The sequence below is a fragment of the Cryptomeria japonica genome, chromosome 6, assembly GCF_030272615.1.
Source record: "Cryptomeria japonica chromosome 6, Sugi_1.0, whole genome shotgun sequence".
Taxonomy (NCBI): domain Eukaryota; kingdom Viridiplantae; phylum Streptophyta; class Pinopsida; order Cupressales; family Cupressaceae; genus Cryptomeria; species Cryptomeria japonica.
In genome coordinates this window covers 431,972,403-432,116,581 of record NC_081410.1, presented here as the reverse complement: position 1 = coordinate 432,116,581, position 144,179 = coordinate 431,972,403, and the positions used below count along the sequence as shown (strand labels likewise).

The 144,179-nt window shown below is 36.4% G+C and overlaps 1 protein-coding gene across 1 annotated transcript; it reads right to left on the bottom strand.

Annotated features, from left to right (window-relative positions):
* Positions 1-86,189: 86,189 nt before the first annotated feature.
* Positions 86,190-142,335, bottom strand: LOC131876633 (uncharacterized). The gene is made up of 2 exons (XM_059222076.1): positions 142,008-142,335; positions 86,190-86,320 (listed from the first exon to the last, which is right to left on the bottom strand). The coding sequence occupies exons 1-2, from the start codon at positions 142,333-142,335 to the stop codon at positions 86,190-86,192; spliced, it is 459 nt and encodes a 152-aa protein (XP_059078059.1).
* Between the last annotated feature and the right edge of the window lie 1,844 nt (positions 142,336-144,179).

Below are 144,179 nucleotides of genomic sequence, written 5' to 3'. Positions count from 1 at the left end.
ATGATTTGTTTTTGTGTGCTATGTTTTGTAGAGGATTTTGTTGTGGATTTTGTAAGAAAGAGGAGGTATTGGAATTTTATTTTTGAAAATGATAATTCCCTATTAGTTTGCCATGAATGTGAAATTTTGGTATCTGCCATGGTTGTAGATAAAATTCATTTTATCAAAATTGTTTGGTTGTTGTTTATATACAATTATGATTGCTTGATTTTTATTTTTATTTTTAAATTGCTTTATCAAGCTCTGTAAGAAAAGAAAAATTTATAACCTCAAAATTCTTATGTTTTTAATAGAACTGTGAATCAAGCACACCTGCAATGGGTGACAAAAGGCAGCTCGGTGCTTGGGTAGATGTGGCATGAGAGGATCTGCCACATGTGCCCCAATGGGTTTTTTCTAAGGGAAAATGGGAGGATAGGGCTCCGCAGGCGCTCCAAGGTAGGCATAACAAGTTTTTTTGTCCGATGTCGAGATACTTTCAAGGGTTTTTTAGGAAATATCAGAGGCCACATCGTCACAATGGAAGGTTTAATCTGCAATCTCAGGGTGGCAATGGACTGGGAAAGCATAATCATTTGAAAACCATGAATCAAAGGATTACTTCTATTGGTGATAAGAGGTCATTTTCTCAAGTGGTGGGCGCGGGAAGCATGGAGACATCTAGGACATCGTGTCTTTCAAACAAGAGGGCACTTTGGAGATCGTTGGCAAGGATAAGATGAATGCAGGTAACTTGACCCACTTTGTTTCAGGATTGGTAAAAGGTAAAAAGGCTGATGGAGTCCCGATGAAAGAGGTATGGTTTCCTCTTCCATGTTTTGATTATAGAGGTTCTTTTATGGCAGAGAGGGCTTCTAGATTACACTCTGTTGCACTCTTGGGGGAATTCTGGGGTCCTCAAACTAATTTGTCTAAGTTGCATTCTAAATTGAGGAAACGTTGGTCTTCATTAGTTTATTTTCAGTTATTATCGGTGAATTCCTTTGTATTTTTCTTTGACTCCTCTCATTTTAGGGATGATGTTCTTGTGAATCTGTTTCATTGGTTTGGCAATAATTTGCTTATGTTATCTGCTTGGAAGCCTTTTTTTGTCCCAGAATGGGCCAAGCCTAAAAATATTCCAGTTTGGTTTGGGTTGCCTAAACTTCCCTTCAAATTCATGGATCCAGAAGTTTTGAAATCAATAGGAGATAATTTTGGGATGTTTTTGACATCTAAATCTAATTTTGTGGAAGGGAAGGTTCTGGTAAAAATCTGTGTGTTGGTTACCCCTACTTCCATGGTTCATGTAATATTAAGTCAAATGAGGGTATTTGGAAACAATCTATTGACAAGTTGGATAATGACCTCATTCAAAATCTGATTGTTGTGGATGCCCCTTTGTTCTTAGATTTTCGTAATAATTCCAAATCTGTTACATATACTAAGGGTGGCTTTGATATCCCTTTGAATCATGTTCCTGCTAAAGCTCCTTCTCTCCATGTCTCTTTTGATTCTGATTATCAGCCAAAGGAGGGTCCCAAAGGGAACAATGCAGATCAGTTTATCCATAACGCTTGCTTTGATAAGGTGGAGAGTGCTTTGAACAATTTAAATCAGGCAGGACCAGAGGGGGTAATAATTCTAAGCCTTCTTGCCAGGATCAGGGTGGTAATGCTTGGCATTCTGGTCATATAAGACCTCCCTCCCCTCAAGGTCCCATTCATTGTAATTCTTTTCAGGAGTGTGGGCTAGATGGAAAAATGGGTGATAAGGCTACTGATTCTTTAGAAGGGTCAGGTGCTCAGATGAACATTCCAGAGCATAATGGAGTTGAAGGGGATAATTCCCCTATTAAGTCTACTCCCTTAAGTCATGATGATGTTCTCCTAATTCAGAAGGTAAAAGAATTAGCATATAGTAAGCCTAATCTATGGTTTGGCAAGACTCAGGAGCTTCTAGATATTTCTCCAGATGAACATATTGTTCAACAAGTTTAGAATTTTCTCAATAGTAATAAGGATCAGTTAGATGAGGAGGTTTTAGATAGGATTGTGTGTTCTATTGAGAATGATTTGAATTTAATTCATAAGAGTTTGCCTCTTTCCCCTTCCTTTAACCCTTTTGAGGTTCTCAATAATTATATTGCTCAGGATGTTTTAAATAAGGTGGAACCTTAGGGACTGATGTCTTCTCCTTGGTTACCTTCAGTTAAAATGCCATCCTCTCCTTTAGGCCCTCCTATTTCTCAAGTTGAGATGAAATTCCCTATCCCTTTTGTGTCATCGGGTAGGGGCAGACCTCCAAAAAACCATAAAAATCAATTAGAAATTGATGGAGGTATTTAGCAAGTGTTGTCTGCTTCTCCTGGGGTTAAGAAGGTTTCAACCTTGTCTTTGGACAAGGGGAAAAACATTGGTCATTGCTTGAGTTCCATCAAAAAGAAAAAGAAGTGCCTAATTAGTCCTCCGGTCACTAGATCTGTGGCTATTAAGAGGAGCTTACATAAAAGCTTTGGGGAGAATACTTCTTCCCCTAAGGATGAAAAGAGGGGAGCATTGACCTCCCCTCGAGGAAAATGAGGATTATTTCATGGAATAATAGGGGATTAAATGCCCCTAACAAGAGACAGTTGATCAAGTCTCAATTGGACTTGGTTAAGTGGGATATAGGTATGCTCTAAGAGACTAAGCTATCTTTGGAGAATTTTAATTTTTTTTTTTCCTCTTGGAAGAGGTGGAAATTTTTGTCATGTTCGGCTTCTGGGGCATCGGGGGGTTTGGCCTTGTTATGGAATGATTTTGTGGTAGATGTAGAACTGGTCCCTTCTGCTCCTAATTGGATGCTATCATTAGTGTCTAACAAAAATTCTATGTTAAAAGTATGGCTTTTCAATATTTATGCCCCCTCGAGTGTTTTGGCTAAATGTAGCCTTTGACAAGAACTTATAAGGGTGTCATCCCCCTTAGGGATCATTCTTTTATTATTTTGGGGGGGGAATTCAATGCAATTATGGATTCGGGTGAAAAGACAGGGAGTATTTGCCTTAATAAGAAATCTTGGATGATTTTAATGCTTTCATCTCTGATATGTCTCTTTTTTACTGTAAGCCAAATAATGGCTTTTTACATGGACAAACATGAGGAAGCATTTCTCTCAAATTGTAGAGAGATTGGATAGATTTTTACTTTCCTGCAATTGGTTTGATTCAGATATTGAGTTTTTTTCTTCTATCCTTCCTTCATCAGGGTCAGATCACTTTCCTGTCTCCCTCTCTATTTTAAAAGATAGATCTACTCATAAGTTGGCTTTTAAGTTTGAACCCATATGGTTTAGGGATCCTTCTTTCCTACTCCTTCTTCAACAATGGTGGGGTGAGGCTCCATTCGTTAGAGGCTCTAGAATGTTTCAGATTATTAACAAGATCGGATTTTTAAAGAAAAATATTAGGGAGTGGAATTCTCTGCATTTTAAGAATATTTTTGAAGAAAAGAAAAGGATTTCAGATATGATTGAAGTATTGAATTGGCATGTGATTCCGCATGGTATGGGTCCTAGGGTGTTTGATGAAATTAAGTCTCTTAGAAGTGAGTTAGAATAAATTTGGGTGAGAGAGGAGGTATATTGGAGACAAAAATCTAGGGAGTTATGGTTATCTGATGGGGATAAAAATACAAAAAAAATTCATTCTTCCACTAAATTGAAAAGGGCTAGGAGTAGGATTACTTGTATTCAGGACTGTCATGGGAATATTCTTTCTGAGTCGGATCACATTTCTAGTGAAGCAGTTAAGTTTTTTAAGAATTTACTTTCTTCTGAAAGTAATGATGTCTCTAAAAATATTACATCTCATATTCCCTCTTTAATTTCTTTTGATGACAATAGAATGTTAATGTCTCCTTTTTCATTAGAGGAGGTTAGGGGGGCTATTTTTGCTATGAATCTAGATAAGGCACTTGGGCGTGATGGATTCACTCCTTATTCTTTCAGAAATGTTGGGAATTTGTGGGTCTGGATGTTCTTTTGGCCCTTGAGGAAGCTAGACAAAATAGGTCAATCCTTAAGGAAATGAATACTACCTTGATAGTCACTATACCTAAGAAGGAGGATCCTAAAACTTTTGCAGATTTTCGTTCTATAGATTTATGTAATACCCTCTACAAGATCTTCGCAAAAGCGATTTCTATGGGATTGGCTAAACTTTTACCGAAAGTTATTTCTTTAGAGCAAGGAGGTTTTATCCCAAAAAGGGAAACAATGGAGGGAGCAATAGTTGCTCATGAGGTTCTTCATTCAATATCAGTTCAGAAATGTCCTGCCATGATCCTAAAGTTAGATATGATGAAGGCATATGACAGGGTTGAATGGAATGCATTAAAAGTTGTCTTGGCGAGGCTGGGTTTCTCATTGGCTTGGATAAAATGGATCATATCATGCATCTCCTCGGCTAGATTCTCGATTCTTGTTAATGGGTCTCCTTGTGGGTTCTTCCATTCTTCTAGGGGTTTGATGCAAGGGGGTTCCTTATCCCCTTTCTTGTTTATATTACTAGCTGAAACTTTAAGTTGGGCAATTAGAGTAGTTAGATTGAGTGGTTTATGGAGGGGGATTCAAATTCAAAATTTTGACTAGAGGATTTCCCATTGTCTTTTTCCTGATGACACCCTTTTGTTTGGCAATGCAGCTTTGAATGAGGCTAGAATTATTGATAAAGTGATTAAGAATTATGCTTCATTTTCTAGACAGAAGGTCAATAAGGACAAGTCTAAGATATTCTTCTTAAATACTCACCCCTTGATTCAGGGTAGGCTTTAGAATTTTTGGGGTTTCCAACTTGGGGATTTCCCTTCTAGCTACCTTGGGATCCCCTTTTTTGTTAAAAAAGACAAGGTTGGCTTTTGGGATAAAGTAATTTTAGGGATATCAAAGAAAATCTTGTCCTGGAACCACAAATGGCTTACCATGGTAGGGGAAATTGTTCCGATTAAGTCTGTGCTGAATGCGGTGCCAATTTACTTAATGACAATTCTCAAAGCTCCAAAGTCTGTTCTTGTTAGTTTGAAGGATACTTTGAGATCCTTTCTTTGGAATAATAGTAAGGATGGGAAATGTAGGATCCCCTTTCTAGCCTAGGATAAATTTTGTCTTCCAAAAGAACTTGGTGGGTCAGGGATTAGCAGCTTGGAAAATCAGAATCTGGCCTTGGGGGATAAGCTAGTTTGGAAACTATATGATAAACCAGATTCCCTCTGGGCTAAGGTTATGTTTGCTAAGTATTTAATAATGGGGCAAGAGAGTGTTTTTTGGGGCTTCGAGTTTGCCCCATGGGTCGGCTATTTGGATTTTTTTGGTTAAATGTAGAAGTGTCTTGTTGCCTCATCTTTCTTGGGTTGTGCATAATGGTAGCAAAGATAGATTTTGGGATGATGCTTGGAATGGTTATTGTCCTTTGGACTCCATTATGGATTGGACCCCATTGAAGTCAATCCTTTCTGTCAGATGGGGAATTTCTTTGTCTGGTTATTTTGATATTGTACAAAGTGGTCATGTGAAGTTGGCTAAATGGAAATCAATTGACTGTCTAAATGTTGACTTCAGTTTGAAAATAGAATTTTGTAATGTTCTTAAGAATAGAGTTGTCATCTTGTCTGAGAGGGAAGATGAGCTTATTTGGACTAAGAGTGTATCAGGCAAATACATTGTGAAAGATGGATATAATTCCCTTATGTCTGCTAAGGACTTCTCTTCCTGGCCCTTTAAATTGTTCTAGCATTCGGCTTGCCTTCCTAAGGTAGTTGCATTTGCTTGGCTTGTTGTACAAGGCAGGGTTCTTATAGGGATGAGATTGGACAGGATGGGATTGACTATTGTTTTTCCTTGTGTCTTGTGTAATAAGAATTTGGAATATTCCTCTCACTTGTTTCTTCATGTGATTTTGCTTTTGGATGTTGGCAATGGCTGTTTGAGAAACTAGGACTGTACTTTGTTATTGGCAATGACCTTCACTCCCACTTTAGAACCTGGCCTATATTGTTTTCCTCATCCTTTTATGCTTGTCTCTGGCTCATGTCTCCTTTGATTATCATTTGGAACATATGGTTAGAGAGAAATAATAGGATTTTTAGAAAGCAATCAACTTCACTCTCTGACATTTTAACTAAGATTGAGGCTTCTATCTCGGAGGTGGCTCTATCATACATTCATAAGAATTTGGTGAATTTGACATCCTTCTCTCATTGGGATGGTAGGATTACAAGGACTTGGAAATCTCTCTCTGCCATCCCTTCTCATGGGTCTGTCGCAAAAGGTCTTATTACTATTAATAAGAGACTTGCTGCTAGATGGGATCCTCCTCCTCTAGGCCATTTCAAGCTTCATTTTGATGGAGCTTCTAGTGGTAACCCGGGGCTGGCTGGGTCTGGTATGGCTATTTTTCACCACAAGGTATTCTTAATAGCAGCTCAGTGTCATGCCCTTGGTTCCTAGTCAAACAATTTTGCTAAGTTCCAAGCTCTGTCTCTAGGGATTGATTTGGTTATCTCTTTAGGGATTAAAAACCTATTAATTTAGGGGGATTCGATGGTCATTACTTAGAGTATTTTGAGCAGTAAGAGAAATTATTGGCATTTGAAGTACATATTAGATCATATTTTCGATAAGTTGTCATTCTTTGATACATTCTCGATATCTCATTGTTATAGAGAACTGAATAAGCTTGCAGATTTTTTGGCTAATATTGCAATTGACTCTGGTGCTCATTTTAAGAATTTGGAGGTAAGTGACATTCCTCAAGATATTATTCTCGGGTATTTGATCTAATCTAAGGGTATTAAGGTATTTGATTTGGGTTTATCTGCTTCCATTATCTCTTGAGGTATTCATGCTATCCTTTACTTTGATCAGATTTTATTTGCACAATATGTGTAGATAGGAGGATGATAGGCTCTATTATGTTTTTGTTTACATATGGTGTGTTCTTACAATTTTCTTCTAGGCTAGATGATGGTGTACATATCCCATGAGGTAAGGTTAGTAGGTAAATTGTAGTTTTTTATGAATGTTGCAAATTATTCTGGTGATCAATTTAAATACTGTTGGGGTAAGGGTTATTTCTCAAGGTTATGTGGAAGGTAATGGGATGTCTTGTCTCTGGTTAAAATGTTGTCTGCCTTCCTTGATTGGTTAGGTTCATCCTTTTTTTCACTTTATGGATGACTTTGTATGTGCCTGTTATCTAATGTAGAAATCATCTTCTACTTTAAGTATCAGTCATTTATAATGTCATTTATAAGGTGAGGATGTGGTTGTTCACGATATTTTCAAGGGTGGCAACATGTGTGTGTTTGAACATTTTTTGTTTTTGGTCATTCATAGATTGTGGCTTGCTTGTAACTTTTTAAACTTGTAGTACGATCCTGGGTTATTATTATTTGTTAAAGTTTGGTACTGCATCACTGGCCGCCTTGTGTGAGTTTTCGGCCATGTCAGATTTGGTTTTATGTGATGATCATTGTTTGGTGGTGGCATCCTCTCCTTCTGGATTTTCATTTATGGTTGTCAATTTCAGGGTTGTTAACCCGTGTGAAATGTTTAAATCATGGAAGTTTGTAATGGGTTTTTTGCCCTGCCGATTCTCGTTATTATGGTGAGTTAATGGTGGTTTTTTCATTTATATTTTCATGTGTTATCTTGTTTTATTATGAGTTAAGCAATATTTTATGTTTTATGCTTCTGTGGTTTTTTCTGGAGCTCTTCCTCCTGCAAATGTCATCTTCTCTGACCACTGGGACATATAGAGTGTTTCTAGAAGCTAGGATATCAGAGGAAGAGAATGTGGATAATTCTATCAAGCTTGGTAAGGTCTTTAATTTGTTTTCTCTTGCGGTGGATTTTGAATTCCGCAAACTTCTGGGGTGTCGATGGTTGGAAATTTGCCCTCATATTTCTTATGTTGAGCTTTTGTCTCAGTTTGTTACAATCTATTATGATGTTTTACTTGATGATAATTTGGTCTGTCTCTTGGTTTCCATGTTCATTTTTCTAACAGTATGTAATTGGGACTTGGTTTCTTCTGCATTGGTTGATTATCGTTTTGATGTGGGGTCCTTTTATTATGGTGGGTTTCTTCCTTGCCATGAGCTCATGGTTAATGGTTGGTTTGGTCAATTATAGCATGAATTAAGAATGGGGTTGATATGTGATACCATGGAAGATACACGAGATTCTATGGATTTTCTATTGTATTTGGCTCCTGATCAGTATGTGGATAAAGCTTGGTTCTTTTTTGAGGCCTTGCACTCGTTGATCACTTTAGGCTTTTTGTTCTCTACTCCTGCCTGTTTGGCAATTCCACTAAGGGTCATTCCTCCTCTAGTCTCAGCCCATGATCCTCCGGAGGAGAGCACTAATTCTTGGTTTTTGTATATCTGACTATTTTTTGGAGTTGGTGGTATGGTTTTTTTGATGCAGATTTGGAGGTTCCTTGGCTACTGTTATGCTCAAGTGTTTCAATATGGTTTTGGCAAGAGCTACTACATCACTATTATCTCCTTGGTGGTCCTTCATGTAATTTTGATGGCATTTTGTTCAACCCTTCATTTGGTGGCAGTTTGGTTTTTTGTAAATGTCTTATGGGACCCTTGTATAATTTTTAGAGGTAGGGGGTTGGGTGATCTGACTGGACAGTAACAAACGATGTAAGGGTAGTACTTAGTTTTTATTTTTTGAAGGCTACAACCAGAGGTTTTCTTGCGGGTTCTTTCCTGCCGGTATGCCTTTTTTGAACCCAATGTAAACATTTTTATGAGTAATATATAAGTTTTAGTGGATTCTCCACTTTTATCAAAAAAAAAAAACAGAGCTGTGAATCTTTTTTTTTGTTGTTATTGATTAATAAAAATTAAAAAAATTAAAACAAAAATTGGGGTTTCCTCTATGGGGAGCCACAAGTGCGGCTTCCCCACAGTCATGGGAACCCACAGTTGTGGGGAGCCATGACCGTGGCTTTTCCATAGGCTATGGGTAGCCATAGCCATGGCGACCCACAATCCGTGGGTAACCCGCGACTGTGGGGGTGGACCCACAAACCCATATTCCCCCTCCCTTTGCATACATGGAAGTTTAAATGATTTTTAATTTAGTTTATATATATATATATATATATATTTGTGTGTGTGTGTGTTTATATTAATATATTTATATTATTATATATTTGGAAAATAAGAAATATGGAGAATTTTGTTTTATAAAAAAATATCAGATTAATATATGTGTGTGTGTGTGTGTGTGTGTGTGTGTCTATATATGTACACACACATGTACATATATACACACACACACACATATATATATACATATAGATATGTGTGTGTGTATATATATATATATGTATATATATGTATGTGGATGTATATGTATATGTATATGTATGCATATTCATATACATACACATACATACACATACATACACATACATATATATACATATATATATACACATATATATACACATATACATACACATATATATACATATACATATATATACATATACATATACATATGTATGTATGTATGTATAGGTGTGTGTGTGTCCATTAAATTGTTTCACATTATCAACTAGCTAAATGAGCACTAATGGAATAAATTATTGTTCTATATTGTTTTTTTTTACATAGCAACCTATACATGAATCCTCACAATTTAGTTGCTTATATTTAGACTATTGGTTTCCATTTGTGAAACTTCATACTAATTGGCTCATTGCATTTTATTTTTGTTTATATTGAGATGCTATACAATAGATGTGTATTTATTTTGTTTGTTCAATTTATTCTGAAAAAGAAAATTATATGCCCTAAGCTTACCCCCGAATTTACTTTCAAAGTTGTTGAAATACCCAAATTATACCTAGGAACTTGATTAGAGGACAAACTTTGTCTCAATATAGTTGTGTGTGAAATACATATTTTGTCATTGGTACGTTGGTGACAAAATATTCACCCAAAACACATAAACATACATTTTCATCATTTTAAGTTCATATGAACATATAAAGATATAAAAAGAAATTCAAATACATATACATGTATATTCAACATTTTAAACATGAATGTGTCCTTAAATCATCTCTTGCTGAGTGAGCACTCTAGATCTACCAAGCATCATATTTGTCTAGAAAGCACAAAATCTTGTTTAAAGAAGATAATTTCTTCAAGAGGAAACTTAAGGAGGCCATATAAATCAGCAATCACCCTCATAACTTAAATCGTGATGATGGGTAGAGTTTAAGCATTTCTTGGCAACCATTTCTTTCCGGCATTAGAAACCTTCGTCATCCCCATCCTTGACCTTTTCCTTGTTCGCTTCCCTCCTTCCCTTTTTTCCTCCTCTCCTCTCTCTCTCTCGTGTTCCCTCTTCTCATGGGTCTCTTTCCCCTTAGGCTCGTGGCTTCCCCTCCCACCTTTGCGTCTGTGTCCTTCCCTTTCTAGGTTGGTTTCCTTAGCCTCCCCTTTCCCTCCTCCTTCCATTATTTTTCTTCTTCATGTTACCCTGTCCCTTTGCTTCCCCCCTTGGGTTTCAATCCTTTTTTTATCATCCTTTCTACTTTCCCCTTGAGGTGGTTCCCCTTCCTTTGCTTCTTCTTTCCTTTGTTCCTTCCCTAGGCACTTTTTGCCATATACTTTGCTTTGGTTTTTCCTTATTTATTTTTGTCCTTTTCTTGCTTCTATTTTTTGGATGTTCTTTTTCTTGGTCATCCCCTATTTATGTTCTTGCATTTATATTCTTATCTTTTCATATATATATATATATATATATATATATATATATATATATATATATATATATATATATATATATATATATATATATATATGTACTTGCTTATGTATGTGCATATATATGTTTTTGTAAATATATGCATATATATATATTTTTTCTTTTTTGTATGCATGTAGACATATATATACATTAGTATACATGTATGTTGTTTTGCATGTGTATATATACATATATATGTACACACACTCTTTTATATATATATATATATATAATTTTATTTTTTATTCTTATTCGTATTTTTTATTGTTGATTTGGTTTGTGGCCTTTGTTTTCTCTCATCATCATCATCATCATCATCATCATCATCATCATCATCATCATTATTATTATTTAATTTATTTTCAATGTTGTGATCTTGGTCTTTTCATATTGTGGTGTTGTTGTCAATAACTTTTATTCTTTTCCTTTCCCTATCTTGGGTTGCCACTTGTCCTAATCTAGTACCCTCACCCTCTCTTTGTCCACCTCTTCTTATTGTGGTCTAGGTCTACAACATTATCCATTTTATCCTTGTGCTCTCTCTTTGATTTCATCCTGATGATGGATCACAGAGTGTGATCCGAAATGTAGATGAAATCAATTGGTAAGTCAAATAATCAGATTTGTAGTTAACAAATTAAATTTAATGTGTTAAAATCAAGTAAACAATGACCTCTACTATAGGGCATAACAAATTCTAACCAAAGAAGGAAGGTGAAAGTTTTGGAAACCCTAACCAAAGAAGGAAGGTGAAAGTTTTGGAAACCCTAACCAAAGAAGGAAGTTGCAAGTTTTGGATGAATTTGACAAAACGTACCAATGACATAAACAATTGAATAGATTTATAAATATTGAATTAATGAATGATTAGTTGTACCCTAATCAAAAATGTTATAAAAAGGTACAAAAAAACAACCCTAGATAAAATCTTAGGTGATGACTAAATTACACTATAATAAGTATCATTATCCTATGTCTTTAAATAAAAAGATCATGGCTTAAGAATAGAAAAGAACTTGCTTAAGTTTGATTTGAATGTAATCAATTAATTAATTAGGTGATTTTCTCATTTTACTTTAATAGTTTGATCTACTTTTCTTAACTTTTTGGCTCTATTATTTTTTTATTTTTACTTGTTAGTCGATTTTTTGGTTCTCTTTATTATGACTCTTTGTAGGTGGGAGAGTGTTCCCCCTCTAAATATTCCAAAAATACTTTATTCATATTTGGTTTTGGATCTTTCATTTAGAATAAGAAGAAAGTGGATTTCTCATGAAGACAATCTATATTTTGCATGCCTATTTCAGATAGTTCTACAGTTATTAGACTCAATTTTGATAAGTACAAGAAGAATTCAGCTATTTTGGAAAGGTAAAACATTTTTTTTTAGAGTTTAGGGAATTCAAATATTCCTAGAGTTTTTTAGGTAAGTAAAGTTTGGAAGAATCAAGGTGATTATAAAATTTGTTTATGTGCTAAAAAAAAATTCATAGTGATATTTTCTAATGAATCTAATAGAGATAAATATTTTTTTGGTGGAGATCTTTATTTCTTATAAAGTGTGAATTTCTTTATAGAGCGCATGTACACATAACATAAAGGAAACTGATAAATAACTTCCCAATCTTAGAAATACATTACTCTTCCAATACATGGCTTCTCAATATACATATAGAGATACAACTTAACCAATTACAAGGCTACAAAAGATCATGATACAATGATCACATACATCTCCAAATAACAATAACCTCCAAACATGAGATAAGCATGAGCCACGATCCACAGAAACACCTGCAAAGCCAATCCTCGCATGAAGGTACAAACAAGAACATCCGATGGGAAGTGGCACTACAACTCGACCATGTTATTGCCAAAATGGAATCACCCCACCATGCTAGGAGATAGTTAAGGACCCTCAAGCAAGAAAAAGTATGACATGGTCGACAAAACAAGATGACTCCATGACAACACCATGCGACTCCACAATAATCCAAGTGACTCAACATCACAATACACAAGTGAAACGACTTCACACACACAAGTGAATCGACAACACAAAATATAAGTGACCCTAAAGAGAGAGTGTCATCACATAGCTTACGATGGCTACCATGGTCAGCCTCCATAGGTCCTGGCTCACTATGTAATGCCCTGCCAGAAACCCTAAAGGAAAACAATACAATCTATGCAACTAAGGGTGAAATATTTTTTTTTAAAAGAACAAGTGCTAGAAGTAAAACCATTGCACGAATAATAACACAACAGAAGTCTAACACCTGATTCCCTAAGGGTTACCAACGAAGATTACTTTGTAGATTTTATTAATACCATAGAAAATCCTATTGTTCAACTAATTAGGAAAATTGAATGTTTAAGATAAAAATTCCCCAATGAAAGAATTCAAAGTACTCCAAAGCAATCATTTAATATATACAAAAGAATTAAGTAATTGAAATAACATGCATTCCAATAATTTCTTTTTTTTACAATATACATAAAGACATGTTTACAAAAATACCACAAATTACAACGTTACAAAGAAATCAAGATTACATAAAGGTTTGATACAATGACCTCAAGGTTTCAACTGAACAATGATCACGAACAAGAGTTGGTACATGAACCACGAACCAAGAACATCAGTGAAGCCCTTCCTCACCTAAAGATACATTCTAGAACATCCGATGGGAAGTGGCACTACCAACCGACCATGTGATCCCAAAATGGAACCACCCCACCGTGCTAGGAGATAGTAGAAAACCCTCAAGCAAGAAAAATAAGGCAAGTACGAAAGAAATACATGACTTTGCAAACATTCATGTGACTCAACTCACAAACACTAGTGACTCTAAGGAGAGAGTGGCATCGCATAGCTTAAGATGGATACCATGGTACAACCTCCTAGGTCCCGACCCCCATCCTGGGTTATCCTGGTAACCTCTCCCGGCTTTCGGTTCCAACTAAGTCTCATGCGGACCCTGCCAATCCTTTCATGAAGACAAGGTGGTAAGTTTTCCATTCCAGGCCTTCTCGTAACATTATGAGCCCTGTACAAGCACTACACCTATGCACAAGGCACATTATCTTAATTAATATTTATTCTAACCACCCCTTAATCAATTATTAGGTTATCACTTTTTATCTGACTTCTGACGGGTTATCCTGTCATCCACTTTGGGCATGACCCCCACTTGAAAGCCACTCTCTATGAGAACCCTATGGTGAAACAGACATCCATACCTAATCCTGACAAACTACAGGTGAAGGATACACAATTTACTAACCAAAGGTTGACCATTTGGACAAAACACACAATGGCTCACATCCATAAGGTTATACCTCAACACCTGACCAAGGAAACATAATAACATAGGACACAACGATAATGCAACAAGAATTGGAATTTAAACTTGACAGAAAACACCATTTACACATGATCCTAACACAGGCAATCTTTCCTTAAAACAGTCAAATGCATAAACAACTTGCAAATAAAGACTTCCAGAAAATAAGAATCACAACTATATTAATACACTATTTAATAAGTCGTAAACCTAATGTTTCAAAAATAAGCCATTACTCCCCAAACTCTCCTAGAGAAGTGACTAATAAGTCTTAATACTTAGGTTCTGAACGCAAGCATAAATTTCTTTCATATAATAAAAAGTGTGCAATATGTTCTTAAACTGCAATATTCTAATCATTTAAACAAAATTCCACTACAATAGCTAATAGCTTAATTACATCTAAAACCCTATGATTTTTCATTTAACTATCCCAAACGACTAATGATACCTTTTCATAACCATAATATAAGCAAGATCATAATCATAACTTATAACAAAAACTTCCGTAAATAATAAGCCAAAACTAAAGAAATTTCTGACCTCTTGTAATCTTGACCGGTTTGCAAGACCTCGATGCCCTTCCGCCAAATAGTAATGCACCTTTCTTGCGAGCCTATCTCCAATATACTCCCAACTCTATCTCAAAACTAACTCTCTTTGATGCTTCAAAATTATCTTCTCTATCTCTCTATCCTATTCTATTTTTCTCCTTTATTCTATTCTTTCTTCTATTCTATTCTTTCCTCTACTCTATTCTTTTCCTCCCGAGCCTACCATCCTTCCTTGGATGCGAATGAATGTCCCTTCTTCATTCCATTCTCTAATCCTTCGTTGCATCTCACCTCCCCTTCTCTTCCAACTCAATGGTCTATATATAAGGTTGTCATCTACCCTCTACCCTCTTTCCTACTTTTGGGCTATCTCTACTAGAGGTGGATTGAATCTAAGTGACACCACTCAAGATCTAATTGCATCATAACAGTCCTAATCGTATACGAACACCTATGTGTTCACCATGTAAAGTTCTGCATTAACCATTTCTTGACACCACACCACTAAAGTGGTTAAGTCCATATTAATAATTTATCCATGAGGTTTTTAACTCCAAGACTAAGTCGACTTTACTAAAAATAACTTCCTAAAAATGAGCAAATTAAATAACTATCTAATACACGTTGATAGTGGTGGATATGGGTGGGTTTACATGGTTTGGTAAACCACATTATTCTCCAAGTTACTCCCTACATTACCTCCTAACCCTTCATTAATTCCTTCCACCACATACCTTAATGGATATGGTTGTAGTAAATCGGTGTCACTTTCTACTTAGGCGGTGAGTGAATCAACATGGAGAAGCCTTTATTTAAAAAGGAGGAGGCACGTATAATAAAATGGAGGGGGCTGGTCAGTGGTAATATCGACCCCTCCCTTTATTAAGGGGGGTGGTCGATATTACTATCGGCCACCCTAGCTATTAGTTTTAAAAACAAAAACTTTATTAACACTTACCCCACCACCTTCCATTTATAACTTTTAGTTTTTAATTTATTTTAATTTCCATTTTTTTTTAATTATATTTTTAATATATATAATTAATGACCCATTCACTAATATATATTTTTTAAACATTAATCATTTTTTAATAAATTAAATATATATGCAAATATATATTTCGGTTTTTTTTCATTAAAGTAATCACGATAATTGTTTATATATATATATATATATATATATATATACACGATTGATTTCACAATTATCTAACTAATATTTATATAAAATTTGTATTATTGTAATCAAAACGATGCTTAATAAAGATGTATTTCTTTTTTGTACGAAAGACAATAAACATTTGATATATAGTACGTTACGTCGTAAAATCCAACTTATAAAAAATCCTATTAAGAATGATCACCATAATTGAATATGACTCATAATTACCTACGTGTATATGAATATGTATATGCCTGAGTCCGAATCTACATATTAAATACGTATAACGATAGTATAAATTGAAAACAAATCATCGAACATAGTTTTCGATAATTCGCCTACTTCTACACGAAGGACATTAAATCCTAGTGTCACTATTTAATTCACATTATCAACAATCTTTCACCCTTCATAGACAAATAAATCATAACATGAAGTAGTTAAAATCACTAAACACACAAACTGAGAAAACATCAAGCAATTACGCATAAAAGAGCAAACAACAAAATACGAAGGCCGAACAAACTGACCGGACGACCAACTGACGACACTCACACGACATACACACCGATGAAGGAGAATCACGACGTTCCCTGTCTCACCGAAATGAGTGAAGAAAAATCATCCCCTTGCATCCAATACACTCGTAGACACACAACATACATTGCATAGATAAGGTAAAGTGTCAGTACATAGCAATAGTCCATATAAAAATGCCATAAATCACAAGTATTGAAATACTGTAAATAAGTTAAACATCTCCTATCGAGATGAAGCATGAAATAATGTCATATAAGCCTGAATAAAAAATCATGGTAATGTATCCACTGAAAATAATCAAAATAAAATATGTCCAAATGAGTAGGGGTAATACACACTATCCTGGTAACCTTTCCTGTACCTCCGGCTCCAACTAAGTCTCATGCAAACCCTACCAGCCTTTCGTGAAGACAAGGTGATCGGTTTTCCATTCCAGGCCTTCTCACTACATTATGAGCCTCAGTACAAGCACTCACCTATGCATGAGGTACAATATCTTTATTAATGTTTGAGAACTACCACCTAATCAATTAATTAGATTATCACTTATTATCTTACATTCAAAGGGTCACCCTGCCAACCTCTTTGGGCGCAACCCCCTTTCAAAAGCCACTCTCTCCAAGGACACTAAACAAACATGGTCACTCCACGAGGACCCTACGGTGAAGCAGACAACCATAACACCACTATCCAAATGAAGTGGTCAAAACAAGGACATACTGACTCTTGGTTAACCATAAGGCAAGACACTACATGGTTAAGACAACAAAGACATCATATATCACTTGGTAAAAGGTACCAAATACGCGACCACAAGACGACTGAACCATAGAACAAAAATAACACAATATAACTCTTGCAAGGAAAGCTAATTCACTAAGTCCGCACTCAGACAATTTTTGAGAAAATCAACATCATAAGCACTTGCAACATCATTGATTGAAAATTAAATAAAACACTCTTTTACCATTCACATATATTCAAGTTCCAAATCAATATTCCATCAAGGATAAAATTCATGTCAAATACTCAACCGAATAAAAACATGAATTTCTAGTAGGCATTTAATTCATTTCCAAAATATATCCAAATTAACCAATTTGCATTACTAATTCATGCCTTGATTTCCATTGATAAATTTATTAATCTACTAATAAAAATCACTATTTTATTTAACATAAAAATCCACTTTAAAATATTTCATTTAATAAAAATTAAATTCATAGCTCATAGGAATTTGTACTGCTAAGGGTACAAGGTTACACGGGGGTCGAGGCCAACCTGCGGTAGTGCTGCTGCCAAGGTAGCAAACACTACTTGTCGGTAGTACTGCTGCCAACTAGTAGCAGTGCTGCCAACTGGTAGCAGTCCTACCGATCGGTAGTATTGCTACCGTGTAGCAGTACTACCAACCGGTAGTACTGCTACCGTGTAGCAATACTGCCAACCGGTAGTACTACTACCTACAGGCAGCAGACACTACCGACCAACATAGTGGGACTAGCCCGCCCCAAGGTAAGGTAAGGTCCAAAATAAAATAAATTTCTTACTTCCATAGCACGGAAAAAAACAATATGCTACAAAATCATTTTAACATGAAAATGATTCTTTCTCGGATGTTTTCATGGGCACACACACACACAATGCCAAGATCCAAGTAACAAAGGGATATTTACCAATAAGGTAAATGGTGAAATAAAATCACCCATACACCCAATAAATATTGATTTAGGCAACCATAGAAGATTTTAACAGATAAGAGAAGGGTTAAGATGAATTTCTTCCTCTCATACACAGGAAGAATTCCTTGCATCTAGCAAAAGGCAATAACCAATTTTTGCCAACATAAACCCCAAATTTTTGGCAATTAGATACTAGAAAGCACACAACAACTAAATCTAATTCATTCTATTCCAAATAGAAGAGGCAATCCAAGAAGTTGATTTTCAAGAACACACAAACACACAACAAATAGAGAAATAAGCCATTTCTTTCCTATTAGCAAACATATGATAAAAGCTTCACAAAATCAACAATAACAGGCATTTCTTTTTCCATTCCAATCATTCCACAAGATTCTACAAGAAGGTTTGCATTTTCTTTCATACACAGGAAGCAACTAAAAAACCAAAATCAAATTTAAAACTAGAAGAGATCATCCAACCTTGAAGCAAACTAGCAAGCAAAATGGTGGAACAATCCCAGTCCTTGCAAACCAGATCAAATTCCAGCTCCTCTTTCAAAATGATTTACCAAAATTCTCTCCAGAAATTCTTGTCCCCTCTTCTCATGAATTTTAGGAATATATGGGAAAATAATTTCAACCTAAACTGTCTAGGTTAAAAGTTTTCTCCACTAATCATATTAATTTATTTTAAAAGTAAAAAGCAATCAGATTTACTCCTTTTTTCAAAAATAATTCTTTTCCAACAATTAAAATGCAAAAGTCAAAATGGAAAGGCAAAAAGGTAAAGCTTTTATTTTATTTCTTATTTTCCAAAATACTTTCTTTCAACATAATCATTTATCATTTAAATGGCTGGGCAATTATTTATTTCCTTCCACAATATACATTAATGCACTTTACAAAATGAAATAAGCCATTTAACCATTTAATCTAGCAAATCATCAATTTAATTAGATCAATAATCTTAGAGCATAATAGTTAACTAATTACGCCAACATAAGATAGCATCATCCATTCAATTAAATAACCATACAAATGAACGAAAATACGCAAAATGAAGAATGATCAAATGACGACTCACAAATGACCAAACCAAAGCACTATGACTTGCATACCGGCCAGACAGGAAAGACAATCGACTATCAACACTCACACGAGTGTAACTACAGGTCAAGTTAGGGTCCAAAAAATATCTCCTCCACTCCCATCAGACATATAAGGCACGCTCAGACCTGTGAAACTAGGTGGAGTCGATACCCCGTACCTACCTAGTACTTGTACCTGCAATGTCCTGCACCAAATAACCACACGTGCACACACACACACACACACACACACACACACACACACACACACACACACACACACACACACACACACACACATATACAGACATGACACGCACACTGATGAAGGAGAATCGTGGCGTTCCCTATCTCACCGGAGTGAGTGAAGGAAAATCATCTCCTCGCATCCCATACACATGCAAACACGCAACACATAAATAAAGCATCGTACATATAGAGTTAGAGTGTCAGTCCATGATAATGATCCATAAAATAACATTAATTATAAGCACTGAGATACTGCATAAAATCATACACCACAAATCCAGATAAAGCAAGAAATAACATCGCATAAAATATGAATCAAAATACAATCATGTTCCACTGAAGTCAATAAAAAATATACAAAAAGAGTCTAATCAAGGAGGGGTACTACATATTTAGTCTTTATGACCACCAAGAAAAGTAATTTTGATTAATGAGTTCTTTCATTAAATGTAAGCGGATTGAAATCTCTGTCCAAGAACTTGCCTTTGATGATTCTTGGAAATTAACCCCTAATTATTTTGTTAGAATAATTTAATTCTAAGAAATATTATGGATGATTTCAACTCTTTTTTAGGCCTTCAAAAAGGGGTGTTACTATACATGATTCTAAAGAATCTTTTAGAGGTTTAAAGTAGTGATATAGAATCATGCAATGATCTTTGTAGAAAATATTATTTTCTAATTCTTGGATTGATGTTGAAGTATACTGCTTAAAATGTAAGAAATATTTTTCTCTTTTAAATGTGTATGACTATCTGATATAGATAAATTTTGACTTTTTCTTGTTGGCTCCAAAATAATGTAGCCTTAGAAAATAAGGCTTTTATGGAGATTGCATTAGACTATTGGTGTATTCTTCTTACACTAGACAAGGATAATATTATTAAAATAATCCCCCTAAAACTTACATGAATGTGGTTAGAATACAAGGGTTTTGATAAGGATGATTAAAGCTTTTGTGTCCAAAAATATAGTCTTAGATGGATGGTAAAAAAATATTTACCTTTTGAAACTAGATTTTGTAAAAGCCTATAATCATGTTAACTGGATATTTCTAGATAATAATTTAGAAAAATGTTTTTTTAGTAGTGAAAATATTGAGTTTATAAATTCTATTCTTTTATCTTTTTTAATTTTAATAACTAGTTTTGTTGAAGGTTTTATCCCTTCTTCAAGGAGTCATAATGAAATTGATGTGTAATTATTGATCTATAAGAATATAAGGGCAACACTAATTTTGAATCTTTGGATACAAATAGGTCCTATAAATGGAGCTCAAGGACATATTCGAAAGATTGTACTAAAATCTAAAAGTGTTCCACATAACTACAAACTTAAATGGTTGAGTTTGACAATTATTTAAGAATAACATTTGAAGACCATAATTCAAACACAATTTCAATTACAACAATATAGAGGGGCAACATAATCCAAATACCATTAAGATTGACTCGATCATTAACAATTCATAAATCATAGGGTTTGACTCTTTCAAATTCATTATTGATATGTGAGGTCAAAATGAAGAACACGATTGAAATTTATGATCATATGTCAAATATCTAGAAAGCCTATGAATAATGCCATCGTTCACATATGACTATTATAAAAAATTGAAGGGGGAAGACAACTTTCCAAACAAAAAGCTTAAAAAAATATACTCAAATTTTTGCAAGATAATTGAAATAAAATATTTTCTTTAAAGTTTCTCTAATCTATTGCATTGTAAATAAAGAATATTGAGCTAAAATGAGTAGATTGTAGCATACTAATCAAAGTAAAGAAAAATACATAGGACAATAATACCAAAAAAAAGGCAAAAAATGTTGAGCATAATAGAGCATATTTTTTTCTTATTTGGAAGGCAATGCCACTAGATATAAGTAAAACTATATTGTGCCAAAGTGTTAACAATTATTTTGATAATTAATTATATGCCACCATATACTTGTAAATTTCTTTTCTACCTAGTTATTTTTTTTATTCCAATTATCATATTTCTAATTTAGATCAATTAATTTAGAAATATTAAAACATAATTATATTTTTTATTTGTTATTTAGATAAATTATATTATGTCCAAGTGTAAAATTAATGAATGGGTTAGAAAATTGAATAATATTGTTAATTTTTTATCTAACAATATTAAAAATTTATGTTTCTTATAATGAGAAAATATAAACATTCCAAGAATGGGAAAAGAAAGGAAAACAACTAGAAGTATGTTAATCTAAAGATAACATAGTCATTGAATCCTCCAAAAGAAAGCTAAAATGAATGTTTGACTCATAGACCCTTGCTTCAACAATAAAAATGAGTAAAAATTGAAGAAAAGAAAAATTCTAGGAGGAAACAAAAGTGAAGTCTAGTCCAAGTAGACCTTCAATATTTTGATGCCCCCTTCTTGGATGTGAAAAGAATGTCATTAAAATAATTTAAGAGGTATGGATGGAATACCTCTAAGTCCATTTGAAAGATTTTGCTACCATCGTAAGTCTCAAAAAGGAACTGAAAGAGAAATTCAATCAGGATGAGATTAGATATTTTTGTTAAATAATTATTATAGTGAAAGGAAATAGGGTTCACTAGTATCACCACACAAACTAGGAATCAAACCCATTTATATCAACATACATTTGATAAATAATCAATAGGAACAACTTCAAACCCTTAGGAGAGTTGGGCATGATGATTGATTATTCCTTTTTGAATTTTGATATGATGGATAAGATAAAATGGACAAACTATAAGAACTAGGTATGAAGATGCAAGAGCGACAATAATTACCATGAATGGTAAGCTATAAAATAAATATGCAAATTCTAAAGATAGATATACATATAGAATTTAAAGAGGAACTTATGTCTATAATTAGATCCTAAAAGTGTTAAACAATATAGCCAGGTACCACTCTCGTAAACATTGCTTATGCAAATTTTATGAACAAATTCTGGATTAGGATGCCCTACAGATCATCTTCCTGAAGGTTCACTAGAAAAGTGTCAAACATTGTATGTAATGCACCGCCAAGAAACCCTAAAGGATTAAACTAAAATACTTGAAAAAAGTGGAAATAATTTTTTTTAAAACATTAATAAACTAAAAGATGCATTAAGATAAATATTGCATTTAAATTGCACAAACGGAAGTAAACTCCTAAAGAGTTTCTCAATATGGATTACTTAATTAAACTAATCCTTACTTAAGGTTAATTAATCCGCTTAAGATAAATTTAACCATTAGGAACTTAATTACACGAAACAATGATTGATTCATACATTTGCATATGATGACATTAACGTTTCTATGCTTCATTTATAATAATACATTTATTTACATTACATCAATGATTTTAATTAAAGACATAAATCCTACCATGTAATTCTCATCAAACATATTTCCTTTCCATTGCAAGATTAAAATAATATTACATTGCTCTTTAAACACTAAGTCTCATAAGAATACATAATGATAACATCAAAATTACATCTTGCCATGAAGGCATACATAAGAAAATGATACAACTAACCATATAAGGTCCAAGAACTACAATAATGATCCAAGAAGAATAAAAAGGATCCAACTAGAAGCATGAGATGATCAAATCCAAAAGAGCAACTGGAACACCTGTGAAGCCAATTCTCACAAGAAAGAACAAACAAACACTCAATGGAAAGTGGCACTACCACCCGACCATGTGGCTCAAAAAGAACCACCCCACCGTGCTAGGAGATAGTAATACGACTCTTTAGCAAACTACAAAGAATGCACACATGATCTAAATATGACTATTGTCATAACCCTATTTCTCTATTGTTAAAACTTGCTACTATTATCATTTTATGATTTTTAGAAATGATTTATGAAATATGGATGTAAGTTATTTTGATAAAAAATAATTAAATGATGGACATACACACACTTGAGTCCTTAATTCAATGAGGAAATTATAAATTAACCAATTTCTATTTGAGCACATGTCATTGTAGAAATTGGAAGCTTCTAGAGGGAATCTTCATCCTCCATTTTCTTGCGTGTAACTCCTCCATTTAGTGATCAATCAATTTTGCATGAGGATAACTTAGGAAAAAGAATCTCATTTTCAATTAATTCTCTTGATAGTGGAATTGAGGGATCTTTTCTGTATAATGTATGCAATTTTTCGAAAGGAGGGGGTTGATTTATTTTTTTGAAGAAATTTCGCATGTTTTATGTTGATTGAAATAGGGTTTCTTTTGTAGTCATGTATTATTGGTAGAATTGTGAAGTTTTTTTGAAGAAAATTCACCAAGTTGCAAGGAAGGATCTAAGAAGATTGGAGGGGATTCAACATCAGGCTTCGACAACCAGGTTCTCTTCTTTCGCTTTCCCTTAATGACATATGAAATAAAATTGTATTATAAAAAAAAATAGTTTCTATCATTTCTTTTAGATCTTCAAATATATATAAAAAATTATATTGTTATTAAATAAAAATTATGATAATTATTGATAAAAGTACCTTTCACATAATGCATGTAAAAGATATTTTTTAATTTTATTATTTATTTAATTTTCTTAGGAAAAAGAAAAAAAAAGAAAGAAAGAAATCAATTTTTTTTTATGTTTTTGCTTTCTACATTCTTTTTTTAAATGAGTGTAAAGAGAAAAAGAAAAAGAAAATCATATTTAATTTATTTTTCTTTTGAGAATAAATTCATCTCTATGATTTATTGAATAATGCCTATGTATGAATTATCGATAAATTACCTACATATGAATCTTGGTCCTTCTGTGAAATTAGGAATGTAAATTTTATTACTTAAATTATTTGATTATTCTCTATGATTTTATGATGATCACCTATGTATCTTGTTCTTTATTTGATTATTCTCTGTAAATTTCTCTCTCTCTCTCTGGATGTGAGTTTGATCATTTGTGTGTAAATCCTTAATTCCTTTCAATCTTCTCTGTGACTTGTCTTAAGAGAAATTTATTTGTATTTCTTATTCTCTATAAGAATAATATAAAAAATTCCTCTCCCTGTGATAACAACAGTGTTTAAATTAATAGTTGCTTCCATACACCCTCTTTGGGAAAAAAATTGTTTGCCTCAAAACCCCAAGCATATTTATTCATATTTCCAATAACCTTTTGTCAAAAGAGGAAGACAATATACCTCTATGATCAAATTGCAATAGTTCTTCTCTGTCTCTGTGAAATCTTATTCATGAAATGCATATAATTTCATCTCAAAAATATAAATATAAATGTATATCTTTGATAAATTAATTCTTTCTGTAATCAAAGAATATACCTCTGTGGCAATATAATTTCTTGTTGAAAACTATCATTATGAAATCAAAATAAATATATTTGAGATAATTTATTTTCTGGTGAAAATGTACCCTCTATTTTTCAGGCATTATGTGCAAATTTCTTTTCTATGGAATTATATTCCTTTGAAATCTATTTCTCTTTTTCTTGTGAATCTCTCTTGCAAAATCCCCTGCTAAGAAATTGAAACATATATTTTTATCTCTCAAGAAGATCAATTGTTTTCCTCTATGAATGTACCTGTTTGTTCAATTTATATTTTTATTTCTTGTAATTTAAGTATAACACAAATCATTTATAAATCTTTTTATTAATTTTGCGATTGTAAATTATATATATATATATATATATATATATATATATATATAAAGAAATATGTTGATAAATTTAATCATTATATTAAAAAAAAGGGTATGTTAATAAATTTAACGGTGTTACATGCAAAAAACTTGTTGTTTTCATTATTGAAGTGCTTTATTTTGGAAGATGAAATTTCTTTATTGAAAGCATTCTTTTATTTGATAAAAAAAAAAAAAACCTTTTGCGTGGGAAGTGGGTCGGGAAGCCCACAGGCCCACTCCCCACTCCCCACTCCCCTTACTCTTTTTCAGCCACCTTATCATTAAAGTAAAGAACTTGTTTTTTTCTTAAAGACTTGGTTGACATGCATGAATTCAAATTGCCATTGATTTGGCTTTTACTTATAATTTGAAATATTTTAATCATTAAGAAATTCGATTTCTATAATGTTAATAATATATTAAAATTTGATGAAAAATAACATGTAAATAATAATTGTCTTTCTAGTAGATACTGAGCCTAGTGGTGAGAGCTTTTAGAGTGCAAGCTAGAGTGGAGCGAGTTTTGGAAACCTATGTTCACCATGTAGTTGAACAAGCATTGGGGAGATGAGGCAGTGGCAGATCCGCTTCCCCCCAAAGATCCTTTCGGCTCACAAGCGGGGCATGTTCCGCAATGGGTCTTTCATGGTGGAAAATGGGTTGATGTTCTGGTTTTGTCTACTCGCTCAGTAGAGGGCAAAATATCCCAGCATGATTTTCCTACTTCTACGTATTCTAAAGGGTTTTTTCGGCGGCATCAAAATCGGGGTCGTAATTTGCAAAATAAGGGGAATTGGCAGAAGGGCAATCAAAAACAAAATACTAGGTTTTCTGGTAATAAGGCTCTGCTAAATTGCAACCAATTTCTAGGGTTTCGGGAGATCAATTGTTGAATGTTGATTTTCCCTCACACCCTACTCTGCTCCCGGTTCCTTTGATTGATGCATCAGATGCTATCATGGGGAAAAAGGCTCATGATCTTCAGGATTTGGCAGTCATTATCCAGGTGTGGGGTGACTCTATTCCTCTGTCAAAACTCCATTATAAGACTCATGCACACTAGTATGGCACTTTGTACTTCCATGTTATCTCTACAAGTTCATTTATTATTATCTTTGATTTTGCATCTGCTAGGGATAAGGCATTGAGTGTTCCATTTTCTAGCTTGGAAAAAACCTGATTTTTGTAGAAAGTTGGAAGCCCTTTCTAGCGACCTCTAGGGTTGGCCCAAAACAGGTTCCTATCTAGTTTAAACTTCCTTTCTTACCATCCAAATTTGTTGAATCTGATATTTTAACAAAGAGTGGGGATTCATTGGGTAAATTTCTGTTGTCTCATTATGTGCTTGAGGATGGGGTGTTGGTTATCAAAATTTGTGTTTTGATTTCACCCAAAGTCACTTCACCGAAGTTGTGCAATATTCGGTCCCCCTTTGGCTTGTGGAGTCAAAACCTGGTCAGGGATTCTAGGGATTTTGGTTGTTCTTTGGTGACTATGGATTCTCCTTTGATTTTTCATATAAAATCGATTCAATTTGGTTTGGGTGCACTGAATCCTCTTTTGATGGGAATGCGGAAATGTTCACTTGGAGTAAAGATCATTTGGGTGTCTCTGCTGCTAATCTTCCTTCCCCTTTGAAGAAAACATTCACTTCTAGGGTTTTGGCAAAGGTACCTAACTACTCAGTTCCTTCCCTAAAGATTGGCTTGATGAATGTTCCTCCTTTGAAAAATTCTAATAACATTTTAAACATGGGAATGTCTTCTTTGCATCTTGTTGATTTGGGAAATGACTTAGGGGCTCAAACACAACTTCCTGTGGTTTTGAAGAATATTGAAAATCCTATGGATATTGATGTTGTTCCAGATGAGCATCTTATTGCCCAGGTGCAAGATATCATTAATAATAATAAGGTTTCTCTTAATTCTGCTTTAGCTAATAAAGTAAGTTCTTCAATTTTAGTTGATTTGGGTAGCTTGGAGAATGACTTGGCTACTTTTCCCACTAATAACTCTTTTGAGTTACTCAATACGGATAAGGCTTTGGTAGCATCAGTTCTTGAGCCATCTCTAGCTCCCATTATGTCAGATAAGGAGGAGGTTAGGGTAGGTTGCATTCAGGATAGGGCGCCCGTGGTTTCTCCTTTGGTCATTAACAGGCTTCCTTTGGTTCAAACCCCTCTTTCCCCTACCTCACCCTTGTCAACTCCAGGAAAAAGAGGCTGCAAGCCCAAACATGTGAAGACTAAGTTAGAAATTGATGCGAGTATTCAAACAACTATTCTTTCTTATTTGGAGACTTCCAGAAAGAAAAGATCAAAAAAACCCTTTAGTTCGCCACTCACAAGAGCCTTGGCTTCTAAGTGAAGTCTTCATAAGATTTTTTTGGCAAATAAAGTTTCTCTGGTTTCTTTGGATGTTTTGAGGGGAGTTGATGCTTCCCCTCAGGATCAATGAGGATTATATCCTGGAATGTTAGGGGCTTAAATGCCCCTAACAAACAACACTTAATTAAGTCACAAATGGACTTAATGAAGTGTGATGTGGTGTTGGTACAAGAAACTAAGTTAAATTTATCATCTGCTAATAGGTTATTCTCTTCTTGGTAAGTTTGGAATTTTTGTGCGTCTCCCTCTTCAGGTGCTTCATGTTGGCTAGCAGTCCTTTGGAAAGATTCTAGTGTGCATTTTTCATTAATTGCTTCTTCATCCAATTGGATGCTTGTCTTAGTTAAGAGTAGGATATAAAATATAAAATTCTAGCTTTTTAATGTTTATGGACCATCTGGGGTTTTAGAAAATAGAAACCTTTGGGATTTTTTGGTCTCCCTTGCTGCTCCTCTACGTAATGTTTTTTTGCATTTTGGGGGGGATTTTAATGCAATTGCTAGTTTGGATGAAAAGGTTGGGGGAATCATCCCTAATAAACATTCTATGTCAGACTTTTGCCACTCTATTCATTCTTTGAATTTGGTTGATTGTAAACCTCTTAATGGGCCATTTACATGGACCAACATGCAAAGAGATTTTTGTCAAATCTTGATAGTTCTGATACTTAATATAAGTACAGATCTGATAGCCAACAAGATCAGAGGGGGGGGGGGTGAATCATACAAACTTAATCATCAATGAAAACATCAGATTCAACCTCGGTAACATATATCAGTCATAGAATAAAAATTGTCAAACATGTAAACTCAAAAGCATATGAACAATATAAACCTTATAACACCATATTTAACGTGGAAACCCAAATAGGGAAAAACCATTGTGGGATTTCAAACCCACTAAGAAATATACTCTTCTAGAGTATGCTCGGTTAAAAGCCAATCCTATTAAAGATTACAAAACACATTGCTAGATGTGACCTGATTAAGGGATTTCCCTCATATCAGTTAGGATCTTCACTTTGTTAGAAGTGACCTTGTCAAAGGATTCCAAACACTCATTTAGAATGTCACCTTGTTAGCGGATTTACTTATAAGACTGTTAAGTCCATTTGGTTAAGAGATTTCCTATTACTTTCACAAGCTAATAGTAATACAATCTATCTGCAACTTTACATCTAAAATGCTAAAGCAGATTCTTATTTGTTCAACATAGTCTAGACATAGAACTATTCTTGTCTATCTACTGGGCATCAATACTCTATTATTCCAATGGGTCTTCAAGCTTCTGTGCTCGGTGATCACTATGTAGCATCCCTGTGCATACACTTGCCCGCATCCACTGTTTATCAACAGTTCCTTATTTATAAAAAATCATCTAACTGCTTAATCTCCTTGATCACATTTCCCATGATCAATCATAGCCATCAGATCTTCAATCTTGTCCAGGTTCATTGTATCTTACGATCTGAAAAATGTTTTACCCTACCTCGGAACTTGCACAATCATCTTGGAACTTGTGTTAGGGTAATGTGGTTCAATCTAAGTTGTAGATCTTCTTGCGAACTTTCCATTGCCTTAGATTTGTTAACAAACTTCTTCCACGGCTTGCCAATCATTGATCCACTCCAGCTCATCAGCTTCTTTCATTAAATATCACATGTAAACATTTAATGCATTCTATTATAGCTCGGTTACAACTCAGTTAATACTAAACTTTACTCGGTAGACATTCTGTCTTCATTAACCGAATGCAATAACCTTAGGGTTTACCGACTAGGTTCCTTAGGGTTTACCAACTAGGTTCTTTGCCTAATAACATAGTTTAGTATTAACCTTTACATTTTACAACATATGTATGATGTTAAAATAATCTAAAACATCAAGATCTCATCATTTTCTAACTCGGTAGAGTTTCCCATTGAATAACTTATCCCTTTATTCATCATATTCTTTCATGTGTCTTTATCGACTTCTTTATAATCTTCATATCATATTTCTTAAGATATGGCAACATCATACTGAATTAGAAAATCAATTTCTTGACATCAATGACAAAATAATAATATCAAGACAGTAAAACATCTTTAATCAGTTATGTCCATAATCATCAACAACCTTCTCAATATCCTTGTTATATTGCCAACAATCTCCCCCTTTGGCATTGATGGCAATACCAATTGATTTGACCGTTAAGAATTCGGATTGCTGTGATTCTAAAATGCTGAAATGCTCTCCCCCATACATCAGACTTCTCTTCTGGTTTTCTCTCAATCTTCTCAGGTCTTCTCCTCCTTAGGTAGGTCTTCTCCCCCTGGTAGTCTTCTCCCCCTTTTGACAACAATGCCAAAAAGAAAAGAACTAAAACATAAGTTGTTTCTGTAAGAAGTTATTTCCTGCTGATGTGTATCAACTGAGTCTCGGTCAGAGCATTTGTTTACAATTCCTGTTCCCTGTATCATTGTCTGTATTATCCCAATATTGTTCCAATACACTTTCAGAAAAGCATTCTTAAAGTGTATCACTCCAGCATCAGCTCCCTAAAAGATATTCAATAGATTCATCGAAGTGATGCTTTCACCAAACTCGGTCAGTGAGTAAGAGATAGGGGCAGGACCCCTAACTTACTTCTGAGATATTCAAAAGTGTCCTTTGGTAGTGGCTTGGTGAAGATATCAGCTATTTGTTCCTTTGTGTTAACATATTCCAACACCACTTTCTTTTCATGAGCTTCTTCTCTAAGATAATGATATTTGATAGATATGTGATTTGTCTTAGAGTGCATAACAGGGTTCTTTGAAATATTAATGGCACTAGTATTGTCACGGAATATAGTTACTGGCTCGGTAACTTTCTCATTTATACCTTCCAACAATTGTTTGATACATGCAGTGTTGGTACAATTCAGTGCTGTAGCAACATATTCAGCTTTGGCTGTTGACTGAGAAACACATCCTTGTTTCTTGCTAAGCTAACTCACTATTCTTTCTCCTAAGAAGAAAGCTCCTCCACTTGTGCTTTTCCTATCATCAATGTTGCCTGCCCAATCAGCATCAGTATAGACTTTCAAATCAAAATCATTTCCTTTCTGATATGCTAAGCCATAATCTTCAGTGCCTTTCAAGTATCTGAAATTATTTTGATTGTTGTCATGTGTATTTCCTTAGGATCTACAGAGAATCTTGCAACAATACCTACTGCATGTTCTATATCAGGCCTGTTGTGAACAACATATTGTAGTTTTCCAATCATGGATTGGTAGAGTGTCTCATCAATAGATGCAGATTCATCATTCTTTGATAGTTTGCAGTTAGCAGTCATAGGAGTACTTACTGGCTTTCAATCCTCCATTCCAAATTTCTTCAAGATTTCCTTTATGTATTTGGATTGAGTAATGAAAATTTCATTTTTCATTTGTAGTATTTGTAAGCCTATAAAATACTTTATCTCACTGATTAATGACATCTCAAACTCTTTGCTCATTTCATTACCAAAGTTCTTGCATAAAGAGTTATTTCCACAAAATATAATATCATCAACAAATATGGCTGAGATTAGTATTCCATTTTCATCATTCTTCATGTACATGTTGTTGTTCTCACTTGTCCTTATAAAACCAATCTTAATCAAATAAGAGTGTAGGCTTTCATACCATGCTCTAAGTGCTTGTTTCAAACCATATAAAGCTTTGTTCAGTTTACATACCTGATCTTTATTATTGTCTTCAACAAATCCTTCAGGTTGTTCAATGAAAACTTCTTCTTCTAATATTCCATTCAGAAATGCAGATTTGACATCCATTTGATATACCTTGAAGTTTCTGAAAGCAGCATATGCCAGCAATGTTCTAACTCCTTCAAGTCTGGCAACAGGTGCAAAAGTCTCACCATAATCAATTCCTTCTTCTTGGGCATAACCTTTGCAAACCAATCTTGCTTTGTTCCTAATGACCTCTCCTTTCTCATTTAGCTTGTTTCTGAAGATCCACTTTGTACCAATTACATTTTTGTCCTTAGGTCTTGGGACTACTGTCCATGTGTCATTCTTCTTAATTTGATCAATCTCTTTAGTCATAGCATTTATCCAATCTTCACTGTTGAATGCCTCTTTTACTATTCTTGGTTCAAATTTAGATATCAAACATGTGTTCTGTCTCAGTTTGTTCCTTGTCATCACTGGATCATCCTTATTTCCTATAATCTGACATATTTGGCTAATACAAGCTTGGTAGGCTCTGTATGATCCTCTTCATCACTCAGTAACTAGATATCTTCCTCATTTCCTTCAACAGTTATCTCGATAGGACTTTTAGGTTGCACATAGATAAATTCATCATAGTCTTCTGGTTCTTTGGAATTCCTGTCATCAGTTCTTTCTGCAAATTCATCAATTTTCACATTTGCACTTTCTACTATTTTATTAGATGATTTGATCAGACATTTAAATGCTTTGCTTCTAGAAGAATATCCTAGAAATGTTCCTTCTTCACTTTTCTGATCAAACTTGCCATTTCTATCATCTTTATGAACATAGCATTTTCTTCCAAAGATCTTAAAATAACTTACGTTAGGTTTCTTGCCATACCAAATTTCATAAGGTGTCTTCAAAGTACCTTTCTTCAATTGAACTCGGTTCAAGGTGTAAACAGCTACGCTTATTCCTTCTCTCCAAAATTTTTGTGGAACCTTCTTCTCAATCATCAGTGTTCTAGCACAATCCACAATAGATCTGTTTCTTCTTTCAGCTATTCCATTCTGCTGTGGAGTCCTCGGTGTAGAGACTTGTCTTTTAATACCATGATCATTGCAAAATAGGTTGAACTCATCAGATGTGAACTCTCCTCCTCTATCTGATTGAAGACATTTCAGTTGTCTTCCTATTTCATTTTCAACTCTAGCCTTGTACCACTTAAACATTTGAAAAGCTTCTAATTTTTCTTTTAAAAACATTACTGAAATCATCCTTGAATAATCATCCACAAATAATATGAAATACTTATCACCATAATAACTTTGAACTTTCATAGGACCACAAAGATCAGTGTGTACAAGATCTAAAATTCCTTTAGAAGTGTAGGACTTACTTGTAAAGCTAGATCTTGTCATCTTGCCCATTTGGCATCCTCGGCACATAGCATTCTCAGGTTTTTCAAGACTCTGTAGACCTCTTACTCTGTGCTTCTTACTTATCTTGATTAGATTATCAAAATTAACATGACAAAACCTTTTATACCATAACCAGGTGTTATCAATCTTTGCATGCAAGCACTTGTTGTGAGTAGAGTCAAGGTGAAATGTATTACCTTTTGTTTGTGTCCCGGTAGCAGCTAACTTTCCATTTGTGTCATGAACTTTGACAATTCCTTTCTGAAATTGTATTTGGTAACCTATGTTGTTTAGCTGTGCCACACTCAACAAATTATATTTCAAACCTTCAACCCAATAAACATCATTGCATCTTGCTTTATCAAGAAGTGTTATGGATCCTTTACCTCTTACCGGACATGGTGCATCATTACCAAATCTAACATAGCCTCCATCATAATCTTTTAACATAACAAACTTGTGTTTATCTCCTATCATATGATGTGAGCATCCACTATCTATAATCCAAGAATTATTAGTTTTTATGTGAGATATTAGGGATTTTTCTTCATACCTTTCTTCATATGATCCATCCTTGATAGCCACATAAACAACTTCCTCTGTATCAGTCTCATCTGATTTATCATCTTCAGATTCCTCATCAGCAATTAAGCAAGTCTTTCTATCTCTTCTTCTGAAGTCTCAGTGACCTCTGTAATGATTATCTTTCTGTCTGTCATCTCGGTAATCTCTCTTTTCAGTGAAATCTTTGTCAGGACAGTTAGAAGCCATATGTCCAATCTTATCACAATTAAAACATTTCAAGGGTAGTTTTCCCTTATACTTTCCTTTGCCTCTTGGTAACCTTTTGGCCAATAGTGCTTCAAACTCTTCTTGCTTTCTGATTTCTTCATACAGTTTGTGTACCTCCTCTATGTTCTTCCGAAATCTTTCACTTGCTTCACTATGATCTCCTCCAGATTACTTATACTTTCTTTCATTGTAATCATTAGATTCATTCAGATGAAAAGAACTAAATGCAGATTAAACTTTATTTACCGATGACCCACTGTTATCAAAATTACTTAACTCAAATGCATGTAGCTTACCAATAGTAGCATCCAAGGAAACTGGCATATTAGGTATAGACCTCAGTTCATTGATTGCAGAGACTCGGATTGCATAGCAGGTAGAAGGGTTCTTAACAACTTACTTGTCACATCCTTTTCTTCAATAGTTCCTCCTGCTCCCTTGATTTGATTTACAATCTCCTTTACTCTTATATTGTACTGGGTTATGTTCTCACCTTCATTCATTCTCATATATTCAAGTTGTCCTATTAGACTATCAACTTTTGCTCTTTGAACATGTTCATCTCCTCCATATACATATATGAGCTTAGTCCACATAGCCTTCGCATCATTGCAGCCTTCTAGATCATTAAACTCAGAATCGGTCAATGCAGATGTTATTTCAATCATTGCTTGAATGTGTTCTTGCTTTGCCTTTATCTCTTCCATAGTCAATGGATAGGTGCTTGGTGTAACAAAATCATTCTCCAAATAGTATATACCATATTCTCCAACTCCTGATAGATGTAGCTTCATCCTTTTCTACCATGTAGAGAAACTTGACTTATTCAACTTAGGTGCATCCCTCTTATACATCTTTGGATCTTTAACTCAAGTGCCTTTAAACTTTCCTTTTGGAGTCCAAGGCTCTGATACCAATTGATAATTCTGATACTTAATATAAGTATAGATCTGATAGCCAACAAGATGAGAGGGGGGGGTGAATCATACAAACTTAATCATCAATGAAAACATTAGATTCAACCTCGGTAACATATATCAGTCATAGAATAAAAATTGTCAAACATGTAAACTCAAAAGCATATGAACAATATAAACCTCATAACACAAGATTTAACATGGAAACCCAAATAGGGAAAAACCACTGTGGGGTTTCGGACCCACTAAGAAATATACTCTTCTAGAGTATGCTCGGTTAAAAGCCAATCCTATTAAAGATTACAAAACACATTGCTAGATGTGACTCGGTTAAGGGATTTACCTTAGATCTGTTAGGATCTTCACTTTGTTAGAAGTGACCTTGTCAAAGGATTTCAAACACTCATTTAGAATGTCACCTTGTTAGAGGATTTACTTATAAGACTGTTAAGTCCACTCGGTTAAGAGATTTCCTGTTACTTTCACAAGCTAATAGTAATACAATCTATCTTCAACTTTACATATAAAATGCTAAAGCAGATTCTTATTTGTTCAACACAATCTAGACATAGAACTATTCTTGTCTATCTGCTGGGCATCATTACTCTGTTATTCCAATAGGTCTTCAAGCTTCTATGCTTGGTGATCACTATGTAGCATCCCTGTGCATACACTTGCCCGCATCCACTGTTTATCAACAGTTCCTTATTTATAAACGATCATCTAACTGCTTAATCTCCTTGATCACATTTCCCATGATCAATCATAGCCATCGGATCTTTAATCTTGTCCAGGTTCATTGTATCTTATGATCTGAAAAATGTTTTACCCTGCCTCGGAACTTGTGTTAGGGTAATGCGGTTCAATCTAAGCTGTAGATCTTCTTGCCAACTTTCCATTGCCTTAGATTTGTTAACAAACTTCTTCCACGGCTTGCCAATCATTGATCCACTCTAGCTCATCAGTTTCTTTCATTAAATATCACATGTAAACATTTAATGCATTTCGTTATAGCTCGGTTACAACTCAGTGAATACTAAACTTTACTCGGTAGACATTCTGTCTTTATTAACCGACTGTGATAGCCTTAGGGTTTACCGACTAGGTTCCTTAGGGTTTACCAACTAGGTTCTTTGCCTGATAACATAGTGTAGTATTAACCTTTACGTTTTACAACATATGTATGATGTTAAAACAATCTATAACATCAAGATCTCATCATTGTCTGACTTGGTAGAGTTGCCCATTGAATAACTTATCCCTTTATTCATCATATTCTTTCATGTGTCTTTACCGACTTCTTTATAATCTTCATATCATATTTCTTAAGATATGGCAACATCATACTGAATTAGAAAATCAATTTCTTGACATCAATGACAGAATAATAATATCAAGACAGTAAAACATCTATAATCAGTTATGTCCATAATCATCAACAACCTTCTCAATATCCTTGTTATATTGCCAACAAATCTCTGAAAGACTGGATCGCTTTTTGGTTTCGGAAAATTGGTTCAATTCAGGCCAGGATTTTGTTTCCTTAATTCTCCCCTTTACTGGCTCTAATCATTTCCCTATTCTGTTTACTATTTTTGAGGATAGGGCTCCTAGGAAGTTACCTTTTAAGTTTGAGCCAATGTGGTTTCGGGATCGATCTTTTTTACCATCATTAAAACAATGGTGGAGTTCAACTCCTTTTTTTCCTGGTCTCGAATATTTCAACTTGTTAAGAAATTGGGATTTTTAAAGTTAAAGATTAAGGATTGGAATGTAACGCATTTTAAGAATATTTTTGGGGAAAAGGCCAGGATTCAGGAATAAATTGAGCAACTTAATAATAACATTATTATTTCAGGTATGTCCTCTCTATTGTATGATAAGCTTAAGTTGTTGAATCTTCAGTTGAGTGAGATCTTGGCTAGGGAATAATCTTATTGGAGGCAGAAGTCTAGGGACCTTTGGCTCTCCGAAGGGGATAGAAATACTAAGTTCTTTCACTCCTCTTCTAAGCTTAAGAGACTTTGCAATCGAATTCCCTGTATTATGGATTCTAATGGCAAGAGTCTAGTTGATAAGGATGATATTGCTTTTGAAGCCGTTAGGTTCTTTAAGTCTCTTCTTACAGTAGAACAGATTGCGGTAGATATTGAGTTTGTGAACTCAATCCCCCCATTAGTATCTCAAGAAGATAATAAGATGCTTATGGCCCCCTTTTCATTGGGTGAGCTGAAAGAGATAGTCTTTTCCATGCATTTGGAAAAGGCGTTGGGCCCGAATGGTTTTACGACTCTATTCTTTCAAAAGTGTTGGGACTTCATAGGAAATGACATGCTATTAGCCTTGGAGGAATCTAGAAGAAATAGCTCGATATTGAGAGAACTCAATACTACCCTTATTGCTATCATTCTGAAAGTAGACAATCCTAGCTCTTTTTTGGACTTTCGTCCGATTGCCTTGTGTACAACCTTATATAAAAAAATTTCTAAGGCAATTTCGGTTAGGCTTTCTAGGCTCCTTCCTCAGATAATTTCCTTGGAGTAGGGTGGTTTTGTGCCTTCTCAGGAGACATCTAAAGGTGCAATTGTAGCTCATGAAATTCTGCACTCCATATCTCAACAAAAGGTCCCAGCCATGATTCTTAAACTAGACATGCTTAAGGCTTATGATTGTGTTCATTGGCAGTCCCTTGTGACTGTTTTGTGTCGATTGGGTTTTTCGTGCTAGTGGGTCAAGTGGGTGTTTTCATGTATATCCTCTACCCACTTCTCAGTTTTGATTAATGGTTCTCCCTCGGGGTTCTTTTCCTCCTCCCGGGGAATTAGGCAAGGGGATCCCTTGTCTCCTTTTTGTTTATTCTTTTGGTGGAAGCATTAAGAAGGGCCATTTCTAGTGCTACGTCATTTGGTTTATGGTCAAGTATCAAAGTGGATGGCCTCCTTTCTCCACAATCTCATGGCTTGTTTGTTGATGACACGCTTTTGTTTCGAGTGGCCTCTCTGAGGGAAGCTCGAGTTATAAAGAAAATTATTTCTGATTATGTTGCTTTTTCTGGACAAAAAGTTAATAATCAGAAATCCAAAGTCTTTTTTTGTAAATGTCTTCCCTCTAGTTAGGGACAAACTCATCCTCTTTTGGAGTTTCCAAGTAGGAACTTTTCCATGTATGTACTTGGGCATTCCTTTTTTTCTGGGGTCGGACATGGCCTCTTTTTGGGATAAAGTTGTTCACTCAATAACCTCTAGAATTTCCTCCTGGAACCACAAGTGGCTTACGATGGCTGGTAAGATCCTTTTAATCAAATCAGTTTTGAATGCCATCCCTACATATTTGATGTCTATCCTACAGGATCCCTCTCAAGTTATTAAGGACATTAAGTTTTCCCTTAGGTCCTTCCTTTGGAATTATAACTTGGGAGGTAGAAAGAAGATCCCTCTTCTTGCTTGGGATAATATTTTTCATCCCAAAGAGCTGGGAGGTGCAGGTATTCATGATTTAGCTCTTTAGAATAAAGAATTAGGGGAAAAATTGATATGGAAGCTATATGTAGACCCTCATAGAAAATGGGCTTCCATCATGCTTGCTAAGTATTTAAGAGGAGCATCCAAAGAAAGGATTTTTACTACTTCATCTCTTCCGAAGAGTTCTGCGTTCTGGAACTTTTTGGTTTCTTGTAGGAAGGTTGTCTTACCACATTTATCTTGGCTTGTCCATAGTGGGAAAAAGGCCTCATTCTGGGATGAAGCTTGGAATGGGCATCCTTCTCTTTCAGCTATTCGTGACTGGTCCCCTTTGCCCGGTATTCTATCGGATCTTTGGGGGCCTCTTGTTGCAGATTATTTTAACATTGTCTCCTCAGGTCCATGTTTAGTGGCTAAATGGAAGGATATCCCTCCCTTGTCTATTGATAACGATCTTATACTTGCTTTTGTGGAAGAGCTTCACAAAAGACCTCTAGTCTTTCACAATAAGGAGGACTCCTTGGTCTAGATTAAGAATGTTGCAGGTTCATATTCAGTAAAAGATGGGTATAATTCTTTGGTTCATTCCTCTTCACCTTCTTGCCGGCCTACTAAGATATTTTGGCACCCTGCTTGTCTTCCAAAGGCAGGGTCTTTTGCTTGGTTGGCAGTCCAAGATAAAGTCCTCACTGGGATGCGATTGGACAGACTTGGGATTACAGTAGTATTTCCTTGTATTTTTTGTGGTTATTGTATGGAATCTATGGATCACTTTTTCCTATTATGTCCATTTGCTTCTGAATGTTGGTATTGGTTGTTTGGTATGCTTGGTTGGTCTTCTTCTCTTTGTTCAAATCTATTTTCACAATTCATGACCTGGCCCTTGTTGTTTTCCTCTTTGTTCTATTCATCTCTTTGGGTTGTTGCCCCATCTCTGGTGGTCTGGAATCTCTGGCTTGAAAGGAATTCTAGGATTTTCAAACATAAATCTTCCACCCTGACTGATGTAATTGGTAAAATCCAAACCTCCATTAGTAAGGTGGTACTTTCTTTCATCCATAAAAATTTAGATCACCTCAGGGCTTTTTCTCATTGGGATAATTGGGTCACTTGGAAATGGTCTTCGCTTCATTTGGTGCCTTCCCATGGGGCTATATCAGATGGACTATCTTCTCTTGTTAAATGCATGATGGCTAAGTGGAGTCCTCCTCCCTTCCCTTCATTCAAACTTCAGTTTGATGGGGCTTCTAAGGGGAATCCGGGAAGGTCTAGTGTTGGGGTAATTATTTTTTATCATTCTTCAAAGATCATCAAAGCCGTGGGAAAATATATTAGTCAGGGTACCAATAATGTAGCTGAGTTTTAGGCTTTATCCTTTGGGCTTGATATCACTCTTTCATTAAACATTAAAGATATTTTTATTGAAGGAGACTCAATGTTGGTCTTTCAGGTGGTTGTTGCCAAAAAATATCTCTCTTGGCATTTGCAGTATTTTTTAGATCACATTCGTCTGCAATTAAAAGGCTTTTCCACTTTCTCTATCTCTCACTATTTTAGGGAGATCAATGTCTTTGCAGATTTTCTTAAGAACAAGGCTATTGTTAAGAGTGCTTATTTCTTAGAGGTCACTCCTTCAAACTTTCCTATTTCTTGCATGAAGCTTTTTTCTTAGTAGGTCTTCCTTTCAGAAACCTCCTTCATTTTCTATACTTGATGTAGTTTTCTTTTGTAAGTGCTTGAAATGAAGGTGTTGGTCTTTGGGCCAATACCTTTGTTGCTGACATTTCCTTGTAGAAATTCCTCATGGAGTAGAGAGATTGTTGTGGCTTCTCCTATTCGATTGAGTTTCCCTTATGCTATTGTCCTCTCTCATCTCCTTTCTTTCTGTCGTTTTTCACTTCCCTATATGGCTATAGGGGGGATGTTGTCCTACCTTATGGTCGCATCTATGTTGTAGCTATATTTGGTAGTAGCTCCTCATTAAGTAGGAATGATGGAGGGGCAACTTGTATTTAGCTGGCAGTTTTGGTATTGAATGGTTTTTTTGTTTTGCTATATGTTTGTCCTATGTGGTTGCGTGCTTGGTTATTGTGGATATCTTTGTTGATGGTTATCTTGGTTTCCATTTGATATCTTGGGGACTATTTTGGTCATCTCCACTCATTTCATGCTAATCATTAGCTAGGCAGGGGTTTATTGAGTTATATCTGTTAGATCCATTGCTTTATTGGTAATCATGTTTCTTTATGGTCGGAAGTGGGTGCCTTTGCTATGGGATTTCGTATCATAATGACAAGAATTGGTCCTTCTTTTGGATTCATTTCACATCGTGTTTGTTCTACTTTTTTAGGGAGTTGGTTTAATGATTGGGGTTGTTGTAAGATATGAGGTAATTTCATCATTGGGTGAGCAACTTCTTGCTCGCTGGTTTCTCTTATGATGGACTGATAATTATGGTTCGGCTATCCTGCTCTATGTTATATTTTGGATAGTGTACAGATATGGCTTTCATTCTATCTTTTTATTTTTTCTTTTTAACACAAAATGCTTTGTTTTCTATGGAGAGTTCTTGCCAAAATTGGTGGATGGTGGCTTTTTATGAGGAATTAGAAAGAGAAGTTAATATGGTGGTGCAGATGGTTTCTTATCTTGTTGTTACTTTTGTGGCTTTTGCTGTGGACTATTCTTTGGATTGGTCTCATCCTGCTTCCTGAGGGTTTTCACCATCCTTCTCTGCTTCTTATTTGGATGGGCATATGTTTGCTCACCATTTTTGTGCTGGCAAGATTGCTTATTCTTGGTTCCCTTCTGGCTATGTGTTTTGCTCTCTTCAAAGCTTTGGACTCATGTGGTGTATAGGCAGATTGGCTATTAGGGTAAGGGCACTGATTATGCTTGGACATCATTGGCTCCATTTTGGGATGTTCTCTTCTAGACTGGCTCTCACAACTTCCTTTATATTTAATGTGGTTGGATATGTAACTGGGGGTTTTATTTTGGATGCCTATGGGCCTTTGTAATGGGTAGATAGGCTTATGTTTTCTTGAGCAATACTGAAGGGTTTTCTTACTAGTTCTTTCCCTTCTGTGCTCCTTGAACCAGACACCATGTAAAAAAAATATAAAGATTCAATATAATTTTAGTGGTTCATCCACTTTTATTAAAAAAAAAAAATTAAAATTTGATTATTATTTTTATTATTTGTTTAAAGATTATATCAATATAATAAATGATTAAGTGGTACCATAAGTTAATTCAAAGTAAAATAATAATAATAAACTTAATTAGTAAAAATGTGAATTATAATTTGGATTAGATGATTTATTTATAATTTATATGAAGATTTTAATAAGGTTTTCACTCTAGTAACCTTAAGAAATTATAATATGCAATTTATTTGACTATTTATATAGTTTTTTATATTAGAAGAAGCCAAAAAACAAGGGGGCTGACCCATAGGAACAACAAGGAGAACAGTGGCAGAACCACTGTTCACATATAATCAGCAGAGTTACAGCCTTTTACCTCTATCAAAAACTATTATTATTCTATGAGAGTTTAGCAGGAATAAAGCAGTAATAAGAAGATTTTTAGACATATGCCACACAGGGCAATAGACATAGAAATTCAAACAAAAATATAGGCTAACTCTATCGGCCTGTTGGCTACTAAACGTAAACCAAAAACCATCTTTTCACCGCATTCAGAGAATTTACTTCTTTTTCCCATGGCTCGTCTTGGCGAGGAGCTTTCTTGCCCATTCCTTGGTGAGGAATTTAAACAAGGCCTTGTAGTCCTCATCATCCTTGCCTTTACTCTTGGACACACTTTCCTGCATGAGGCACAGAGTGGTAGCTGAACAACGCATCACATTCAACATGAATTTAGAAACATCATGCATTTTGGATTCCACTGCCTCCAGTCTGCTGGTGATATCCTACACATTATCAGAAAGGGCCACCACTTTTTTCTCCATCTCCGCTAGGTTGTTATCCTCCTCTTTTATGCTACTCGCCTCCTCCACAACCATCATATTTTCCAGTCTGAAAGTCGATGAGGGGGAATTTGCAAGCTCCAGACTCTTTGAAGAAGTGGGGTATTCAAAAAGCTGGGTGGAACTGACAAAGTGAGGGGTCGGGTTATGGTGGAGCAAAACCATATTATCAGTTGGGATAGAATTTCTAGTGTCATGCGAAGAGGAGGGGTCTCTCAGAGATTTTTCTGAGGGTTTAGAGGCAAGCCTTCTAGAGTGGCGAGGGTTATTGGCCTCATCGGTGATATCCATGTCAGAATCAATCTCCTAGATTCTAACTTTCTTGGGAGTTCTGACCTTTTCAGGGGAGTGTTTTTTAGTTGTCTTGCTACAAGAGCCAATTTTCGGGAGCCAAGGGGGGCTAGCATCATTTTTAGCAGTAGGGTAGGTTGAAGGACTGGTATTAGTCACATTCTAGATAGAGATAGAACAAGGCGGGTAGAGAGTGAGGTGGAGGTTGTACAGGCGAAGAATGAGGCCCTGGTGGAGGATAGGGAAATCTTTCCCCTTTTTCTTAGCTTCAGCAATATCCTTTACATTAGCATCCAGAGAATGCAACAAGAAAAATGGAATGGAAATATAGTCCTTATTTCTCAAATGGTTAAGGAAAGGGAGATGGTAGTAATAGAAGATACCATACCTTCCATCTAGCATGAAATACTTCATCACAATGTAATAGACCTCATCCCATGGGGAAGGGAGCTCCTCCTGGTTGAATCTGCCTTCCCTCTTAACATGGTTTTCACCCTTGTGGAACAACTAGTTCAGGCTGGTGGTATCTGCAATACGACTCTACTTTTTCCATTTCCTCCCCTCCATAGAAAGACCCGTCACCTGAGCTATGACCTCTTCATTGATTTTGAAAGAGATACCCCCCATGGTAACTCTTCTGTCTTCCCAGGAATTCATAAATTGCTTGGAAAGTTTTTCATTGTTTCCCTTCATACTTTCCATGAACTTATCAATGCCTCCCTCCGAGCAGACAAACCACACGTTTGGTTTATCTCTAAACTCATCAACTTTATCGAGTTCCAGCCTGAGCCTATCCCCCCATTCTCGATTCCTCCAGCTTAATAGGGTAAATGTGAGACCTTCTAGTAGAAACATAGAGCCGAGGTAGGACTAATGCCAAGATATAAAATTTGTGCTAAACTTGAGATAAGAGGACGTAATAATAGGGGTGATTATTATCTCTTATGTCCAAGTAGATATCAAAATTAGGAAATCTCCTAGGAACGTGTGGACCTTCAATCAAGCCAGTGTGATTTGACCTTTCCCTTCTATCGCCTTTATCACCGCCAATTGGCTTCGTCTGGGTAATAATTAGGGAATAATCATTCCCGATATCTGTACTGTCATCATAAATCCATCCCTTGTGAGGGTGGAAACTAGGCCTACCATGGCTACATGGTAGCCTGGGTTCATAATGGGTGGGATTCCCATCCCAACTTAGAAATTGAAAGTTGGTTTTCTTCATCTGAGGACGAATAAATAGATTCCATCTTGGACATAGGTTTTTTCCCTCTCCAAGATCACCTTGGTGGTAATCGACAGCAGACTGGGGTCCCTCCAACATCTTAATCCATTCTACAGCATTCTCATCGCCGCCATGGAGTCGACAGCTTCTTTCCCTTCTCTAAAGACATGTCGGATGGTGAAGCCATCCAGATTGGCTAGGAGGATCCTGACATCCATCAAATGGACTCCACTCTCCAACCAGTTGTAGATCTCCCTTTCACCATTTCCACAATAATCTGTGTCTCCTTCAATTTCTAGCTGTTTAATTCCTATGGAATTGGAAAATTTCAGACCCCATAGGAGGGCCATTCCCTCCGCTTGAGTGGCAATATTGTTCTTTAGATTGCCTATGTAGAATGCCACAATGTTCCCTAAGTGGTCATGGCTGATTCCACCTCCTGCTTGGCAGGAATTTTGGGCAGAACCATCAAAGTTCAGTTTATACCAGTGTAATTTTGGGGTTGACCATTTGGTCAATCTCCTTTTTTTTTGGCACTATTGTTGAAGATTTCAATCTTTGGGAGTAGCTTCCAACTTTTAGCAATTCTTTTCTCTATCCAATGAGGAGGATGGGGGGGGTTTCTACTTTGTCACCGCTATGTTTTATGAGATCATATTAAAGAAAATGTGAGAAACACTATCAGGAGGGGTTTCTATATCTCTGAAGATTCTGTTGTTTCTCTCTCTCCATAAAGCCCATAAGATGTGCGACAGTATTTGTCTCCATAATTGGATGATGAGGGGGTGATGGGAGGGGGGAGTCCATTTGAAAACAAACAGCTTAATGTCATTCTGGAAGACCCAATAGAGACCACATTTCTAGAGGGTGTTAATCCATAGATGTTCAACAAAGGGGAAGAGGACAAACAAGTGGTCAATAGTTTCCTTGTCAGCTTTACATAGGCTGCATCTGTTGGGGAGATGGAAACCCCTCTTTTTCAGGTTGTCCAAAGTGAGGGTTTTACCATGAATTAGGGACCACCAGAAGAATTTGATTTTAGGGATTAGTGGGGGGTTCCATATCTTCTTCTAGCACTCAAAATTAGCAGGGGGTCTCAGGAGTTGTCTATAAGTAGATTTGACTGAGAAGGTGCCCAATTGGGTCTCTTTCTAGATGAAGCTGTCTTCATGAGGGGCCAAAGGGATTCTAGTTTCTAGCATAATGTTCTAAAGGTCCTGAGCTATGGGAACCAAGTTAGGCCTATTGCTGAAGAACTGGACAATGTTCCTCCATCCTCTCCTTCCTAGTTCCATATAATTAGTGATATAATCCCCAAGGAGTTCCTTTAGATGGTGCATAATTTGGTGGAAGTGAGTGTTAGCCAAGGGCCTATCCTCCACCCAAAATTCTTCCTAGAATCTAACCTTTATTGTCATTTCCAAGTATCCATTTCAATCCTTCTCTTATTATCAATCTTCTTTTCAGGATGCTATTCCATAGCTTAGAGCCTTGGGGAAGGTCTCTCTTACTCAAATTGTAATAGAATTGCTCCCGATCCAAGTACTTTGCTCTGATAATGTTACACCAGTCTACCTCACCTTTAGCCAAGATCCATCCATTTTTTTCCATTGACGCCTTATTCAGGGTATTTATCTTTCTTATACCCAAGCCTCCCATTGACTTGGGTAAGCACACACTATCTCAATTGACCAAAGAAAGGCATTTTTTCTACTCCGGGATCGTCCACAAGAAGGTTCTTTGGATTTTCTCAAGTTTTTCCCCCATGGCACTAGATATTTTAAACATGGACAGGAAGTACACCGGAATTCCCTGTAGGGAAGTCGCGAGGATTTGGAGATTTCCTGCGCTACTAAGGAACTTTCCTTTCCAACTAGCAAGTTTTTTTTGTGTCCGCTCAAGGATAGTGTTCCAGAAAGTGGGTGTGACTTCCTTGACCATGAGGGAGAGACCAAGGTAAGTCCTCGGAAGAGCAATAGTCTTGCATCTAAGGATTGAGATAATTCTAAGTTGGAGGTCATTAGGAGTGTTGAAAAAGAAGAGAGTACTCTTCTCATAATTTATACATTTCCTTGAGGCCTTGGCATAATCAGCCAGTAAGTTCTTCCACTATTTGGCCTCCATGATAGAAGACTTACCAAAAAGAAAGGTGTCGTCAACAAATTATTGAATATAAGAGGGGGGAGTGTGGAAGCAACTTTGAATCCTTGAAGTCTTCCATTGGTAACCAGGTCGGCCACATTTCTGCTCAAGACTTCATCAATCATGATGAAAAGTTAAGGTGACAGAGGGTTGCCTTGCAGGATACCATTTTCAGCTTTGAAACAACCCCTAGGAGTCCCATTAATCAAGACCAAGAACTGAACCATGGTAACACATTCCTGCATCATAAACACCACCAGTTAACTGTATCATTTTGAGATATCCAGTTTGAAAGCCATACATTGTATCCTACTCCTATCCATGGAGTGGATTATTTCATGAGTGGCAATGGCAACATCCTTCATGCAATTTGGGTTTGTAGTCTTAGGGACAAGAACAATGTAAGTGTTGTTGATTTTTTTCAGTAATTTCCCTATCTTAAAGAAATCCTTCACAACTTTGGTTACTATTGTCACATGGATTTTGCAAAGTAGGAGCTTTGGTAACCGTTGTCACATGGATTTAGAAATGCTGCCATAAGCATACAAAATAAAGTCTTTTGAGAAATCTAGGTTTAGCAAAGTAGGAGCAACTACAAGTGCCTCTTTTATGAGCTCAAAACTCCTCCTCCCATCCTTAGACCAGCTGAGAGGAATATCCTTCTTCAACATAGAAGTTAGAGATTTTAATAATTCTGCAATATCTAGAATAAACCTCCTGCCAAAATTAATTCTACCCAAGAAGCTTTGCAAGCCCTTCTTATGTGCTAGTAGAGGTAAGGAAAGAATAGCACTTACCCTCTCCAGATCAATAGTAATACTTTGTTTTGACACCACATAGCCCAGAAGCTTACCCTCATGAATAGAAAACACACATTTCTTTGGGTTAAGAGATATACCATAAATTTTCTTTAAGTAAGCTAGGTGTTCAACTGAATTTCTAGAATGAACAGTGATATCACCCAAATAAACAAGTACAAATTTATACATCAAACAATGAAATGCCATATCCATAGCATGCTGAAAAGTGGCACCAACATTTGACAAACCAAATGGAATCTTTTTATATGCCATAGTGCCCCATTTAGTTGTAAATGTTGTTTTAAATTAATCTTCCTCCTTCACTAAAACTTGGTTATAACTTGAAAAGCCATCTAGCAAGGAGAAACTCTCAGAACCTGCAACAACTTGCAGAAATTGGTCCATAGAGGGTAGTGGATATCTATCCTTCAATGAGGCTCTATTGAGATCTTGGAAATGAACACAAAGTCTGATTTCACCATTCTTTTTCCTAACTGGGACAAGGTTTGACACCCAAGAGGTGTGTTTAATAGGAAAAATGATGTTGCTCTCAATGAGTTTATTAAGTTCTTTGACCATAAGGGGCTCAAGCTTTTGATTAACAGGCCTCTATTTTTACCTCATAGGTTTAGCATTTGGATCAAGCTCTATGGTATGTTGGGAAATACTAGGGTCAAAGCCTTTTAAATTAGAATATTGCCAAGCAAATATTTCACTAACCTCTTGGCATAGTAAAACAAATACATGCCTTTCCTCTAAAGTACATACCTTGCCAAGCTTTAACAACTTATCCTTGAAAATCTGAACATTTTCATAATGTTCCTTCTTGATCTACAAGCTGGATTTTTCTTTTCTCACTTGATAATCCTCATTGAAAACTGACTCAATGTGACCAAACCCTTACGTATCTTGTTTGTTTTGAGCTGTATGACCTGATCATTATACTATTGCTTAAGCTTCTCTTGGTTGGTATTTGAAAACTCTGCCTCTTCCCTCAAAAAGTTAATAATCTGCTATTCACTATCAAAAACTTGCCAATGATCAACATTGTTAGGAATGGAAAACCTTACAATCACTTTTACATATTGTTGTTCATTAATATTGCTGATATCACTTGGAATATCATACTATGCTCCTATTGCAGCAAGTCTATCAGCATGCTTATTAAGATTTCTAGGAATAGACAGTAGATTCAAAGCTTGGAAATCTTCAATAAGATCCCATACCCTATGTTTATAAGACTTTAAAAGATCATTCTTAGTGGTATTGAGACCTTTTACTTGGTTGAAAACCAGTTCACTATCACCATAAACCTGCAAACAGTTGATTCCTCTCTTCTTTGCCCATTGTAGACCATGAATTAAGGCCTCATACTCAGTTGTATTATTGGTGCAGCTAAAAGAAAACCCGAAAGCTACATAATATTTATCATCAATAGGGGAAATCAACATGCAACCACCACCAACACCATTCTTACTTCTTGACCCATCAAAATAGAGCTTCCAAAGCTCATTTTGATGTTGATTATCTTGTTCTCCAGCATCCTTCATCAAGTTTGGGATAGCAGAACTTTGTTCATTAAACATATAGACTCCAAGGTTTACCTCATCCATATTTTTAAAAGGATCTTCCTTAAGATTCTCAGCTGCCCATTCATCCAAAATAATGTCAGGAATGTCATCAATAGGGGTGTTTGGATCACGCAAAATGGGTTGGTCATCTTGCTCATGAATGGTCAAATATGCTTTGACAACACTAGGAACATAGGGTTCTATGTGATCATTAGCTAAAGCTTCTGATTTAATAGTAACTTTAGTTCCATGCCTAGTCCTAAAAAACATATGTGACTAGTCAGAAGACAAATAACCCCCTAATTTGGTTGTAAAGTCTCTTGATAAGAAAATTACAAAGTAGGGTGGCAGGTCTATCACATATACATCTTGTGGAATAGAAAAATTGGGGTAAGCATGGAGTGTTAGACTCAAATGTTTAATGACTCCTATAGTATTTAGAGAAGTCCCATCTAACTACACCACACCCTTATTCAATGGCTCATAAGTTAATCCTAACTAGTCAACCAACTACTTGGGCATGACTGAGCTACTTACACCTGAGTTTATCAGGCAGTTATGCACTAGGTATTGGCCAATGATTAGAGTGACATAAAAGGGATGTGTTTTGTTTACCTTTGACTAATTAGATTGTTGTTTACTCTTCTGTTGAGGCTTATTGGTAAAAAACAACATTTGGAGCTTGTTGATTAGATGGTTGGGCAATCAAAGAAAGGTTAGACAAAGTATCATGCGACAAATCTTTTTGTCCACGTAGAGCTAGTGAATCCCACATTGACAAGCTAACATGAGTTTTTGTCAACTTATCCAAAATATTAACATCAGTCATACTAACCTTTTGTTGTCCCTTAATAACAACAATGTCCTTTTGCACTTGTGCTGGCTGAGGTTGGTTTTTTGGCTGATCTTTATTTACCACAAGTTGTGATCTTTGAAGAATCCGTGTATTTTGAGCGGAGAAAGACCATGCCTGAGCTTGGGTACTTGATAAAGGTTGATTATTATTATTATAAGTCTGCTGCCTCATGTTGACAGCCCTTTTCTTGGATCTTGTGTTGGCTGCTAGAGGGAGATATGACTGATTTTGAGGTTGATTAACCCCACAAACCTCCTCACCTTGCCAATTCATCAAAGTAACATCAGGACTACCTTGTTTCATGGGTGCAGATTGTTGCTCATTGACTTCTTGATATTGATTTCTTGAAACAAAAACATTGTTTTGCACCATCAATGCATGATTTAACACGCCATTGGAGCATGTAGATTGGTTATGTGGCTGGTTGCAAGGAAAATGCCACTCATAGTCAGCTACCAAGTTGTTCTAGATTGGAACAATATCCCTTGAGGAACTTGGTGTATTAGGATTATACTGCTAAAAGGGCCTTTGGTTAAAATTCCTTCTTTGACCTTGAGAGTTTGGCAGGTACGAGGCCTGGTAGGGAGCTTGGAAAGGAATTTGGTAAGGTGGTTGAGTTTGGGCTTTCTTGATATTAACCAGCTCATTACCAAAGTTCTGCAAGGTCTTCTATAGGTTAGCATTTTGCTCCTTAATACTTATTATCTCCTGCAAATGACTAGGGACAACATGCTCTTGAGCTACAACTTGAGCATTATATGTTGGAAATGAAGGTACATCAGGTATAACAAGTGGAACTACGTGGATAATGGGTTGTATATAAAAAAAAATGGCATGGGAGGCCTAGGTGCTATTTTCCCTTCTTGAATAAGACTATTCTCAGCCCTAACACCAACATCAAATGCTCCTGGTAAAGTATTTACCCCCATAGATTGTATCATGAGTGCAATGTCACTATTCAAAGCCTTTAGGTAAAACAAAAAAGAATAATCATTAGAAGGTTTTACCGATGCTGGAATCCAATTCCAAGTCCTTTTAAACTGGTAGTTGAAATCCATCATATGCTTATGTGGAGCTCTTTTGATGGTAGTGAGCTGCTCTACCAATGAAAGATGATCTAACTTGTCTTCAAAATGCTGATTTAAAAGTTGTCCCAACTCATACCACGTAGCTATTGAGTTCACAGGCAGGCCCCTGAACCACTGAAGGGTTTTCCCTTTGAAAGAGGCTACCAAAAGCCTCATAAATAAATTTTCTGCAACAATATTATGCACTCCACACAAGAAAGCCACATCTCTAATACATTCAATAGTTGTTGTTTGATCCTCTCCAGTGAAAAATGGCAAACTTTTAAGAGTTGCAACTGGTATGTCATCATGTTGAACCAAGTTTAAAGGACTGCCTTGATTAAAATGCACAAATGTATGAACCCTAGGGGGCTGATTAAGAGCCATATTGTTGTTAGAATAAGCAACACTATTAGAACTAGTGGTATTTGGTGTATTCTGACTAGAAGAACTTGCAAACAATGGATTGTTATAAGCGATAACAACAGGGTAAGAATTAGAATTAACAAGCAGCACACCAACTACTAGATTTGGAACTTTGTTAACTACCCTAGCTCTCCTTTTTGGGGGTGATAGCTGGGTATGATTGACTGATGCTTCAGTTTGCCTAGTCTGGTATTTTCTCATAAGCAAGGAAGGATGGACTGCTAAAATACCAAATATTTGAGTCGCCAGGTGTGAAAATTAATTTGTTGCTGCACACACAAAGATAGCATACGGTGGCCTTCTATGAACTATTAAATCCAATGGTCCCACCGGGTGTACCAAAAACTCTTGTCACATGGATTTGCACCCGATTCAAGCTTGAAATTCTTGCAATCCAATGACACATTAGACTGCTATGAGGCTATGGGTATCCTATTATGAGAGCAAACCTCTGTATTATAAGTTGACTTCCTCTTTGATCACCTAATACTAACTTGAAATTGACTTGGAAAAGGGATAGAAGGATATGCCGAAAATGAAACTATTGCTAAAAAGGTGTCCACCAATGACTAAAAATGACTTGCAAATGCTTACAAACCTCACAAAATATTTAGATAATGAAGCTTTATAATCTCACAACTCAAATATGCATGCTTGCAAAAATAATTCATATGAAAGGTCTAAACTTTTATATGTTTGTAGGAGGAAAACACTAATATTTTCACAGCTTCAAACATTAAATATAACAACACATTCACTGATCTGCACTATAACATGTTGCATATGATCATAATACTGAGGTAATAAGATGAAAATAAGGATTCTATAAAAATCACAAAAATTTACTCTAAGAACACACACACAATGCTTGAACAACACAAATCTGAGAAGGAAATTGGACTTCTTTATTGATCAATAGGAGGTATTTGCATTACAAATCTAGAAAAAACTCATAAGAAATGAGTTACAGGAGCATGAATATCTACTGCTACACAATCTCCAAAACTCCAAAACTCCAAAACTAAGTGACAAAAAGTCCCTTATACAAGTAAGCTTTCAAAATTCAAAAATTAATTTTGGCTTCTAAAAATATGTGTTGTCGTTTCTCCACCAAATCAGGACTTTAACTGAAAGAAAAACTCCTCCAAAACTGATGACTTCTCCTCATTTCATGCTGAGTTCACCTGGACTGAGTCACTCATCTACAAATAAATTACAACTTGCCCACCTTCTTATCGGGTTATTGACGTAGCATCAAAACACTTCCGCCGATATCCAATGGTGCACTCCCAATAGTGTGATATCTGATGGTGTGCTGCCAACAATATACTTTGCTATCGGGTTAGCTGGCAATAGGAAAACTAGTCTTGCCGATACCCGATGGCGCACTCTACCACACACTTCGACTCGCTCCAATCCGCTAGTGACCTCACCGGGATATCGGGGAAGGTGGAAAACACTTTTGTCGATATCCGATAGCTCCTTTTTGGCCTTATGCAAACTTATTGGGCATCGGGGTAGGGTGAGTTGTTCCAATAGCCGATGGTAGCACTCCATAGAATTCTTTATCGGGCCCCACCATTTGGTTCATTCTTGTATTCATCCGACCACCATCTGACTTGTCACGTGATCACCATCTCACCTTAGGCCGAACCCACCACTAGAATTACCCTTTCTTTGTCGTTGATCCATCATAGGTAACTGTCGATCATCTTTGCATTATGGAACAATGAAAACCATTGGATTGGCTCCAACCTGCTCACTCCTTAACTCCTTGTCCACCTGTGTCATGTGTCAACCTCTATTTCGCCCACAAATCCACCTAATCGCCACTTAGTCCTGCCACTAGACTTGCGCTCGCCTTGGTTCTTCTTCTACGTTCTACCACATGGCACATCCTGATTCATTATGAGCCCACCTGGATGACCACCTCATCTACCACCTTGCTAGTCACTATGTCGCGGGAGATAACCAATGAGCATCTTCATCTTGTGGTATAGCGATGACCGTTGATTTGTCCTCAAACTGGTTGATCCTTAGCATTCGAGCTGCTCACCCTTTTCGCACGTTCTTTATCACCAAGTCATGGGGATAACTAGTGAGCTTCTTTCTATCATGGTATAGAGACCATTTTTAGATCTCTTGTATCACCATTCAATCTTCCTTGATTTGCCCGACCATTAACCCCGACTGATCTGCTACCCTTTGTCGTGTGTCTCCATGTGGCACCCCCTGGTTCACTCATGAGATCTGTCTGGGCACCACCTATCTGTCGGGTCTGCCATGCATCAGTTTATGACCCACTTGCGGATCCACCTGGACCACCACGTGGCCTTTGGTTCTGTTGGATATCATTCTTTCGGCCAAACTACTCCCTCGGTGAGCCGTTTACAAGTTTCATCGAACCTGCAGTTTCATCATTGCCTTTATTTTATCAGTGGGGCCGAATCTGATTTCTTCGATGCACCATTTTCAATGGAACTGATGCCTTCTTTGAGTCCTTTTAGAGATCCATCAAAGCCACGGTCTGTTCGATGTTCATTTTAATGACATGCCACCCATTCTGTCACGTCATTACCGCTGGACCTTCCACCTCTTTTGTTGTGTGTCACAGCATGGCACCTTGTGATTTTCTCAGAGTCCACCTCAGCTCCACATGACCTACCACCTATCGTGAGGGTATTCATTCTGGGCTATTCACAACCATGGTACAATGACAGTCATGGATAGCCCCAGAATTTCACTCCACCATTGATCTTCCTTGAATATGTTGTTGTATCTCAGCAATCTGCTCGATCTTTTACTTTCCCTTTTCAATACGTGCCTTGTCGCCAAGTCACGGTGCTTAGCCATCGAGCATATTCATCTCGCGATATAGTGATGGCCATTTGATTGTCTGCAACTTGCTCGCCTATTAATTTTCCCTTTTACTGTAAAATTTTACCGCTTTGAGATGCGTGCGCATGTGGGGGGTCTACCAATGCTGAATTGCTCCTTGTCAAAAGCCTGTAAGCTTTGACACTAAGGATATATGTGGCCTTGCATATAAATGTGATAAATTTCCTCTACGTAGACAATGTGGGATAAATGGTCTACGCCTGGGCCTTTCCATCGGGTCATCGAGATAACATGAAACCACTCCCCCTGATTACCCGATGACTTATCAAGTTAGTCTTGCCGATATGTGTAGGTTTTGTCGATAAGGTAAAAATTCAAAAAACTGCAAAGAAATACCCATCTCCATCAGCATTCTAGGCTCAACCCTCATGGGAGCCACATTCCAGATGCTATAATCCAATGAACAAAAATTTATTTTCCCTGTGTCTACACATGAAGCAAACAAGTTAGACAAAAACATGTATTCTTTTCATACTTAGCACTTGTTTCTCCTTCTGAGGCATATTGATCTGATATCTTCTACATCTTTCTACCATGAAAATGATATTGCAATCTTTTGTCTTTCTTTTCAAATAATCACAAATGCAATTTAGCAGAATAAAAAAAATGCACCTTCTTGCTCATGTATAAAATATCATAGCTCTACCTGATTGAGCTAGTAGCAAAAATAGGCAACATTTTTTTGTGACATCTACTATATGTTTACCTACTAAACATCTTGACCGGCTACCTAACTCTATCTATTTTGCACAAAGTCACTGAAACTTGTAGAAAATTGAAAACACAACTAACATTGATGGCTGCAAAAACTATCTTTTCTCTCAAAAACCTATCTTAATCTATTGAGTACAGGTGTGTGGTTTATGGCAGTGAGCTTAACACCTTACTATCATAAATTAGGCATGTGTATTGACATATTAGGACATGACAAAACAACAAAAAACACTTATGAAACACTGTAACAATTTATTGCAGCTATAGGAGGGAGATGTTTTTTGTGTGTGACAGGGGATAAACATATTCTTTGTTTCATATAATGGATACCTTCCTTCTATAACTACAATGGATTGCAGTAGTATGACTCTTATTACTCCTTTAGAATTGTGCACTAGGCACTTAGGGAAAACAAAACTACAAACTGACCTACTGTGAAAAGCACTTATTACCACTAGAAAAACTGAAATATATACAAATTTTAGGCATACCTCAAAAGAAATGCTTAAGGTGAATCCCATTGACTAGGATTGGTTCAACTTCACCATCCAACTTAGACAACTAGAAGGCATTGTACTACTTGCACTCAGAAATCATATAAGGCCCACTCCAAAAAGCATCAAACTTTGTATGCTTGCTTGGCCTGCTCTTGAATTCATCCCATTTTAGGACAATGTCAACTTCATTGAAAACTCTAGGATAAGCCCTCTTATCAAAAGATCTTTTCGTTTGAGCTTGGTGATGCTCAATTTGCCTCATTGTCTCATTTCTAACTTCCTCTAGGTCAATCAACTGAGCCAATCTTGCTGTCATAGGTTCTTCTTCAATCATATCCAGCTGGTTAGATAGATCAAGGGCTGGAAACTCAAGTGAAATAGGCAACCTTTCTTCTTTCCCATACACAAGCATGTATGGAGACATTCCAGTGGACCTCTTTGGTGTGATTCTATTAGTCCATAAGGCTGATTTGAGCTTGGTATGCCAAGCTCGTTGATTTCCTTCCATGGTCCTTTTGATGATTCTGAGCAGATTCTTATTTCTAGACTTAGCTTGTCCATTACCCTAAGGGTAATAGTTAGATGAGGTGTTGAGATAAATACTATTATTTACTGCCTAATCAGATATTCGGCTCCCTACAAAAGCAAGAGCATTATCTGAAACTATATATTCAGGGACACCAAATCTAGTTATCAACTCATCATAAAATTTCAAAACAACTGTCTCATTTGCTTTCTTTAGTGATAGGCTCAGTCCAATTAGTAAAATAACTAGTGGTTGTGAGCACCCACTTGTGACCAACACTTGAAGGTGGATTTATGACTCCAATGAAATCCAAACCCCATTTCATAAAGGTTTGTTCTACCTAAATAGGCTACAATGGTAATCCTGCCAACCTCTCTTTTCCTGCAAACATGGCACATTCTTTACACTTTCTAACCCAGGAATGTGCATCTCTGAACAAATTAGGCCAATAATAGCCTCCTTTCATAATTTTCAGATCTGTAGCTCTTGCTGAAAAGTGTCCTCTTGTCGATCCTTCATGAAACTCATGCAATACCTTATCAACTTGATCAACATCTATGCACCTCAATAATACACCATGAAAATACTTTCTAAATAGAAAACCATTCAAGAGTACATAAGTAATGGACTGAAGTCTATAATACCTTCTTCTTGGATTACTCAATCCATGAGGACACTCACCGGTCAGCAAGAAATGAGTCATTTCTTGTACCCAGCTAGTAGGAGGAACAAGAGAAACTACTTGTTCTCCATCTTGGAGGGCTAAAACAACCTTCTCCTCATCCTCTTCATTGTTGTTTATGTGATCAACAAGCTGCTGACATAGTCCCTTACCTCTGACTATCTTGGTGACCTTAGTATCAACATCAAATTCCATCACCTTAGTCACCCAACTAGCCCTCTTATCATTTAAGTCCCTATTGAGCAAAAACTCTTTAACTGAGGAGTGAGCAACCATCAACTTAATCCTATTGTTAGAAAACATATGCTTAAAAATTTTCAAACTCCTAACAACAGCAAGAACATGTTTTTCAACAAAAGAATATTTCTCCTCATAATACTTAAGGCCTTGACTGAAAAAGGCCAAAGGCTGCTCCAAACCATGCTCATTTTCTTGAAACAACATAGCTGAGACGCTGTCAATACTCCCATAAGCATACAAAATAAAGTCTTTTGAGAAATTTGGCTTTAGCAAAGTAGGAGCAGCTGCAAGTGCCTCTTTTATAAGCTCAAAACTCCTCCTCCCATCCTTAGACTAGCTAAAAGGAATATCTTTTTCAACATAGAAGTTAGAGGTTTCAATAATTCTGCAATATCTGGAATAAACCTCCTGACAAAATCAATTCTACCCAAGAAGCTTCACAAACCCTTCTTGTGTGCTGGTAGAGGTAAGGAAAGAATAACACTTACCCTCTCCGGATAAATAGTAATACTTTGTTTTGACACCAAATAGCCCAGAAGCTTACCCTCATGAATAGAAAACACACATTTCTTTGGGTTAAGAGATATACCATACTCTTTGCACCTCTCAAAAACTTTCTTTAGGTGAGCTAGGTGTTCAACTGAAATTCTAAAATAAACAGTGATATCATCCAAATAAACAAGTACAAATTTATACATCAAACCATGAAATGCCATATCCATAGCACGCTGAAAAGAGGCACCAATATTTGACAAACCAAATGACATATTTTTATATGCCATAGTGCCCCATTAGTTGTAAATGTTGTTTTAAATTGATCTTCCTCCTTCACTAAAACTTGGTTATAACCTAAAAATCCATCTTGCAAGGAGAATCTCTTAGAACCTGCAACAACTTGCAAAATCTGCTCCATAGAGGGCAGTGGATATCTATCCTTGAATGAGGCTCTATTGAGATCTCAAAAATCAACATAAAGTCTAATTTCATTATTCTTTTTCCTAACTGGGATAAGGTTTGACACCCAAGAGGTGTGTTTAATAGGAAAACTGATGCTGCTCTCAATGAGTTTATTAAGTTCTTTGACCATAAGGGGCACAAGCTTTGGATTAAGAGGCCTTTATTTTTGCCTCACAGGTTTAGCATTTGGCTCAAGCTCTATGGTATGTTGGGCAATAATAGGGTCAAAGCCTTTTAAATCAGAATATTGCCAAGGAAATATGTCACCAAACTATTGGCATAGTAAAACAAGTGCGTGTCTTTCCTCTAAAGTACACACCTTGCCAAGCTTTAATCGCTTATCCTTGAAAATCTCAACATTTTCATAATGTTCCTCCATGATTTGCAAGCTGGATTTTTCTTTTCTCACTTGATAATCCTCATTTAAAACTAACTCCAATGTGACCAAACCCTTAGTTAGCTTGTTTATTTTGAGTTGTATGACCCGATCATCATACTCTTGCTTAAGCTTCTCTTGGTTGGTATTCGAAAACTTTGCCTCTTCCCTCAAAAATTTAATAATCTGTTGATCACTATAAAAAACTTGCCAATGATCAGCATTGTTAGGAATGGAAGAACTAACAATCACTTTTACATATTGATGATCATTAATATTGTTGATATCACTTGGAATATCATACTGTGCTCCTATTGCATCAAGTCTATCAGCATGCTTATTAAGATTTCTAGGAATAGACAACATATTGAAAGCTTGGAAATCTTCAATAAGATCCCATACCCTATGTTTATAAGATTTTAAAAGATCGTTCTTAGTGGTATCGAGACCTTTTACTTGGTTGACAACCAGTTCACTATCACCATAAACCTACAAATAGTTGATTCCTCTCTTCTTTGCCCATTGTAGACCATGAATTAAGGCCTCATACTCAGCTGTATTATTGGTGTAGCTAAAAGAAAACCTAAAAGTTGCATAATATTTATCATCAATAGGGGAAATCAACATGCAACCACCACCAACACCTTTTTTACTTCATGACACATCAAAATAGAGTTTCCAAGGCTCATTTTGATGTTGATTATCTTGTTGTCCAACATCCTTCATCAAGTTTGGGATAGCAAAACCTTGTTCATGAAACATATAGACTCTAAGGTTTACCTCATCCATATTTTTAAAAGGATCTTCATCAATATTCTAAGCTTCCCATTCATCCATAATAATGTCAGGAATGTCATCAATAGGGGTGTTTGGATCACGCGGAATGGGTTGGTCATCATGCTCATGAATGGTCAAATTGGCTTTGACAGCACTAGGAACATAGGGTGCTATGTGATCATTAGCTAAAGCTTCTAATTTAATAGTAACTTTAGTTCCATACCTAGTCCTAAAAAACATATGTGACCAATCAGATGACAAATAACCCCCTAATTTGGCTTTAAAGTCTCTTGATAAGCAAATTGCAAAGTAGGCTAGCAGGTCTATCACATATACATCTTGCGGAATAAAAAAATTGGGGCAAGCATGGAGTGTTAGACTCAAATTTTTAATGACTCCTACAATATTTATAATAGTCCCATCTAACTGCACTACACCCTTACTAAATGGCTCATAAGTCAATCCTAAGTGGTCATCCAACTGCTTGGGCATGACTGAGCTACTTGCACCTGAATCTATCATGCAGTTATGCACTAGGTGTTGGCCAATGATTAGAGTGACATAAAAGGGAGGTGGTTTGTTTACCTTGGACTGTTGAGACTGTTGTTCAATCTTCTTTTGAGGCTTATTGGTAAAAATAACCTTTGAAGCTTGTTGATTAGATGGTTGGGCAGTCAAAGAAAGGTTAGACAAAGCATCATGTAACAAATCTTTTTGCCTAGGTAGAGCTAGTCAATCCCACATTGACACACTAACATGAGTTTTCTTCAACTGATCCAAAATATTAAAATTAGTCATACTAACCTTCTGTTGTCCCTTAGTAACAACAATGTCCTTTTGTACTTGTGTTGGTTGAGCTTGGCCTTTTGGTTGATCTTTATTTACCATAGGCTATGATCTCTGAAGAATCTATGTATTTTGAGTAGAGAAAGACCTTGCCTGAGCTTGGGTACTTGAGAAAAGCTGATGATTATTCTTATCAGTCTACTGCCCCATGTCAACAACCCTTTTCTTGGATCTTGTGTTGGCTCCTACAGGGATATATGACTGATTTTGAGGTTGATTAACCCCACAAAACTCCTCACCGTGCCAATTCATCAAAGTAGCATCAGGACTACCTTATTTCATGGGTGCAGATTGTTGTTCATTAACTTCTTGAGACTAATTTCTTGGAACAACAATATTTTTTTGCACTTTCAATGCATGATTTAACATGCCATTGCAGCATGTAGATTGGTTATGTGGCTGGTTGCAAGGAAAACACCACTCATAGTCAGCTACCAAGTTGTTCTGGACTGGAACAATATCCCTTGAGGAACTAGGTGTATTAGGATTATACTATTGAAAGGGCCTTTGGTTAAAATTCCTTCTTTGACCTTGAGAGTTTGGCTGGTACGAGGCCTAGTAGGGAGTTTGGAAAGGAATTTGATAAGGTGGTTGATTTTGGGCTTTCTTTATATTAACCAACTCATTACCAAAGTTCTGCAAGGTCTTTTGTAGGTTAGCATTTTACTCCTTAATACTTATTATCTCCTGCAAATGACCAGGGACAACATGTTGTTGAATTGCAACTTGAGAATTATATGCAGGAAATGAAGGTACAACAGCTATAACAGGTGGAACTATGCGGATAATGGGTTGTATATCAGCAAAAATTGGCATGGGAGACCTAGGTGCTATTTTCCCTGCTTAAATAAGACTATTCTCAGCCCTAACAGCAACGTCAAATGTTGTTGGTAAAGTATTTCCCCCCATAGATTGTATCATGAGTGCAATATCACTATTCAAATCCTTTAGGTAAAATAAAAAAGCATAATCATTAGAAGGTTTTACCAATGCTGGAATCCGATTCCAAGTCCTCTGAAACCGGTAGTTGAAATCCATCATATGCTCATGTGGAGCTCTTTTGATGGTAGTGAGCTGCTCCACCAATGAAAGATGATCTAACTTTTCTTCAAAATGTCGATTTAAAAGTTGTCCCAGCTCATCCCACGTAGCTATTGAGTTCATAGGCAGGCCCCTAAACCACTGAAGGGCTTTCCCTTTGAAAGAGGCTACCAAAAGCCTCAAAGAAATATTTTTTGCAACAATATGATGCACTCCACACAAGGAAGCCACATCTCTAATATGTTCAATATATGTTGTTTGATCCTCTCCAGTGAAAAATGGCAAACTTTTAAGTGTTGCAACCGGTATGTCATCATGTTGATCCAAGTTTAAAGGACTGCCCTGATTAAAAGGCAGAAATGGATGAACCCTAGGGGGCTAATTAAGAGCCATATTGTTGTTAGAATAAGCAGCACTATTAGAACTAGTGGTATTTGGTGTATTCTGATTGGAAGAATTTGCAAACATTGGATTGTTATAAGTTGTATCAGTAGGGTAAGAATTAGAATTAACAGGCAGCACACCAACTGCTAGATTTGGAACTTTGTTAACTACCCTAGCTCTCCTTTTTGGTGGTGATAGCTGGGTATGATTGACTGATGCTTCAGTTTGCCTAGTCTGGTATTTTCTCATAAGCTAGGAAGGTTGGACTGCTAAAATACCAAAGATTTGAGTCACCAAGTGTGAAAAATAATTTTTTGCTGCACACACCAAGACAACATAAGGTGGCCTTGTATGAGCTATAAATTCCAACGGTCCCACCGAGCGTGCCTAAAACTATTGTGACATGGATTTGCACATGATGCAAGCTTGAAATCCCTACAATCCAGTGACACATTGGACTACTATGAGGTTGTGGGTATCCTATTATGAGAGCAGACCTTTGGATTATAGGTCAGCTTCCTATTTGATCACCTAATACTAACTTGAAATTGAATTGGAAAAGGGATAGAAGGATATACATAAAATGAAACTATTGATAAAAAGGTGATCCACCAATGACTGAAACTAACTTGCAAATGCTTGCAAACCTCACAAAATACTCAGATAATGAAGCTTTGTAATTTCACAACTCAAATATGCATGCTTGCAAAAATGATTCATATGAAAGTTCTAAACTTTTATATGTTTGCTGGAGGAAAAACTGATATTTTCACAGCTTCAAACATTAAATATAACAACACATTCACTAACTTGCACTGTAGCATGCTACATATGATCATAACACTGAGGCAATAAGATGAAAATAAGGATTCTATAAAAATCACAAAAATTTACTCTAAGAACTCACACACAATGCTTGAACAACACAAATCTAAGAAGGAAAATGGACTTCTTTATTCATCAATAAGAGGTATCTGCATTACAAATTTCAAAAAAATTCATAAGAGATGAGTTACAAGAGCATGAATATCTGCTGCTACACAATCTCCAATCATCTTTTAAAGAAGCCTTATTTAGATCCCGAAAGTTAGTACACATTCTTATTTTGTTGTCTGGTTTAGCCACAGCGACAATATTTGAAATCCATGGGGAATAGTCAATAGGGCGGATAAATCCAGCCTCCAATAACTTTTCAATCTCAGCCTTAACAAGCAAAGCTACCTTAGGATTCATTTTTCGAATCTTTTGTTTCACAGGCTTAGCATCAGGAACTAAGACAATGTTATGAGTAACGATCTTAGGATCTATACCAGGCATGTCAGAATATGCCCAAGCAAAGATCTCAGGGAATTCATGCAATAGTTCTTCATATTGTTTCTGTTCCTCTTCATCCAAACATTTCCCAATTTTAATAACTTTCTCTTTATTGCAAGGGTCCATCTTAACATCAGTGGTGTCACTTATGAGAAGATTACTTTGTTGAGGAGTATCCTTTAACTGAGGGAATTCTTTCACAATCTCGTCATTATCAATCTCTTTTCCAAAATAGGCTTCAGTGTTCAAACAATAAGGGAGTCCCCTATTGTGATGATAATGAGGAAGAGTGTCATAGGCTCCCAAGAACTCAGCTAAAGCATCATTGGTAGGGAAGACATCCAAAGCACAGGCACACGAAGGATCCCCATCAATATACTCAGGATGTTGTATTGATAAAGATGTAGAGATAGCATTAACACTAATGCATGGTCTTTTAGAAGCTTTAGTACGTTTGCAGGGATTAAAGCCAAGTCCAAAGGCATAATTGTGAAAATTAGTCTCTAGAGGAACTCTTATCCCTTGTTCATGAGCACCACAACCTTTTCCATGATACCCATGCTTAGCAAAAATGCGAAAACCACGACCATAATGATCAGCCATTTCAGGAAGAGAAGGTGGTTTTTCATAAGACAAAGAATCAAACTCTTCATAATTAGAGATGTGAGGAGAAGAATTTTGACAGGCGGCCACAAAATTATTACTCATAGATTCAGGTAGGGTTGATTGATTTTTAGTTTCTTCTTTCTTTTCAACTTTATGATTTTTAGCTTCTTCCTTCTTTTCAACTTTAATTTCTCTAGAAGGAACCTTATATTCACCCACAAAGGTAGGATTAAAATCAAGGGATCCCCAATCGTCGTCTTCGAAGATCTTCCCAGGATCAAAATCCTTCTTATGTGTAGTTTCAAGTAGAGAAGAATCTTCTCCAAGAGCTCTAGACTCATCCAAAGAATTTTGATCATCGGAGAGCGAGGATTCACCGATGGGTATCTTATTTAAAGATTCATCACTAGATGAGGACGGCTTAGAAGAACCCCCCTTAGAAGTGGATGTTTGCAAACAAGCTTGAAAATTAGTATCACCTATCAAGGTATATGTCTTATTGTTATAAATAAATTTAACTTGTCTATGCAATGTAGAAGGGACAGCTTGCATACTGTGAATCCAAGGTCTCCCCAGTAGCAAGTTGTACGTTAGATTTCCCGACATAACATGGATAGGTGTAGGCAAAGTAACAGGCCCCACTGTGATGGGTAAGGTGATAGTACCTAATGAAGTTTTAGCCACATTATCAAAGCCTCGAATAGGACGAGAGTCCGGTTCAATTAAGGATGTATCCACATTCATCTTATGCAAAAGATTAATGCTACACACATTAAGACCAGAGCCATTATCTACTAGTGTTCGCCTTATAGCCGTGTCTTTCATGATAACCACAATCATCAAGGGATCATATTGATGTTGGATTTCACTAGTAGGCAACTCATCTTGGGTAAACACAATTTGAGCTTTAGGATTCATCACAGAGTTAACCAAAGATGCTATATTACTAGATGTATTCGGTGGAGGAACATTCAAATCTTTCAAGGCATCTTGTAACATTCCATGATGAGCAGAAGAAGTTTGAATCAAATCCCAAAGGGATATCTTAGCAGGGGTAGCTTTAAGTTGTTCTATGAGATCATATTCCTTACTAAGAACTTGTGAAATACGGGGAGCTTGTGGAAGAATCGGTTGAGGATTCGGAAGGGAAACTGGGGTAACAGGAGGAGGACTAGGCTGCCTATTATTTCTGGTATGATAAGTATGGGCAACCGCATGATAACTCTCTCTAGTTATTTGCTTGGCATAATTATAAGGACTTATAGGTTTTCTTCCTTGCACAGTGATGATTGGTTTATTCAGGGTACGAAAGGAATCATGATCATACCTTCCTTGGATAGTAAGGAGAGGTGACTTAGAAACTTGAAGGGTGGGAGAAGGATAAGCTTCTTGGACTTCAAAGAGAGGCTTTTTATGCTCATTCAAGTTTATCATGTTAACTAATTTAGAAGTCTTGTTCTTGTTTAAAGATTTTGATAAAGCCACAAAGTCATCAAGAGCATCATCCAACAAAGCATGATCATATCTATTGAAAGGTTTATCTTTTGATTCAAAAGGAGACATCTCCTCATAGAGGGGATTGTTGAAAACAACCATGTTACTAGATTTAGTGGAAGAGTTGATAGGAATGTACCCTTGACAGGACTCATTCAACTTATCTTTCTCATCACAACGAAATGGCATAGTAACAAGGTTTATGAGTTTTTGGTAAAATGAAGGTTTGGCATCTTTAGGGTTTAAAAACTCATCTAAAGCTTCATCTAATTCATCTTGGCTATACTCATAATAATCATCGAAAGCATGAACATTTTGCAAATAAAAATCTGACATTTTGAAAAGATTACACAAAACTTAAACACCCAATGCAAAGAAACACACTTTTCTTTTTTTTTTCTTTTTCTTTTTAATGAAAATGAAATGAAAACACACTAAATCTAGATCTAGATCTAACAAATGCAATGCAAAAGGAAGCAATGATAGATTCACGTTGGGTTCACCAAAATGTGTGGGAGAAAAAGTGAGACTAGGTTAACATGCCCTAATCCTACCTTTTGACACACATTACGGAATACGAAAGAGCCTAGAGATATCGCACAATTCGCTACTTCTTTTGGTGAAAGAGAGAGCCACGAGATATCTATTAGGATTCCTATTCCCTTGTTGAAATTGTAAGATCAAGTAATGCAAGTTCAAACCCTAATCCCAAAATGCAAGTATGAACTAATAACAAGATTGCAGATTTGAGATTAAACAATGAACAGCTGTAAATACAAGGATGAAATAAGAATGCAGATGTGTACCCGGAGTCAAAATCGGATTGAAAATGTTCGGGACGGGGGCGCGGGCGCCACTGTCTTGAAAACTGCACCGGAAACTGCTGTTCTGCACTCTGGAACACTGTCGGAAAGCTGTCTGAAAGCTGTCTGTCCGGAGGACCAGGGCGCCCAGCGCCTCTGTCCCAGGGACCAGGGTGCCCAGCACCCCTGTCCCAGTCTTCTGCTCTGCAATTTGATACAGAGTGTTGTCTCGACCTTCTCTCTCTGGATCTGTATCCCACGGCATCGTCTAAATCCCGAAACCTGCAATGATATCTAAAAAAGGGTGTATGGGTGGCTATATAGGGTTTTGCCTTAGTCAAACCCCCGCTTCAATGATTTCCACCTCCACGAATAGCCAAGTTGTTTTGTAAAATGTATTGTGTGTGCAGACCTAGTGTGTGTGCAAGGTCCTAAAATGCAAGAAAGCAAACTAGAGCAACCTAGAAAGTAAACCCTAATTGCTTGTAAATGATAACGTAAATGCTCTAAATCAAGATGCAAAGTGATCTAAAGCATGAATAAATGATGTATTGAAGCTTATGTAAAGACATGAAAACAACATGAAATCATACCCAACCCTCAAGGGAGGAGTACAAGCCAATCTTCAGTCGGTAATCTCCTATTGTTCTTCAATGTCTTCCAAGCCCTAAATGGATGAATGGAATTGATAAATGCTTGATAGAGGGATGTTGTAAGATGTTGAAGTCTTCAAAGATCTGCTCTTTCGCTGCCTATGAAGTTCCTGAAAACAAAAATCGGATCCTTTCAAATGAAGAAAGAGAGCTCTTATGTATGAAACCCTAGGTCGCAATTTCGTCTTTTGGCCGACCTAGAGATTGAATATCCCACCAATTTCTTGGGGTTAAGCTTTATTTTATGATTGGATCGCGCTCCTAAAATTTCGAGAAAAATGTCCGGGACCGTGTGCACTCCGGGCGCCACGGTCCCGACAACTTTTCACCAAATTTTCAGGACCGTCAGATATGATGATTTTAGAGAGAATCCCGAAGTTACAGGTGATTTCGAGATGTTTTGACCCCCGAAATTAAGCCCCCAAGCTCAGAATAGGGCCTAATTAGGGTTTTTGATTAAGTTATGTATTGGAGGAGTAAAATGAAAGGGGCACGCTTTAATGAAAGGGCCCAACTTTGTGATGTGGAAAATGGTGAAATAGAACCTTTAGACCTAATTAATTTGATTAATTAAGTGCTAAAGGGGAAATGCCATGCAAAGTGCAACTGCACCAAGGCGGGTGCTAAACTAGGTGTTAAATTGTACTGCTTTAGCAAGTGTGTACAATTTATGACGTTACACCCTTATACAAGTAAGCTTTCAAAATTCAAAAATAAATTTTGGCTCCCAAAAATATGTGTTGTCGTTTCTCCACCAAATCAAGACATTAACTAAAAGAAAAACTCCTCCAAAACTGATGACTTCTCGTCATTTCACACTGAGTTCACCTGGACTGAGTCACTCATCTACAGACAGTTTACAACTCGTGCACCTTCTTATCGGGTTATTGACGTAGCGTCAAAACACTCCCACCCATATCTTGTGGCACACTCCCAATAGTGTGATATCTGATGGCGCGCTCCCAACAATATGCTTTCCTATCGAGTTATCGGGCGACACGAAAACTAGTCTTGCCGGTATCCAATGGCATGCTCTGCCACACACTCTGACTTGCTCCAATCTGCTGGTGACCTCACCGAGATATCAAGGTAGGTGGAAAACACTTCCATCGATATAAGATATCTCCTTTTCGGCCTTATGCAAACTCATTGTGCATCGAGGTAGGGTGAGTTGTTCCATAGCTGATGGTAGTACTCCATAGAATTCTTTGTCGAGCCCCACCATTTGGTTTGTTCTCATATCCAGCCGGCCACTATCTGACTTACCACATTTTCTCCATCTCACCTTAGGCCGGACTCACCACTGGACTTACCCTTTCTTTGTCATTGATTTGTGATAGGTAACTGTCGATCATCTTTGCATTGCGAAACAACGACAATCATTGGATCAACTCCAACCTGCTCGCTCCTTATCTCCTTGTCCATCTGTGCCATGTGTCCACCTCTGTTTCACCAATGGATCCACCTAATCGCCACTAGACTTGGGCTCACCTTGGTTCTTCTTCTATGCTCTGCCACTTGGCACATCCTGATTCATTCTGAGACCACTTGGACGGCCACCTCATTTGCCACCTCGCCAATCGCTATGTCGCAGGAGATAACCAGTGAGCATCTTCATCTTGCATTATAGTGATGGTTGTTGATCTATCCTCAAACTGCTCGATTCTTAGCGTCTGAACCACTCACCTTTTCTGCATGTGCTTTGTTGCCAAGTCACGGGGATAACTGGCGAGCTTCTTTCTATCGCGGTATAGCGACCACCATTAGATCTCTCATATCATCGTTCGATTTTCCTTTATCTGGTCGACCATTAACCTTGGCTGATCTACTCCCCTCTACCACGTGTCACCATGTGGCACCCCTTAGTTTGCTCAAGATATCACCAAAGGTAGTCTTATTCCAGCCTTTGACTTCCTTGTTAATGAGTTTTAGCTTCTCCATGATTTTAAACATAGTTGTCCCTTGAACCGAGGTATCCCACCAATTCCTAGCCAGGTCTCTGAAATCTGGGTGAGAGGCCCACATAATCTCATAGCAAAAAGGGGGGGGGGCCTAATAGGGTCTATCCTTCCAATGGAAAAGAAGGGGGTTATGATTATAAGCAGTCCTTGGGAGCATTTTCAGGAAGAAGTTATGGCTAATGTCCCAGTTGGTGGAGGCCAAGAATCTATCCAGTCTGACTTGAATTAGGTGTTTGCCTTTCCTATTGTTTGACCATGTGAAGGAAGAAACCTGGAGGTCAATATCCACAAGGCTAGAAACATTGATGAAGCTGGCAAGATCTCCCATACTATCAGTAAAATCGGCAAGACCTCCACACTTCTTAGAGGGGTAGAGGGGAGAATTAAAATCTCTCGCCAACATGTACTAGGCTTCTAGTTAGCCAAGATGAGATCAAAAATTTCCTCCCACACTAGCCGTCTTCCCACCTTAGATTTGGGGCCATATATGTTGAACATCTACCAACAGTGCTCACCTTGTTGGAAAGTAACCATTAAAAAGTTCTGGGAGCTAGCAAAAAACTTGCCTTTAATATTAATGAGGTCCTAGAGGGTGGCAATACCCCCGGACGCCCCCAAAGAATCAATATATAGGAAAGCCACCCCCGGCCAAAGTTTACGAACAATTATAGCAAAGGTTTGGTAGGACATTTTGACTTCTTGAAGAAGGCAAATATCAATTTTCATTTCCAAGATGAATTTTTTTATAGAAAATTTCTTTTGGTGGCTATTGAGAGCCCTTATGTTCTAGGAGAGGAACTTCATTTCTTATTTCTTTTGATTCCATCAAGGGTCAGTTGTCTGCCCCTTGCAATGTGCCTAGCCATAACTTTATGTCTCAGGACCCTTTCCGAGGGTCTACCAACTTTATTTTCAGTACCCCCCACATCTGCTTTCTTGGCCTTGGGTTTCTTCTTTTGGGTTATCCATTCTTCATTATTTGTCCGAGGAGATCCCGGAGGTGAAAGCTTCAAAGAAGGGGGTGTTGTCAGGGAGTTTCCTGTTAGAGCAGGCCTTTCCACCTTACCAGAGGAGAAAGGGAGGGTTGAGGTTAGCAGTTTAACCTCAGCCATAGGAGACATAATTTCACCCGAAGTGGAAGTTTGATGGGATGGGGGGGGTAGGAGTAGCAAAGGGCATGAGGAGGATTCTCTCCGACACAAATCAGGGGGTGGTTGGGGTCTTGGAGAAAGGCTGAGATTCATTACCAGTGGGATATCACCTTCTTCCAAGGGAATAGCTGGATTAACAATCTTATCAGGGTCCACTGGGGATTTTAAGATTTCAAGGATCATGTCCATGTGGGGGTAGTCCTCAAGGATTTCATTCATATTGGTTAGCTCCAAGGGAGCTGATGATGAGGGAGAACTTGGGTTGATGGGTTCGGCCTAGATAGCCTTTTCTTTGAGGTTGGGTTCTGCAGACACTGGGGCCTTACACTCAGTGTAGGTATGGCCTTATTTATTACACTTCTGGCAAAAGAGGGTAGCATTTTCATACATAATAGCCTAGGACTATTTTCCCCACTTCTATTTTAGGGAAACAATTTGGGAGAGCCTTGTTAATCGTAACATTGACACAAAAGAAAGCATAAACCAACCTGGATTTATTGAGAGTGTCCGAGTCTGCTGCAACATAGCTACCAAATGAGTTCCCTATCCAATGGAAGATTTGTTGATCCCAGAACTCCAGTGGAAGGCCAGGAAGTCTAACCCAAACAAGGGCCATGCGGTTGAGTTCAACTGAGGGGTCAAAACTAGGCTTCCATTTAGCCAGAGTTAGAAAATGCTTGCCATAAGCCCAGGAACCCAATAAGACATAGATCAAGTCTTCCTCAGCAATGAACTTAAATAGGAAGAGTCCCCTCAACATTGCAGAGATGTCAACACTACCTTTGAGATTCCATTGAGATTTTGCCCATCGTTTGATCATGTCGATAGATGGTTGAAAGGAGAAGAAACGACCAACAATTGTGAGGTGAAGGGAAGAGATGATTTTGTCCATGATATTTTTCGGGAGCTTGATCTTCGTTCCTTCCTCCGTTTGGGTAAATTTGGCTAAAGTTGCTTCTAAGCTCGAATTAGTGGACCCAAGGAGGGTGTTCTTCCAACTAGACTTGGGATCCTTCTTCCCATTCTCTGCATTCCCCTGTCCAGTAGAAGTTTCTGGTCCAGGATGTGGTATATTCTTCCCTTCAACGCGTAGGCCAGAGTCGGTCAGAGCTAGTGTGGCGGAAGGAGTGTCAAACTTGGCGTTTTCTTCCATATGACCCATAGATCATGGGGTCCCCGTAGCAGGAACAACAACATGCGAACCGACCGTGGTATCGGGTATGGGATCTAGTTGCAGGGAGGGAGGGACCTCCCTAGAGGGGGTGGTCATTCAGGGGGAACATATTCAAATGGTAAGAAGGTGGGAGAGTTGCAGAGCACAAGGCCTAGATATAGTTATGTTGAAACCCTTTTTTCTTTTACATTTGGAACAAAAAAATCTTTCACATCAATTTCTATTTGACTATTTATATAGTTAATATTGTTAACAAATGAACATACTTGTTTATGAGGGTTTATATTCCAAAACCAATACTTTCAATTAAAATTTTATAGTTTGGAGTTTTTTTTGTTTGTTTTTTATTTGTGAGTAAAGGGGTAAAAACCTTATTAATAATCAGAAACAACATTACACAAGAAAACCAGAGCCACAAGGTTCCAAAAGAGAACAAAAAACTCAACCATGAATCATATAGCTTCATAGCTATCCATATGCTCAGCAAAGATCTTATGCAAGTCCTAACAATAATTAGGGGAAAGATGCTCCCAACCCTCAGCTTTCCAATCATCACCATGATCCAAAACCCACTTAGCCAAACAATTCGCTACTCTATTCCATTCACGAGGAATGTGGATGAAAGACACCCTCTCCATCATAGCACTAATTTGCAAAATCTGGTGCACAATCCTTGCCAGGTGCCAATTAATCTCACTCACCTTCTACTGAATCAACATATTAATAATAATTTATGAATCTGATTCATAGGATCACCTTAGGCCATCCCAGCTCATATGCATACTTCAAGGCATAGAGAATTGTTAGTCCCTCCATAAAATTATTAGATTGTTTCCCTTTATGTACTGAAAAGAAGAAAATCACATCCCCCATACAATCCCTACCAACACCCCCAATCCTAGCAGGACCCGGACTACCTTGAGAGGAGCCATCGATGTTAATCTTAATGGAATCATCTTGAGGGGGAAACCATCTTCCCACCCTTTGAACCTTCTTCTTAGCACGTCTACATCTCCTGACACAAGATGAGACATGAGAAATCTCTGGCAAACCCAACCTACTCACAATATCAGCCTCTCCTCTATCCAGAGGAAAATTTACCTCACATTTAGCTTCCACTATCTCTTGGATCATTCCAATGATTCTATTCCACACTTGCTAAACTAATACTCTAACTTACCTAAAGATCCTCCTATTCCTCCCTAGCCTGATCTGCCAAAGTATGAAAATGGGCCCAATGTTCTAGACAATCTGGAGAAAAGAGGACACAATAGGAGGCCTGCCCAAACTAATCCAAAACTCCACCAAAGAATCCACGTGAAAAGAGGGGTGCTTCCACATGCCCCACCAGTAATGCCAAAGCAACCAAGAGAAAGGTCATCTAAAGAACAGGTGTGAGGAATCCTCCTCTCCATTACCACACAAAACATAGATTGAAGGCCCGTGGAACTCACACTTGAGAATATTGTCCTAGGTTAGACATTTATTCAAAGCCAAAGTCCAAACAAAATAGTTACACTTCGGCCAAGAGAAATTGGTCCAAACATATTTCCACCAATGCACATCCCTCCCCTCCAAGCGATGGAACAACAACTCCTAGTACTCATTGGCAATAGTAAAAACACCCATAGGATTCGGGGACCAAGCAAGTTTATCCCTATCCTTAATGGAACTACATTGTCTACTAGCCAAAATGCCATGAAGCTCAGTGCAGTCTTCCTCCATATCAATAACCAATCATTCATTACGAGCCTTCCACTACACCATCTCCAGTTGCCCACACCTATAAATAGACTTAAAGTCACTCACTCTAGACCACCCTGCCTCCAGGAATCTCTAGAAAATATTCACTAAATTAGGAAACTGATCAATAATGGGGGGATAACCTTCCCAAGAATCAATCCAAAAAAGAACCGCTTCCCCCCTCTTACAAATCCAAAAAAGTCCTTTTATCAGTGCAACCCCTTTCTTGAGAGTACTCCAAATCATAGAGTCTTTTCCCACAAGTGGATATCTTGGGATTTCCTCCTTCAGGATCCTCTGCATATACTTGAAAGAAAAAATCCTAGCCCAACCTCAATCCTGTTCAACACACCACCTCCAATACAATTTTGCCGCCAAAGCCTCCCCAAATAAAGAAGACTATCTTAAGCCAAGACCACCCAATTGTTTCGAGCTATACACCAAGTCCCAATTAACAAGACTCCATTAATAGGAGGACAGGTTGCCTGCCCATAAGAATTGCCTTGCCAAAGAATCCAATTCCTTCACAAACCACTTTGGGGCCACTTGGAGCATACACCTATAAATCAAAATACCATGAACCACCAACTAGATTAGTTGAACCCGCCCAACAAAGGATAACCATCTATGAGTCTAATGTTCAACCTTCATGCGAAATTTGTCCAGAATACCCTGCCAAGAGTCCTTAGGAGGATTACCAACATAGATAGGAATACTCAGGTAAGTCAAGGGAAGAGAACTGACCTAGAATCTCAAGATATGAGAAATCCTCAACTGAATAGTTCTAGGTGTGTTGAAGAAGAGAATGGAAGATATATCCTCATTGATCAACTAGCTAGAAGCAACAAGATAGACATCCAAGATTTTACGTAGATTTATAGCTTCTCTGATCCTAGCCAGTCTCATCAGGGTCATATCATCCACAAACTACAAATGGGACTGGGGAGGTATATCATTATCCCAACTCCAACCATGAATAATACCCAATCCCACATTATACTTAATCAATCTCCCCAGACCTTCTACCAGAAGAATACTAAGTACAGGGAAAGAGTGTCCCCCTGATGAAGATCCCTGAACGCACCAAACAACTCAGTATGATCTTCATTAATTAGCACAAAGAATGAGGTAGACAAAACACAACTCATAACCCATTGGATCCATTCATCAGCAAAACCAAAGGCCCTAATAATCTTCTAGAGAAAGGACAATCAAACTCTATCATAAGCCTTTGCCATGTCCAACTTGATAAAAATAGCTTTTTCCTTGGAAGCTTCCATAAAATGAATGGTCTCACTAGCGATGATCACTCCATCCAAGATTTGATGACCCTCACAAACCCACTCTCCTCTTCAGAAATGACCCCCCCAAGCCAATTCTTCAACCTTTCAGCTATCAGCTTAGAAATAATCTTATAAATCACATTACAAAGAGAAATATGATGGAATTGCTCTAACCAGTCAGCCCCATCACACTTGGGGATGAGCGCAATTTAAGTGGCATTCAAAGCCCAAAGCATCTACTTACTCCTCTCAGACTCTTGGACCACCTCCAATAAGTCCAATTTGATAATATCCCAAAATTCTTGATAGAACTCGATCAGAAAGCCATCCGGTCTAGGAGACTTCCCCTTCTTCATGTGAAAAACAATCCTCTCAAGTTTGTCCAACAAAATAGGACCCATAAGCTGCTCATTCATCTCCCTAGTAACTAGAGAAGGAATACAAGCAAGAACCTGACTTTCCTCTTCCGATTCCCCCTAAGAATCCTAACTAAAAAGGGATTGGAAATACTACATAGACTCCCTAGAAATCTCTTGGAAGGATAAACACTACTCACGTCTATCATTAAACAAAACAAGAATGGAATTGCCATGTCTTCTTGATTTCACTGAATTGAAAAAGAATGCAGTATTCTTATCCCCCTCTTGAAGCCAATCAATACGAGCTCTTTGTTTCCAGTAGATTTCCTCCCTATGCTCCCACTCCTCTAAAACATTAACTGCCCTGACTTCCTCCCTAAGCAAGGCTTCTGACAATCCATGCTCTCTTATCTCTCTAGTAATGCCATTCAACTCTAACTGAGAAGTTGTCTTAGCATGAGAAATATTACCAAAACACTGATGATTCCACCATTTAAGCTGAAACTTAACAAATTGCAGCTGCTTGGCAAAAGTGTACATGGCAGTGCCAAAGGCTGGCCTCCCTTTCTTCCACCACTCTACAACCTGAACCTACAAGGAATAATCTCGCAACCACATAAGCTGGAATTTAAATGAAGGAATGTGACAAACCCGAGAAGAAGAGGACACCAATTTGATGGGCCAGTGGTTTGAACCTTTCCGATCTAAAATCTCAGAGCATGTGGACCATCCTCCACCAACCCAAAAACTAGAAACCCTAAAGCGATCTAGCCTCTCCGTAATCCAAAACTCCCCTAATCTCTTGTTGTTTCAAGTGAACAGACCATTACTGGGCTTGATGTCAACAAGATTCAAGGTTGATATTCTATCCCGAAGAAGGAAGGAAGAAGGCTCCAACCGCATAACACCCCCTTCTTTTTACTCAGCTCTAAGATGGCATTGAAATCACCAGCCATAATCCATGGATGAAAAGGAAAAAACCCATGCATAAAAATAATATGAGACCAAAAATTCTGCTTACTCTGAAGATCAATGGGGGCTTAAATGTTAGTAAGCAAGATATATTCCACAGTCTTAAGACTAGAGGCAACCCTAGATAAAGATGATCTAGAAGAAACCCACAATATAGGATGAATCCTCAAGTGGATCCAAAGACAAGCCACACCTCCAGCGGAGCCAAATGCCCCAATACACTAACATTCACCTCTCCCCCATAGCCCAGGCACCAGACCTAACATACTTTCCATGGATAATATAGTTTCTTGCAAGAAAAGGACATTAGGAGAATGACTCCTTATCAATTCCCAAACAACTTTTTGTCTAGGGCTACTATTCAAGCCCCTCACATTCCATGAAAGCACAATCATTTTGGGGGATTAGAAAAATAAGAATCCAGATTCTTCACTGACCTTGACTTAGTCAAATTCTCCCCCATCAATTTGATCTTATCCAAGTCCTTCTTGATGAATAATGATGAACAATGAATACCCAACAGGTACTGAGAGGGGGGGTTTGAATCAGTACACACAAAAACTTCTTAAACAACTTAAACTGCAAAGACTGCACTAACTGGCAAATAGTATCACCAATCTAAATCAAGGCACTACCGGTAACATAGTATGACTCTAAAAGATATAAACCAGTAACATCTAGATCTTCTCAAAACTGAATATCTCAACTCAACTTCACCCATATTCTTAAGCAGGTAATGCATCATAAATATAAGGACCATTGGATCAACATGCTTTTACCACTTAACAGAAAATACTAAAACATCACATGAAAAATCATCACACATAACACACTAATTTTTCACGTGGAAACCCAACTGGGAAAAACCATGGTGGGGATGAATACCCACAAGTTGTTCTTGAACTCTTCTGAAGTCCACTCTGTTAGGAGCCTAGTTCGGTTAAAGAATTTACAACAAGTTCTACTAGGAACCGATCCTGCTAGGGATCACCTAGTTAAGGGATGGCTAAATACCTAGTTAGAGGTTAAAACCCTATTAAAGGTTACCTTGTCAGAGGATTTAAAGAACTCAATGATTTTGAGTCACCCTGTTAAAGGATTTACAAAAAGCTTGTTAAAGCTACCTGGTAAAGGAATTTTCCATCTGCTAAAATGGTTAGAAGTCAATAGGTAATACACTAATCTAATAACAACACTTAATGCCAAGGTAGATCTACTTTAGTTCCTTTACATCTAGAATCACACTCTATAGATCTCTACTCATTGCTCCGGTCTGGCAAGAATCACTTCACACACATTCATTTGCCAACAACTTCAAATGAGAATCATCATCGACCTTATAGACAATAATTAGGTCGGTGGAAAAAACCTAAAACCCTAAGCATCTAGGTTAACAATACAGTCGATCCAATCCTGACAGTTTAAACACATTGCATGGGGTAAAACAATCTTGAAAAAATCTCAAGACATTCTCCATCGTTCGTTCTTCACCGCTTCTGGAAGCTGATAACCCATCACACACTCTCCACTGTTTACTAAGATTGTGCACATTCCAGAGGTAGATAGAATCAATCTTCTTCATGCAAGATCCTCAAGGAGATTCTTCATGCGCACAAGGCTGACGTGGAAACATGATCTGATCTTCATTTCAATGCTAACTCATGACAGGATGTCATCGGTCGAATCACACAGACTTGGAATGCATCAATCGAAAACCCTAAAGCTGAGACTACCAACCGATAGTCATATCAAATGAAACCCCGATACAAGCTTTCCATATACTAGTTCACACCATCTTACTGGTTCACTTCATACCATCATACCAGTTCTCTTGCCAGTTTGCTTACTTCAATATATCGGTTCATACTTCAGCATATTGACATCAATGACAGCATACAATCCTATCATGTCATCAAACTCTGCACATATGCCAACAATCTCCCCCTTTGGCATTGATGGCAATACACAAAGATATCTCTACATCTTCTTCCATATAATATGTCTTTAAAACTCTAGATATCTTCTCTACTTCACATCTTCTCCCCCTTTGACAACAATGTCAAAGTGGAGTCACAAATATCCATGCTCCATTATGATGCTCCCCCTAAGGAGTAGCATCCTTCAACACACCAATCCTTAAAAGATTTGACAATGCAATACCTGACTGATGTGGAGCACATACCTTTAGTTCACCTCTTGAAGGGGTGGCACCCTTAATTCACCTCTTAAATAGGTAAATGTAGCCTTCGGTAGAGGCTTGGTGAATATATCTGCTAACTACTCTTTAATGGAAACATGTTCCAATACAACCTCTTTGTTCTGAACTTTCTCCCTCGAGAAATGATACTTAAGCTCAAAGGGCTTGGTTCTAGCATGCAGTACCAGATTCTTGGAAATATTAATTGCACTTGTGCTATCACAAAATATACTCACTGGTTCAGATACAGGGACTTTGAAACAACTTAATACATGCTTCATCCAAATTGTCTGAGTACAGTTCATAAATGATGCTACATATTCTGCTTCTACCATAGACTGAGAGATACAACTCTGCTTCTTGCTCATTAATGAGACTAGTCTGCCATTGAGAAAGAATGCACCACTGGTTGTTCTCTTCCGGTCGTCCACACTACCAGCCCAATCGACATCAGTAAACACTTTGAGATTGAAATCATTACTATATGGATACAACAATCCATAATCTATAGTTCCCTTTAGATATCTAAGAATCCACTTGACTCCTACCAAGTGGGATGATGAATAAATGATGAATAGTTAGTACCAAACCGGTACTGAGACGGGGGGGGGGGGGAGGGTGAATCAGTACAGGAAAAAACACTTTTCCTTAAACCGGTTTGACTGAAAACTCTGCACTTGACTAATAAGCAATAACACCAGTCTAAACTAGATTACTGTCAGTTAAACAAGGTAAGAATGTGAAAGACATAAACCGGTAACTCTTAACTTTCCACACAATCTAACATCTTATTTCAACTTCAACCATATGCATACACTAGTGATACATCAACAGAAATGTAAAGACTTACTGGTTCAACATACTTTACCGCTTGACAGAAAATAACAAAGCATCACATGAAAAAGCATCACGCATATTTTTTCACGTGGAAACCCAACTAGGAAAAACCACGGTGGGGATGAATACCCACAAGTTGTTCTTTGAACCCTTTTGAAGTTCGCTTTGTTAGCAGTCTAGTCCAGTTAGAGACTTTTACAATAGGTTCTGTTAGGAACCGATCGTGTTAGGGATCACCCGATTAAGGGATGGCTAAAATACCCAGTTAAGGGTTAAACCCTGTTAAAGGTTACCTTGTTAGATGATTTCAAGAACTCAAATATTTTGAGTCACCATGTTAAAGGATTTACAGCAAGCTGGTTAAAGCTACCTTGTTAAGGGATTTTCCAACTGTTGAAGTGGTTAGAGCTCAACTGGTTTTATAATGATCTGGTAACAACACTTTAATGCCAATGCAGATCCACTTTAGTTCCTACCTTCTGTAATCACACTCTGCAGGTATCTATTCTCTTATCAGGTTTGACAAGAGTCACATATCTCTACACTTAGATACACACAACATTTGCCAACAACCTCAACATGAAAAAAAACATCGACCTTATAGGAAATAGATAGGTCGGTAGCATAAACCCTAAACCCTAAACATTTAGGTTAAGCAATTCAGTCAGTTCAATCCTAACCATTGAACATATTGCATTATGCTAGGCCATTCTGTTGCAAAGTCCGGGGGGTAGATAGTTGCCTCTTGACGCCATTCTCTTCACAGTACTTATTGAATTATTCAGAAGTGAACTCACCTCCTTGGTCAGTTCTAAGGCATTTGATTCTCTTACCACTTTCCTTTTCAACTAGTGCTTTGAAGGCTTTAAACTTTCCAAAAGCTTCAGACTTGTCTTTCAAGAATGTGACAGACATCATTCTTGAGAAATCATCAGTAAGAATCATAAATTACCTATCTCCCTGAACACTCCTAGTTTTCATAGGACCACACAAATCAATATGCACAAGATCAAGTGAATTATCTGCTATGAAAGATTTACCTTTGAAGGTTGAGGAAGACATTTTCCCCAGTTGACATTCTTTGCACAAAGTATTCTCCAGTTTGTTCAGCACAGGCAATCCTCTAGCTGCCTTGATCTTACTAGCCTTCACAATATTATCAAAATTTACATGGCAGAGTCTCCTGTAGTACCTCTACCGTAATTGATCTCTAACTTTGGTTTAATATTGATTAGTTAATCGTAATATGATGTTGCAATCAAATGTTTGATTTAACGCATAGCTATTGATGTGGTTCTCACACTAGTTGTATGCAGATTTTCAGTGTTCCTATTTCGTGATGTTAGTATCGGACTAATGATTTCATTAAGTTATTATATATGTATGCGTGTATGATCGTTGGTTGCAGGAGATTTCAGGTACGAAGTCGCATGAGTGCGAGGTTCGTCATCACCTGGTTTTGCAGGTTTGAGCATACCTTTTAATCCGTAGAGTTGGATTAGGTGTTCGTAAGACCCTAGTTGACCTTAGTCGTGCTCAAGTGAGCATCGCCAGTCGTCGTCGGTAATCCCTTGTTGGTTTGGGTTTGCGAGTCGTCTGTTTGGTTGGCTTTCTCGATTTGCATGCCTGGTGTGTTTGGTTAATTGATTAACTAGTCTTTAGTAATTATCTTGATTAAATATGCGTTTGTGCATTGATGATTAATGGATTTAATTAATCGGGTATTCGTATGCGATTTTTGTTGTTAATGAATTGCCTATTTTAAATTGGAAGTAAAATTGAATTAAATGACTGTTTTGAATATTTAATGCATTTTATATATGCTGTTGAAAAAGGGAAAGCTTTGTATTTTATCGCAATGGATTAATTGGATTCTGTGGCTTCTGATTTTAGAAAAGCTAAATTTGATTAAGTGAGAAAATCGATTTTTGATTTGAAAAAAACAAGTTAAATTGTTGTATAGTTGAAAGGAATTAAATTTTGTGAATTATTTTTAAAATAAGAAATTTTATTCCAAAAATGGGATTTTTGGGTCAACTCTCCCATATAACCCAAATTTGGGGAAAAATGGGAAAAAGGGACATTTTGGAGAAAATTTTTGGTGGAGAAGATTTTGGAATGAAATTGGGGGTTTTGGGGAAGGAATGATTCTGGACCTGGCAGGATTGGGGCTCTCCTTCAGCTACTCCAGGATTGCGTGTTAAGGTAGGATCCAACTCTCAATTGTAGTTTTTGTTTGAATTGGAAAATGGCTGTTCTTGATGAATTCTTTTTGGTGAAAATCTCCCTTGGGTGCTTTCAATTTGAAACCCTTTTGTTATTGGGAAGGATGTTTAATATTATTCCAGAACATAGCCCCTTTTTAATCTGAGGTTTTCGATTTGAAACTCTTTTTGGGCATTTTGTTTGGCAGTTCGAACTGTGTTTCCTTTTAAATCATAGCGCTGTGTTTCCAAAGGAAAAAGAAAATTTATATGTTTTTTTTAATGAACTGTGCGTTCATTTTAGTTCAGACTGTGTTTTAATGGAAAATAAAAACATTGATTTTTTTTTTAATCCTTGAGCAATATTATTATTTTATCGAGCTGGGCGAAACTGTTTTATCGAAATATATAATCATTATGGAATTTTGTTGTGGGTGAGTTTGTTTTGGTTATTGAAACCGAGCTGGGCGGAGGTGTTCTGTTAAACCCGTGGGTTGGGGTTGGAGGCGGGGAGCGGAGCTCCCCCGCTCCTCCTCCCCTCTCCCCCCCGCTTGCCCCTTGCTTTCCTTTCTTCCCGTGACGCCTGGTTCTCCGTTGGTTGGTGCGGCCGTGGCGGTTGCGGCTCACGACGGTGGCTGCAGGGGCCGCGGTGGCCACAGGGCGCTGCGGCACCTGCGGGCACCACCGTGAGCGCCGCTCGCGGAAGTCCCCTGGCGCTAGGGTTAGGGCACGGCCCTAACCCACGCCTCATCATTTTCAACGCGTTTTTTTTTTAAAAAAGAAAAGATCATAGTGTTTTTTTTTATGCGTTTCTTTTATTAAAAGAACATAATTTGTTTAATGCGTTTTGTTCAAACGTAAGTTATAAAATCTTTTTTTTTAATGTATTTTTTTTTTTATTATAAAAAAATGCATATGTTTTTATTATCATGTTAATGAATATTATTTTTATGATTAAGTTATTAGATCTTAATTTTGATTGAGGTGGCATAATAGTGGCAATTGCTAGTTGATAATGAGTGATGTTATAATGGAGTTTTTAGGCCAATTGCCATTCAACTTCATTCGTGACTTTGCCCCCTTCTAATTAAGTTCTGAAACTGTTATTTTTGCAATTTAATATTGTCGATTATATTCGTATTGATCTTGGATTTATAAAACTAGATCTTACCTTCTAGCTGATTAGGGAAGTCGGCTAATTGAGGTAGTATTGTTTAAAAAATGAAATAGAATATTATGTTATTGGGAAATCGTTGTAATACGATGGAATTACTAATGGATGATGTTAGATGCATTTGTAGAACATATCATTTGAGTAATTGTAAAGTAGTGAAATATTAACCATTGGGCATTAGAAATTTTAACGATATGCTTTTGGAAACGATTATCTTCTGTTAGACGCTCTTTTTATAATTATATCGGTTGTCTGGATTTTATTAATATGGATTGGTTAAAAACTCTTACGGCTTTATATGTCTGTTCGAAGCTTTGAAACTTAGGAGTTAGAAAACCAAGAACCACTTATCCCTTGATGAGGTAGATAACTGTAAGTTGTTTTAGATCTTGTAGAAAACTTGATCGACTTGTAATGATTAAATCAATTTGAGAAGATATTGCCTTTCTGATTATCGCCCTTGCGAGTTTAATTTCTGTATTCGCCTTTAATTATGAAATGGCATGTTTTGCTTTGTTTAGTAGGACCCTGTCATATGGATGATTTGGTGTTCCTGTTTCAGTCCTCGGTTTCGAGTTGACTGTTGTTTTGTGATGTTGTCATAATTGATCATATCCTCCTTGTGTGTGAGTCGAATGATGATTGTGGTTGACCTTAATTTGTCAGGTCTCTAGTTAGAGTACCGTCAGTAAGTGTTCATCCTTGAGTCGTGTTCGACCAGATGATTGTTTCTCTCTTCTTGAACTCCGTTTGTCTGACCATGTGTATTCCTTGGTTTTGAGTTCGTCTGAGTTTAGTCTAGTGTCGTATGGGAAAGTGGCTTTCGATTGGGGGCCGCGCCCAAAGTGGCTGCTGGGTAACCCGTCGAAAGTGAGTCTAATAAGTGATAACCTAAATAGATTAGAATGTAATTTATAAATAAGATAATGTGCCTCACACATGGGACGAATGCTATCATATATTCGACATGCTGTGAGAAGGCCTGAAATGGCAAACCATCTTCCTTGTCTTCACGAGAGGATGTGTGGGTCCACATGAGACTTGGATGGGCCGGAAGTTTGGATTAGGTTGCCAGGGTTACCAGTGTATGGGTCGGGACCTATGAAGACTTGCCATGGTATCCATACCAGGTTGTGTGATGACACTTGTCCCTACGTTCGCTAGTGTGTTGTCGTTTTGTCCTGTTAGGAGTACCCTTGTGAGTCGTCCTTTGTCTCCGCCTTGTGAGTGTCGGTTTCATGTTAGACCTTGGGTGGTGATGGCTCCGTTTTATGGATGCTCTCATGGACCTCTTGTATTAGCTTGATTATGTTCAGCTGGATCCTGTTCTTTCAGGGATCGTTTATGTATTATTGACCGATGTGGTCGCTTGTATATTGTTTATGTATCACCTTGATGGCTGGATTGAAATGGTGTAACCTCTTGTATTCTTAACCTTTATTATTTATCAGAGGGGTCTTGCAGTTGAGCAGACCCGGAGATGTAGCCCTTTAGGGGTGAACTCCGAGATCATTATGGTGTTATGTGGTGTATTCTCTTATGTTTCCTTTATTCAGCTTTATCATGTATGTTTAGCTTATGTTAAAATGGTTAAGTGGATAAATGGGAATTAACTTTAAATTCTTATATTTAGTTCTATTTTAAATGCCATGTGGATCGAATGCATAATTGGTTGAGATGCGATTTATCATAATGCATGTGTGAAATCGTCCTTTTAATGCAATAAGTTGGAATATGGAATAATGAATCTTAGAGTAATGAATTATATTCAGTTGTTGCTAAGGAAATTTAAATATGCTTGGAAAGATCTCTTATGTCATGATGAAATCCTAGTGTATCAGAATGTAGATGTATGGTTTATAATTTTAATTGAAAAGCTTGAATGAAGTTTATGAATGGAACTTAATGATGCATCTTTGCTTGTGATTTATGTTTCCATCCTTTGAAAGAAATTATCTTGATTGTGAATCATCTCGTTATTAAGATATTCAGCTTTTGGATTAATTGTGTGAGTAAAGTGTATTGTGAAAATTTAAGTAATCTCGTTGGGAAACTCTTTAGGAGTTAGTTGAAGTCTTCCGCTATGTAATCTGAATCTTTGATATCTTGTTGCATCTTATGTGTTGTAACTTTAAAAAAAAAATTGCACTCTATTCTTGTGTTATAGCTTAATCCCTTCGGGGTTTCCTGGTGGGGCATTACATCTCCTATGCCATATCCAACTATCATCAAACTTAGCCATTAAACATTGACTGATATTTATATTTAATTGAAATAAGTTACCTTTGGTTTGCATACCGGTGGCCATCAGTTCACGACTCTTTCCTTTTATTTTGCACACTCCATCTTTGAATTCTAGAGTGAGTCCTTTATCATTCAGCTACTCAACACTCAAAAGGTTATGCCTGAGACCTTCTACCCAATACACATTATCAGCATTGCCTTTTCCATTTAGAGAAATGGACCCTTTTCCTTTTACCATACATGGTGCATCATTACCAAATCAGACTACACCTCCATCATACTCTTCCAGAGACAGAAACTTTTTCCGGTCACCGGTCATGTGGTGAGAACATCCACTATCATAAATCCACTCATTAGAAATATCAAAGTGGGAGACAAGAGCCTTCTTGTCTGACACATCTTCCTTAATAGCTACAAATACTATGTCTTTGCTTTCTTCATCTTCTGATTCATCATCAGTGACACCTTCATCAACTACAACAAGACATTTTCTCCTATTTCCTCCTTTGAACTTTTTTAACTTCTTTAGTTTGTCCTTATTATCACTATTAGGATAGTTGACAACAATGTGTCCTATTCTATTGCAAGAAAAGCATTTCAAAGGGAGCTTACCTCTTTATTTTCTAGTTCCCTTAGGAAGTCTCTTGGCAAGAAGAGATTCAAATTCCATCAAGATCTCCTCATCATCCATATCTCTATTTTGTCTGGGTTCATAGCTAGAACTAGCTTCTTTTCCCTTTCTAGATAGTGCAGCAGATGCTCTAAAGGCTGAATCAGACTTCTGAACATTGCCATCATAACTGTTTAGCTCATATGCGGTCAACTTAGCAATGACAGAATCTAAGGATACCTTTGTCCTGTCAATAGATCTCAACTCTTGAATAGCGACAACCCTTATTGCATAGACCGGTTATAAGGATCTCAAAAATTTGCTAACAATGGTGGAATCATCCATTGTACCTCCTACACTCTTGATGTCTCCAACAACAGCTTTAATCCTTATCCCATATTGCTGAATGTTCTCTCCTTCAACCATCCACATGTCTTCAAATTTTACTCTAAGGCTTTCTTCCTTATCTTTCTTCACATGCTCATCACCGCCATAGATAGACTCCAGAGTATCGCATACATCTTTGGGATTGTCTTTATCATGAACATCTATAAACTCAATATCATATAGACTGTTGATAAGAGCTTCCATGACTTGCCCATTCTCCTGAATTTCTCTTCTTTGATCATCGGTGAGAGTACCAATAGGGACAATATAAGTATTCTCAACATAGTTCTAGTGTTGAGCACCCATGCTTTTAATGTATATCTTCATTTTGTCCTTCCATGTCTTAAAGTTATCTCTATTGAACTTAGGACCTTCCCTCTTCATCATTAGAATAGGATCTTTTCCTCAAGCGGTTAAGCTTATAACACAGAGGACCTGGAGGACGCTCTAATACCAATTGATGAATAATGATGAATAGTAAATACCCAATAGGTACTGAGAGGGGGAGGTGAATCAGTACACACAAAAACTTCTTAAACAACTTAAATTTCAAAGACTGCACTAACTGGCAAACGATATCACCGATCTAAATCAAGGCACTACCAGTAACACAGTATGACTGTAAAAGATATAAACCGGTAACATCTAGATCTTCTCAAAACCTAATATCTCAACTCAACTACACCCATATGCTTAAGCAGGTAATGCATCATAAATATAATGACCATTGGATCAACATGATTTTACTGGTTAGCATAAAACACTAAAACATCACATGAAAAAGCATCACACATAACACACTGATTTTTCACGTGGAAACCCAACTTGGAAAAACCACAGTGGGGATGAATACCCACAAGTTGTTCTTGAACTCTTCTGAAATCTGCTCTGTTAGGAGCCTAGTCTGGTTAAAGACTTTACAATAGGTTCTGCTAGGAACCGATCCTGCTAGGGATCACCCAGTTAAGGGATGGCTAAATACCCGGTTAGAGATTAAAACCCTGTTAAAGGTTACATTGTCAGAGGATTTAAAAAACTCAATGATTTTAAGTCACCCTGTTAAAGGATTTAAAAAAAGACTGTTAAAGCTACCCGGTAAAGGGATTTTCCATCTACTGAAATGGTTAGAAGTCAATAGGTAATACACTGATCTGATAACAACACTTAATGCCAAGGCAGATCCACTTTAGTTCCTTTACATCTGCAATCACACTCTGTAGATCTCTACTCACTGCTCCGGTCTGGCAAGAATCACTTCACACACATTCATTTGCCAACAACTTCAAATGAGAATCATCATCGACCTTATAGATGACAATTAGGTCGATGGCAAAAACCTAAAACCCTAAGCATCTAGGTTAACAATACAGTCGGTCCAATCCTGGCCGTTTAAACACATTACGTGGGGTAAAATAATCTTGAACAAATTTCAAGATGTTCTCCATCATTCATTCTTCACCACTTTTGGAAACTGATAACCCATCACGCGTTCTCCAATGTTTACTAAGATTGTGCATATTCCCGAGGTAGATAGAATCAATCTTCTTCATGCAAGATCCTCAAGGAGATTCTTCACACGCACAAGGCTGACATGGCAACACAATCTGATCTTCTTTTCAATTCTAACTCATCATAGGATGTCATCAGTTGAATCACATGGACTTAAAATTCATCAACCGGAAACCCTGAAGTTGACACTACCAACCGGTAGTCATATCAAATGAAACCTTGATACAAGCTTTGCATATACCAGTTCACACCATCATACCGGTTCTCTTGCTAGTATGCTTACTTCAATATACTTGTTCATACTTCAGCATATTGACATCAATGACAACATACAATCCTATCATGTCATCAAACTCTGCACATATGCCAACACTTCTTTCTGCCAACCTTCGAAATCTTCTTCATTGCTCTTTTTTTAATGTCTTTCTAAAGAAGACCCAGATGTAAAGATATCTTATTACTTTTAACCCCAGCAAAGTCCAATTTCTATGTTGCAGGAAAAACATCCCCACCAGCCATCTTTACTTCAGCACTAGAGATGGGTCCCTTCTAAGCCAAAACTTGTTGATCCATCTACATCTGTTGACCTCCAACCTCCTGCAGACTCTGGGTAGGATCCAAGTTCACACTATGAGGCACCAACCCTATTGCACTATGATCCAAAGGAATCATCCCTAGATTCACCTCCTGCTGGCTAAGGTCATCTAAGGCTTCAAATATGTTAAAGGTATCCTCCTCCTGTCTCTCCTACAAAGACCTCTTTTGACCCTGGTTCCTATTCTTAGTCTTAAGTAGGACAAAACCATCAACACCCACAACCTCACCAGATATGGAAGCTTTTCCTTTATCAACCCCATAAAGGTTAAGGGTAGGCAATTGAGACTGATGCTCAACCAGTTTAGACCTAGGGCACTTGCACTACAAATGACCATACTCATGACATAGACAACACTGGAATGGCAAGGTCCCATAATCAAGCTTCTGGACCCAATAGTAAAATCCCGCACACATATCTATAGCATCTGGCAAAGGATTACTAATATCAATTTCAACACAGATATGTGCAAAAGTCATTACCTTTCTCCCCAGGGTTTGCATTGAAGATCCAACAGGTTTCCCAATCAATGAAGCTAGCATTCGCAACACATCCTCCCAACAACATTCCACCAGAAAATGAGGTAATTGAACCCATGCTGGGACCTGATTTGGGAGCTCCTCCAAAGGGTTAAATCCTACATTCCAAGGTTTGATGAACAACCCCACCTAGTTGTAAAATACAGGCCTCCTTCAAAGACCCTATTGCGATCATCCATGCAATTAAAAGTAACCATGAAATAATTGTTAGCCAACAACATAATATCCATTTCCCTTTCTGGCACCCAATTCCTCTAAGCCCAATTCTCCAAAAACTGTAGAGAAATCCTCATCCCCAAAAAATTGCAATATAACGAGTGTTTTGAAAATTATTCAACATCTTCAACTATCATCTCCGGAGGAATTACCAATTTCAACCTCTCATTGCGTCTCTCCAGACAACCATTGATCTTCTTAATCTGAGAGTCATTAGGCATACTAGCACTACCAAACCCTGAATCTGAAACAAAAAGATTATTATCAAAGGTCTTAATACCTTGAGATGGGGATTTTGAACCTATAACTGCACGAAAATCCATGTCGAGTGATGCCCCAGAGGCCTCTCCTCCAAATCTAGACATCACACCTCACGGCAAACCCACACCCCAAAGGGAAATGAAAGAGGAAATCACACACCCTAGTAATACACTGAACACTAACCCCACCCGAGCACCACCATAGAGAAATACGGATCAAAGCCCCCTCTCCTCACACTACAAACCCCCTGACGTTGCCACAGACCCCAAGAACCTTGCACGACCCACCCAGAAACCACCACCGTCGCTGCTCAAACAAACCCCCTGCCACCAACCTCTCAAACACCACCGTTTCTCCCTGCGAAAGCCACTACACCCCCCCTCTATGCACCTGCAAGTAAAGGATGATCACAGGCTAGGGAGAAAAAGCCCTAGCTCGACATAGCATATCCCGCTTCACCATCTCATCAAAATTTTATAATTTGGAGTTATCGATAAATACTATTTTCAATTTATTTTAGAAGTACCTATTAATTAATCATTTGAAAACTTTACTTGCTAAGCAAATTTTGGTCGGTAAAATCTTATTTGGTGTACCCCTTCCCTAATCAAGCTCTTTTAAACTAGTTTGACCTTGGTTGACTTTTTAGTGGCTTCTTGGATGGTTGATGTACCATGTTGTGATGTTATATTCAAGTATTATGCTATGAAACATTATGTTTTGATTTAAGTTTCAGTGTATGATGTTACACATTATTTCCTTACTAATGGTTAAATGTTATTATATTAGAATATTGACATGGACTAACACATTTATTTTATGTGTGCGATCCGTTATATACATGTTTCATGTTTGAAAGTGTATGGGGTGTGAGGAGATGATTCTCCTTCACTCATTTTGGGAAGACAGGAAACGTCATGATTCTCCTTCACCATTGTGTCTACTGTGTTTGTATATATATGCATGTGAGGATCGTTGATGCAGGAAATTGCAGGTACAAGTATCGTGTAGGTATGAGGTATCATCTCCACCTGGCTTCACAAATCTGAGTGTGCCTTATTGATTGGAGGAGATAGTTGTAAGGCCCCACAATTACCCTAGTCATGCTCAATAGTGAGCATTGTTAGTCATTCCTTAGTTATGTATGTCTGGTATGCGGGTCATGTGTTTATCTAGTTTTCATGAGTTGTGTGTTATGCGTTTATAAAATTAACTATTAAATCTTAAAGTGTTTAATTAGTTAAATGTGTTTATTACGCATTCGTAAATAAAAAGGGGATTAAATTAAATAGGACCCCTTTGTGTGATTTATCAATAAATCAAATTGTTTAATTCATATTCTAGCAAGTTGGATTAAATGTTATTTTCAAAATTGTGAATTAAATCACTTGAATGCATTTTTGAAAAAGTTTAATAGAAATTGGAAAAAGAAAATATCTTCCCTCATTGACTTTGGTAATAGTATTTTTAAGTTTTAATTTATTTGGAAATGAAAATTTGGAGAGCAAAGACATTTTTGAATATTAACTTTATTGAAAATGATTTGATTGGTAACAATAATAATTCCAACCTAAAATAGATTTTTAGGTCAAAAATTTCTTTTTAACCTATGTTTTTAATGAAATTGGGGGAGGCTGTGTTTTGGATTGGAAAAATCTGGGGGACATCTTTGTTGAATAAAATCTTCAGTTGCAGGTTGGGCTCTTCAACTACTTCCAAGATTGCTTATTGAGGTTGGTTTCTTGTCCAATACCTTTGTGTTTTGAAAAATTTATTTGATTTGAAAGATCTTTGTGTGTGTGTTCTATTTGAAAAATCATTTAAATTAGTGGAATGAGGAAGAGTAGTAATTAAATTTTGAATTTAGATCCTCCTTGATTTCATTTCCAATCTCCAAATAAATTTCTTATTTGTTCAAAATTCCTTTCAAATTGAAATTGGGTGTGGCTGTTCACAGTGGGTTTTTGTTAAAAATTTCATATGAATGCTTTCAAATTCTATTTTTAAAATGAGAAATTAGATTTTGTATGGTAAAATTGGAGTGGGGAGTGTTTGGAAATTGTTGAAATTCACCCCTGTATGGGGTTATGCTAGTAAAATTTCTCCAGTTTTAGTTTTCTGGGACTGGTAGTTTTCAAAAAAACAATAGCATTCTCTTTCATTTTCTCAAAAAAATTTCTAAGTTTTTATGTTTTTGGAGTCACTGTTTTAAATAAATAAATAAATAATCTCAGAAGATTTCTAAGTCTGTTTTATTCAGGAATGGGAAATTTTTTTTAAATATTTAAAAAATATATGTATTATAAATTAATAGTTTGGGGAGGGGAGGGGGGGGGGGTGTTTTTGGGAGAGCCATGGCACTCGACCCATGGCTCGGGAGGCGAAGCTTCCCCAAACCATGGGGAGTGGCCACGACTGTGGAGGCCATGTCGTGGTCTCCACACAGCCAAGGTTGTGGAGATACCATGAAATGGTCTCCACTAGCCTTCCCCTTTGGAAAGGGAGGCCCACATGGGTGGGCATTTTGTTTAAAAGAAAAATATAATAATATAAATTTTAAATTGTATTTTGTTAAAAAAATTTAAATTATTAATATTTATTACACACACACACACACACACATATATTTAGTTTTGTATTTTTTTTTTAAATGCATGGAGGAAAATTATATTTGGTTTGGGAAAAATGTAATTAGATATTTTATTGTAAAAGAAAAAAAAATGATTATTTTATTTTGAAAATTGAATAATATATTTTTGGAGAAATTTGGAAATTAAATAATATGTATTTGGGGAAATTTTGAAATTGGAAAATTAAAGAAAGATATAATTGGAAATTTAATGATATTGTCATATTAGTGAAATATTGATTTTTGACGAATAAATACCCATATTAATTTATTTCATTTTATATGTATATTTCATTTTATAGGTATAGCTCATATGCATAAATGTATATTTCAGTGTTTAATTTATGGTGATTTTTCAAATGTAGTATTTTGAAATTTTAGATTGATTAGAAAACTTTGGCCAAATTGTATGTTAAACAAAATGGAAAAATATCATCATTTTAAGTAGTGATAATGCATGATTTCATTTGCTGTATTTGCAATTTCTTTCAAAAATTGCAAGTCCTTGGATATATGTTTTAACTGTTTCATGTGGTTGTTATCGTATCTAGTCATGTCTCTAGTCAAAGAATCGTCAGTTAGTTAACTGTGGGCAAGGGCTTGTTTGGCCAAGTGATTTTTCTATTGTCTTGAACTCCGTGTTCTTTTCCATGTGTATACTTTGGTTTTGGGAGTTCATATGATTTGTGGTTAAGTGTCATATGGGAGAGTGGCTTTCGAGTGGCGATTGCGCCTAAAGTGGTAAGCATGATAACCCATCGAAAGTTTATCTAAGAAAGTGATAACTTAATAATTTATTAGGGGGTTTGGTAGATGAAAACACTAAGTAATATATTTGTGTGTTGCTCATGGTTGAGTGCTAGTACAGACTCAAGATGTAGTGAGAAGGCCTGGCATGGCAAACCAATAACCTTGTCCTCACGAAAGGATGTGTTGGGTCCACATGAGACTTGCATGGGGCCAAAGGTTCAGGAGAGGTTACCAGGGTAACCCAGTGGATCGAGGTCGGGACCTAGGGAGGCTTTCCAAGGAAACCATACCAAGCTATGTGATGACACTCTTCCCTTATGTTCACTAGTGTGCAGTTTGTGTTGATTTTTCTTGGAGCACTATTGTGGAAGTCTTACCTGATATTCATGTTAGACCATGAGATGATTATGATGGATTGTGAGGAATTAGTTTCATTGGTGCTCCATTTGTTCTCTTGTATTTACTCCATACCATGTTTCTGATGGATCCTCTTTCTTCTTCTCGGATCATTCATGTATCTATTGGACCCTATGTGGTCATATGTATCATTTGTTTATGTATGCCTTGATGGCATGATGTAATTGATGTGAACTTTATGTATTTTTCACTATTTATTTAATAGAATGGTCTTGCACTTGAAACGGACTCGAAGATGTAGCCCATTAGCGATGAACTCCAATATCAATTGGTGTTGTATGGTGTATGTGTTCATCTGGATCCTTTTAATTTTGGATGTATGAATGGAATTATGGTTAAAATGTATAATGTAGTTTAGACAATATTAATCTTAAATGTATGTATAAAGTCATCAATTAGATGTAGTAATATGGATTATGATGAATGTAGCTAATGTCAGTTGTATATATTCAATCATGCTAATTTTTGGGAAGTTGGTAATCGTTCTATCATGAGTGGGTTTAATCAATCTCATTGTTAATTGGATTAATAAACCTTAATGTTCATTAGATTAATCAAGTTATCTTCATTAGAAACCCTTTAGGAGTTTAAGTTAAGTCTTCCACTCATGCAAATTTTATTACAATGTTTAATTTAATGCATCTTTAAGTTCTTTAATGTTTAAAAATAAATTATTTGCACTCTTTTCGAGAGTTTTAGTTGAATCCTTTAGGATTTCTTGGCGGAGCATTACATTTGGTATCAGAGCTAGGTTGCAAACACTGGGATCTTTGGTGTATTTTTTGCTCCGAGTCTAGTATGTGGTATGTTATCCATGCATTGTATGCTTTCCCTTCTGATGTTACTAGTGATTGATGCATGAGACCTTGCTAATCTTGGATTACTCATGTTCAATGATCATTTCTTGTTCTTTCTGTAAACCCTAGTTGAGAGTATCATGTGTATACACTCCTTGCTTTCACCTTCTTGATGTTGGTGTTTATTGAGTGATTATATGTGCTTTTATTGCTTATTGATATCTTAGTCTATGATTACTCTTATAAAGAGATAATTGTGTGTAACTCCCTAATTGATTGTTGTATTCTCTAGACTAACCCATTGGGTGGGATAATGCTTGTCTTGAATATGAAAGTATAAAATGTGCTTGTATTCTGATTATGATATGGTCTAGTGGCGTGATCTTGAAGAACTTGTATGGTAGATGTTGAGTGCATATGATGTAGTGAATTGAATGTATATCATCCCTCCTCCTTTTTCTCTCTAGGAATTAAAATGTTTGTTATATGTGTATTTATCACTTGTGTATGTTTTCCAATTACGAGTGAATGTTTTTGACTTCATGAACCCTTGTGTGAGCTTAATGATTCTACTGTGCATTTAGATAATAAAAGGGATATGGGTTATAAAGATCATGATGGATATTGGGAGGAAATTATATGTTTTTCATAAAGGAATTCACCATGTATATTGTAGGAGTAACATAATGAATTTCTATCTTAGGTACAGTGCGATAAGGTACGTGCAGTTGATATGTGAAACTGACTTGTTTGTAATAAGGCATGTAAAAGAGATCATGTTATAGTGGCTAGGAGGGAATTGATGTGTTTTCATTAAAGATTTTATTATGTGTTTCATAATACCGACTCAAATGATGACCTATTTGAACAATGCAATAATGTACTTGCTTTTGGATATATATAATTGACTTAGTTTAAATAGAAGGTGCAAGTGAAACCCATGTTTGATGTGCATGCATAATTATGTATTATTTAGATGATGTTTCCCCTTCCACCTTCTTCTCGTACTTTCATTTTCAATGAAAGGTTACTGATAAGGATGTATTTCATATTAATTAGGAGTAGTGAGTGTTTCGCAAGAGGTCTTGCATGAAAGAAAAGATTGTCTATTTTGATTTCATTTTTGGAAAATTAGGACATTTAGTTGTGTATACAACTAAAAATGGTCTGAAGATAATTAATTAAATAAGCAATTATTTAAGTAATCCCCCTTTCCAATTTAATTGAATTCATCAACAATTTGATTAAATTCCCCTTTTCATCTACTTATTAATAAATCTAAGGATTTATTTAATAGGTTCATTCCAGTAATCCTCTTTAATTAATTAATTCAAATTAATTAATTCCCCCCATCAAAATCATTTCTTCTAAATCTCCTAATTAATTAAAACAAATCAAATTCATGAGTTGTTGAAATTAATTAGCCTCTTTCTATTATTTGAATTTTTAAATTCAAATTCTCCTAACTTTTAACCACCTAACCTAACCCATTCCATTTACCCATGTCCCCTTTCCTTGAACACTTTACCCTCTCATGAGCAAAGCTTTGTGACACTTGTCACTAAGTGTTCCCTTTCATCTAACCTCTTTTAGAAGTTTCTTGACACTTGTCACCATGGAGATGACAGATGTTCCCTTTAGTCCAACCCCTTTGCCAACCCATCTCCAATTTAACCATTGATATCTTCAGATCAAATCTTGACCGTTGATTCATGCCACATCATCCCTAGCCTTGGGAAATCTTATAAATAGACCTCATTTTGGAGCACAAAGGGTCCCAATTTCATATCATTTGATTCATCTCATTTGCATTCAAGCATTGTTACTATAGGCATCTAGCTTATAGTTTCTCATTTCAAGCATTGTTATCATGTTCAAATCTTAGCTTAATTGCATCTTCATTCTAGCTTACTTTCTAGAATAATCATGAAATCATGTAGCTTAATCATGCTATCATTGCTAGATCATGCATCTTCATGATTTAAATCCTCCATTTAAGTGTAGTCAAGTCACTGGAGTTTGCATACCAAGATCTGAGAGAAAAATTCATACTCGCATTTACTAGGAGGCGATAGATCACTTAGCTATGGTTTTGTCTTTCTTTAATTTAATTCACTAACCATTTCTTGTAATGATTTATTGAGTGCATTGTGTTTGCAGATATAGGTACACTTCACAGAGCACGACATTTTGGTGCCCACCGTGGGGCCGAAATCATCATTTTTAGCCTCTCAAGCTTCAACGAACATCCATCTCTACTGGGACAGAATCAGAATGTCATACGAGTTCATTTTTCAACTCGTACGAACTACCTTTTAGTCTGGTACAAAACTTCATCCTGACTCGTACTAGCTCATCCTGTGTCGTACGAGCTCCTTTTCCTTGTCATACTAGAGCTAAATGCATGTCGTACAAATTTCTATGTTGCAAATTCTTTATTCGTACTAGCATAATCTTGTGTCATACGAGCTGGTTTTGACTTGTGACAGAGATCTAAATATTTGTCATTTTATCTAATAAATCATGTCGTACGAGTCTCTGCATCTGTGATTTTTTTGATAAACTGCAAGTTAGGGTTTTTTTATTCTAATCTGAAATTTTCTAACACTAACCCTAATTGGTTTATGAGATTTGTGGCAGCCTAACGAGTGTTGCAGGATGCTTGTCAAAGAAACACTTGTCAAAGACAATTCAAAACACAAATGACTACTAATGGATCTATTTTGCAGGTTGCCTATGAATCCAACTAAACTTTGTTTATTCATCAAAGTTTTCTAGGCACACTTCAATTTTGCTAAAGGAAATTAACAATCATGTATTTTGTGTCTTTGATGATAGGCGAGTATGCTCTCACCTTTCTTAGGTGATCAAATAGCTATACTCATCTTTTTCTTTCATTAGTGCATTTCTTTAGCAAGCCTGCCCTCTCGAGGAGTAATAACTCTTAGCCATTAAGGCCGGTGAGAGGGGAATGACCTAAGTGGGAACGGCTAACGCCAAGTAATCCAACCCGCTATAAAATAAACATTTTTTTGATGAAAATCAAAGCAATGGCAGTGCTCGGGAATAGCTCTCCTTCGTACCTTCGAGTATATCAAACCCTAGTTTTCAAGGCTGGGAGACCTCTTAATTGAGTTTATACCCCAACATGTCAAATGGATCCCTTACTAGCGCCAGTTAAAATAGAAGCTACCTGATTCACCTCTGAAAGGGTGATAATCTTTGTGCAAGAGAGATAGTAACTCTCCCAAGACACTTGCCATATCATGCCCCCATTAGCATTTGGAGTCGGATAATACGGCATTGAGAATCCATTGCGTGAGACTTGGCAACCATATTTTGATTAGCTATTGGATGTGTACCTAAGTCATCAAGCAACGGTTTTCATTGTCAGCCAACTTCCTTAGGGTTTAGCATGCTTGGAGTCACTTATCATATCATGTGCTTGTTGTGTATTCATCCCTAAATCGATAAATCAGACATCCAAAAACTGGAAGACATAAGAAAAACATTAAACTTTAGTTATCAAAAATTCAACCAAACAAACATTTTTGTATCTCTGTCTAGTTATCTATTGTGCGAGTTAGGTTCTCTATCATACGAACTTGTTTACATAAAATCTTTTGCCGTATGACACAAAATCTTTTGTCGTACTACACATAATCTTTTATCGTACTACACAAAATCTATTGTCGTACTAGACAACATCTTGCATAGTACTACATAGAATCTTTTGTCATACTACACAACATCTTGTGTAGTACTACACATAATCTTTTATCATACTACACAACATCTTGTGCAGTACTACACAGAATTTCATGTCTTACTACACAACATTTTGTGTCGTATGAAATACTGCTTTTTACATGAAATTTTTGATCTGTCCTATTGTCTTGTAAGTTTTGTCGTTCTAAGTTGCATATCCTATCATACAAAACTCTACATTTGTCAGTCTACAGTTGTGTCCTGCAAGCCTGTTTCATATTTTTCATTTCTACCTGATCAATTTGCAGTAAACATAGACACGTGTTATCTGTCAATCTGTGCTTAGATTGTTATCTTGGTTCACTTGGTCAAGTTATCATCCATCAAAATCAGGCTCTAGAAGATAAACACCTTAAGATTTTCAAGTGCTCACCCTTAACAGGTTCAAGATCTAAACATCTCAAAGTGCATTATCACCCTCTTTGGTAAACTGATCACTCAAAAATAGTTTCTCATCAGGATCAATCATCCTTTATCACAAAACTAAAACATTTGGTAAGGATAATCTTATCCCACATCATAGGATATATCATTCCTACTGGACTTGGTTCTTATCAAATCACCATCATTGCACTCCTAAATCAAAGATCGACAAACTTGCAAACCTTTAAACACTTGAATAATTTTAGCATGTCATATCATTCTAGCGTATCTACCTTGACAATTGATCACTTACCCAAAACAACTTGTAGACAATCAAACCCCTTAAACGGAAACAAAAATATTTAAAATAGTTGAAGATCATATCAACATGGAATACCAAAGAAAAATACAAGTAACAAGCCAACATATCAAAGCAATCAAACAAGTTCAAAATCAAAATCCAATTATGTTAAAACCTCACAAGGATTCAAACACATGTCCAAAGAAAGGTGGCTCTTTTATGCAACTCTTAAAAATGTCCCTAAAGGATTTGGCTAAATAAGATCAAAATTGTGCACCTATGTCTAGCAATGGCTTATCCCCCTATAAAAAAATTGATTATCCAAAGGCATCTATTCTTACACCTCTTGAAAGCTTGCAAGAACCTTCCATAGCATCCTTGCCAAACAATACATCCAAAGCTAAAGTTCCCCAAGCGATATCCAGGGTTGCCATCAAACCTATTTCAGAGGATCCTATTCAAAGCTCATCTCCTTTATATCCAAGCATTAATTCATTGCAACATCCCCATAACACTCTCTTGCAAATTTAAGTCCTCATTCATAGAACACTTGTTAAACGTGTCCTAATAGATGGGGGAGTTGGATTGAACATTTGCTCTATGAATCTTGTTCGTGCTCTAGGCTATTCAGAAGATGTAGTTGATCCCTAGAAAAAGATAAAAATCAAAGCACATAATGAAGAAGAGCATTCATCTAAAGGAATGGTGATATTACCCATCACAATGGGACCTTTGCAGAAGGACATAGCATGCCAAGTTCTAGATATGGAATTACATACAATATACTCTTGGGGAGACCATGGATTCAAGACATACAAGCTATTAAATCATGTCATTAGTGCTTAAAATTTCCATACAATGGATAGAAAATCACAATCTCAACAGACTCAAATCCAGTGTAGTGTTGTAATAATCTGAAATCAGCTCAAGAGGTCATTGTCCCACATAACAGAGAGGTAGCATATTCAAGCATACAATCCAAAGAATAATCATTTGCATCAATTTTATCAAGCATGGAAAAACAAATGTAGCTAAGAGATCAAGGGAGCGGAGAATAGTTGCTATCATGGAAAAAACAAACAAGAGCAACTTAAAATTGAAAGGGAAGAAGAAGCAAATATAGGAGTCGATGTAGTTCACGCGTATGCAGGACAAATGTTAGGAACTAGCTCACTTGAATCAGAATCACATTCGACTGACATGGACTTAACCGAGGATGATCAGGAGCTTCTTGTACAAGGTCATTCTGATGAGAGTATCGTTATAGACATTGAAATATGTACTAAAAGCCTTGACATCTCTATCATGACCCCTAATATCTTTGAAACTATTCAACCTGAAGATCCTTTATCCTTAAGCTATCCTGAACCTATGGATTGGGAAAATTAAGAACACACTGACATTGATACCTTACCTAATGACCATGCCATATCCTTATATCTTGATGAAATCAAAACCACAAAAACTTTCACCAGGGATTCCGCTAACATATCTTTGAGTCAAGTGGGTACCAAATCTCCTAGTTGCAAAATTGAAAATAAAGAAAACAATGTCAGTTCTAATGTTAAAAGCCATTTATTGGCAACATTAGATCAGAAAAAAGTAAAAAAAAAGGACACATCTAACGGTCAAAACCTCCTCGAGGCACCGGAAGATGGGAGATTTGACACTTTACTTGAATTTTATCAAGAAAAGTCATCTATCCTAATAGAATCAGTAGAGGTAGTTATCATTGGCACAACTAATCTACATCCAACAATCTCTCTATCAGAACTAGCAAGGCAAAAATACTCGAAACCATTCAAAAGATGGCAAGTCAATTTTACCTGTTCATATACAGACATTCCAGGGTTTGATCCATATCTTACAATACATCACCCGAATATCAGTCTAGGAGCAGACATCAATAATGGAACACAACACGGACCAGGAGCAGGCATTCTATTTATCACACCACATGGTCATACAATCCCAAAAGCATACAAATTAATCTTTTCGTGCACAAAAAATATAGCAGAGTATGAAGCATTGGTAATAGGTATCAAAATGGTTGTAGAATGGAACATTAAACAACTTAAGGTCTTTGGAGACTCTCAGCTCGTCATTAATCAAATCAATGATGACTATCAAAGAAAGGACGAAAATCTCATGCCTTACAAAAATATAGTGGATGATTTCAAGAAGTACTTTGTAGAAATAACTTTTAAATAGATTCCAAGAAATGACAACAAAGTAGCAGACACGATGGCTACACTTGAATCTCTATTGCAGACACAGGAAAATCAACAGCATTATGAATTCCTGGTAGAAGAGTTGTTTCATCCCGCTCATAAATGTCCTGATTCCCGAACCATCTATCAACTTATTGGACATGATTCCTCCTGCTATGGCCAAACTTACACATACTTGAAAGATAACATCTTACCTCCTGACTTATCGAAGAACCAAAACAGAAACTTTATTTGCCAATCCTCCCATTTTACTCTCGTCGCGGATACCCTGTTTAAATGAGGTCTAAACAGTACTCTTTTAAGATGTCTTGAACAAGAAGAATCTAAGAAGGTCTTACATGAAGTCCATAATGACATTTGTGGCACTCATTCAAGTGGTCTTACCCTTTCAAAAAAACTCATACGCTTGGGCTATTATTGGCTAACTATGGAATGAGATTCTTTTCAGATAGCTAGAACATGCAAACAATGTCAGACCCATGGGAATTTGATTCATGCACCAGCACAAGAACTTTATGCTTTAGCAACATCTTGGCCTTTTTGCCAATGGGGTATTGATCTAGTAGGAAAGATAAATCCTTCTTTATCTAATGGTCACAAATTCATCTTTGTAGCTACAGAATATTTTACAAAATGGATTGAGGCGGTACCTCTCACAAACATCGCAGGAAAACAAATTGATGCATTTATCTTGAATTACATCATCTGTCGCTATGGAATACCAATGACCATTATCACTGATAATGGGTGACCATTCAAGAATCAGGATGTACAAGAGCTATGTGAGAAGTTCAAAATCCAACATAGATTCTCCACACCATATTATCCATAGGAAAATGGGCAGGAAGAAGCATCTAACAAAACTATTCTGAAAATCCTTAAGAAGATAGTGAACGATGCTGGAAGAGATTGGCATATCCAACTAAACCCTGCTCTATGGGCTTATCGTACCAGTATCTATACATCGACGATTGCCACACCTTTCTCTCTTGTATATGGATCAGAAGCCATATTGCCAATCGAAGTATAGATACCCTCTCTACATGTATCACTAAAAGGTTTCATCCTAGATGAAGAACAACGAGTACCTAGACTGCAAGAGTTAGAACTAATCCATGAACGAAGACAAAATGCCTTTGATCACCTAAAGGTATATCAGCAAGGAATGTGCAGAAGTTATAATCACAGGGTTCAACCATGAGTCTTTCAAGTGGGAGAACTAGTGCTAAAAGAAAATCCACACAACCAGGCAGATCGAGAAAAGAAAGGAAAGTTTGAACCAAACTGGTTAGGTCCATTTGTGGTCACATCAGTATTTGGGTCAGGAGCATATCAGTTATCAACATAGGATGGCGATCAACTCGAAGAACCCATCAATAGTATGCATCTAAAAAAGTTTTATGTCTAAGAAATCAGAAAAAATAAAAAGAAACAGTGAAAAATAAAAAAAAATAAAAAAACAGTGAAAAATCAAAAAAAAAAAAAAAAAACTGTGAAAAATCAGAAAAAATCAAAAACAGTGAAAAATCAGAAAAAATAAAAAAGAGTGAAAAAGAAGAAAATAAAAAAAAAATCAAATATGAGAAAAAGTGCAATAAAAACAGATGGTGAAAACCTGGCAAACAGGCGCTATCTGTCAGCTAGCTCTTCCAATATTAGTTCATGCATTTTTCTGCTTGCATTCATTCATTTTCCATCAGCGCTATCCATCATAAGCATTTGTACATACTCAGGCATCGCAGCTTCTCTCTCACCATGGTTTGGATCATTGGATATATCATAACAACTTTGTTTCTAGGCTTGGAGCAAAATCCTGCACTTAGCTGGGGGCAAACTTCTTGATCATTTTGAGCTTAATCAAATAGGTAGAACAAACAGTTAGACAACTCTTATCAAGAGAAAACCGAGACACATCCAACGTTGAACATCAGATCAAACTATCAACTATCAAGCTATCACAAAATCAATCTAAGCACATCACACACTTTTCAGTGGATAATATCTTTTTGGATAATGATTGTAACATGATTGTTCAACTTTTCTATATTGTTTTTTGCTATCATGATTTCTGAGTGACTCCAGGATGTCTTTGACTAGAGGAACAAGGAAGGAACATGATATTTTTCTTGTCTGTTGTCTGAAAATTAATCATTAATATGTGGAAATTTGTCTCGGGACATGATCATCAAAATATCATTGAAGACATTTCCAATTTGCGTATTGAAATGATTAATACTGCTTGTTTGATGCAAGCAACACTCAGGTCATCTCAGTTCAATTATACCTCGATGCTTGTGCTAACTTTCTATATCAAAATCCAAGAAAGAAGTGCTCAGGTCATCATGGTTTAATTATACCATCAATGTTTGCACTCACTTCCCACATTTCAAAAGCTCAATGATGATAAAAACGCAAAATAATCCAGTGACTAGTCTGGTCATAGTTCGCATCTCATTGCATTTTTCATTTTCATTTTAGCTTGCATTTCATTCTTGCATGGGATCCCACATGCTCCTTTTATCCAAGGTTAAATCTATTGCAGGAATCATCAAAGTATCATCACAAGTGTATACACAATCAGAATCATGAACTCATATCTCTTTAGATATTGCCAATCGAGTGAAAATCTTATCCTACTCTCTCAACAAAATCAACATCAGCATATCCAAAAAAATTTGCAACTTGATATCAACAAACTGTCAGTTCTTTATCTAATCAACCTTATCAAATTAAATCAATCATTCAAACCTAATCGATTCTGATCATGTCTTATACAAGATGTATCCTTCTTGAAACCAGACGATCTGATTCTAATCATGTCTTATACAAGATGAATCCTTCTTGAAACCAGACGTTCTCATCATGTCTTATATAGGATGAATCCTTCCTGAAACCAGACACTTTGATCATCATTTTCTTATACAGGATGAATCCTTCCTGAAACCAAACTGAATCTCGATCTTATCAATCTAATCAATCAAGATTTATCAATCTTACCAATCTAAGAAATCAAGCTAATAGAAGAACTCACATTTTCATCAAAACACAGTTGCAAAGATCAAATCAAATCTATTGGGATATCAATCCCGCAAAAAATCCAAAGATCAATTATCTCAATTGATCTCTCGAGGGGGCATCATTGTACCAGAATTTAGCAATCAAGAGCTAGGGCATCCTATCATATCAATATCAACATCAAAATGAGATTATTCTTTGAATCAACGCGTCATCAACCTCGCTTCAAAGAGGGCAAAAATGTATACACCTAAAAATGGTCTGAAGATAATTAATTAAATAAGCAATTATTTAATTAATCCCCCTTTCCAATTTAATTGAATTCATCAACAATTTGATTAAATTCTCCTTTTCATCTACTTATTAATAAATCTAAGGATTTATTTAATAGGTTCATTCCAATAATCCTCTTTAATTAATTAATTCAAATTACTTAATTTCCCCCATCAAAATCATTTCTTCTAAATCCCCTAATTAATTAAAATAAATCAAATTCATGAGTTGTTGAAATTAATTAGCCTCTTTCTATTATTTGAATTTTTAAATTCAAATTCTCCTAACTTTTAACCACCTAACCTAACCCATTCCATTTACCCATGTCCCCTTTTCTTGAATACTTTACCCTCTCATGAGCAAATATTTGTGACACTTGTCACTAAGTGTTCCCTTTCATATAACCTCTTCTAGAAGCTTCTTGACACTTGTCACCATGGAGATGATAGATGTTCCCTTTAGTCCAACCCCTTTGCCAACCCACCTCCAATTTAACAATTGATATCTTCAGATCAAATCTCGACCATTGATTCATGCCACATCATCCCTAGCCTTGGGAAATCTTATAAATAGACCTCATTTTGGAGCACAAAGGGTCCCAATTTCATATCATTTGATTCATCTAATTTGCATTCAAGCATTGTTACTATAGGCATCTAGCTTCTAGTTTCTCATTTCAATCATTGTTATCATGTTCAAATCTTAGCTTAATTTCATCTTCATTCTAGCTTACTTTCTAGAATAATCATGAAATCATGTATCTTAATCATACTATCATTGCTAGATCATGCATCTTCATGATTTAAATCCTCCATTTAAGTGTAGTCAAGTCACTGGAGTTTGCATACCAAGATCTGAGAGCAAAATTCATACTCACATTTACTAGGAGGTGATAGATCGCTTAGCTATGGTTTTATCTTTCTTTGATTTAATTCACTAACCATTGCTTGTAATGATTTATTGAGTGCATTGTGTTTGCAGATATAGGTACACTTCATAGAGCACGACAAGTTGCATCCATAGTATTTGGAAATGTCATAATAGGCTAATTGGTATTCTTCTAAAATGGTAGTGAAATGAAAATCATACAATAAAGAGGATAGGCATATAGAGAGAAATTTAAGCATGCTTGTGTGACCTTGTTGATTTACGTGCATATGAAGGAAATGGGTTGACTATCAAACTCTCTCCCTCTTCTCTCTACCTAGTTGTAAGATTCTTAGAAATGCTACTAAATAATGCATTGATTTAAATAGAAGTATTTAATTTCTTGTTAATGAATATTATAGGGCAATAATAAGGAATGTTTGATAAATTCTGCATTAAGAATCCAAAGTGTTGCATCGCATATTAGGATATCATGAAAAGTACCTTTACAAGTAAGTGGAATACTTTTTGCAAATATATTGTGATTAGTCATATGATTTTGTCGCTTAGAAAATCATTGTAGAGAACAAGTATGGTTTAAGATAGTGTTATGCACTGCATGTAGTATGTGTTCAAAGCATGTGAAATCATATTTTTGTGGTTTTGTTTTATGTTAAAAGATGGAAGTCTTAAGCTTTGTGAAGAAGATTTGCATGTTTATTTAAAATGAATATGAAAGTCGAGTTGGATAGTGAAAAATTTGGAAACGATGTTATTTCCTTACTTTGCTTGAGTTATAAAGAATGTGTTGTTTTAAGAAGGTCCTAGTAGGATGGATCAATAATGATAGGTTTATGTTTGCATGATTGGCATAACTGATGCAGATGAGTTGATGACTGTATCAGTAGGAGGAGGATGATGACATGAATAGTTATTAGTGTTGTCATTGATGGTAACCTATGTCAATTAATATTTGATGGTTACAAATCAACTTTGATGTTTGACTTGTTGGATAAGTAATTTGGTCTATTGGATTTAGAATTTGTAAGTATGACAGGGTTTACCGGTAGGATTGATAATTAGGACTTCAACCATTAAAAGAGAAGATTTTGATGGAATCGGTAAATTGGTGATGGTTGGAGACTTGTGGTTTGAGACATAAGCTTTTATGATAGATTTGTGTATGTGACCGGAACCGCATCCTATGTTGATTACCGAAAGGCATGTTTTGAATTTCTGATGGAGTTGTGCTAAGGTTTTAGTAGGGTTTTAGGACTAGTGATGAATTCACTCAACTGGTAATGATTTATGTTATGAAGGTGATCGACGACGAGGCTACATGAAGTTGGTAACATGGCACAACCTGCATGAAATATTTATTTGTTGTTTTGGCATGATGCAAGGAAGAATTTCTTGGGAATCAGTGAAATGCTTAGTAGAGTGTTTTGAGGATACAAATCGGATTTCTATGATGGGTTACGATCAACCAACAGTTGATATTGGATTGTAATTTGGTAATGATTTGAATAATGATATGTGATGATCTCTTATGATTTGAATTGTAAATTCATGATGTAATTAGGGTTTTGTGGCCGACCTAGTTGAGATGGCTATTTAGGGTGACACAACTGATGTTTCATGTGTTGGTGGCATTAGGAGAATGAGTTAAGAATTCCTAGAGAAGATAGAGATCTGCCTGAGTATTGCAGACTGTGAAGCATAACTGGATCTGATTTAGCAAGCTGAAAGTGCAAAGTGACAGATCATTTTTCATTGTTGTTCTCTAACAATTATAATAGCATAAATTCCTTAACCAGGTAGATCCTAACAGGCCTTTTCCATCTAAGTCCCCTAATAGGTAATCTCATAAAATAATGTTTGAATCCTCTAACTAGGTTGATCCTAACAGATCATTAAGCTCCTAGTTGTAGTGATAGGTAAATCCCTTAACCGGGTGACTCCTAACAGGGTCTGCTCGTAACAGGGTGTATTGTAAGCTCCCAATCAGGCTAAGCTCCTAACAAGGTGTACTTTGAAAGAGTACAAATTATTGTGGGTACCAGTCCCCACTATGGTTTTTCCCATTTGGGCTTCCACGTCAAAAATCTTGGTGTTCATGTGTGGAATGTCTTTTCATAGTGTTTATGTTTTCATGCATTATTTTTGATTACTGGTTATGATAAGTTTACTATTGTTTATCAGAGATCTGAAAGTGGTTACTGGTAATGAATTGATAGATGAAATATTCTAATTTGATAATAAGTCAATATGAGTATGTGTTGATCAAATATCTACTCGGTGAATATTCTGATTAATAAGATTGCATAACAAGTGTATGAGATCTGCTAAAGGGATAGATTCATGTATTAAATAATTTTAGATCTGTTGTAAATGGTATTTTGATTTAAAGTTATAAATTGTGTTAATATTGATTCATCCCTCCTCTTAGTATTAACTAGATCCTTGTAGGATTAACAATTGGTATCAGAGCATGGTCCTCTGCGTGCAGAAAAGATTAACGACATGAGGAAAAGATTCTAAGGAAGACAAGATGAAGAAGAAAGGGGGTCCAAAATTCAACAAGGATAACTATAAGATCTAGAAAGAAAAAATGAAGATATATCTCAAATGTCTTGGTACTCAATACTAGAAACATGTTGAAACAACATATGTGGCTCCTACTATTGCTCCCTTAACACCGGATGAACTTAAAGATCAATAGGAGAACATGCAAGCCCTTGAAGCTATTGTAAGTACTTTATCTAATTCTGAATATATTGATGTTCAAGGATTGGAAACTGCACATGAGGTTTGGGAAAAATTAGAAACAATTCATGGATGAGATGAGCATGTACAAAGAGAAAAAGAGGAAAGCTTGAGAGGAAAATTTGATGATATGAAAATGCAAGAAGGAGAAAACATTGCACAGTATGGTCAAAGAATTAAAGAAGTTGTTGGCGGTATAAAAGGTGTTGCTGGTAAAATTAATGATGATGTGGTGGTATGTAAAATACTCAGAACTCTTCAACCTCAGTATGCTATTAGAGTATCGACAATCCAAGAAATGAGATCCATTTCAAAGGATAAGGTAACTATTGACTCTTTGATTGGTAGGCTTACAACCTTTGAGCTAAATAGTTTTGACAATAGTGTGGCAAAATCTACTGAATCTGCTTTTAAAGCTTCTGTTGTCAGTTCATTTGCTAGAAAAGGAAAGAATGTATGTCAAAGTCATGAGTGCAGATATAATCATGGAGGTAATTGGGAAAGTGAAGACAATTAAGATCAAGTAATAGAACTTGAAGCATTGCTAGCCAAGAGATTTCCAAGAGGCATTGGTAAGTATAAAGGAAAGCTACCTTTAAAGTGTTTCTCTTGTAGTAAGATTGGTTATATTGTTGCTAACTACCCTAACACCGATAAGAAAGATAAGTTCAAGAGATTCAAAGGGAAAGGAAGAAAACATTGTTACGTTGCAATGGGTGAAGGCGTGAATGATGAAGAATCTGAAGATGAAGATGACAATGAAGAGATTGTGTTTGTAGCTATAAAGGATGAATTGTCTAATGAGAAGGCACTGGTTTCTCATGTAGAAAATAGTAATGAATGGATTATAGATAGTGGTTGTTAACACCATATGACCAGAGATAAGAGTGAGTTCTTAACTCTTAATGAATTTGATGGAGGTGTCATTAGATTTGGAAATGACTCTCCTTGCATGGTGAAAGGTAAAGGTTCTATTTCTTTGAATGGGAAGAATAATACTGATGATGTATTTTGGGTTGATGGTCTGAAACATAATCTATTAAGTGTTGGACAACTCAATGATAAAGGTTATTTGCTTGAGTTTAATATGTTGATATGGTTTTGTCATTGATGTCAACACTTGTCAACACTTATCAGCACTTGGATATCTTTGTTTTGTTCACCGACAAGTCAGAGACTTATGCACAGTCACCGGTATTTGGTTCGCCAGTAGATTGTATTGTTCAGCGGCACTTGGAAAGACTTGGAAACTACCTAGTTATGTCAAAGATATTATTTGATCACTTGGTTTTGGCGATTTGGTTATTGATCTATTTGGGTTTACATATTTGTTGTTACTAGCAAATAGGTCCAAGTTATGCACCGACAAGCATATCTATTCCAGATCAACATGACACGTTATGGAGATGATTTATTATTATTGTAAATGCATTGAGCCGACTTGACGTATCGCTTATTGATTTATTTGTAATTATTGTAATATCTTTTAGTGAGCTGACCTATTCAATTGGTCTTAGGTTATGGTATAAATGTAAGATCTCATTTGTGAGATTGATATGCGATTTGAAAAAGGGATTGTAATAGGATATATGCGAAAATAAGTAGAGCTATACATGCAGACATCATTTGAAGGTTGAAGGAAGGTTTTGAGGAAGATAATCAAAACTAAACCAGTACTGAATCCAGCATATGAAGATACTATTTTGTGCAGTACATTATCATTGGATTTAACCATCCAATTGTAGTCAGTGTGACTCCCATTTTGTGATTGAGAAGTGAGCTCTAGGTAGCTAGCCTTTCTGCATGTGCAAACTCCATATTGTACACACATACTATCTGCAGTAGTATCATTTGATTGTGGGTAAGGCTTCCCACTATGGTTTTTCCCCTTACAGGGTTTGCACATACAATTATTTGTGTTATTTGTTATGGATGTTATTATCTTTTTGTTTAATGCATTAATCTTTACCGGTACTACAATTAACTGATAAAACTGTCTACTGACATAAAGTTTAGTTTACCGACATTAAGCATTAAGTTTTGGTTAAGTTAATTTTGGTTGAATTTATTGGACAATTGATTCACCCCACCCCCCGCCCCCCCCTCTCAGTTTTCTTCGGGACCTAAAAATTGGTATCAGAGGCTAGTCCTCTTTTTGTAGAAGTTTAACAACTTGAGGAGATCTAATGTCTTCTAACTATTTTAGGAAGGACAGTCTGAAACTTGATGGAACTAACTATGGCATATGGAAGATCGAGATGGAGACACATTTGAATTGCATTGGAAAGGACATGTGGGATGTTAAAAATAATGGTTATATTTCTCCTACTCAAGGTCAACCTAATCCACCAAACTTGGCTAAAGATGAGGAAAATGTTTGAAAAGCAAGAGAAGCACTTTTGAGCACATTGTCAAATCAGCAAGTCATGGGATTATCAGATAGGTTTGCTACTAAAGCTATTTGGGACAAATGGGAAACATTGAATGAAGGAAATTCCATAGTCAAAATTGCAAAACTTGAATGCTTCCGAGTCAGGTATGAAAATCTGAAAATGGAAGAAGATGAAAGAATTTATGCTTTTATGGAAAGAGTAAATGAAATTATTTTGGGTATACAATATTGTGGAGGAACCTTAAGTGAAGATGAGATTGTTTCTAAAGTTTTAAGAGATTCACCATCAGCATATAAAATGAAAGTTACTTCTATAAATGAATTAAGAACAATGCCTAATGTATCAGTATCTAGAGACACCTTGGTTGGAAAACTTTCAGCTTTTGAACTTGAGGAATTTGGTCTTGTTCCTACTAGTAAGACAAATCTAGTTTTCAAAGCATCATCATCATCTACAACATCATCATCATCATCATCTGAGAAATCTAAATGGAAAACCTTTTATGCAAGAGAACTTGAAGATATCAGGAAGGAGAATGAAGAACTGGAAGAGCTTGAAGCACTATTTGCAAGGAAAATGCCTAAAGGTCTGGCTAGAAGTAAGTATGAAGGTAAAGCACCCTTTAAATGTTTTAACTACAATAAGATTGGTCATATGGCTTCTATATGTCCTGATAGACATGCAAGACTAAGAGAAGAAGCTAAGAGAACATATAAGCCTAACCCTAATTATCAGAGATACAAGTTTAAGAAGAATAGAGACAAATCTTATTATTATGCTGATGAAGGAGTCATTGATGATTCTGATGAGGATCCGACAAACAATGGATGGGCTTTTGTTTCTATAACAAAGGATCAAACGACACCTATTGTACAACCAGTAGAGCGGGCCCTGGCAACTAAAGTTGAAGATAAGGATGAATGGATTATTGATTCAGGATGTTCACATCACATGACTGGTGATAAGAGTTAATTCTTAACCTTTCAGGATTACAATGGAGGTCTAGTGAGATCTGGAGATGATAAAGCTTGTATGATCAAAGGAAAATGAACTATATCTTTTGATGGTAAGCACAATATTGATAATGTTTACTGTGTTGAAGGTTTGAAGCATAATATTTTGAGTGTTGGTCAATTAGTTGAGAAAGGATTTCAGTTACAATTCAAGAATGGTAAATGCAAAATCTTAAACAGAACTGGTTTGGAAATTGCACCTGGTAATCAAACTAGAGGTAATATCTTTCATTTGAATAACAATGAGAAAGAATGTTTGATTGCTCATATTGATGAAAGTTGGTTATGGCATAAGAGACTTTGTCATGTAAATTTTGATTGCATTGTGAAAATCAATACAACTAAGGTAGTAAGAGATTTACCTAAGATTGTTAAACCTCACAATCCGACATGTAAGGAATGTCAATTTAGAAAGCAAATTAGAGAAACTTTCAAGAGTATTCCAGAGAAATATAACAATGTTCTTGATTTAATTCACACTAATTTATGTGGTCCAGTAAGAACTAGAAGTACACAAGGAGATAAGTATTTTATGCTAATCATTGATGACTATTCTAGAATGTGTTGGGTTACTTTTCTCAGGGAGAAATCTGAAGCATTTGGGAAATTCAAACTATTCAAGGTGATGGTAGAGAATGAAACCAGCAAGAAAATAAAATGTTTAAGATCAGATCAAGGAGGTGAATTCACATCTAAGGAATTTAATACATTCTATGAAGTGAATGGGATCAAAAGATAGCTACCAACACCCTGGACACCCTAGCATAATGGATTTGTGGAAAGGAAAAACAAAACTATCTTGGATGCAGCTAGAAGTATGATATCAAAAGAAAATCTACCTTATATATATTGGAGAGAAGTGGTCAATACAATAGTTTATACATTCAATAGAGTTCACATCAAAGGTGAAACTGATAAGACCCATCATGAACTATGGTTTGGTAATACTCCTACTCTTAAATATTTCAGAATATTTGGAAGTAAATGCTATATTAGAAGAGATGAGTATATTGACAAATTTGATCCTAGAAGTGATGAAGGAATATTTCTTGGTTATTCATCTAAGAGAAAGGAATATAGATGTTTTAACAAGAGATTGCAAAAAATTGTTGAGAGCACAAATGTGAAGATTGATGAACAGTTTAGAGGAAATTCAAGGTACATGGACTCTGAAATGACAATAGAGATAATCACAAATGAACTTACTATGAGTACACCGGTACAAAATGGTGATCCAGTTACACCAACATCATCTGAGGATTCAACAGTCATTGAAGAACAACAACAAGTAAAAACACCCCAGTATGTAAGACTGAACCACTTTGAAGATCAGATAATTGGAAACTAATTTCAAGGAGTTATGACTAGAGGAAGATTGGCAAATGAAGAGGTACGTCTTATTTCTCAAATTGAACCTACATCAATTAATGAGGAATGTGAAGATAAATATTAGATTAAAGCAATGGAAGATGAATTGGAACAAATTGAAAGGAATAACACATGGTCATTAGTTCCCTGGCCTAAAGACAAAAATATTGGAACTAAATGGGTTTTCAGAAATAAAATTAATGAAGATGGAAAGGTAATCAGAAACAAAGAAATATTAGTGTGTAAGGGATATTCACATAAAGAAGGAATTGATTACAATGAAACCTTTGCATTGGTAGCTAGAATTGAGGCAGTCAGACTTTTATTGGCTTTTGCAGCACACAAGAACTATAAAGTATATCAAATGGATGTTAAATGTGCATTTCTAAATGGAGATCTTGAAGAAGAAGTTTATATTGAACAACCTGATGGATTTTCTTTGACAGATAACAAAGATATGGTTTGCAGGTTAAGGAAAGCTTTATATGGACTAAAACAAGCTCCTAGAGCTTGGTATGCTAGATTGGACAAATATCTTTTGAAGCTTGGGTACAGTAAAGGTAATGCTGAAAGCAATCTATACTACAAAGTGACTAATGATGATATCTTGGTTATTGAATTTTTTGTTGATGATATAATCTTTGGAGGAGAAGATGGATTGTGTAAAGACTTTTATAATAAAATGCAACAAGAATTTGAAATATATATGATTGGAGAGATAAAATTCTTTTTAGGATTACAGATTTCACAGACTGATAAAGGTATATTCCTATGTCAATCTAAGTACTTGAAGGAATTACTAAAGAAATTTGGCATGGAAAACTATAAACCGGTAAGCACACCTATGACTATAACTGATAAGCTATCTTTGAAGGATGAATCAACACCTGTTAATCCGACTAGATACAAGTCTATGATAGGAGGTTTACTATATTTGACACAAACAAGACCTGATATTATAAAAGTAGTATGTATTGTTTCAAAATTTCAGAATAATCCTAAAGAAAATCATGAATCAACAATGAAAAGGATTTTCTGGTACCTACAAGGCACTACAAATCTTGGTTTATGATTTCCTAGAGATGAAAATTTTGATTTATGTGCATACACATATGCTAATTGGGCAGGAGATGTAGATGACAGAAAAAGAACCATCAGCAGAGCATTTTTTCTTGGTAGTAGATTAATTTCATGGTTGAGCAAGAAACAAAGTTGTACATCTTTATCAACAACAAAATCAAAATATGTTGCAGCAACAACCAATTGCACAAAGGTACTATGGATTAAACAAATGTTGAAGGACATAAAGGTAAAATGCAAGGAACCTATAACTATTTACGATGATAATATGGCAGCAATTAATATATCTAAGAATCCAGTATTTCACTCAAAAACTAAACATGTTTCTATCAAATTCAATTTTCTAAAAGAGAATGTTGAAGCAAAAGAAGTGAAATTGGTTTATGTGAATACTAAAGAGTAGATTGTAGATATTTTTACAAAGCCTTTGCCTAAGGATACTTTTGAATATCTCAGAGAGCATCTTGGAGTCCTACCCCCACTAATAGAGACTTAGTTGATGTTTGTCATCAACCGACAGAATAAACAGAAAAATCTTTTATTTCAGCTTTGATGAGGAGAGCTACTTCTCAGGGAGAGTAGTTGGTATTTTGTAATGAGTTGGTATTTTGAATTTGGTTTTGTATTGCTTTAGCATTTGATGTCAAAGGGGGAGAGATATTATGGAAAAAAAATTTGGGGGAGATTATTCCTAGGGGAGAGACATTATTTTCTGGTTAATGATCTTTTTAGGAGGTTGTTGGTTTTTGGCATTTCTGTTTTGGCACTTTGATGGTTTTTCCATCTTGTGTTGCCATCAATGCCAAAGGGGGAGATTGTTGGTATTTTGGATATGTTAATATGGTTTTGTTATTGATGTCAACACTTGTCAACACTTGTCAACACTTGTCAACACTTGTCAACACTTATCAACACTTGGAGATCTTTGTTTTGTTCACCGGCAAGTCAGAGACTTATGCACAGTCACCAGTATTTGGTTCACCGACAGATTATATTGTTCACCGGCACTTGGAATGACTTGGAAACTACCTAGTTATGTCGAAGATATTATTTTATCACTTGGTTTTGGTGATTTGGATATTGATCTATTCAGGTTTGCATATTTGTTGTTATCAGCAAATAGGTTCAGGTTATGCACCGGCAAGCATATCTATTCCAGATCAGCATGACACGTTATGGAGATTATTTATTATTATTGTAAATGCATTGATCCGACTTGATGTATCACTTATTGATTTATTTGTAATTATTGTAATATCTTTTAGTGAGCCGACCTATTGAATTAGTCTTAGGTTATGGTATAAATGTAAGATCTCATTTGTGAGATTGATATGCAATTTGAAAAAGGGATTGTAATAGGATATATGCAAAAATAAGAAGAGCTATACACGCAGGAATCATTTGAAGGTTGAAGGAAGGTTTTGAGGAAGATAATCAGAACTAAACCGATACTGAATCCAGCATATGAAGATGCTATTTTGTGCAGTACGTTATCATTGGATTTAACCATCCAATTGTAGTCAGTGTGACTCCCATTTTGTGATTGAGTAGTGAGCTCTAGGCAGCTAGCCTTTCTGCATATGCAGACTCCATATTGTACACACATACTATCTGCAGTAGTATCATTTGATTATGGGTAAGGCTTCCCACCATGGTGTTTCCCCTTACAGGGTTTCCACGTACAAATATTTGTGTTATGTGTTGTGGTTGTCATTGTCTTTTTGTTTGATGCATTAATCTTTACCGGTACTACAATTAACTAATAAAACTATCTATCGGCATAAAGTTTGGTTTACTAACATTAAGCATTTATTTTTGGTTAAGTTAATTTTGGTTGAATTTATTCGACAAATGATTCAGCCCCCTCCCCCCTCTCAATTGTCTCTGGGACCTAACATTAAGTGTTGGACAACTCAATGATAAAGGTATTTGCTTGAGTTTAATGGTGGAATCTGCATAATTCTTGGAGGAAATGGTGATCTGATTGGTACCAAAAAACAAACAAGAGGTAACTTATTTCATTTAAATGCTAATATCAATATTTGTCCAGTTGCAAAGATGGAAGATACCTAGTTGTGGCGCAAGAGATGTTGCCATATGAATTTTGATAACTTGGTGAAGGTAAGAAAGTCTAGTGTTGTGAGAGGATTACCACAAATTGTTAAACCAGATAATGTGATGTGTAAAGACTGTCAAATTGGTAAGATGGCCTCTATTTCATTTAAGAGAAAGAAGTGTACATCTGAAAATATTTTGGATTTGGTTCATACTAATCTTTATGGTCCTATGAGAACAAAACATTATTTTGGTGATAGATATTTCATGCTTTTTACCAATGACTATTCTAAGATGATGCAGGTTACATTCCTAAAGGAGAAATGTGAATCCTTTAGTAAGTTTAAAGCATTTAAAGCTTTAGTTGAGAATGAGACCGGTAAAAACTTAAAATTATTAAGATCTGATCGAGGAGGAGAATTCACATCTGATGAGTTTGTCAAGTATTGTGATGAACAGTGTATCAAGAGACAGATATCTGCTCCAAGGACACCACAAAAAAATGGTGTAGCAGAAAGGATGAACAGAACAATTGTTGATATTGCTAGAACAATGTTATTACAAGGTAATATGCCTAAGATGTTTTGGAGAGAAGCAGTAAGTACTACAGTCTACACATTAAACCGAATACTTGTAAAGAAAGACAATAATAAGACACCTTATGAGCTATGGTATGGTAAAACTCCTTGTGTTAGTTATTTCAAAATCTTTGGAAGTCAATGTTTTATTAAAAAGGATAACTACACTAGAAAGTTTGATGCAAAATCTGATGAAGGAATATTTATTGGTTATTCTTCTAAAAGAAAAGCATATAAATGCTATAATAAGATAGCTAAGAAAATAGTTGAAAGTGTTAATGTGAAGGTGGATGATTTGTTAAATAAATCTGAAGGATCAAGCAAGTCTGAACCTGAAAATGATAGTAATGAAGAAAGATTGGTGATCTTTGAATTGGAAGCATAGAATAATGATCAACTGGTAAGCGAGGACGGTGAAGAAGAAAGTAGTGAATCGACCAGTGAATCGAATGAGGAAGATTCATAACTGACACAAACTTTAGCTAGATATGTGAGATTAAATCACTCTTAGGACTAGATAATTGGTGATAAGAATGCATGTGTGCAGACCAGGAGGAAGATTAGAGAAAATTCCGGTTTGATCTCTACAATGGAACCCAAGACAGTTAAGGAAGCACTAAAAGATGGAGACTGGGTGAAAGAAATGAATGAGGAATTAGATCAAATAGAGAAAAATCAGACATGGTCACTTGTTCCTAGACTGGAGGACAAGAATGCGATTGGAACCAAATGGGTCTTCAGGAATAAGTTAATTGAAGATGGAAAAGTGGTAAGAAATAAGGCAAGGTTAGTCTGCAAAGGATATGCACACAAAAAAGGTGAAGACTATGGTGAAACTTTTGCACCAGTTGCAAGATTGGAAGGAGTAAGGATACTATTGGCATTTGCTACATATAAGGGATTCAAAGTCTACCAAATGGATGTCAAGTCATCCTTTTTTAATGGAATTCTTGAAGAAGAAGTTTACATTGAACAACCAGATGGTTTTTCCTTAACCGATGATAAGGACATGCTATGTAAATTGAATAAAGATTTGTATGGTCTAAAGTAGGTATTGAGAGCATGGTATGAGAGATTACATGCACATTTGATCAAGATTAGATTCCACTGTACTGATGAGGACAGTAATATTTATCTAAAAACTAATGTAGACAAGATGCTAATAGCTGAAGTATTTGTAGATGACAATTTTTGGTGGAGATGATAATATGAGTATGGAATTTTCTGATGAGATGAAAAAGGAATTCGAGATGTCTCTAATTGATGAAATTGATAACTCAATGATAAACCACGAGTACCAAACCAGTACTGAGAGGGGGGGTTGAATTAGTACAAACACAAATTTAGTCCAAAATTGGTTTGACAGTAAATACCCCAAATGACTGACAAACAGGGATACTGTAAAACAAAGTGCAACCGGTAACATCCAGTACAACTCAATCAGTCATGAACCGGTCACTTAATAAGCTGCCCTCTTAGCTCAATACTACAGTATCATTATATTCTCATGCATAAATAGGTAAAATTTAACCATCAGTTCTTCACAACAGTGAGTTAAATATGTTTTATAGACAGGCATAAAACATAAAACCTTCATATGCTTAACAGGTAAAACAAAGCATCACAAGACAAAAGCATTTCACATGACACACATATTTTTCACGTGAAAACCCAACTGGGAAAAACCACGGTGGGGATGAATACCCACAAGCTACTTTTTGAACTCTTTAGAAGTCCGCTCTATTAGGAGCCTTGTTCGGTTAAAGACATTACAATAGGTTCTGCTAGGAACCGATCCTGTTAGGGATCACTTGGTTAAGGAATACTTGGTTAAGGGTTAAAACCCGGTAGGGTCACCTTGTTAGAGGATTTCAAGAACTCAATAGCTAAAAGGATCTCCTAAGCTCTCTAACTTCTCAGAACTCATTAGCCTCGAGTTACCCGGTTAACAGATTTGAATCAAGCCGATTAAGACCACCCGATTTAAGGGATTTTAAATCAAGCCAATTAAGGCTACCCTGTTAGGGGATTTTACAACTATTGAAGTGGCTAGAGATCAATAGGAATTACAATGATTTGTTAACAACACTCAATGCTAATGCAGATCCATTTTGGCTTCTCTTCACATTCTGCACATTCACTTTACAAATATCTCTTCTCTCCTTTGGTCTGGCAAGAATCACGTATCACTTCCCTTGGATACACACTCACAACTTTTTCCAACAACCTCAGAAAGAAACACAACATCAACCTTATAGAAAACATACAGGTCAGTAGCAAAAACCCTAAACCCTAAACCTGTTAGGTTAACCAATTCAAACGGTTCGATTTTTACCATTGAATCATACTGCATTAAATGCAATAATCTTGAATCGATTTCAAGACATTCTTCATCGTCCATTATCCACCGATTTCATGGTGGCTGATAACCCATCACGCATTATCACCATTTGACAGACTTCACACATTCCTGAGGTAGATAGGAATAGTCTTCTTCATGCAAGATCCTTCACGCGCACAGAGCTTACATGGCAATATGATCTGTCCTCCATCATACTACTAACTCATCACACAAAGATCAGTGATTGAGTCACACAAACTTGAGGTACTCCAACCAAAAACCCTGAAGTGGAAGCTACCTATCAACTGGTAGTCATACAATGCTTCCATGTGCCGGTTCCCATAACTACATGTCGGTTCACCTTGAACAAATATGTTGCTTCACTTTGGCATATAAACCGGTTCATACAAATGTTGGTTCCTCTCTCTTCACTTATCACATGTGCCGGTTCACACTATGTTTCATATTGACATCAATGACAACATACAATATCATTATGTCTTCATGCCGGTTCACATAATGCCAACAGAAATAAAGTTCTTTATTGGATTACAGATCCAATAAATAGGTGGTGGTATTTTTATCTATCAAAGCAAGTATATTAAAGAGGTGCTGAAGACTATTGGCATGGAAGACTATAAACCAATAGGTACACCGATGGTAGTAAGCTTCAAGTTGACAAAGCAAGATGATTCACCTAATGTTAGTGAAAAAGAATACAGGTCTATGATTGGTAAACTACATTATGTTGTACATATAAAACTAGACATTTCTCATGCTATTGGGTTAGTTGCAAGATTCCAAAAAGAGCCCAAAGAAATTCACATGCTGGCTGTTAAGAGGATTTTTCGATATCTTAAAGGAACATTAGACTATGAATTATGGTATCCCTACAAAGGAAATTTCACCTTAGATGTTTTTACCGATGTAGATTGGGCAGGCAATATGGATGATAGTGTAAAGTTCTGATGCCAATAGCTAACAAGATGAGAGGGGGGGTGAATCATATAAACTTAATCTTCCATAAAATCAATAGATTCAACCTCGGTAACTTAAACTTCAGCAATATGACCAAAAACTGCTAAACATGCAAACTCATAAACACATAATCATCATAACACATATAACACTAGATTTAACGTGGAAACCCAAATAGGGAAAAACCATTGTGGGATTTTGGACCCACTAAGAAATATACTCTTCAATAGTATGCTCAATTAAAAGCAAATCCTGTTAAAGATTACAAACACATTGCTAGATGTGACCCAGTTAAGGGATTTCCCTCAGATCTGTTAGGATCTTCACTTTGTTAGAAGTGACCTTGTTAAAGGATTTCAAACACTCATTTAGAATGTTACCTTGCTAGAGGGTTTACAAATAAGACTGTTAAGTCCACTCAGTTAAGAGATTTTCTGTCACTTAAAATAAACAACAATAATAAATATATCTACAACTTCACATCTAAAATGCTAAAGTAGATTCTTATTTTCTCAAAACAATCTTGTCATAGGACTTATCTTGTCCCTCTACTGGGCTCCCTGCTCTATTATTCAAATAGGTCTTCAAGCTTCTGTGCTCGGTAATCACTATGTAGCATCCCTGTGCTTACACTTGCCAGCATACATTGTTTATCAACAATTCCTTATTTATAAACAATTTGCTAATCGTTGAATCTCCTTGATCACATTTCCCATGATCAATCTTAGCCATCAGATCTTCAATCTTGACTAGGTTCAATGTATCCTTCGATCTGAAAAAGTTTTACCTCGCCTTCGGACTTGCATTCCTTTCTTGGAACTTACACAAGGTTATTGCAGTTCAATCTGAGTTGTAGATCTTCCTGTCGATCTTCCATTGACATAGATCCTTAACAAACCTCATGCACGACATACCAATCATTTATACATCTCCAGCTCATCTTTGTCTTTTATTAAATAATGCTTGTATTCATCCAATGCGCTCTATCATAACTTGGTTGCAACTCGGTAAATACTAAATTTTACTCGGTAGACATTTCGCCTTCATTAACCGATAACGATAACCTTAGGGTTTGCCGACTAGGTTCTTTACTCGGTGACATAGTATAGTATTAACCTTACAATCAACAACATATGTAGGATATCAAACAATCTAAACATCATAATCTCATCATTGTCTAACTCGGTAATAGTTGCCCATTGAATAACTTATTTCTTCCCTTATTCATCACAATCTTTCTGTGTCACTTACCGACCACTTAATACTCATCAAAACATGCTTCTTAAGATATGGCAACATCATACTGAATTAGAAAATCAATTTCTTGACATCAATGACAAAATAATGTTATAAAGATAGTTATCATCTTTTTTCAGTTATATCAATAATCTCCAACAACCTTCTCAATATCCTTAATGAATATCAACAATCTCCCCCTTTGGCATTGATGGAAAAACCAACAATTAAATGATAATACTAACAAGATATTCAAATTGATTCGGGTTCAGATTGTTGTTAGACTTCTCCTGAAGTCTTCTCCCTTCTGTAATCTTCTCCCCCTGTCATTAGTCTTCAGTTATCTTCTTCATTTAGGATTTTACCATTTAGTCTTCTCCCCCTTTGACAACAATGCCAAAAAGTAAAAGAACTAAATCATGATTTCCTCCTCTGTGAAGTGATTTGCCTTGCTGTGTATCATCTCAGTCTCGGTTAGAGCAACTTGTCTCTATTCACTATTTCCTGCACACCTTTAGAAAACTTTCTAAAGGGAGTAAATCAACATCAATCCACACATAATATTCTGTAGATTCATCAAATTAATGCTTTCACCGAACTCTATCAGTAAGTAGAAGATAGGGGTAGGACCCCTAACTTGCTTTTGAGATACTTGAAAGTGTCCCTTGGCAGTGGCTTTGTGAAGATGTCTGCTATTTTCTCCTTTGAACTGATATATTTCAGCACAACTTTCTTCTCTTGAACTTCTTCTCTGAGATAATGATACTTTATAGAGATATGCTTTGTCTTAGAGTGCATTACCGGATTCTTTGAAATGTTAATGGCACTAGTATTATCACATAATATAGTTACTGGCTCAATAACTTTTTCATTTATACCTTCCAATAGTTGCTTGATCCATGCTATATTTGTGTAGTTCAATGTTGCAGCAACATATTCAGCTTTTGCTGTTGACTGTGAAATACATCCTTGTTTCTTGCTAAGCCAACTTACTAGTCTTTCTCCCAAAAAGAAAGCTCCACCACTTGTGCTTTTCCTGTCATCTATGTTGCCTGCCCCATCAGCATCAGTATAAACTTTTAAATCAAAATCATTCCTCTTTTCATATACTAAGCCATAATCTTCAGTGCCTCTCAAGTATCTGAAAATTCTCTTGATTGCTGTCATATGGGTTTCCTTGGGATCGGCAGAAAATCTTGCAACAATACCTATTGCATGTGCTATATCCGGTCTACTATGCACAACATATTGCAACTTCCCAATCATAGATCGGTAAAGTGTCTCATCAACAGATGTAGATTCATCATTCTTTGATAGTTTACAGTTAGTAGTCATAGAAGTACTTACTGGTTTAGAATCCTCCATTCCAAATTTCTTCAAGATTTCCTTTATGTACTTGGATTGAGTAATGAAAATCTCATCTTTCATTTGCAATATCTGTAAACCTATAAAATACTTTATCTCACCGATTAATGACATCTCAAATTCTTTGCTCATTTCATTTCCAAAGTTCTTGCATAAGGAGTCATTACCACAAAAAATAATATCATCAACAAATATGGCTGAGATTAGTATTTCATTGTCCTCATCACTCTTCATGTACATGTTGTTGTTTTCACTTGTCCTTATAAAACCAATCTTGATCAAATAAGAGTGTAGTCTCTCATACCATGCTCTAGGTGCTTGTTTCAAACCATATAAAGCTTTGTTTAGTTTATATACCTGATCTTTACTATTGTCTTCAACAAATCCTTCAGGTTGTTCAATGTAAACTTCTTCTTCTAGTATACCATTCAAAAATGCAGATTTAACATCCATTTGATATACCTTGAAATTTTTGAAAGTAGCATATGCCAACAATGTTCTTACTCCCTCAAGTCTAGCCACAGGTGCAAAGGTCTCACCATAATCTATTCCTTTTTCTTGAGCATAACCTTTGCAAACTAGTCTTGCTTTGTTTCGAATGACCTCACCTTTTTCATTTAGCTTGTTTCTGAAAATCCACTTTGTACCAATTACATTTTTGTCCTTCGGTCTTGGGATCAATGTCCATGTGTCATTCTTCTTGATTTGATCAATCTCCTCTATCATAGAATTTACCCAATCTTCACTGTTAAATGCCTCTTTTACTATTCTCGGTTCAAATTCAGATATCAGACATGTGTTCTATCTCAGTTTGTTCCTTGTCATCACTGGATCATCCTTATCTCCTATAATCTAACTTGATGCATGATGTCTTCTGACATATTTGGCTAATATAGGCTTGATAGGTTCTGAATGATCTTCTTCATCACTCAGTAACTGGACATTATCTTCATTTTCTTCAGCAACTTTCTTGGTAGGACTTCTCGGTTGAACATAAACAAATTCTTCATAATCTTCTAGTTCTTTGGAATTTCCTTCATCATTTCTTTCTGCAAATTCAACAATTTTCACATTTGCACTTTCTACTATTTTGTTACATGATTTGATCAGACATTTAAATGCTTTACTTCTAGAAGAATAACCAAGAAATGTTCCTTCCTCAATTTTTTGATCAAACTTTCCATTTTTGCCATCTTTGTGAACATAGCATCTACTTCCAAAGATTTTAAAATAACTTACATTAGGTTTCTTGTCATACCAGATCTCATATGGTGTCTTCATAGTTCCTTTCTTCAGTTGAACTCGGTTAAGGGTGTAAACTACAGTGCTGATTGCTTCTCTCCAAAATGTTTGAGGTACCCTTTTTTCTATCATCAGGGTTCTGGCACAATCTACAATTGATCTGTTTCTTCTCTTGGCTATCCCATTTTGCTGAGGTGTTCTCAGTGCAGATACTTGCCTTTTTATACCATGATCATTGCAGTATAAGTTAAATTCATCAGAAGTGAACTCTCCTCTTCTATCAGATCTAAGACATTTCAGTTGTCTTCCTGTTTCATTTTCAACTCTTGCCTTGTACCATTTAAAGATTTGAAAAGCTTCTGATTTTTCTTTTAAAAACATAACTGACATCATCCTTGAGTAATCATCCATAAATAATATGAAATATTTATCACCATAATAACTTTGAACTTTCATAAGACCACAAAGATCAGTGTGTACTAGGTCTAAAATTCCTTTAGAAGTGTAGGCCTTACTTGTAAAGCTTGATCTTGTCATCTTACCCATCTAGCATCCTCAGCATATAGCATTCTCAAGTTTTTCTAAGCTCGGTAGACCTCTTACTCGGTGCTTCTTGCTTATTTTGATCAGATTATCAAAATTTACATGACAAAACCTTTTATGCCATAACCAGGTATCATCTATCTTTGCATAAAGACACTTGTTCCGAGTTGAGTCAAGATGAAATGTATTACCTTTTGTTTGTGTCCCGGTAGTAGCTAACTTTCCATGCTTATCATGAACTTTGACAATTACTTTCTGAAATTCTATTCAGTATCATGTATTGTTTAGTTGTGCTACACTCTTCAAATTGTATTTCAAACCTTCAACCTAGTATATGTCAGCACATTTAGCATTGTCAAGAAGTGTTATAGATCCTTTACCTTTCACCGGACATGGTGCATCATTACCAAATCTTACATAGCCTCCATCATAGTCTTCTAATTTAACAAACTTGTGTTTATCACCTGTCATGTGTTGTGAGCATCCACTGTCTATGATCCAAAATCATTATTATTTATGTGAGATACTAGGACTTTTTCTTCATACCTTTCTTCATCAGATCCATCTTTAATATCCACATAAACAACTTCCTCTGTATCTGTTTCATCAGATTTGTCATCGTTGGATTCCTCATCAACTACTAGACATGTCTTTCTGTCTCTCCTTCTAAAGTCTCGGTGTCCTCTGTATTGGTTGTCTTTCTACCTATTATCTCAGTATTCTCTCTTTTCACTAGATTCTTTGTCAGGATAGTTAGAAGCCATATGTCCTATTTTATCACAATTGAAACATTTTAAAGGTAGCTTTCCTTTATACTTATCTTTTCCTCTCGATAACCTTCTGGCTAATAATGCTTCAAACTCTTCTTGCTTCTTGATTTCCTCATATAGTTTGTGCACTTCTTCCATGTTCTTGTGAAATCTTTCACTTGCTCCACTATGATTCCCTTTTGAGTACTTACTCATTCTATCATTGTAATCATCAGATTCACCAATATGAAAAGAACTGAATGCAGATTCTACTTTATTTACCGAAGACCCACTATTATCAAAATTACTTAACTCAAATGCATGTAGCTTACCAATAGTAGCATCCAAAGAAACTAGCATGTTAGGTACAAACCTTAGTTCATTGATTGCAGAAACTTGAATGGCATAAGCAGGTAGAAGTGTTCTCAACAACTTACTTGTTACATCCTTTTCTACAATAGTTCCTCCTGCTCCTTTAATTTGATTGACTATCTCCTTTAACCTTGTACTATATTGGGTTATGTTCTCACCTTCATTCATTCTCATGGATTCAAGTTGTCCTCTTAGACTATCTACTTTTGCTCTTTGAACATGTTCATCACCGCCATATATAGATATGATCTTGGTCCACATTTCTTTTGCATCATTACAGCCTTCTAGGTCATTAAACTCTGAGTCGGTTAATGCTGATGTTATTTCAATCATAGCTTGAATATGTTCTTGCTTTGCCTTTATCTCTTCCAAGGTCATCGGGTTGGTGCTTGGTGGTATGTAATCATTCTCCAAATAATATGTTGCATATTCTCAAATTGTTGATAAATGCAGCTTCATCCTTTTCTGCCATGTGGAGAAACTTGACTTGTTCAGCTTTGGTGCATCCCTTTTATACATCTTCGGATCTTTGCCTCAAGTACCTTTAAACTTTTCTTCCAGAGTCCAAAGCTCTAATACCAATTGTAAATTTCTGATGCCAATAGCTAACAAGATGAGAGGGGGGGCGTGAATCATACAAACTTAATCTTCCTTAAAATCAATAGATTCAACCTCGGTAACTTAAACTTTAGCAATATAACCAAAAACTGCTAAACATGCAAACTCATAAACACATAATCATCATAACACAAATAACACCAGATTTAAAGTGGAAACCCAAATAGGGAAAAACCACTGTGGGATTTCAGACCCACTAAGAAATATACTCTTCTAGAGTATGCTCGGTTAAAAGCAAATCCTGTTAAAGATTACAAACACATTGCTAGATGTGACCCGGTTAAGGGATTTCCCTCAGATCTATTAGGATCTTCACTTTGTTAGAAGTGACATTGTTAAAGGATTTCAAACACTCATTTAGAATGTTACCTTGCTAGAGGGTTTACAAATAAGACTGTTAAGTCCACTCGATTAAGAGATTTTTTGTCACTTAAAATAAACAACAATAATAAATATATCTGCAACTTCACATCTAAAATGCTAAAGTAGATTCTTATTTTCTCAAAACAATCTTGTCATAGCACTTATCTTGTCCATTTTTTGGGCTCCCTACTTTATTATTCAAACAGGTCTTCAAGATTCTGTGTTCAGTAATCACTATGTAGCATCCATGTGCTTACACTTGCCTGCATACATTGTTTATCAACAATTCCTTATTTATAAACAATTTACTAATCATTGAATCTCCTTGATCACATTTCCCATGATCAATCTTTGCCATCAGATCTTCAATCTTGACTAGGTTCAATGTATCCTTCGATCTGAAAATGTTTTACCTCACCTTGGGACTTGCATTCCTTTCTTGGAACTTGCACAAGATTATTGTGGTTCAATCTGAGCTGTAGATCTTCCTGTTGATCTTCCATTGCCATAGATCCTTAACAAACTTCATGCATGGCATACCAATCATTTATACATCTCTAGCTCATCATTGTCTTTCATTAAATAATGCTTGTATTCAGCCAATGTGCTCTATCATAACTTGGTTGTAACTCGGTAAATACTAAACTTTACTCGGTAGACATTTCGCCTTCATTAATTGATAACGATAACCTTAGGGTTTACCAACTAGGTTCCTTAGGGTTTACCAACTAGGTTCTTTACTTGGTGACATAGTATAGTATTAACCTTACAATCAACAACATATGTAGGATATCAAAACAATATAAACATCATGATCTCATCATTGTCTAACTCGGTAACAGTTGCCCATTGAATAACTTATTTCTTCCCTTATTCATCACATTCTTTCTGTGTCACTTACTGACCACTTAATACTCATCAAAACATGCTTCTTAAGATATGGCAACATCATATTGAATTAGAAAATCAATTTCTTGACATCAATGACAAAATAATGTTATAAAGATAGTTATCATCCTTTTTCAGTTATATCAATAATCTCCAACAACCTTCTCAATATCCTTAATGAATATCAACAATCTCCTTTCTACTGAAAATGCCAATAGATAGGAAAAGCACAACTAGTGGATCTTTTCTACTTGGAGGAAGACTTGTAGCATGGACAAGTAAGAAACAAACTTGTCTTTCTCAATCTATAGCTAAAGCTGAGTATGTTGTTGCATCCATGAATTGCAAGTAGACCATATGGATGAGACATGTGCTAGAAGGATTCAAGACTAAACCATTAACTATATATTGTGACAATACGAGTGCAATAAATATTTCCAAGAATCCTGTACTTCATGCAAGAACCAAGCATATAGATTTGAAGTATCATTTCTTAAGGGAAAGAGTTCAAGAGAAGCGGGTAAAGATGGAGTATGTGAAGAGTAAAGATCGTGTAGATGATATCTTTACTAAACCATTGCCAAAAACTACTTTTGAGTTTCTCAGAAGTAAATTAGGGGTTAGACCCCTACACTGGAAGAGCTAAGAAGCTGGAGTTGCATCAATCCTATAAATTTCATGTTTATTTTTCACTAAGGATTGATGGAGATGTGAGCTACTTCGTAGGGGGAGAGACTTTAATGCAGTATGATATGATTTACAGTTCTGGTCAGATTGAAATCAAGGGATGCATTTTAACTTTGGCATTGTTGTCAAATGGGGAGAAGAAAAAGAAATCAGCTATTTAGTTATGGGAGAAGGAAAAGAAATCTTATGATCAAGCTTGAGAAGAAGAAAAGATGGTGAAGTCCGGTAGATGCAGAGACCACTAGTTAATGTGCTAAGATGCAGATGATTGGCATATATGATTGTATAACTGATTGGTATTTACATCAATGTCAAAGGGGGATATTGTTGGCACGATTGGCATAACTGTTGCAGATGAGTTGATGATTGTATCGGTAGGAGGATGATGATGACATGATCAATTATTAGTGTTGTCATTGATGGCAACCTATGTCAATTAATGTTTGATGATGGTTACAGATGAAATATTATGTCTGACTTATTGGATAAGTAATTTGGTCTACCAGATTTAGAATTTGTAAGTATGATAGGGTTAACCAGTAGGACTGAGAATTAGGACTTCAACTGGAAAAAGAGAAGATTTTGATGGAATCGATAGATCGGTGATGGTTGGAGACTTGTGGTTTGAGATATAATATTTTGTGATGGATTTGTGTGTGTGATTGGAATCGTATCCTATGTTGATTACCAAAAGGCATGTTTTGAATTTCTGATGGAGTTGTGTTAAGGTTTTAGTAGGGTTTTAGGACTGGTGATGAATTCACTCAACCAATGATGATTTATGTTATGACGGTGATCGACGGTGAGTCTACATGAAGCTGGTAACATGACACAACTTATGTGAAAGATTTATTTATTGTTTTGGCGCGATTCAAGGAATAATTTCATGGGAATCAACGTAACGCTTAGTAGAGTGTTTTGAAGATACAGATCAAATTTTTGTGATGGGTTACGATCAACCAACAGTTGATATTGCATTGTAATTTATTGTAATGAACTGAATAATAATCTGCAATGATCTCTTATGATTTGAATTGTAAATTCATGATGTAATTAGGGTTTTGTGGCCGACCTAGTTGAGATGGCTATATAGGGTGACACAACTGATGTTTCATCTATCGGTGGCATTAGGAGAATGAGTTAAGCTATCCTAGAAGATAGAGATTTGTCTGAGTGTTGTAGACTGTGAAGCATAACTAGATCTAATCTAGCAAGCTGAAAGTGCAAAGTAACAGATCAATTTTCACTGTTATTCTCTAACAATTACAACAACATAAATCCCTTAACCGGGTAGGTCCTAACAGGCCTTTTCCATCTAAGTCCCCTAACAGGGAAAATCACAAAAGAGTGTTTAAATCCTCTAACCAGTTTGATCCTAACATATCATTAAGATCCTAGATGGAGTGATAGGTAAATCCCTTAACCAGATGACTCCTAACAGGGCATATTGTAAGCTCCTAACTGGGCTAAGCTCCTAACAGGGCATACTTTGAAAGAGTGCAAATTATTGTGGGTACCAATCCCCACCATGGTTTTTCCCATTTGGGTTTCCACGTCAAAAATCTTGGTGCTCATGTGTGGAATGTCTTTTCATAGTGTTTATGTTTTCATGCATTATTTCTGATTACCCATTATGATAAGTTTATTGTTGTTTATCAGAGATCTGAAAGTGGTTACCGGTAAATTTTTTTGAATAAGGGAAAACAAGTTTTGATGGGCCCCTGAAAGTGGTTACCAGTAATGTTAATGAATTGATAGATGAAGTATTCTGATTTGATAATAAGTCAGTATGAGTATGTGTTGATCATATATCTAGTTGGTGAATATTCCTATTAATAAGATTGCATAAGAAGTGTATTAGATCTGCTAAAGGGATAGATTCATGTATTAAATGATTTCAGATTCATTGTAAATGGTATTTTGATTTGAAGTTATAAATTGTGTTAATACTGATTCACCCCTCCTCTCAGTATTAACCGAATCCTCATAGGATTAACAGTTCAAACCATCCATTTGTTAGTGATTTAAATTCTAGTTGTTGATATCCGTAAGTGGCTAGAAGTTATTTGAGGAACTTTATTTGAAAACCAAAAGTTTTATCAATATGGAGTCATTTAACTATGGTTTTGACTTATCTCGTGAACGTCAAATCGAATACTCAACTTCTATTGTAATTTTAATCGAACTTAGCTTCAAAGATTAAATGAGTTATGATTTTTATTAGGGAATCCTTACCTTAATATGTGCTTGAGAAACCCATTACATGATCACTTAGTAGATTATACAACTATTTTAATTGAGATAACCTAGGAACAAATCTTAAATCTCTTCTAAGACTTTATGATTAATAAGTTATTATTTGTAGAAAATGTCCAAGGGATAAATGGCTTCAAGTGGATACTTATCTCCTTATAATATTGCATTAGTTCAAGAACCCCTAGAAGAAGATTTCATTTATTTAGGAACTTTTGTACATCGGTACATTGCTTAATTAAAAAGATTAATTGGGGTTATTTAGGAACCATAATCATGTTGGTTAATTAAAAGTAGATTGTTGGGATCATCTAAAAGTCATGTTCATATTGGTTAAATGAATATGAATTGGTTGGAATTAGAAAGGAGTCATATTCATAACGATTGATTGAAGGTATATTTATTTGAATTAATTAGAAGTCTTATTCACATTGTTTAATAAGCAGTTGGTTGATTTGGGATGATTCATATTAGATTCTCTTAATTTCAACATTGGTAATTTAAAAAAGTGTGAATATCAAGGTTATTATTAATAGCTTTCCATCAAACATGTTAGTAATAATTTCATTTCCAAAGTATTATTATTTGATGATTTAAATTTCTTCAAAAAAATTATTAGGACTCATATTTAAAGCAAGGGTTATCATTTGTAGAAAATGCTTAAAGATTATTTTTTATGTTACTCTAATTGGAAGAATTGGCTGATTTAATGATGATGCAGTTATTATTAAGCTTATCATTAAATAGTTCTTTTTCTTCCTTCAAAAAATAAGTGATAAATTCATTTCCAAAGTTTTGCTGCTTAATCATTTTCCTTAAGCAATTTAATACATTTAAAATATCAAGAGTTGTACTCAAGAGTAATGGATGTTCCAAAACAATTATATATTACAAGTGAATTCAACTTCTTTTTACAAGTTATCTTTTACAAGTATTAAGCAATTAGTACTTCATGTATTTAGTCTAGCCTTAAAGTTTTAATCATGGTTTCTTTTCAAGAAAATGCTATTCCAAATAGTTGATTTCTTTATGCTCTTTTCAATTCTTAGTTCAAGCATGAAATAGTTCATTTATATTATTATTGCTTCTCTTGATATTCACGAATCTAGAATTAATTTCAAGTTAGATAACTAAATAAGAGGTGATGGAAACAAAAACCTAGCAGTGTTCGGTATTCACAGTGCCTCTAGGTCATGCTTATGGGTAATGTCGTCGTGTTGAACTACTACACCTAACACCTAATAAATCTGCATCAACAGTGTCTATAGCATCGTCCCTATAAATCACTGGGGAGTAATAAAGGACACTTGGAAGTTAAGATCCAAGGGGCAGGTAATCCCCCTTGGATCAATAATCTAATGATTTTATAAAATTGGCTTAATCACGAAGAATTGTTGACGATTGATAATTGGGCCAAGGGTGACACTTATGATAGTAATTAGGACCTAGTTATTTTAGGCCACCTTGAGCCCTATGCTTAAAGCTACCATCGTGGGTAGCAACTGCAGAGAAACAGTCTGGGACATTGTGTAGTACCCCTCCTTGATCAGACTTTTTTCTTTGTATCTATGTTTGACTTCAGTTGACTGTTCAATGGAACATTATTGTATATTGATTAAGACTTTATGCGATGTTATTTCATGCTTTATCTGGATTTGTGGTGTGTTATTTTATGCAGTATCTCAATGCTTATGATTAATATTATTTTATGGATAATTATCATGGACTGACACTTTTACTTTATATGTTGCGTGTTTGCAAGTGTATGGGATGTGAGGGGATGATTTCCCTTCACTCACTCTGGTGAGACAAGGAACAACACAATTTTCCTTCATCGGTGTGTGTCATGTCTGTTTATATATATTTATCTATATGCACATGTGGTTCTTTGGTGTAGAACATTGCAGGTACTAGTACCGGGTAGGTATGGGGTATTGACTCCACCTAGTTTCACAGGTTTGAGCGTGCCTCATTTGCCCAATGGGAGTGGAGCAGATAGTTGTTGGACCCTAACTTGACCCGCAGTTACACTCATGTGAGTGTTGTCGGTCGATCATCTTTTTTGTTTGACTGGTATTCAAGTCAGAGTGCTTTCTGATTTTGTCTTGCGAGTCATCATTTGAGCATTCCCCATTTTTGCATGTTTCTATTTTTTGGAATGGTTATTTAATTGAGCGAATGATGCTATATTTGTGTTGGTGTAATTAGTTAATTATTATGCTCTTGAGATTATTGATTTAATTAAATTAATGACTGCTAGAATTAAATGGCTAAATGACTTATTTTATTGTGTAAAGTTACATTAATATATTATGAAAGAAAATAAGTATTTGCCTTGCCATTTAAATGTTAAATGCTTATGTTGAAAGAAAGTATTATGGAAATGGAAAATATGAAATAAAATAAATAAAAGTTTTTTTTTTCTTTTTTACCTTTCCATTTGACTATTGTATTCTATTTTATTGGAAAAGAATTATTAATAGAAAAAGGAAAATCTGATTGTTTTTATTTTTTAAATAGTTTAATCTGATTGGTTGGAAAACTTTTAACCTAGAAAGTTTAGGTTGAAATATATTTTTCCCATATATTCCTGGGAGTTCACGGGAAGCATGAGGAAGAATATTTGAAGTAGAAAATTGGAAAACCATTTTGGAAGAGGAGCTGGAATTGGATTTGGTTTGCAAGATTGGGATTCTTCCATTATTTTGCTTCCTGGTTTGTTGAAGGTTGGATAATCTCTTCTTGTTTTACAATTTGATTTTGAATGTTTTGGTTGCTTCCTATGTTGAAAAATATAAATCTCTTTGTAAATTCTTGTTGAATGACTAGATTGAAAGAAAGAGTGTCTGTGATTGATGATTTTGTTGAATTCATTAAATGTTTGCATATGGGAAAGAAATGGTTCATTTTTCTACTTGTTGATTGTTATTTGTTCTTGAAAATCAAGTTCTTGAATTATCTCTTCTATTTGGAATAGAAAGGAATAGATTTAGTTTGTTGTGTGTTTTCTAGTATCTATTTGCCCAAGATTGGGGGCTTATGTTGGCAAAAATTGGTTATTTGCCTCTTGCAAGATGCAAAGAATTCTTCCTGTGTGATGGAAGTGAATAAATTTATTAGAATTCTTCTCCTATCTTTCAAATTCTTCTATTATTTCCCAATCTCCTTATAATTGGGGCTCTTGTGTGTTATTAATTCACCATTTGCCTTATTAGTAAATAATCCTTTTATATTTTTGGCTTTTTGTATTGTGCATGTGCTCCCGTGAAAACGATGAACAAGGGAGGTTTTATCTTATGATTTTTATTTTTTTAATAGAATTAGGAAATTTTATTTTAATTAGAATAACCCCTACCCACATGGCGGTCTAAGCCCTACCACATGGAATGGTAGTGGCTAGCTACCCGCAGGTTGCAGCACTACCGGTCGGTAGGTCCGCTACGCGGTAGCAACACTACCAGATGATAGGACTACTAGCGGTTGGTAGTGGTTGCTATCGGCAATAGAAACACTACCAGCGATAGTGTCTACTATCGGCGGTAGAAGCACTACCGATGGGTAGTGTCTGCTGCTACCGGCAGTAGCACTACCACGAGTAGGCTTTGGCCCCCACGTGCCTTTTACCCTTCGAGACACAATTTTAAATGTGTCATCAATTTATTTTATTCAATTCTTTGAAATTTGAAGTTAGTAATAATATCAAGTTTTAATTCTAGTTTGTATTTAATTTTTATATGTTGGTTTTCATATTAATTTAATAGAATTAAATATTGAAAATCAAGGCTTGGGATTTTAATTCAAATTGATAAATTTGGATGTATTTTGGGAAATGGATTAAATGTTTATTATTAATTCATATTTTATTTGGTTGAATATTTAATATGGATTTTATGCTTGTTGAAATATTGAATTGGAAATTATATAGAAATAAATGACGTTATTGAATGACGCATTAAATAAATGGTGTTTTTATCAAAGTTTCAATCAATGGTATTTGCAAGTGTTTATGATGTTATTTTCTCAAAGATTATCTAAGTGCGAAATTAGTGATATTAGATTTCCTTGCAAGAGTATTATTGGTGGTTATTTCTCGTCTGTGGTTTAGTCGTCCTATTGTGTCGTATTTTATATTTTGATCAAGTGATGTATGATGACCTCGTTGTCTTAACCATGTAGTGTCTTTTCCTTATGGTTAACCAAGAGTCAATATGTCTTTCTTTTGATGACTTGTATTTGGATAGTGGTGTTATGGTTGTCTGCTTCGCCATACAGTCCTCATGGAGTGACCACGTTTGTTGTGTCCTTTAAGAGAGTGGCTTTTGAGTGGGGGCCGCGCCCGAAGTGGATGGCAGGATAACCCCTCAAAAGTCACTTAATAAGTAATAATCTAATAATTTGATTAGGAAGTGGGTAGATAATAACATTATATAAGATATTGTAACCCGTGCATGGTTGAGTGCTTATATAGGCTCAAGATGTAGTGGGAAGGCCTGGAATGGAAAACCGACCACCTTATTTTCACGAAGGGTTGGTAGGGTTTGCATGAGACTTAGTTGGAGCTGGAGGTTCAGGAAAGGTTACCAGGATAACCCAGGATGGGGGCCGAGACCTATGGAGGCCTACCATGGTAACCATCATAAGCTATGCTATGACACTATCTCTTTAGGGTCACTTGTGTATTGTGATGTCGAGTCACTTGTGTATTGTGATGTCGAGTTACTTGTGTATTGTGATGTAGATTCACTTGTATATTGGGATGTTGAGTCACTTGTGTATGGTGATGTTGAGTCACTTGGAATATTGTGGAGTCGTATTGTACTGTCATGGAGTCATATGTTCTGTCGACCATGTCATGCTTTTGCTTGCTTGAGGGTCCTCTGCTATCTTCTAGCATGGTGGGGTGATTCTAGTTTGGAATCACATGGTCGGGTGGTAGTGTCACTTCCCATCGGATGTTCTTGTTCGTACCTTCTTGTGACGATTGGCTTCACAGGTGTTCCTTTGGTTCCTGAATCATGCTCTATCTCAGGTTTGGAGATTATTTTATTTGGAGACCTATGTGGTCAATTGTATCAATGAACTTATGTAACTTGGTATTTGGTTAAGTTGTAACTCTGAATGTATTGAGAGCCATGTATTGGAAGATCAATGCAATCCTAGTTTTGGATGTTATTTATCAACTTTCTATATGATTAGTGTAAATGCTTTACTAAAGAGAAATTATATTGTATCCTTTCAATGGTGTGTCTATTATTGCTTATGGCTTATTCTGTTCAATGAGTAATGATGGTTAATTGGATTAATCATAATTGTGGAATTTAACTTTTAGTTTAATTCTGCATTGGTAACCCTTTAAGGAATTCTGGTGTAAGTCTTCCGCTTGTGTTATTATAGTGCTATTGTAGTAATTAATGCACTTAATGAATTTTATACTTTAAAAAAAATAAAATTGACCCTTAGATGTGGTATTCCTTTGGGGTTCTAGGGCATTACATATGGTATCAGAGCCCAAGTTTCAACACTAGGTACTTTGGGTTTGTAGTGAGCCCATTCAACTAGACCTTTTGATTAGGTCTTAGTGGTTGTGATTTCCTTGTTTTATCCTTGCCATTGATCAAAACTTTTTTTCTCTTGTGTAGTGTTAGGTCATGGCTAGGAGAGCCAAGGGTAGTGTCCATGTTGGTAGCCACAATAGAGGTAGAGGTGGGGGACAGGGTCAAGGTTCTGTTCGCCATAGTCATTCACCACCACCCACTCATATGAGTGTGGATCAAGATCAGTTTGTTCATCAGGATGAACAACATTCAGGAGACAAGGTTCTCAAAAGGGAAGAGTTGCGATAGATGTTTCAGGAGGTTCTAGCTAGATTAGGCCCCAGACCTGAGGTTGATCAGCTCCTCCATGCTCAGGTTGAGGAGTCGCATTAGCAGGTTCTAGAGGAGAGAGAGAGAGAGAGAGAGAGAGAGAGATAGAGAGAGAGAGAGAGGTCCTAGTGGACCAGGATCAAGATACCATGGGTCACATGAGGGACTTGATGAGGTCCAACCCTCCTTTCTTTAACGGTAAAGGTACCGGTCTTGAGGCAGAGACCTGGCTTATCAGTTTAGATCGATCTTTCGCCATGTATCCATATGGTAGCAACACCAAGGTGAGATGTTCTATCATGCATATTGAGGGTTTCACATCTATCTAGTGGTGGTTAGAGGAGGAGAGGATCGGTGTGAGAATTAACACCGTATCGTGGGAGATCTTTCTTGAGAGATTCAAGGCACTATTTCTCTCACCCTAGTGGAGGTAGTCGTGAGAAGATGAGTTTTGTGCTTTGCACCAGTTTGGTATGATAATAAATCGGTTTGAGCATAGGTTCTATGATCTCAAATAGTATGCCAGTATTAGCAACGATGAGGCAATGCTTGTTCAACACTTCTTGATGGGTCTAAATGACCACATCAGTGGAGGAGTGATAGTGTTTGAGCCTGGTTCAGTAGAGGTAGTCATGGTGAAAGCCAGGCTGGTGGAGTAGAATCTAGGTCATGTGCATGGCGGTTAGTCTAGAGTGAAGATCAGGAGTGTACCTTTTAGTGGGTCCAGAGTTAGAGGGAATCAGTCCTAGACTGCTACACCTTTTAGAGGTCCTCATGCACCCGCTAAGGGTGGTCAGCAGTAGCAACAGCCACCGAGACTGAAATAGTTTATGGGCTAGCAGGGTGGCAACTCTCAATATCGAAAGAGTAGGAACTGGCAGAGGAGTAGGTAGAGTTTTCCAGGGTAGTCCTCTTAGAGTCCTTCTCAGATCCCTAGTAGGGGAAGCTTTTAGCAGTCCAATGGGGCGTTTTGGAGTAGAGGTCCTAGTAGAGAAGCTTGCTTCACCTATGGATAGTTTGGTCATATTGTCTCTCACTACCCTTAGTGTTGGCACTAGACGGGTTGTCAGAGGCTAGCAGCATCAAAACTGGCAGTCGGGGATGTAGGTAGATCCCATAGCGTATTTACAATGGTTGATGACCATCAGGCTGAGCATTAGGGTACAGTGATTGAGGTTGCAAGTGTGTTGTGTGGTATCCCTATATCTATACTTTTTTACTCTGGTGCTTCAGATTATTTCATTTCTTCATCCATTATGGAGTGGTGTGGGTTCGTGTCTGCTAAGAAGGTGGATAGGTGGCAAGTAGAGTTGGCTACCAGTGTGTTGTGTCTGTCAATGCCTTCGTTCCCAGTTGTGAGTTGGACCTAGGACCCTTTGTCACTTCAGTTGACCTTCAAGTCATTCCTTTGGGGTTCTATGGAGTTGTGTTGGGGATGGATTGGCTATCATCTCACAGCACTCATGTAGACTATCATCTGAAGATAGTAGAGTGTTTAGATGACCATGGCAGGAAAGGTGGGATCGTTGGAGTTCAACAATTGATATACTTATGTATGATTTCTGCTATGCAACTTAAGTGGTGTATGCGTCGAGGGTGTCAGCTTTTTGTAGTTTCTCTTGAGGATGTAGATGAGGAAGAGAGTTGAGAAATCACTCTTGATGGTCAACCTATTCTTCAAGAGTATGCTGATGTGTTTCCATTGGATATTCCTGGTATGCCTCAGAAGTGAGACATACACTTTTGGATTAACTTGGTTCCTCGTGTGGAACGTATTTCAAGAGCTCCATATTGGATGACTACTCAGGAGTTGAGTGAGTTGAAGTTGCAGGTGGAGGAATTATTGGCCAAGGGGTTCATTCGTCCTAGTGTTTCTCCTTGGGGTGCGCCTGTTATCTTCATTAAGAAGAAGGATGGTTATCTTTGGTTATGCATTGATTACCAACAGCTGAATAAGGTAACCATTAGGAATCAATATCCATTGCCTCAAATAGATGATATTTTTGGTCAGGTAAAGGGAGCCAAGGTGTTTTCTAAGATTGATCTGAAATCTAGGTATCATTAGTTGCACATTCATGATGCAGATATTCATAAGATGATGTTTTGTACTCGTTATGGTCACTATGAGTTCACAATGGTGTCATTTGGTTTGCCGAACATGCCTTATGAATGGGGTTTTTTGCACCTACCTTGATCATTTTGTCCTTGTGTTCTTAGATGACATATTGATTTATTCTAGATCTAGTGAAGAGCATGAGGGACACTTGCAACAGGTATTGATGTGCTTGAGGGAGAATCATGTTTTTGCCAACCTAGTAAAGTGTGATTTCTTCCAGTTAGAGGTGAGATATCTTGGTCATATAGTTTCAGCAGAAGGTGTATTTGTGGATCCTTCTAAGATCCAATCCATTGTGGATTGGCCAACACCGACCAATGTTTCAGAGGTTCAAAGTTTCATGGGTTTGGTCAGATATTACCATCGCTTTGTTCAGAGTTTTTCCTAGATAGGCCACCTGATTACTTCTCTTTAGAGGAAAAGGAAGAAGTTTGTTTGGTCAAAGCAGTGCGAGACAACTTTTTGTACCTTGAAGGAACTCCTTGTTAGTGCTCCGATTTTGGCAATCCCTGATCCATCCAGAGATTTTATGGTATGCATAGATGCCTCTCTAGAAGGTATAGGTACAATGCTTATGTAGGATGGACGGGTGGTTTCCTATGAGTCTCGCAAACTCAAGGACCATGAGTTTAACTATCCAGTTCATGACTTGGAATTGGCAGCTATAGTACATGTGTTGGTTAGATGGGGACATTTTATGTTAGGGAATCAGTTTGAACTGCATAGTGATCATCAGAGTTTGTAAAATATTTTCATGTAGCCGAACTTGAATGATCGACAACGAAGATGGATGGAATTCCTCTGTGAGTATGATTTTGAGGTTCAATATATTCAGGGGAAAGAGAATGTAGTGGCAGATGCTTTGAGTTGTAGGCGATGTGAGGTTGCTGCATTGTCCCTTGGAGTGGACTTGAGAGAGAGAATTCTTGGAGTTATTTCTCAAGACACCTGGTATCAAGATGTTAGAGTCATGGCAGAGTCCAAAAGACCATTCAAGGGTAGACATTTTGGATATGATCTCTAGTCTGGTGGTCTTCTTTGACATCTTGGATGGATCTATGTACCTCCTTTGGAGAGTCTTTGCATTTTGATCATGACTAAGGCCCATCATGAACCTTATTCGGCACACCCTAGTGTCAAGAAGATGCACACAGATCTTAGACAGATATATCATTGGGCTAGTATGAAACGTGACATTGTTGATTTTGTGTTGAACTGTTTAGAATGTCAGCAGGTGAAGACGGAGCATCAGCACCCTGCAGGGATTTTACAGCCTAATTTGGTACCGAATTGGAAATTGGATATCATTTCCATAGATTTCATCGTAGGGTTGCTTGTTTTTTTGCATCGTCATGATGCCATCATGGTCATTATTGATAGATTGACCAAAATTGCTCATTTTGTTCCTATTTGATCTTCGTATATAGCAGCAGTGGTGGCATGAGTCTTCTTGGAAGATGTGGTGAGGTTGCATGGGATCCCAAGGCAAATCATTTTTTATAGAGATCCTATCTTTACTTCAGCATTGTAGACCTCACTTCAGCAAGCTTTGGGGACCCAGTTGAAGTTCATTTCAGCTTATCACCCAAAGACTGATGGTCAGACTGAGCATGCGAATCAGGTCTTGGAGGACATGATTCACATATATGTTATGGACCAACATTCAAACTAGGAGGAATATCTTTGCCTTGTGGAGTTTTCTTACAACAATGGATATCACAGCTCTATAAGCATGTCTCCCTTCCAGGCATTGTATGGTTGTCCTTTTTGTAATCCTTTGAGTTGGGATCAGTTGGAGGATAGGGTGAGTTTAGGCCTAGATAAGCTTCGTGAGATGGAGTAGTAGGTTGAGCAGATTCATGGATATTTGGTTGCTACTCAGGATAGGTAAAAGAAGTGTATTGATGCTCATAGAGTAGATCGTCATTTTTTAGTTGGCGACCATGTGTTCTTGAGAGTGCATCCGCGGAAGAGTCCGATCTATTATTGAAAGGGTTCTAAGTTGGCACCTCATTTTGTTGGCCCTTTTGAGATTCTTGAGAGGATAGGACCCATTGCCTACCATCTTGCCTTGCCACCAAGTCTATCCCACATCCACGATGTCTTTCATATTTCAGTTCTTCGACCTTATCATCCTGATATGACTCATATTCTTGATTGGAACACTTTGCAGGTCAAGGACGAGCAACTTTCCATGTAGCATGTGCACATTCTTCAGCGTCGGGATTTGACCTTCAGGGGTCATACCATAGACTAGGTAAGAGTCCTATGGGACCCAAATGATGAGACCTCAGTGATGTGGGAGGATGTAGTGAAGATGAGAGAGCTTTATTCTTATCTATTTTAGGCTTCCAGGAGTAAGCCTAGTTTTGGGGGGAGGATGTAGTACTCCTCCTCGATCAGACTTTTTTTTTGTATCTATGTTTGACTTCAGTTGACTGTTCAGTGGAACATTATTATATATTGATTCAGACTTTATGCGATGTTATTTCATGCTTTATTTGGATTTGTGGTGTATGCTTTTATGTAGTATCTAAGTGCTTATGATTAATGTTATTTTATGGATCATTATCATGGACTGACACTTTTACGTTGTATGTTGCATGTTTGCAAGTGTATGGGATGCGAGGGGATGATTTTCCTCCACTCACTCTAGTGAGACAGGGAACATCATGATTCTCCTTAACATGGAGACTACTTAGCAAGAAGAGGAAGAGACAAACATGGAGACTACTTAGCAAGAAGAGGAAGAAGCTTTTCAGCCTCCACAAAAACTCGTTAGATATACTTCTTAGTTGTCATTGATGCCAAAATCAGTGATCTAGATTGGTCCGAATATGATGTGCCTGCACAGAGCAGTGGAAGATAGGTATGTATGATGTAGAGCAATGGAAGATATGTATGTATGACATAGATTGCAGATCTTAGTTGTTACTGATTGCTCCGGGATTATGTATTGTTAGTATGAGGATACGTGTGTCTTGATGTGAGAAATTTGGTGTTAGTTGTGGTAATTGGTTCCTTGCTCTAGTTGTTCATGTAGTATGCATTTGACTTGTTTTAGAGATGTAGTTCTCTGCATTTGCATCTTAATGTTGATTTGATAGTGCAATTTTGATATGCTTATCATCATCTGAGATTGTTGTATTCATATTCTTGGAACTCAAATATTGTGTTTCAGGGACGTGTTCAGTTATGTAGTGTTGAGTAGCTCTTTGTGCTCCAGTTTCCTCTGATCTTTTGATATTTGATGATAAAATTATTGTATTGATTATTCATGCTTTCAATCTTGTAATGTTGAATTGGATTGTGATTATCATGCTCCAATAATGTGTTCATTTCAGTTTAGGCCAACCTTGAAAGATTAAGTTTTGCTTTCGTGATTGTAGCGTGTGATTTGATCGTTGAAATATCTTTTATGAAAATGTTACTAAGGCTGGCTTGATGTATATTCCTAAATGACACACACGCGTGCACGTGCGCACTCACACACACACATATATTTGTATATGATCACATTATGCTTGAGAGTGAAATTTGGTTGTGGAGTCAAAGAATTAAGTGAAGTAGAAGGTAGTAAAAAATAAAACGAGGAAGTTGATGTTGAATGTGAAGGATAGATCTAGTGCGGCAATATTTTAGAGCAGGCACATAGAAAATTGTTTTGCAGAGTTTCTTAATCGGACCTATTGCAAGATGTTAGAGTGTTGTCTGAGCTTAATAGGAACTAATCCCATGCATATGCAGATGCAATTTTCTCAGTTCATTTCTTTTTCTTTTTGGTAGTGATCCCTCCAAGATTGAGCTTGTTTTGTAACCTTATATAACTAGTTATATTATCTTGAGAGTTAACCCTCTCTATGGTTTTTCCCAGTTGGGTTTTCCACATATAAAATCTAGTGTTCCTCTTATGGTTTTCAATGTTGTGTTAACTCTATTGCATACATCTCTACATGCTAAACTTAATTAAGATCAAATCAAGTTTCAGATTATTAGGAGTTTTTTTAATTAATATTTGAGGAATACTAATTCACCCCCTTCTCAATATTACATTTTATTCAATACAACTAATGGATGTGATCGTGACTTACAATGTGATCGTGACTTACAATACCATCCTAATCCATGAGATTCTACTCCAACTAATTAAGATGTATGAGGAAATGAGTGAGGAGAACAAGAATAGAAAAATATAGTGCTTAACTTCAAGTATGTAAATCATTCTAACAAGGCACTTGGTGATGCAATGAAAGAGTTTTTGGAAGATATTGTGGCTACACAAAAGGGTAAAAAGGGCCAAGGCACTGGAGAGAGAAGGGAATTTTAGAGGTTGGCTCAATAATAGAGAAGAGTATAAGCAAGAGTTGACACAATCACAAACACAAGAGATTTGCATAGAGAAAAGACTTGATAAACTCATGGAGGGAGACCTAGAGAATGAAGATAAACTCCACAAGGAGATATAAGAGGTCACTCAAAAGTTACATGAGAAGATGATTGTTAGTGAACAGATTTTTGCCTTTCTTCAAATTAATTAATTTCACACTTTGTCGCCTTCTTTTAAAGACAAAAGTTCAACTAAACAGTTGGGCAAGTGTAACATATACTACTTCCCTCTGAATTTTTGATAGGTATAGCTCCCACTATTAGTTATTCAAGGAATAATCTAATTAATTTTAATTGGCATGCTTTTAACCTGAAAGCATGTAAGGCTACCTACTTCATTGCTAGAGGAGAGGCTAATGATTTATACATATTTCAGAGAAAAATATATATATATTCTTCAAAATGCTTCAACATGAGAAATGGAAGTGATCGAAACAAAGTTCAAATCACCAGTTTAACAGTTCATAAATAAAAACAGATGAGAGAAATAAAATCTCTTTTCAAGCACATATCTTTTAAAATCTCACAGGGAGGAGTCCCAGAATAATAATAATATTCTGCATTGGAAAGGCGATCACTGTCGTTTGATTAGATCAATATATACAAAGATATATCACTACACAGATTCAAAACTCAAAGGTTTTCCTTCTCCCAAAAACAACACGATCTTATATATATATATATATATATCTTATGTGACAAAGACACAACAATACATGTATAAGTCCTTTTCAATTCCATATTTTTAAAGTCTGACGACTTCCTTCAACACAACAAAACTTCTAAAACCAGAAAGAAAACTAAGTAAAATTAACAAAAATTCTAACCAAAATCTAACCCTTATTCTGTCTATCTTAATCTAATTTATAGTAATTAGAATAGAGGAGGTCTCCCTAAAAACTCGACCTCCTCTGAATCAGTTATGAAAACCAACAAAGTATATTTGGGACAGATGTCCCGAAGTCATTTGCATAATCATGAAAAATACATAAAAAAACAGAGCATTAATCAACACGTTATGTTGCTTTTCCATCATCATCTTCTCCTCCGCTTTCCTGGGCACCATGGGCAGTTGCAAGTTCCTGGATTATAGATTGGTTCGGATTCTTCATAGCGTTGAGCTTTGCCTTTGCAGCTTCTTTGTTCTATCTGTGCTTCACTATTTTCTCGATATGCTTCGGTAACTGATCGTTATCGAAAAATGCCATGGACTCGATCTGGGCGACTTGTGTTATATCTTCAGGGGTGAAATTGCCTTTAGCTTTAATTTTCTCCATATATAGCCTGAAAGCCTTTATTGCATCTTGCGTGTTCAGCCCACAAATCCCCAACTGCCAATCGTGGTCCATATTAACCACTTTGTTGTCATTAACTAAACTGCATTGGAGGTCCTGAAGTTCATACACAGAAGTCTTGGCATCGAAAATAACATATTTGAAGGTGAGTACTTGCCACATTATGGTCTTCTTCAATACGAAGAGTTGGAATTCATCAGTTACCAACTTGATTGAATGCTCTGTCAGGAATCTGGTGGTTTCATACTCTTCTATTTTAGTGAATATACGCAAGACATTTTCCCATTTATGTTCCTCTTTCTCCCATGGCAAAATCTGGTTTTGAATTTCTGCAATGAGGCTCTGTATCTCATTACATAATTTTCGAGAGCTTGTGATATACTTTTCTCCATCTTTAATTACTCCTTCGATCCATCTCTCCACAGCCTCTGCAATGCTTTTAGCTTGTTGAATCTAACTCATTATCTTTTTATCCTCTGGTGAAGTAGGATCAAATTTCTTTGTAGCATGTGATATGGGAAGTGCTCTGAAGCAATCGATGCTATCAATGAATTGAGCGAGAATGTTTATATGTTGCTTTAGCTCTCTCTTCTCTCGCTCATCTTTTTCCGACCTGGTGAGCATTTTCTTAGCCAATACCTAGAAGAAATGATTATCTGAATCCCTACTCATGTTTTCGAGCTCCACCTTAGTGATCTCAAAATCCTCTGTACTGACCTCTTGTCTTCGTCCTTGGGCTTGTATGAGGCAATCTCGGCAACCCACTTCCCAATTCCTTCATCATTATCCAGTCAAGTGGTTGTTTTGAACCTCTTTGCCTTGGGGCCCTTCTGATTTGAACACACATGAACAATCTGAATTGACTTCACCGGAGTTCAAGTAGTTCAAGGCGTACACCGCACCAAGAAAAATTATCTTCTGAAAGGATTAACTATGTTGTGTTGTTGACCCTTTGAACCGTGTTGAACATGTTGAATGCCCTCGAACTGTTTGAACTAGGTTCAAAGAGTTCACCACCTGGAGAGAGATGATATAACACATCACTGAGCATGACCAGTAAAAGAACCGCTGCAAAACACTTTGAGTGAATGTTAGTATGAAAACCTCCTAGACACCTAAGAACCTGTGGAACCTAAATGAACCTTATGAACCTCCTTCAAAATGGTTCAATGAGTTCACGGGGTTCAAACCAATCATTTAAAACTTGGCATTTCAGATTAAAAGATGATCTACAAACGGATTAAGGATTGAACCGAGGAATTCCAAGAAAGATAAGGACTTCAAATAAAATTTTATAGGGTGATTTACTCCTGTTATGAAGGATGAATAACAAGGTAACATTGGCTCTGACTAGGGATTGTATTTTGTGAAGGAAAATGCAAAGAACTCTAAATCTCTGGTTTCGCATAGCCAAAAATAGAGAGGGGCATAAAAGAGGACTCTCACCTAAACAGACACACAATGAAACACCTAAACTACTATATAAAGGAACTCTTAATCACAGGTTTCACAGTTTGTAGAGCTTGAGATCCTGCCCATTGTAGGTATAGGGCATAACCGTTCCATCAAAATAGTTGAGTCTAAAATAATTTTGTCCCACCACTTCACAGATCTTGAATGGGCCTTTCCACAATGAGTCAAATTTATCGTGGGCACCCTTTGGTTCTTTTCTTTTATCCCATAACAACACTTCATCTCCTTTAAAGAAACCTCTTGGCCGAGCTCTCATGTCAAAGATCTTCTTCACTCTATTATGATGCTCAGTAATTCTATCCACTAACATTTCTCTTTCTTCTTCCAACTTCATCAAATACATAACCCTTTTCTCTGGAGCATTCTGGAAAAAGGAATCTTTGATTACTATTTGAAGTTTGGCTGCTGATAATTCCAGGGGTAAAGAAATTTTCGCACCAATCCCATACACAAGCTCAAAAGGTGCCATTTTGATTTCTCTTTTAGGCATAATTTTGTCTACCCATAAGGCTTCATATACCTTCTTATGCCAATTTTGAGCATTTTCATCAGCCAGCTTCTTCATAATCGCTACCAGGTTCTTGTTGCTTGATTCTACCAATCCATTGCCTTATCGAAAGTAATCAAAGGAATGTGAGAGAGAAATTTGATGTTCATAGAAAAACATAGTTAGTTCTTTAGAGGAGAAATACGACGCATTATCTACCACAATCTTCTAAGGGACCCCAAAATGAACCAAAATGCAGTCTTTGAGAAAGTTACATACGACATTTGAATTCGCCTTCTTAGTGGGAATATCCTCCACCCACTTGGTAAAATAATCTGTTGCTGTCAAAATGTACATATGACCAGCACTGGAATGAGGATTTATTGGCCCAATGAAATCAATACCCCACTATTTGAAGGGTTCATCTATTACCACAGGCCTTAAGGGTAGAGCTGCTAAATGTGGTTTCCCAGAAAAAAGTTGACACTTTTCACATCCCTTAACATAAACATATGCATCCTGAAACATACCAGGCCAATACAAGCAATTTCTTAAAATTTTAAAGGTAGTCACAGAGGATGAGAAATGCCCGCCGCAAGCTTCATCATGATAAACTTCCAGAAGCTTTTTCTATTGAGGCTTATCCACACACCTTAAATAAGTACCATCCAAACCTTTTTTGTATAGAACATCTTGCCAAATAACATACTTAGTTGCTTTTAACTTGAGATTCCTTTGCTCCTTGGCTGACAAATGACTTGGGTAGCTGTCGTAAGTCAAATAGTAGGCTACATCAAAAAACCATGTATCTTGCAATCCAATAAATAGGGTCAATGGTAGCTCTTCTTCTGTTTCCATCTTATTTTCTACTATTAATTTGCATAAGCCTTGTCCTTTAACCGTCTTTTTAGGGTGAATGTCTAGATCGTATTCCTGAATTTTTGTTACCCATGTCGCTCTTTTATTGAGTCTAACTTCTTGTTGAGTTAAAATGCTTTTCACTACAGAATCTGGAACAAAAACCACAAAATGAGAGTGTAAAGTGTAGTACCCAAATTGTTTTACAACTTTAACCACAACAAAGGCTTGTTTCTCTGAGAGTGAATACCTGAGCCCATGCTTCTTGAGAGGAACACTCATGAATTCTATAGGTGCTTCAATTCCAGATTCATCTACTTGTAACAATATTCCCAACATTGTATTTTATGAGGCATAGTAGTATATAATGAAATCCTTTTTGAAATCTGGGTTAATGAGAGTTGGTACATTGGCAACTGAACTCTTGATTCTTTCAAAAGATTCTTTGGCTTCTTTAGTCCATTTGAAAGGATTCCTTTCACTCAACAAGCTGATGATATGCTTGGTAGTTTCTACAAATTCAGGTACAAACCATCTTAGGAAATTCACCTAGCCAAAGAAAGACCTTACTCCAGTCTGATTTGAAGGTAAGCGGAGATGTTGAATTACATTGACTCTCTCAGGATCAATCTTGACACCTTTTGAAACAATTTGCCCTTAGTTACATAGAAAACTAACTTCTTTAGGTTCAAGGAGATTCCATGCTCTCGACAACATTGCAGAACTACCCTCAGATCTTTGAGATGATTCTTCCTATCTTTAGAAAATACTGTCAAGTCATCTAGGTAAACAACAATAATTTTGTCATGAAAATCCGTAAAAGAAGAATCCATGGCCCTTTGAAAATTTGCTCTGGCATTTATCAAACCAAATGGCATACGATTATATGCAAATGTTCCCCATGGAGTGATGAATGTTGTCTTGTGTTGTTCATTCTCTACAACACTAATTTGATTGTAACCAGAAAAACTGTCTAACATTGACATCATTTCTGACCCAGATATTGTCTGCAAAATATGATCCATATTGGGCAAAGCATAGTTATCCTTAAGACTTACCTGATT

Bases quoted from the DNA above. Each gene is read 5' to 3' on its own strand.
- LOC131876633 (XM_059222076.1), bottom strand. From the start codon at position 142,335: ATGAAGAAGCTGGCTGATGAAAATGCTCAAAATTGGCATAAGAAGGTA. The intron at 86,321-142,007 runs GTTTCTTTAAAG...TTTTTGTTTCAG, and splicing joins CATGAGAGCTCGGCCAAGAG to ATTCAGGGTTTGGTAGTGCT.